Here is a 144,179-nt window from a genome sequence, read left to right on the forward strand (position 1 = left end):
ACTTTCCTGCCTCCTTTGAGGTTAGACATGGTCATGTGACTTGCTTTGGCTACAGAAATGTGGCCAGAAAACACATGTGTCACCTTCAAGCATGGCCCTCAGCACCAGTGTTGAGACTGGCCACATTTATGGCTGCAGAGATCTTGGAGGTCCCTGTCTAGATAAACCTCCATCAGTCTGGGTCCCTGAGGGGTTACGATGAGCAGAGACCCTGGCAACTCATAGTGGACAAGAGTGTAAATGAGGCATAAATTTGAGATTAAACCTCTGGAATTTGGGGTTGTTTCTTTAGCATAACCTAGCCTCTCCTAATACAAAAATAAACCTTAAATTAAACTCCTAGTGATTAGGGGCACCTGAGTGGCTCAGCCAGTTAACTGATTGACTCTTGATTATGACTCAGGTCATAATCTCAGGGTCGTGGGTTTGAGTCCTACATCAGGCTCTACATCCAGCAGGGAGTCTGCTTGAGATTCTCTCCCTCTCTCTCTCCCCCTCTGGTCTTCCCCCTCTAGTCACAGTCTCTCTCTCAAATAAATAAATAAATGTCTTAAAAAAAAAAAAAACTAATAGTGATTAAAAACCGGATGTGGAAATTTTAAAATTTTTAGAAAAGGATAGAGGCAAATATCTGTATGAATGACCTCAGAATACAGGAGGACTTTGTAAAAGTTTTTTAAAATTATAAACCATAAAGGAAAAGATCAATATATTTGACTGCATCCAATTTAAAGTCCTCTGCTTGCCAATAAACACCATATTGAACAGATGAGCTGCAGACTGAAAAGGATACTTGCAGTGTGTATAACTGCTGAAAGGTAAGTGTGGAACATACATAAAAACACCCTGAAGATCAATAAAGAAAAGACAAACGAGTCAACAGAAAAAATTGGCAAATATGAAAAGACTAGAAACACAAGAAAACTGCTGAAATCATTGACTCATTGAAGAAATGCACAGTGACGCAGTTTAAACCATTTCACACAGTAGGTTTAGCAAAGATTAAAATTTTGCTAATACCTAGGATTGTCAAGGATATAAGGAAAAACTGCACTGAAGAGCAATTTAGACAAATCTCCTGAAGTTGGGAACATGCATAACTTTCAATGCAAGAATAATCATTCTCCTCAGTGCATTTCCTAGGAATCCTGGCACTTTTGCACAAGGAAACATGCTTTGCAAGCTTGTTTTTAATGTCAAGAAATTATAAACATTCAAATATCTACCACCAGCAGAATAGATGAGTAATTTGTGATACATAGAGTGAAAAGTACAGTCACTTGCTTCTAAGTGGATAAATCTCCAAAGCACAACTTAAAACAACAAAAACAGTTGCAAAATGTTGTGTGGTATGTGTGCCATTTATACAAAGTGTGAAAATATGTACACTTTAATAAATACATACACAAGCAGCACGTGGTGAGAGTGTGTAAGTGTGCATAAGAACGAAAAACAGAGAGAGAGGGTAGTGGGGTCAGGAACGTTGGTTTCTAATGCATATGTATCACTTTAACTATTAGGAAAAACTGAAATTAATATAGCACAACTTTAGATTGGGTTGAGATTGGACTGAGCTGGAAGGGAGTCACAGATGATAATCATGCTGTTCTCTATTTCTCCCCCTACGGAATATTTATTTTTCATGCTTCCCAAGAACTCCTATGAGCAAATGACAAGATAAACCTCAGAGCACTGTTTTATTCACCACCCCACACTCATGTTAATATACTTAAAATGAATAAACCCTAATTCTAACATTTCTGTACCTCTTTTGAATAAGCCAGCCTCTATACATGCTACACATGGCAATCTCTGGGGTCCCTGGGTCCCCACCCCAGAGGTTTTGATCACAGGCATACCTTGGAGATATTGCAGATTTGGTTCCAGATCACCACCCCCACCACCAATAAAACTAATTTCACAATAAAGTGATTCAAATGACTCATTTGCTTTCCCAGTGCATATTAAAGTTGTTTACACTCCACTGTAGACTATTAAGTGTTCAATAACAATATGCTAAATGTGGAGGCCGAGAAAAATTAAGGCCATTCCACCTCAAGTTTAGCATTAGCACAAGTACAGCCATCTTAGGCCCCTGTGAATAAGAGCTGAACTTTACAGGAAAAATTGCAGAATGTCCTCAGCAGGGAATCCCATATCAGAAAGACAACAGAGCTCAGAATTGCCCTTAGCAGAGAATCCCACATCAGAAAGACAACAGAGCTCACACCCGTGGCAGAAAGTCCCATATTAGAATGAGAACAGAGCTCAATGCCCTTGAAAACCCCATATCAGAATGTAAACAGAACTTGAGAAATTCCTCCACCCCTTCTGAAAATCCCCTAGACCAGCCCATAAAAAACCCAGCTGTAACCCACTTCAGGGTCCAAGTCCCTGCTCCGCTGTGTCGGGTATACTTGGACCCAAGCTCGAGCTTCTAATAAACCCTCGTGTGCTTGCATCGGTGTCTGCTCCTTGGTGGTTTCTCGGATTCGCAGTCTTGGGCACAACACTAAAAAATGCTAACCATCATCTGAGCTTTCAGTGAGGTGCAACCTTTCTGCAGGTGGAGGGTCTTGCCTCTATGTTGCTGGCTGCTGACTGTGGTCAGGGTGTGGTTGCTGAAGGTGGGGATTACTGCTCTGTAATCCTGGGTAATTTCACTATCAACTTCTCCATCACAACAATGTGGATAATAATACTTATTTGGGGGGATTGTTAGAAGAATTAAAAATGAATGATGTGAATAAATTACTGAGCACAGTACCCGATTTATGGCAGTAATAAGTAGTTTTTCTCCTTAAGATTAACAAATAAAATTGTGATGCATTTTATGGCAGTGAAAATTAGTTACTGTCCTGGATGATCTTACAAATGAACACCAAGCAGATTGCTCAGATCCCGGGAGTGGGCTGAGCGTCTTAACACCATCCTCCGCCCTGTGCCCTAGTCTTCCCTCTCCTCCTCCTCCATCCCACTGACTACCCTGTGAAACAGCCTAAAATCCTGCTGCTTTCTCCCAAGCATGCTTGGAATTTTGAAAAGCCACAATTGCATGTTTATACCCAAAATATAGCCCTTCAGCCAACAACTTGGTATGCTGGACTCTCAATATTTCTTTTTAACCGATATCATTATCTCAATGTGTCAGATAACATCATCAAAGTGATGAATGAAAATGGTTTTTTTTTCTTTCTTCTTTTTTTAAAGTATTTTGCAGGGACATCTGGGTGGCTTAGTGGTTGAGCGTCTGCCTTCAGCTCAGGGCATGATTCTGGAGTCCCAGGATTGAGTCCCATATCAGGCTCCCTGCATGGAGCCTGCTTCTCCCTCTGCCTGTGTCTCTGCCTCTCTTTCCATGTCTCTCATGAATAAATAAATAAAATCTTTTTTAAAAAAGGTATTTTAAAATAGAGGGAAAGATGCCATATTACAAAGCCACAATCTTTTAAACTACCTTGCTCATGGATGAATCTTCTCTTGACTTCAGAAGATAGGACTCTATTCTCAAGGTCTATTGTTACTTGTTCTGCATATCATGGATTACAAAAACAACATTATATGATCACCATTTTCAAAACTACTTATTTTCTCAAATCCTTTCTTTTATGTATGTCAGGAGAGAGAAATGCAGAGTCTACATATACAAGCAAGAAGGAACTACATTCATGTAGGCTATCAGGTGGTTTTGCTGAACAGACCACATTCTGTGCCTCAAGTAAATGTTTAGTGTGCCTACCAAATACTAGACGTGCTGAAGATAAAGCAGTGGATAAGACATACTCTCTATTCACAAGACACTTGTAAAATATTTTTGAAGAATAAAGACATAAAAAGATAATTCATGGGGCATCTGGGTGGCACAGTCAGTTGAACCTCCAACTCTTGGTTTCAGCTCAGGTTGTGATCTGAGTGTCATGGGATTGAGCCCCACAGGGGTGGTGTGGGGGTTGCTGAAATTGAAATTCTCTTTCCCTTTTTCTCTGTACTTTCTGTTTATGCTATCTCAAATAAATAAATCTTTTTTAAAAAGATAATTTATAATACAAGATGGTAAACAATTTAATCACCTGGAGAGATAATACCTATAAGAATTCCAGGTGAGGGCAGCCTCGATGGCTCAGCGGTTCAGCGCCGCCTTCAGCCTAGGGCGTGGTCCTAGAGACCCGGGATTGAGTCCCACATCGGGCTCTGCATGGAGCCTGGTTCTCCCTCTGCCTGTTTCTCTGCCTCTCTCTCTCTCTCTCTCTCTCTCTCTCTCTCTCTCCCTCTCTTGAATAAATAAATAAAATCTTTTAAAAAAGAGAGAGAAAAGAATTCCATGTGAAAGAGAGATCAAGCTGTTTGGTGTAGTAAGGAGATCATCAGGGCAGGGAACAGTGCTTGATCTGGACATTAAAGGATGGATGGTCTGGCAACCCACAGGTTGGCTCCAATGTCATTCACCTGTTCCTCATTGCTTTTAGATCTCTGATTGTGTTTGTACAGAAATGTGCCCATTCTGAAAAATAAGTCATGTCTTATGGTAATCCTGCTGTCTTTGCAGTTGATGGATCTAGGGATGGGGTTAGGGTACAGTTTCACTCAAATTCTTGGAAATACTGTTTTGCTGTTTGCCCCACTTACTTATTTGCTTGTATCCCTGTCCTACAAAGATATGAGTCTGAAAGCTGAATCAGCCTTCTAGTGAACATTATAGAGGGCATCACCAAGACAATGAAGGTAGTAGAATACAAGGATGATCAAGTCTGGGTCACTGGTGATGTTGCAGAGCTATTCTGTCAACCCTGGGACCGCTCACCTCCAAATTTTCTGTTATGTGAAATAACTATGTCTTTATTACTTAAAATACTTTAGTTGGCTATTCCATTACTGATACAGGTGGCTCAGGAATTCCAAGAAGAACAGCAAGAGTTATTAGCATGTTTGGGGATGATGAATGGATGAATTTGACTAGGTAAACTAGAGGGCTTGATAAAAGCAATAAACACTGAAATCGAGTGAGAAAAAGCATGAAATTTAGAACCAGATAGATCTGCGATCCAATCCTGGTTTGGTCATTGAAGATCTATGTGACCATACCAAGTTCTCCCACTTTGCATCTGTAAAATGGACATAAGTATACCTTGCAGTAAGTGTTACTGTGTTAAATACATAAATAACAGGTACTCTATAAATGATAACATCATTATTATTAGAAAAAAAATCGAAAAGTTAGATTGAAGCCAAAATATGGAGGGCTTTGACTAAAGGAAACCCTTTACTAATAATGGGGAGTTCTGGAAAGTTTGCATCTTGCAGATGTTATACATAAATACATAAAAGTATATATTTATTTTAAGTATTAATTTTAGCCAGATAAATATGTTTTCACACTGATGGCCTATTTATCTCAGTTCCCAATATGCAATACAAGATGTCCAGCTTTCAATAGAACTGCCAAAATTCACATGCAGAGAAAGAGATATTTGAATAACTATCTATTAAATAAATTTAATCAATAATGAATAACCTTCCAAACAACAGAAAGCACCAGGCTTATATGGTTTTCTGGATATTTTACCAAACATTTTAAAAAGAAATTATACCAAATATCCACAACCCCTTCCAGAAAATATAAGCAGAAGGCATTTTTATTCCCTTATTTCTATGAGGTTGGCATTGTTCTAATACCCAATCCAGATGAAAGGCATTACAAGAAAGAAAAACTATAGACCAATATCTCTCATCAACATAGATACAAAAATCCTCAACAAAATATTAGTAAACCAAATCCAATGATGTATAAAAATTATATACCACAACCAAGTGGCATTTATTGCAAGTATACAAGGTTGGTTCAACAACCTTGAAAAATCAATCAATGTAACCCACCACATCAACAAGCTAAAGAAGAAAAAACATATGATCATATCAATTGATTTTGAAAACGCATTTGACAAAATCCAATACCCATTCATGACAAAAACTCAGCAAAGTAGGAAAAAGAAGAATTACCTCAAGTTGATGGGGAACATCTACAAAACTCTCCATACTTAATGTTGAAAGACTGAATGCCTTCTCCCAGAATTGGAGAACCATAAATATAGTCAACTCATCTTTGACAAAGGAGCAAAGGCAATTCAATAGAGAAAGTCTCAAAAAATAGTTCTGGAATAATTAGATGACCATCTACAAAAAAAAAAAAAAAAAAAAAGATCCTACCTAGAGACCTTAAACTGTTCACAAAAGTTAACTCAAAATGGATCACAGGCCTTAATGTAAAACACTAAATTATAACATTTCTTGAAGAAAACAAAGAAGAAAAATATGGGTGATCTTGGATTTGGTGGTGAATTTTTAGATATGACACCACAATCCATGAAAGAAATCACTGATAAACTGTACTTTGTTAAAGTTAAAAACTCCTCTAAAAAAGACACTGTTAAGAAAATAAAGAGACAACCCATAATCTGGGAGAAAATATTTGCAAAACACATGTCTGATAAAGGGCATGTATACAAAATATACAAAGCAGTTCAAACCTGTGCAGTTCAAGTCTGTATTATTCAAGGGCAACTGTGATATTATTGTATTATAAATACCTGAAACAGCCTCCCTGAAGGAGGTGGTGGAGAGAAAGGTGGTGACATAAGACACTTAGGAAACAGAATCAGTAAGAATAAAGCAAAAGGGGGCACCTGGGTGGTTTAGTTGGTTAAGCTGCCGACTCTTGATTTCTGTTCAGGTCATGATCTTAGAGTCTAAATTCTTAGACAGAGCCCCACGTCAGACTCCCTCTGCTTGAGGATTTCCCCCCTCTCTCTCTGCCCCTCTCCCTGCTTTGCTCACTCATTCTCTCTCTCTCTCTCTCAAATAAATAAATAAATAAATGTTTTAGAAAAGGAAAGAATAAAGCAAAAGGTACTGTGTAAAAGCAAGGTACGTGGTTAATTGATAAAGTTGTATCCCATGGGGATATGGATTAACAATTCTGATACTGATATACATGTCTCTCCATGGTCTTCCACACAAATGCCCGTAACCCCAAGTCTAATCATGAGGAAAAGGTCAGACAAATCCCAGTTGAAGGACATTGTACAAAATAGCTAAAACTCTTAGAACTCTCAAGGTCTCCTTAACACTACAAATGACCTACACACACCAATCCCCTCCACCAACTAAAATCTGCATATAGCTTTTGACTTCCCCAAAACTTAACTACTAACAGCCTACTAGTGTCCATAAGTCCTACCAATAATATAAACAGCCAATTAACACATATTTTGAAGATTTTATTTACCTCTTTATTTAAGAGAGAGAGAGCATGAGCTGGTGGAGGGGCAGAGGGAGAGGGAGAGGGAAAGAGAATCTCAAGCAGATTCCCTGCTGAGTGCAGAGACTGACTTGGGGCTTGAACTCACCACCCTGAAATCATGACATGAGCCGAAATCCAAAAGTCATACCCTTAACTGACTGACCTACCCAGGTGCCGCAACACATATTTTTACACTGTATTCTTACAATAAAGTAAGCTGGAGGAAAAAAATGTTAAGAAAACGGTAAGGAGGAGGGAAGCTTGCATGGCTTAGGCAGTAGAGTGTGCGACTCTTGATTTTCTTCACTTAATGCTGTTTGGAAGCACAGCAATAGGCCTCTCTCAGAGTCTCCATCCCAAATCAACAAAAAGCTAGGGTCTAAGAACCGGAAGTCAGCCAGTCATAGAGAAATAAGGTTGGGAGTTGAAATGCACAATTTAAAGTATTAACATAATCAACAGAAATATCACAAAAAGCATAACCAAGAAAACTGGAGAGAGATTAAATGAAACATAATGTGAGTTAACTACTTGCCCTCTCAGAGAAGGCAATCAAGCACTATGTAAGGTAGTGCTTACCTTATACTTAAAAGGGAATACTTCTAGAGAGTAGACCTGAGTTTGGAAAGAGAGAACTTTTATTTTTCACATAGTAGCTGCCTGCAGTTAGCTGCTAGATGGGGATAATGGAGTTGCTGTGACAACTGGCTGAAATAATGTGCTGAAGGCAGTTCACCCAGAGTGTGGCATGTGGTGTGTGCTCAGTAAATCCCAGACATGACTGTCATTGTAGGGTTTCCAGAAATGTATGCTACAGGAGGAGGTAACGGGGCCCCAGATTCCATAGGGCCCTTAATTCACAAGCACAAAGTAACTTAAAAAGTGCAGGAAACAACTTTATGGCTCAACAGAGTACATCACTTCACTTTTAGTACTCTATATAACGCAGAGCACGTTATAATTCTACAACCCAATGTGAAGCAAGAGTTGGCTGGGGTCAGCATCAATGTCAGATACTTTTACAGACAACAGACTCCAGTCTCACATTTACCTGCATGATTGAAAACAAATGATGCCTGACAAATGCTTAATTATGTCTGGATTTTATATTAGAACAATGTCAGCATCATGCAAAATAGATTTTGACGAATAACTTGGCCACGGTGAACCTTTTAAAAGAAAAATACTGGCTTTGATGATCTGAGATTTTCAGATTATGAGGTCATTAATCATGGCAAGTGTTATGTCTCATTTCTGCCAGAGAGTTATTTTATACCCTTAGGGCTTAGGGCTGTAGCATGTTTATTAGACTGAAGTTAAAAAAGAAAATGATTTCTGCTCAGAGCTATTCAAATTTTATTAAAAATAATTTCTAAACCAGCAATCATTTTTCCTTCTCTTTATTAAATACAAGAAAGAGTAGGCTTAAAAAAAACCCTGCCAGGCTGTCCTGCACATTTTCCGTGTTCTAATATAGAGACAGCAACACCCACTGATAAAGAATCTTTCTCTTTGGTGAGATTGCTAGCGAAGATGTGTGTGTCTTTTGTGATTCTGAACTCCAAGTGAACCCACACGAGCTTCAGGTGGAATCATTCCATGGCACTGCGTGTGTTTTTGAACTGTTTTAACCCTCATGGTGTTGCGTATACACTTCGACCACATTGTAAGAGAAAGTTCTAAAGTTTCTAGAACCCATGGGAGCTCATTTGGAATCACCCCAGCTAATAAATACAGTTGGTGGGGGAACACAGGGCTAGCTGAGGACAAAGCACTAGCTTGGGGCAGCACATTGACAAGTCCTTGAAACAGGCAGAGGGAAATTCCTCTCTGGATTCAACTGCCTCAATGTTCATACTCTGCTAAGGGCAGAAGGCAATCTTAGCTCAACCCCCAGGATCCTGTAAGTCTACTTTAGCATATAAAAATTCCTTTAGAAATGTCCTTTATCTCTAAACCCCCAAGATACATGCTGACAATCATCCTCCAAGCACATGGCCCACCAATATACATTTGAAGGGTCTCATGACTCAGGTTTTATTAGATGGTAATAAGTGACCTTTTCCCAACAATAGCCACCAGCCTCAAGGTCCCTGAAAACTTGCTTCCAAAATTCCTTATAGAGTGCGCTATCCTCAAACCCCTCCCAACTCGCAGGGATATAATCAACCACCCCTCACAGCTCTGGGGCAGCAGCTCTTCCAGCCCATGGGTCCTGTCCCTGGGCTTTAATAAAACCACCATTTTGCACCAAAGACATCTCAAGAATTCTTTCTTGGTCGTAGTCTCTGGACCTCACCTATATTCCAAAACTTCATCACAATGAGCATACATTTTACCGGAAGTTGCCCTTAATCCTGCAATAGGACCAAGTGGCAGAGGCAACAGGGAGAAGAATGAATGTCAGAAAGAAGCAAGTTTAACAGAAGCTTGGAATGGCTCAAGAATTAGAGGTACCAGCTACCTGTAGGATGGGGGTACAGCATGGTTGAGCATTGGCAAAGAGGAAATTACCCTCCTGGATCCTCTTGTCTCTTCCTGTGGCCCACTAAAAGCCAGAAGAAGCTCACTTTTTCGAAGGATTGCATCAGAGAGGGCCTGTCCTGAGGCCTCCCCACTGAGGGCAGCAGTGGGGAGTCCTACTGAAAACAGAAGTATTAAATGACAGGTTCTATATTGAAAAGGGAGTCTGACACCCTCCTCCCCTAGCTTAGCTTCCAAATCACCGGCAACCAGGATGGTTCTCTGAGGAGAAAACTCATTAACGTAAAAGACCCTCAGGGAGTAACAACTGAATGTCAGCCAGTAAAACAAGAGGACCTTCCCCTGAGGCCTGTCAGTTGACAAAAGCCCAGCCATGCAGACAGATTTCCAACTGCCTTATGGAGCTCCTCCACTAAACCGAAAAGACAGACAAGGATCAGATAGTTGAGAGGTGGTTCTCCATGAAAGACAGAGCCCAGAATAAACTGACGAAATCAACTTGAAAGAAACAGACAATGCAGGGAGTAAAGGAATACATAGAAACTCTAGAATTAAGATTCTCACTAAAGTAAGAGAAGATCCTGTGCTCATGAAGTGAGAAGAGAATATTATTTAAAAAAAAAAAAACAAAAAAACATTCAGAGAACAAGAAAGCACTCTACGAAATTTAAAATGATGGCAGATACTATAAAATTAAGCAGAAAAGTTGATAGATAAAATTGAGGACAATTCTCAGAAAACGGATCAAAAAGGGAAAGAGATGAGAAACAGGAGAGAAAGAATAAGAAAATCAGAAGATCTGCCAAGATCCCACAGGAGTTCTAGAAACCAGAAGACATAAAATGCAGGGGAGGATATTATATTAAAAACCATTCAAGAGCATTTCTAGAACCAAAGAAATGAATTTCCATATGGAAAGGGCCTACTGAACACCCAGCATAATATACGGAAAGAAGCTGTGTAATAGTCGTTCACTGTGAAATTTCAGAACAATGTGGACTAAAAGAAGATCCTAACAGTTTCCACAACAGAAATAAAGATCATGGGATCCCTGGGTGGCGCAGCGGTTTAGCGCCTGCCTTTAGCCCAGGGCGCGATCCTGGAGGCCTGGGATCGAATCCCACATCGGGCTCCCGGTGCATGGAGCCTGCTTCTCCATCTGCCTGTGTCTATGCCTCTCTCTCTCTCTCTCTCTCTCTGTGACTATCATAAATAAATAAAAATTAAAAAATATATATTTAAAAAAAAAGAAATAAAGATCACAAAGACTCAAAGATTAGAATGCTATAGAACTTCTCCACAGCAAACTGGGGATTGCAAGGAGCAGAAGCAATGAGGAAGAATGAGTTCTTTCTTTTTCTTTCTTTCTTTCTTTCTTTCTTTCTTTCTTTCTTTCTTTCTTTCTTTCTTTCTTTCTTTTTCTTTCTTTCTTTCTCTTTCTTTCTTTCTTTCTTTCTTTCTTTCTTTCTTTCTTTCTTTTTAATTTAAATTCAAGTTAGTTAACATATAGTGTAGTATTGGTTTCAAGAGTAGCATTCAATGATTCATCACTTATATACAACACCCAGCGCTCATCCCAACAGGTGTTGTCCTTCATGCCCATCCCCCAACTAGTCCATCCTCCATTCACCTCCCCTCCAGCAACCCTCTTAACTATAGAGTTTGTTCTCTTAACTATAGTCTCTTGTGGTTTGCCTCTCTCTTTCTGTTTTTATCTTACTTTATTTTGAGAGAAAAATGATTTCCAAACAAGTTGTGAATTAAGCCTATGGCTAGAATAAAGATATTTTCAAACACACAAGGTCTTGAGATTTTTACCTCTTAAGCCTCTTTTTTTCCTCCTGCAAGCTGCTGGAGAATGTGCTCCCCCACCCCCCAAAATAAATAAACCAAGAAAAAGATGGCATGCAATTCAGAAAGAGAGAATTCCCTGGATGAAAGAAAGTCCCTGTAGGCCAGCTGGGCAGAAAACAACCCATCCAGATTGCATGGAAACAATGAAGGGCTCCAGGAGGGCAAATTGGCAGATTACCCGCCATGTTTGATGGGAAGGAAAGGTCTTTTCTGAGTCAGAGACTCTCCGGATGATTCAGTTGTAAGTTCAGAGAAATTGACGTAAATTTTTAAATGAAGCAACTAACTCAAGGAAAATTGAAATAAGAAAATTAAAATAAGAAAGAAAATGGTGGTGGTTGACAGGGTCTGAGGGGTGGAGGAAACAGGGAGTTGGTGTTCAATGGGCATAAAGTTCCTCTCTTATGAGGATGAATTCATACAGGATGAATAAGTGCTAGACATGGGGCCCATAGCTTACAGTTCAGTATCGTTATGAATAGATTCACCTCCATTCAAGTATGGAGGTGACTGACATGCTGGTTACCTGGAGTGTGGGGATGGTTTTCACAGGTATAGCCACATCTCCAACCTCATCAAATTGCATACATTAAATATGTCCCAGGTTTTTTTGTATATCATTTATACTGCAAGAAAAGCTGTTTAAAAAATGTATTCACAATACTAGAACTTCAGCTATAATACTACAGTCATTCACAATCTAAGCACTGAATATTTATTTTACCAAGACTTGTGATAGAACTACACTGAGATGTAAAGAGTGAAAGAGTGTGTGTGTGTGTGTTTAGTGTGTGGTGGAAGGCAGACAATAAAAATGGAAATCCTCACTTTCCACAACAGAAAATAATGAGTAAAATTGAAAAAAATAAGGGATTATTATATAAGCACAATTTTCAGAAATATGCAAGTAAAGATTTAAGACAGATTTTAGAGATTGCACATTGAGGACCAGGACAGATAGGTCAGGGGCACCTGTTTCTCATTATATGACCTTATACATTTAGCTTTTGATAGCATGAACATGTTTACCTTCAATAAAAATGTTACTTTTTAAAAAAGTTATCAGTCCTTTCGAGATAACAGTTTCATTACAGTTATAGTGGTAAAAGCCAATTGTGCACAATTTGATGTGAGCTACAGGATGATGGGTGGTGAGGACGTTGGGGATAGGGCAGGGGGAAGAGAACCAATCATGGGAGTTGAGGCCCAGGCACTGCAGGACCGGGGCACCAGAAGAGCATCTCCCTGGATGTGAGAATGAGTCCAGATACTGAGGATGTCAGACTATAGAGCATCCTTCTACACCATACCTCAAAAACTATTGGAACTTCCAGGTAAGGGTGGAAATGAGGGTGGTGCATATTTACAAAGACTGTCTCCATGGCCTATCTTCTTCTTTTTTTTTTTTTCAGATTTTATTTGAGAGAGAGAGTGCATAAGCAGGGAAAGGGGCAGAGGAAGAGGGAGAAGCAGGCTTCCCACTGAGCAGAGATCCTGATGCAGGGCTCGATCCCAGGACCCTGGGATCATGACCTGAGCTGAATGAAGGCAGACACCTAACCGACTGAGCCACCCACGCACCCCTCCATGGCCTATCTTTAATCAGGCTCCTCTGAGCCATCTGTTCAATTCTGCCTCACTTGGGATTTCCTCTCATCCCAATGAGGAATGGAGTCTTTGTAGAATCCATTTTGAGCAAGAGAAATCACCTACCCTTGGTGTCTTTTTTTTTTTTTTTTTAAGATTTTACTCATTTATTAATGAGAGACATAGAGAGAGAGAGGCAGAGACACAGGCAGAGGGAGAAGCAGACTCCACACAGGGAGCCCAACGTGGGACTCGATCCTGGGTCTCCAGGATCACGCCCTGGGCTCAAGGCGGCGCTAAACCAGTGAGCCACCGGGGCTGCCCTACCCTTGGTGTCTGACCAGCCTTAATATCTTATTACTCTGGTCTACCTTCAGCAAGAATTATTTTGAATGGGCCCAACAAGAATCCCCCTTACCCCTGAAGTCTCCTCTTAGTAATTTTCTATCGTCTGACCACCATCCTACTCCTTGGATATAAATCCCCTCTTGTCTTCGTGTAGCCAGGGTTGAGTCCAATGTCTTCCCCCCAGTACAAGACCCCATTCAGTGGGTCCTTCACCCACCTCGTGGCTTCCCTTGCTTTACCATGCTTGAATACATGTCATTTTTTTTCCTTAACAGAAAAATATTTTTTCCTAAAGAATAAGGAAAGAAAAGATCAATGTGAGAGCTTGCAGATCCTGATGATTTATCACACATAAAGAGGTATGGACCTCTTACCTTAATACCCTCTTCCTTTTCCTAAGAATCACAGCTACCTGCTTCTGTGTGATAAAGCTCTCAGTATTTGTTTTATGGATAAGTTGGCCATACTCACTCCACTGGTTTGATCTTTCTTCTCCAGAACAAAGAAGGATGTTGAATGATTCTGATGATCATCTCATATCTTCATTACAAATTTTTGCAGCGAGATATAACTTCTAGGAACAAAATAATCTCTGTCCAGCTACATATTTTGTTGTCCATATGGAAAAAATAAGTTGACCAGTATTGACTATTGGAAAGTGGAGGATAAAAAGCAAACTCGGGGGGATCCCTGGGTGGCTCAGCAGTTTGGTGCCTGCCTTTGGCCCAGGGTGCAATCCTGGAGTCCCGGGATTGGGTCCCACGTTGGGCTCCCGGCATGGAGCCTGCTTCTCCCTCTGCCTGTGTCTCTGCTTCTCTCTATCATGAATGAATAAATAAATAAATCTTTAAAAAAATCTATATTAAAAAAAAAAAGCAAACTCGGATCTCAAACATCTTGCTTGGAACTTGGCTCCAGCACTTGTCATGTGACTCCTTCAATCGCTTTTCAGGGTGTAGGCTTTACTGTCTGTAAAATAAGGCGGTTGGACTATGATGTCTAAAATCTTCCCAGCCCTAACATTCAACGATCAAAAATTTAAATCTGGTACATGTCTTTCAAAATTTGGAACATTGGGTTCCATTCTTTGAGAATTAACTGTGGAAGTTTCATAGACTCAAAAAATAGCCAGTGGTTCATAATTCTGCTGGAGACTTCCTTCTGCACATATTTAGATATTTTCCCAGTGTAATGTAAAGACTGATGCTGACACAGGGCATAGAGCCATAGCTTCAATGTGTCATCCCATAAAACTCTGATAAGAATATAAATTGCTTAATTTGGAAACAAGTGGTATTATCAACATTTTACTGTCTCTGCTACTGGAAGCCTGTTCCTTTCCTCCTTTGCATTTTGGCATTCTACTTGGATGTACTGCCAAATTGTGACTTTCTTCTCGACTGTCTTTTTAATTCACACACTGGTTCAGTGATTTACATCTGCAGTCAGATTCCATATGACTGTTTTATCAATTCTCTAGTGAAAATTTCATAAAATGTGCCCCCACAGAACACTAATTCCATGAAATATTAATAGATGTTTGAGAAAAAGTTTGATGGTTTCTTAAGTTAGAGAAAACATTGGACTAAACCACTAAATAGGTTTCTTTAACTATCTTACAGGCCTTCAGTGAGGATCTTTGAGAGGAAGCCAGAGTTTGCACAGTTATTGAAACATACTCAGCCATGAAGCCCTCTCTTCTTGAGCCATCTACTTGGACATGTTCCATGTCATGTATTTTGGAATGACCTGCTTTAATATGATACTCTTTCCAGATACTGTGATTGTCTTTATATTTTTTTCACTGAAGCATGACATGCATGGACTCTGTCAAAGAGTCAAGGAATATTTGTATTCTATGCATAATAGGTAGTCAATGCTATGGGTTAAATAATGAATCTAAGTGTTTGATCAAAAAACCTGACAAAGTTCAAGTTCCCACTTGGAACAGAAAGGTATAGGTAAGGAAGAGGACTAAGTAATGGCAGTGTGGTCCTCCTCCTTGGCTCCAAGAACAGAAGTTAGTATTTTTGGCCTTCTGGTGCCATTTTACTCTACCCTCCACTCCAACACCAGAAAAACCCACAAAATTACAGTACATTTTGCTCCTTTTCAACTGGTGGTTAGAGTTTCTCAAATTATAGGCTGGAAATAGTTCTATAATATTAAAAGCTGTAACCAAAGATAAAACTTGTAATAACAACAAATTTAACCATAGAAATACATCATTCTAGCTGGAACATCTTGAAAAAAACCACACTAAATGGAAGCAGTGTCAACAACCTGTCCATCGTGTAGCTTGGGATGTTCTCAGTTGCTTATTAATGGTGAAATGCTATAAAGGAGGAAATAATTACCCCCAAGACAAGCAGCTGAATCCATTATTCTAGTAGTCAGATACGTAGTTTGTTAGAGGTCACAAAAATATTTTGAAATGGTTCCTAAATGGATAATTACCAATAGGCAAAAGACTAATGTGGTACTCCTTTACAAATCTGTTTTGTAAAATGTGAAGACTTGGGATGTGTAGTGTGTGTGTCCACAAGCACATGCGCACATGAGGAGGTGTGAAGGAGGGGGACAATGAGGAGCACTAGGTTCTTCCATAAGTGGCATTAAAGAAATCAAAGAAAATAAGAAAGAAGGAAGAGTGCAGGAGGTTTTGGCTCAGGACATAACAAAAACAGATGTTCATTTGTTGACTCGAGATGTTAATTTAGCATAAAAATAACATTTCATAGCTAAAGTGTCCTCTTAATCCAATTAAAATTCCATGTTAGGAGAGAAGTTTTCTTATCTATAGATATGGAACAATAAAAAGCTTAATTTATTCTGAAGTATAGAGAAGGAATTTGAGATGAAGCCAGCTCTCAGAATTACCTTACTGTATAGTCCAGTACACATTTATTAGCCAGGGTAATTTATGACTGGCTCAACCAAATTGGAATTGTATTGGCAAGGATTAAGGGGAGATGTTAAGTTTAGAATCACGCAGCATACATTTTAAGAATAATGCTTATTAAAAACTTTAAAAATATATCTAAAGACTACAGAATTTATTATGTGAGCTGACATAATAAAGAAGCTCTGCACACATCCCACTTACTACTCAAGGGACTGGAAAATCTAAAAATGGGAGGTTGCATACAGAAAAGTTCTAGACTATTATCACAACTAGGAAAATACAGTGAGCTTTATGGAGAATCCACTGCCTGGAAAGGATTTTAAGAAGGGTGAAGATGGTCAGATAATAAACAAGTGGTTATTGTGGTGAAACAGGAGGACTCTGAAGATAAACTGAGGAGTGCACTAATTGCTAGAAAAACAAGAGAATAGAGCTATCTGAAGTGAAGTGCTCAAGAAGATCTGACAAAGACTGAGGCAAAGGAATTTGGAGGCTTGAGGGAAATGATAAATAGTCCCAACATGACTAGAAATAACGAGAGTTGATTAAGTAACTTAAGCCAGAGAGTCATAATGTGTTTCTGGTGGATAAATATCCAAGTAGTATTTCAAAGGTTTGAGGCTCATCAAGTACATTATTTACAAGTTTCACAAAATGTTACTTCACAGAAGATTTGGGTTTCTTTTTTCTCCAAGATTATAGAAAGTATCTCAGGAGAGGGGCACCTGGGTGGCTCAGTCAGTTAAGCATCCAAATCTTCGTCTTGGCTCAGTTCATGATCTCAGAGTTGTGAGAGCCAACCCCAACTTTGGGCTCTGCACTCAGAGAGGAGTCTGCTTGAGACTCTTTCTCCCTCCCTCACCCTCTCACTCTACTCCTCCCCTTGCTCATGCTCTCTTTCTCAAGTACACAAAATCTTCAAAAATTTTTTAAATGAAAGTATCTCAAGACTGATTAAAGATTGTTATCCATTTCAGTTTATTCATTCAATAACTGAATGACTCTAATGATGCATTACAACCCTAAGATTCACTGAAGCTTTAGACAGGTATAGGCTCCTATGAGTCTATGTCCTCCACAGCATTCCTGCCAACATGTAACTGGACCACCCTCTCTTGAAATCCTCCAGGGAAAGAGAAGTTAGTTCTCACAGAATAACACATTCCAAATCTTTGGGAAATGAAATAACCAATTCAAGCAAGGATCATCACTGGATGCTAAGGACCTGCTAAGGACCATCAGGTAGAAATTATCAAGGAAGATGACATTTGCATGGTGCCCAAATATCCCCCCACAGATGACTGGGGAAATGAGATGCCTGGGTGTCACCACCTTAAGTGAGTGATGAAACAGCACTTCGTATTGTGGAGCGGACTTTCAATCATGCCCCCCATGTGATGCAATACCAAGTATGCAGCACCATTTAGAAAAATTCTTGCCCCAAATCTGAATGCAATCAAAATCGTCTAATTTTGGGATACTTGGGTGGCTCAGTGGTTGAGAGTCTGCTTCAGCTCAGGTCATGATCCTGGAGTCCTGGGATCAAGTCCCATATCAGGCTACCAGTGGGGAGCCTGCTTCCCCCTCTGCCTATGTCTCTGTCTCACTGTTTCTCATGAGTAAATAAAATCTTCAAAAAAAAAAAAAATCCTCTAACTTCCAGTTTACAGGAAATACAAGTGATAGAAGAAGAAATTCTATTTCCTCACCACCATGAGGAAAAAAAACATCCAGAATGTGAGATATTGTTCAAGATAACAGGCCTTCTTTCTTCAAGCAGTCAATGTCACAGGGAAAACAGAGCAGGGGAACTGCTCCAGAATAAAAGAGAACAAAATACATAATAACCAAATGCAACACATGAATCTTGATTAGCACCTGCCTTGTGTTTTGTGCTTCAAGCTATAAAAGATATTTGGGAATAGAAAAATTTATTGAGACTGCATATTAAATAATTAGAAAGTTTTTTCAATTGTCTTAGATATAATAATGATATTTTAGTCAAATTAGAGGAAGTCTCTTATTTTTGGGGGGAGAGAAAAAACAAATATGGCAAAAGGTTAAGTGCTGACTCTAAGTGGTGAGCGTACCAGTGACAATTACACAATTCTCTGAACTATTTCTTCAGGAGAAAAGCTTGATAAGCCTTTTTTTCAATAAAGTAATCTTCATCTGCTTCCACTTGTATTCATCTAATCATCCTAATTCCACCTGCTTCCTCTTGGCCTTTGTGAGCACACATCCTCCAGTGTTTGTTGTTCTCTTTCCTGGGGCTCTGGCTATACCAATGCAGTCCCTTTGCTGGCTCCTCTACTGATCAAAGTTAGAACTTCACAGAGCTCAACCTTGACCCTCTCCTCTCTCCTGCTCTTCACTTCTCTACTTCCTTGGCTTCTGTTTGCTGCTAGAACACCAAAGACTCTCAAATGTATGTCTTCTGGCTAGACTGCTGATCTGAGGTAAATGGATCTGAATGCTGGTGGGAAAAAGAAAAACAATAACAAGAAAAAAAAAAAGCTTTCTTACCTAAAGCACTGAATTTCATGGGAAAACGAAGATCTGAAATGACCTACTAAGTCAGAGCATGTTCTCCTCTTATAAAATCCCCACAGTCTCAGTTTGAAGGGAAAATGTTAATGTGGTGCAAATCTAATAAACTCCTGCCCAATTAAAAATGCTTGTAGAAAAAAAGATGCTTGTAGAGTGATTGTTCCAAGTAATTGAAGGTTTTTGTTAAATCAAGTTTCGACCACTTCTAAAAATACATTACCACATAGCTCTACATCGTATACACAATGTGCAGGGCATAATTTATGATTTTTTTTTATTCCTAAATTTAAAGCACCTTCATGTCAAAAACCATAAATATCTGTATACTGAGTGTACTTGAGATTTGGGTTATACCAAAAATTTACATGACATAAGCAACTGAGTTGAATCTGTATTGCCTCCAGACTCACGTGGAATTTACAAATTTAACATCCGACTATCCACCTATTTCTTTTAAAAAAAAAATCTCTTTCACACAAAAGTAAACCTGTCAGGGTAGACCCAATACTAAGCATCTAGTTCCCTACAGAAGAGTGAGACTTCATAAATCATTTGAGGCCGAGAAGTAAACATCTAATGGGCAGAGATGTGGAAAATACATCCAACTCAAGCTTCAAGAGCCAATGCTGCAACTTTTTAAGAGATCTTACCTGTCACCAAGCCTCCTATTGGTTTTAAAGAAAGCTCTGGAATAATATGTGGTTTTCTGCGGTGTTTCTAAGGAATTAAGGCAAGTATCTGCTTTTTGCCAAGAGGAGTGAAAAACAGAACAAGCCTCAAAAAAAAAGTAGAAACACAGAGAACTGTAGTTGGCCCTCATTACACTCAGGTTAACTCTTTTTCACACCTGAACTCCAGAACTCACAGAGGTGGCTCTTATACTGTGGTATCAATTTCTCTATCAATACAGGGTTCCTTTGGCATCTGTGTCTACCTGGATGACATATTAGAGCATTTCTTCTAAGCCAGGGTGTCTGTTTACAACCAGGCACATGCTCATCACTTGTGGGTCTCTCGGCAGGGAAGCATGACTCCTCTAAGTTATGACTAGTGCAGGTAATGCCTTTCCTTAACCAGATTCTTTGCTCATTTATGTGAAGATTTCAGAAGTGAATGAAAACCATTACTCTTGATTAATGTGTGGTACCAATTCACTAATTATCATCAATATGTAACCAGTACATACTTCCAAGTGATTTCTGCTTTGCCTCACAACGGTCATATTTAAAGATCAGGTAATTATAAAAATTTGCCCAGATCACAGAAGGTTAGTGATTCCCCAACTAAGATGGACACTGTTTTGCTGAATGGCTAGGCAGATTCTAGAAAATAAATCAAACAAATTTAAACCAAAAAAAAATGTATTTATCAAGATAAAGACAATGGTTTTTTTTCATCTTCCCAAATTCCCTCCCCTGTTTTGTTTTTTTAAGTGTAAAGCCTTTCAGAGGTGGCACCAGTTAGATCAGAAAGTTCTGAAATCTTCATCCATGTGAAAGAGGTACTTCATTGGTGTTTCTGAAAGCTCAGGTTTCCAATTAGCTAATATTAACAGAAGTCCAAAGAAATAACTGAATCTTAACCAATGAGTCAGAGAAATCAAACTTCTGGTATCGAAACAATAACAATTTAATGGACAAAATATTATCACAGTGAATAAAATAGTGAATGAAGCATTGTCCTGTTTTCATTCAACAGCATTAAGAGTTTTTTGTTGTCTTACATTTAAAACTCTTTAAAAACAAATTAATTTACTGGCAACTAAAAAAAAAAAATCACAATTTACAAAGAAACACAAATTTAGCACTGCAGACATTATACAAATAAGCAAAATACACAGTACCCACACCCAGAGCTTTCTAGAAACCTCATCATATAACTCACCAATTTATTTGATGTTACATGTCAGACAAAATGAACATTTTGTAAAAACCTTATAAATATATAAATCCAAATCACAAAACACCTCCTAAACATTTTGTTTACTCTAAGTACAATGGATTTTTGGAAACTGCATTCACAATGCTATCTAACCTAGATTTTATGAAATTATAAATGTCTTTATCTATAACTTGGGGCTTAAATTCATTGGACCACACCCCACATATGCTTTCTCATCATACTCACCATGGGTGTATATATTCTCAAAGTCAGTAGTTACGCGATTAAAATCAAACTACTAATCTAAAAATAAGTGTCAATTCTTCCTGAATAAGGAAATCCAACTGGTCCACTGCAACCATGTCACACAACAAATGTTTCATCACAAACAAGTGGAAGTCATCTTAGTATTGCCCTTTCCTAAGAGTAATAAATATTTTAATGTTAATCGTCAGTAATGGGTCTTAGAAACTGAAACGCTTTTTTTTTTTTTGGCCCAGTTTCTGTGGACATTCTATTCCCTCAAACCTAAAATCTGCTAAACAATTTCTTCTCATAAATATATACATTCAACTTCCCCTGCATCACGAAAAGAAGTTCATTAACTCAAGTCACATAGCTTATGCTTTTATTTGAAATAAATTATGTAAGAACATGAATCCATTCTAAAATGGACTTTAAAGCAAGAGGCACAGCAACACATCACGTTGCTCTCTGCACCTGCATTTTACTGCCCTGGAGGGTCCTCTCCAGCAGGCATCGGCGCTGTGTGTCTCTTGCCCATCTCTCTCTCTGGCTTACTGCAACCTCGTTTTGCACATAAGCCTAAACCATTGTGTTTTGGTCCAACTCAGTACAGTACAGCAAAAATACTTCAAACGGCGAGCCAGAACATCCCAATAATTGTTTCTGGGTTTCCACGGCCACAATTCACCCCAAACTGTTATAGGATTAGGTTAAACAAGTCCATCATAGAATCTGAAATACAGTGGGGGAAAGAATCCTCGTGTGCTTCCAACAACTAACTGAAGTGGAACCGCATTCAGGGTAAGGCGTGGGGCTCGTTGAACAATGTGGTTAACAAAACTCAGTTGAAATGTTTCAGGGCAAGACTCAAGATTTATTTCCGTGAACAGTAACTGCTCTGTGAGAATTTCAGAGAAGATGGAGGAGAGAGGAAAATAAATATGGAGAAGATGGCTTCAAAGACAGGTGGCCATATTCTATCATGACATTTGCTTCCATGCAAATTCCACTCTCTAGTAATGTGGCAAAATGGGTATTTAATGGAAACCACACAAGGGCAGGAGGCGGTTTCCTCTTGGTGAAGGAGTATGTGCAGAGGGAAGAAGCACCTCACTGGAGCAGCAGACCACAGACAGTGGCATTAACTTGAGAACACATGAAGAGGACTCCAGGAAATATCAAAAATGGAGGGGTGTGGGAGGGCTGTGAGGGGGTTGTGGAAGGGGGATGCGGGAGGGGTGGGAGGAGGATATGGGAGGAGTGTGAAGAATTGTGTGGGAGGGGGATGCGGGAGGGGTGTTGGAGGGGAATATAGGAGGGGGCGTGGGGTGGGGGAAGTCACATTTTTCAAGTGGATGTGTCTTGGAACAGCTTTCCTCTCGTGTCCACCATCCATCATAGATTCCCGAGGATTAAGAGAGGAGTTAGTTCATCCCTGACGTTCCACAAAGCCCCAACTACTGCCTAACACACTACATCTCTGGTGTCTGTCTAGCAGGGCTGAGTGAAATCCCACCCTTTCTGTGGGAAGACTCACAAGAAGATCTTTATGAAGGCTTACCTTAAACATTTTTGTGTCTCTAACACCTAAGTAGAAATGAACATTTTTGATGTCCAGCACACAGGAAAACCAACTGAGTCAAAATTTTTATAGAAAACAGACCACAAACATTTGGCCAGTGGCTTGTTAACATCACAGACACTAATCAGAGAGAATATAAAATAAATAAACGATAAATTACCTAACTTTAAAGATGGCAATGTGTGTCAAATTTCTTAGTCTGCATATTGATTAAGAAGAAGGTGCCATACAGTCTAGAAATTCATGACAAACGCACTGGCAAAAACCATACACCATGAGAATAACAAGGCTCGAAGGGACGAGGCTGACAAAGACAACCCCAAGGGTGACCTTCTTAGACACCAGTAAGTAGATGCCTAAGGGTAAGGAGCTGAAGTAGAGCAAACCTAGCAGCCAAACCAACACGCGGATAGACGTCTGAAAGAGCAGGGATGTGCAATTCCACACAGTCCAGTTGTGTGACACAGTGGTAACAGAGTCGAAGCTTGCGGGCCTGTAAAATTCTACCACAGGAGTGGAGCTCAGAGATGGGGAGCTCTCTCGCTGTACCTCCATGATGGTTATGACCAGGCAGTTGGAGGAAGCATGTGAAGGACTTACGAGAGATGCCAGCCTCTTGGGAGTCAGCAGCAGCTCAGTAGGGTTCTCTGGCAGGCACTTCTTGCCTCTGCCTCCACAAGTCAAGTTTACCAGGATGTTGTTGTCGTCCGGCAGGCTGCTGACTTCATCATCTGGCAGGCATGTCTCGAACCTGCAGAAAGGACAGACGATGACGCCTTGTGGGGAGTCCCCAAAGTCTATGATCTTGTAGAGGCATTTGGCACAAACCCGATGACAACACTCCAGCACTTTGGGTTTCCTCTGCTTCAGGTTGTACCGATTATAACAGATCTTACACTCGAGCTCGTCAGAGACCTGAGCCTCTGCTGTGTCTTCTGGAGGCTGACTGGCCATCTTGAACCGTGCGTACTACCTCTAGCTAGAGGCCACTCGCTGACAACAGTGTCGATTAAGGCGTCCCTCTGAACATCACCTCATCCGAATCAGGCGGTGATGCAAAAAGGCAGGGCATGTAGCAACAGAAACCAGGAATCTTCCAGGCATTTTCAGCTTCTACATTCACTCTGTCGCAAACCCACATTTACAAAGGCCACATGAGAGGTCTGCAAAGGAAAAAAGAGATTCTAATATAGTGAACAGTTCACTGCAGAGCACTTCATGGAATGTTCTGAGCTTCAGTGGGTAGAAGCAATAGGTTTCAAGGTTAGAGCCCCAAAACAGGAAAGTGCTTAGCTTTCTCAGGCTATACATACAATAGTACAGGAGGAATGAAGACTCCTATTGGTGTAAACACATTCTCACACACCATCAAGGAGTATGATGAGATAAGGAGATTTTTCTCTATGAAACCTGTAGAAGTTCTGGCCTCTTTGAAAACAGAACGGGACACGTATTGGAAGTAGATAAATTTGTAATCAAATTCTACTCAATATAGGCTGATTAATTCAGATTATCAATAGTGTAAATGCCAGTTATCTAAATACCCTTACTAGTGCCTAGGGATACACAAAAGAAGGAAAATCTCAAGGATAAATTTCCTCAAGGAAGAATGAAGCCAATGACACCTGACAGCAAGTCTCTCAATGAAGAGAAGTAAACACACACAACACGTGCATAGTAACATTCCCAAGCATGAAGAATTGTGCGCAGGTGGCTATCAGGAAGAAGTACTCCATGTTTACCTACTCGCCAACTTCACATCATGTAAACTCTTTCTGTAGTGAACAGAAAGCATAATACAGCCCACAGGACTTCCTGCTGGCCCTCAGGTGCTTGTCACTGGCTTTAGCCAAAAAGGTCAGGGTTGATTCCATGTGTATGGTCAGTTCCCAATTATTAGCACCAATGAAGGGGGCAGCAGTATGGGATATCCTCATAACATCTGTATATGGCTTTGACATAGGTGACTTTTTTAGTAATAGATTTGTCTTAAATGATGTTTTGCTTGGGGAAATGTCAACATGTATTTGAGTTTCTTTTTTTTTTTTTTTTTTTTAAGATTGTATTTATTTATTCATGAGAGATACAGAGAGAGAGAAGCAGAGACACAGGCAGAGGGAGAAGCAGGCTTCCTGTAGGGAGCCCGTTGTGGGACTCAATCCCAGGACCCCAGGATCATGCCCTGAGCTGAAGGTAGATGCTCAACCACTGAGCCACTCAGGTGTCCCTGTATTTGAATTTCTGAGCACCCCCACACACACTGTAGTAAGGCTGCCACAATAGTTCTAAGAGGTAGAGAACAGCTATGCTGGAATTAACTTTGCTATGGGTCATCCTGCTTAACAGGAAAGAGGTGGTGGGTGGCTCAACTTGAATATATTTGAAATTATGAGTAGTTGGCTGTGAATACATAATACCTTCCTTTTTGTCACTTCAGCTAATTTTTTAATTGACTTCATGTAATATAAGAATGCATAATAGGTATCAACTGCAAGACATTCTTGATGGGAAAAGGAGGTCAATCAATAAATAGAATCTCTCTTGTCAACAAAAACACGTAGATAGGATTTTAAAAAAAAGTTATTGTATTTGAATGTATGTATTTCAGAACTACTATCATAAGCCGATTTCTGTATATTCACTCTTACACACATACAGACACAGACACCAACTCTTCTATGCCTTTCCCTTCTATGTGCCCTTTATTTTTCTTTACTCCTGAACCTGTTCATGAAACATGTGCCCATATGGTCACAAGATGTAACTGTATCTTGCCCACAATTCTACAAAGCTGGCTTCTTATTCTCCTGGTGGATGAACATCTATCCAGGAGGGGAGTCACCATTCCCAGTCCTTGTCATCCTTAGACAATGGGCTCTGGCCCTGGGCAGGTTATTGCAGGTCCACTTCTTGGACAGCTCCCACTCATCAGGCCTCCTGGCTGCTACATGCAGACCAAAAAGACCCATCTAAATGGAACATGTTCTGTACTCTTTGCAGCTACCCTCCCACTCAGTCTTAATTTCTTCAGGTGTACTGAAACTGACAGGAAGAAAAGAATTGACAGCAGTGATTCCCTCTACTGCCATCGAGAGGACTGATGTATATGAAGGTGTTTGGAAAAGGAAGAGACGGTATGTAAACAGACAGACATAAAGACACCCGGAAAAGAGAGTAAAATATTCAGTGAAGATAAAGAAGCAAAATTATATCTGAAGGCATAGAAAGCTAGAATATGCATCTAAAAACACCAACAAATGGCTTATGTGTATGTGAAAATTCAACATTTGATGATCAGCTCATCATATTAGTACTTTCTGTACCCGATTTCCAGCCATCAGAAGAGGAGCGGGAATATTCTACACTGGGCCAGCCACAATTTCTAGTTTATAGTTCTTTGAACAAAAAATCACTTGTTTGACAATATTGAGCTATTACTTGAAACAAAGCTTTCCTTTTTCTCAGAAACACACTTTCAGACTTTTGAATATGTTAAGATAATGTATAACACATTATAATAACGTCCATATTCGTAAAAGTTCACATAACATGCAAAGAAAATACTGGATGTTCACATATCCAATCAAAAAGACACCTACTTTGGGGTATCTGGGTGGCTCAGTTAGTTAAGCATCTGAGTCTATTTCTGCTCAGGTTATGATCTCGGGGTCATGGGATGGAGCTCTGAGTCGGGCTATAGGCCCAGCAGGCAGTCTGCTGGAAATTCTCTCTCCCTCTCCATGCCCTTTCCCGCCCACGCTCTCTTCATGCCCCCCTCCATGCTCTCTTTCTCTCTCTCTAAAATAAATGTCTTCAAAAAAAAAAAAAAAAAGATACCTACTTTAATTCTAAGACTAACTCTAAAAAACCAGCTCCACTAGCTTGAAATACTTCAAGTCCTGCCACTGAGAAAGGCACTTCGGGGCAGGACTGGCTGACAGCCTTGAGCTCTGGTGCATCCCTGGAAATGCAGCCAGCACAAGTGTTTCTTCCTAGAAATGTCATAAAGCAGCATGGTGATTGTTCCTCTTGGGAAGGCGGGGTACCAACTGCTCGAGTTCTTAAAAAATAAATACTTCATCTGTCTGTCACTCAAAGGTCCCTCAAAGGACTTGATTAATAACCTAAAATATATAACTTCATAGGGTTGCCACGAGTCAGAGTTATTCGGTTCTCTGAAAGCTAGGCGTTCCCATCCTGCCTTTGCTCTGGACAAAAGCGCTGGACAATGATTCTGATGCAGAGTAAGGAAGCAAGACCCAAAAGAGGACATACTCTAGGATTCCATTTCTGGAAAATTCAAAAAACAGGCAAAACTAAGGTGTGTGGATACAAGTTTAGGTGGTGAAACTATGATGAAAAGCTAAGGAGTTATTCACATATAAGCTGGGATCGCTGCTGCCTTTGATGGGGTGGAGCAAGCAGTCTGGGGAAGACACATGCTGATGGGCTGGGGCTGATGGGCTGGGGCTGATGGGCTGGGGCTGATGGGCTGAAGGGCTGACAGCGCTCTGCTTCCTGACCTGGATGGTACTCAGGAGTGTTTGGTGTGTGATACACCATTGGGCAATACGGTTTTCTGTGTTACCTATCACAGTAAAAAATTTTAAACGTGTTATCTATCACAGTTAAAAACAAAAAGAGAAGGGAAAGTGAGGGTTGAGGAGAGAAGGGGAGGGGAGGGAAAGGAAAAGACATCTCTGGCTAAATATTTTAGGCATTTTTTATAGCACAGATTTTTCTGTCAATAGGTATTTTGGATCAGCTTATCATCTTTTCCTCTATGGTCTGTAATTGCATTTATTTTTTTCACAAAATAGAAATGTCAATTATTTATCACCTAAATATCCAAGCACTACTGTAAGTCAATATTAAGATGGATAAAATCTCTAAGATGAGTGCATCTGGTGCATTCATTGATGAGAGCAACCGTCTCAGCAGGCACAGGGGAAAGAATCTGGCACATTCAAATTGCCTCAAAAATAAATGCATGGGATTACCTGAGATGACGGATGTGCTTACTAATGTTACTGTGGTAAACATTTTGCAATATATATGGGTATCATATAATGTTGTCCACCTTCAACTTACACAATGTTGTGAGTCAATAATGTTTCAGTAAAGCTGAGGAAAAATACAAAAGGGTTTCTTTTCTTAGAAAAATACATATTCACATATATGAAGTAGATATTCCTTATTAATCTTAATAGACATCGATCCTTCTGTAAATCATCCGGGGGAAGGCTACGTGCATAAATAATCACCTATTATAAATCTTGATGATATTGGACAAATGTTTACTTTCCCTGCATGGGACTTACTGTTCGATTCAAAGCCACTTGCTCTACTACTTAATTCCTTTGATATTAAAGATGCAAACATGGTCCTATATTTGAAGCAAAGCCCATCATTGGACATCTGTTGTTTCTAGGATCTTTTTTCCTCCTTTAGACTGAATTGGTCTGCCTTCTGCCACCACTTCTCTGGGGAAGCGCTCCCCACTCACTCAAGTCCTGTGATCATGCTTGCACTGTCACCCGCAGTACCTCCCTTCTCTCCAAAGGTGTGACTTTGTGACCCAGGTCTGGCCCATCGTGCTACTCCACTATTGCCCTGCTCACAGGGGGTAGCCAGGGTGGGCAAGGGACCCGGACCAGAGTCAGTGCTCTTCCCTAGGACTTTTTTAGGTGAAGCCAGGGGGAGAAGGAACACAGCAGGGGCCAAGGGAGGGAGCAATGACCAGAAAAAAGATGTTTCAAGGAAGTGTCTTGCCCTCAAGAGGGAGAACACAAGAGAATAAAGCTAAAAATAAAAAGAGAAACACAGGAAAGCAGAAAGCAGAGATACAGACAGAGGCAAAAGACAGACACCTGATGACAACTCCACTGACCTGAATGATGGCTCCCATGAGCCAATAAATTCCTTTTTTCACTTATGTTAATTTTTTCGTTGGATTTCTGCTTCTTACTTACAGCCGAAAGAGCCCTGAACACAATTACCATGCTGTATTTGATTTGAGAATTTATGTTTTCAGATCTAGGTGCCTCCTTAGTTATACAGAAATTGTAAATAATAAGATTAAATAAACATACTTATAAAATTCATTTACATGTGTATGTACATGCACATATACATGTTTAAATTTAATAAATATGCAAACATCATAAATATCATTGTTTATTACTAGCATGTGTGTGTTCTTTTTTATTTTGTTAATTTCCCCTCTTCACCTCCCCATAACCAGCCTCAGTGCTGCCCTCTTCCCCCCAGTAACACATATTAACTACCTGGTATGTTTCTTCCCTATATATTTCCATGTACACATATTTCTCCACTTACATATAATTACACAGATATAAGCACAATTTTTCCATTGTGTTCTGACTCCTATGTAATACCCACTTTTCTGCATCTTGCTTTTCCCATCCAATAATGGCTCAAGAAAAGCTCTCAATTCAACTAGTAAGAGCCTTAAACTCAATTTAATAAATACATATTTCACCATTTGGATATACTGTAAGACAGCCAACCATTCCTCTCCTAGCAAACACTCATTTACCCCCATTCCTCCCAAAACAAACATTACGGCACGACACAACCTTGCGATACACACCCTTACATATGGGTGTTTTTATTTCTGTAGGAGACAAGGAGTGGAACTCCTGAGTCAGATCCTACCCCTGACATATGCTGCCAGAGTGCTCTCCAACAGGAGTGTAACACAGACTTTGACCAGGAGTAACAGAAGGACTTTTTTCCCCCAACAGCAATAGATGTTCACGGACTATATATTTGCCCATCTGAGGAATGTCAGACCATGATTTGGGTTTGACTACCTTTTATGTGTCAGCCTTCTGCATCTGCTCCTCTCTGAACTCCACCTTCTTCTTTTTTTGCTTATTTTTCTATTGGATTGATGGGCTTTTCTGGTCAATTTGTAAATGTTCATTGTTACAAGACATATCAAACTCTGTCCTCCGTATTGCACACACTCCCTCAAATTTTAGCATTTACTGGCTTTGCTTAGTATCTTTTGAAAAGCAGAATGTCTTACTCTTTGGACAGTCATAGGCTTATCCTTTCTCTTGTAGCTTCTAGATCGCCAATCTGAATTAATACTGTTCCTAATATTATGTGTGCGGTTATTTTCTTATAAAGTTTGTCTTGCTTTATTTTTAACTTGTTTTCAGTTTTACATACAGTATAAGATACAATCCTAATTTTATTTTCTTCCAAATTTGGACATTTATCTTTGGCAAGGAAATAACCCATTTCTTCTAGTTTTTCAAGTTCGTTGCCATAGCGTTGAATACAGTTATCTCTGTTGTCTGTTTTGATTCATTCCTGCCTCTCTGATTACATGTTTGCTCTCATAATTTTTTTTTTACTATTTCTTAATCAAATACATAAATCTTTGTATCTATTTTGTTGTTTCAAAGAACTATTGTATGTATTTGTCCTTTACATTATTATTAACTTCGGCTTTTATCTTTATTATTTCTTCTTTCTAATTTATGTTAGTTTTGTCATTCTCTTTTTCTCACTTCATAATAAGAGTACACTTTGTCTTTATTCTTAAATAATGAAAACATCTAAAGGCTGTAAAATTTCCACTAGCTACAGCTTTCACTGTATTCCACGGCTTTTGCAATAAATTGTGCTCCTTTGATTGATTTCTAGATTGACTTTTGTTTTTTCCTTTGATGCTAAGGTTGTAAAGAATGTTTTTAAGTTTCCAAATAGTAAAGGTTCTTTTTGCTATCTTCTATTATTTATTTCTAATATTACTGGGTTATGATCAGAGAACAGGATCTATAAAAATCCCTTCTCCTTTCAATTTGCTAAGGTCTCCTTTGTAGTCAAATATATGATCAAGTTTTGTAAGTGATCCAGAAAACAAACATTCTGTATTGAAGGAATGTAAGGAGTCACATATCCATTGAATCCAATTTTTTTTATTTATTCAATTTCTACATCTTAGGGTTCTATAGATTAACACAGGTTGAGACAAGCAAGAGATGTTTATTAAAGTATCTCATAACTATATTTGCATTTCTAATACTTTTGCTTTACAGATTTAGTGGCTATGTTATTCTGTATATACAAGTTTGTTTACCTCCCTCATTAACTACGCCTTTTAAAAGTATTATATAATGCCTTTCTTCTGACTCTGCCTTTGCCTGGGATCTTTGTCCATCTTTTTGCATTCACCTTCTATCACTGTTTCAAGTGTTTTTTTATAAACACCAGATAACTGGGTTTTGCTTATTAACTCAGTCTAGTATCAAATGTTTCATGGGGAAAAAAATTGGTTCATTTTTATTTAATGTTAAGACTGTTACATTTTAACTTATTCTTTCCTTCCCACTTGAGTTAACTGATTAATTTAGAAAAATTCCCTCTGCTATCATCTCCCCTCACCTTGTGGTGTTTATGATGAAGTTTTTGTTTAGGTGCTTTTTGTTTGATACTCTTTCTTGGGTATCAAGAAAGAGGTTAGAAAATGGGGGATGGAATCTCTGATTCTAACAGAGCAGCAAATTTCTTATACCCTGACAGGGAGATAACAGCTTGAGTATGTATGTGGCTTTTGGGCTGCTGATTTTTTTGTCTCCATGGTCTACAGAAGTTACTCTACCTGTGTCATTCATGAAAAATCTGGGGTTGGTCTGATACTTCGTAATGGCAGATAACTTGTTCTCTCTGCCTGGAAGCTTCTAAGATTTTGCTTTTTATTCTTAGGAGTAAAGCACTTTCCCAGTATCTACTGGGATGTCTTTTTTCATAAATCTTGGCTGGAGCTTGATGAGCCATTTGAATTTATAGACTCAAGTCCTGACTTTTAAGCTCAGAAAATTTGCTTCTGATATTTATCTAATTATTGCCTTTCCTCCATCAATTCCTTTTCTCTTTTTGGCTTTCCTGTTACTCACATGTTATGTTTCCTAGATCCCTTTTCTCTTGATTTCCATCCCTTTACATTTCTGGCTCTGTGCTTTTAGATTCTTCCACTTGACTGACCAGGCTACTAATCAAGTCTCAGGAATGATCATCACCTCCTTTAATTCATTTTACTGAAAACACTTGATTGGAAAATCATGCATTTCATCTCTAGGAAGTCATTTTATCTTGCATTTTTTTTTTATTTATTTATGATAGTCACAGAGAAAGAAAGAGAGAGAGGCAGAGACACAGGCAGAGGGAGAAGCAGGCTCCATGCACTGGAAGCCCGATGTGGGATTCGATCCCGGGTCTCCAGGATCACGCCCTGGGCCAAAGGCAGGCGCCAAACCGCTGCGCCACCCAGGGATCCCTTATCTTGCATTTAAATCCCCTTGTGTGCTCTTAACTATTTTTTGTCAGGTTGTCATCTGTCTCCAGCTACTGCTGTATTGCATTAATCCTGTGTCCTATCTGTCCTCGTGAACTATCCTCTCTTTGGCTGTGATGGCATTATTTCTCTTTGTCACATCACTGGGGTTCAGGTCTGACTGTTGGAGGATGCATGTGGCATCCAGGGCCCTGCCAAGGCACCAGGAGGAAGGACTTTATGCTCCAGTCTCCTTATACTCTCCCAGCCTCCCAAACAGGGAAGACTCAGCTCAAGTGTTCATTTTCTCCTTGGTCTCTTATGGGAAACGCGCGCGCGCGCACACACACACACGCACACACACAGAGAGAGAGTCACACACATACAATGGGGTGAGCGACATTTTCAATCTTCCTCCCAGGAGTCCCTCGACCCCTGTAGATCAAGCTCTATATAGTAACCCATGTATTCTGATCCTCTCCTATGACCCATCGATGCCCGCCTTTATTACCAGCCCAGCCCAGTCCAAGAAGAAAGCCCCCACCTGTTGTCTTTCACCCTTAACTTCCACACAGTTCAGGGTTTCACCTGCACTGAGTGCTCGGGCTGGCTCCAGGAATGGTCTGGGTCAGGAGAGGCAGGGTAGAATGGAAAATAGCACGAGAGTGAGCCATTTTACCTTGCGATCTCCCCAGAATCCTCACCAACTGTAATTCCTGGATTTCTTTTTCAAATACTTATCCAGATGGGAAATGTGGGAATTTGTGACAAAAGCTTAACTAGGGGGAGGAAGATGGCAGTCCTCATCATGTTTGGTGACTATTATGTAAAGATACTATCAAACTGATATTTATCTCTAAGTTCATAACTATTTTTGAAATTCACTTTTTAAAAAAATTCTCCTTTCTGCATATTCTTTTGTTTTCTTTCTTCTATACCTCTAGGAACACATGAACTGGACACCCAAGAGTGCCAGAATCATTTTACTTTTTTTCTTGGCTATCTTGCCTAAATAAGACCTGTCAAGTTCTACTTTTTATATCAGAGAGTTGTACTAGCTAGCACATATCAGTTATACCAAAAAGCCACTAGATAAGAATTCTTCATATTTTTCTATTTTTTAATATTTTTCTATTTCAAAAAAATTCATATATACTTTTAGAAACTTAGACGGTTCGTGGTCTTCACTATTTGGGTCTTAGGCTATTTTGGGTCTTCTTATCCAGTTTTTCATGATATAACTCTATTTAAATTTTAAATTTATTAGTAAACCATTTTACCTAACTATCCTTTGCCCTTCCTGCATCATGTGTAGTAGATTGTTTGCACACAAATAGGACTATAATAATTCTCCAAAGCCCTTTGCAGTGGGACTTTTCCTTTATCCCATCAACAGGTAGAAGAATCTGCTTCCCCACCCCTGAGATCTAGGCTGGCCTTGTGACTTGCTTTGACTAACAAAATAAGGTTGTCCCCTTGGAACCGTGGCATGGCTATGTGAAGAAGCCCAGGGTAGTCTCCCTGAAGCCGACAAACCCAGACAAAAGCCAGCACCAATATCAACATCACTCATGTGAATGAGACCATCACAGAATAACCAGTCTCTTGGGGATACCTGGGTAGCTCAGGGGTTGAGTGTCTGCCTTCAGCTCAGGTCATCATCCTGGGGTCCTGGTATTGAGTCCTGCATTGGGCTTCCCGCAGGGAGCCTGCTTCTCCCTCTGCCTCTGTCTCTGCCTCTCTGTGTTTCTCATGAATAAATAAATAAAATCTTAAAAAAAAAAAAAAAAGAACAACCAGTCTCTGTTGAACTACCAGTGATTATAGCCATTTGAATGAATGATACCAAGACAAATCAGCCAAAGAATCATCCCTACTTAACCCAGTAGAATATACTGAATCCTGAGCAAGTAAAATGGCTGTTATATTAGCCACCATGTTTTGAAGTAGTTTGCTTTACAATAGATAACCAACATACCATGCTAAACTAGCCCTTTCTCACCTAATCCAAAACTAATCTCGGTCCAAAGAAATTATTTTCTTCATTTATCATGGCCATCATTTCTACCTAGAAGACTTGGACTTTCTTACTTACTCTGAAGCTGCCTAACCCTACAGTTCTTGCAATTCTTGTTTGTGTTAAAAAATTCTTGGTCATAAAACAGTTCACATATTTTTTCTATATATAAACTCATAATTTTTATTATCATAGCTTCTGTTAATAGAATCTAAGAAGCTCAAAAATTTTTAGAAATATTACATAACCTTCATAACAGTGAAGGGCAATTATATATTCCCACTTAATAGATGGAAAAAAAGCTTATCTTCTATGGGCATTTACACAAGATGCCATAAGTCAGGACAAAGGGAACTCAAAAAACAAGCTTCACTGTGATCCTATTTTTTACCCATCCAAGGCTCTGTCCTATATATCACTCTGCTGTCTGTATGAGTTAATTTTCTACATCTCTGGGAGTTCAGGTTCTTCCAAAGTGTTTCTCACACAGGTTTCATTTAACCTGAATCATGCTCCCAGAGTCCATCAACCATTTTAATTTGGCACCAATAGGACAGGTTATATTTTTTCCCCCTTATGAAATAGCAACACCTGCCAAGTTTCAACTCCCATTTCCTGGATCCTCCTCCCACCCTGGAAAATAAACATTATTAACATTGCTTTCTACATGATGAGTCAAGATATTTTAAAGGGCTCTCTAAAAACAACAAAAAAAGATATAGACTAAAGGACCATTATTTCCATGATCCATGGTTTCTGTTTTTAGAACTGGTGCTAACAATTTGCTTCTGTCTTTAATTTTTTTTTTTTATTTTTGCAAATGGACTGTCACTCTTCAAACACTGAAACGTTGTCATTTAATGAGCACTGCTTTTTATGACAGCCTACATTGTTTAATAATTCTATCCCCCAACATATAGGAGAGATTTGGGCACTAGAGCATCATACTTCTTTGTGAATGATCAAGGCAGAACATTGGTTTTGGAGCTTTATTTAAGATTTATTTATTTGTTTGAGAGAGAGCAGAGAGGGAGACAAACAGACTCCTCGCTGAGTACACGCCTGACATGTGGCTTGATCTCAGGACTCTGCGAGTCAAGAGTTGGATACTTAACCGACTGAGTCACTCAGGCACCTCAAGAACATTGGTTTTTAAACTTAGCTACTGATATATGATATACACTTGCCATCTCTCTAATGACAAGTCTCTCATTCACAAAAACCAAATCTTAGCGTCTGTAGTACTTGAATCTCAAATTAAGCTGAAACCATACATGTGGCATCTTACCCTCAAGAAAGTCCAGTTTTTTCATCTAGATATTTGTAATTTGGCTTCCAGTTAAAGTATGAGAAAGTCTCATTACCATCAATAATAACTAATCACCAATATTATGCTGGTCTCAGCCCCAGTTACAGTTCTCCCTTGGGAAACATTAGCAATATTTGAACTTTCTTTTATAGCACAATAGTCTCAGAGTTCAGGTTTTTGCCATTACGGCTTTTCTTTAAAAACAATCTTTCATATTATAATAGAAGGCTATAACTTAGAAAGTCCTAAAAGAATAGGCTCAACAGATGGCAAGCACTCATTTTCAAAGGATTGACAGCTGACTTTAAATGAAATTAAGCTGCAACATTAATAACCTTTAATGGTTGTTTGGCAGCATACTGAGAATTCCAGAAAGATTCAAAGACTCAAAGATTAAAACTCTTATTTTACCCCTTCTCCAAGACCAAGCAAATTAATTTGATAGGGAATCATAATCTATTAGAATACAACCAAATTAATGATCTAGAATTCCAGGCCATTAATTTTGGATGAGAAGCCGCCATTTATACACATGGAGACATTAATGATGCATCCTTTGATGCTAACAATCTTACGATGCTACAATGAATGTCCAACAACAGGAGGAAAAGATAGGTACTCCTCACCCTATGCATGCTAGGAGCATGACCGTCACTTTCAGGCAGTCCAAAATGGAAACACAGGGATCTGGAATCAGGAGACCTAGATTTGTGGGCTGGCTCTATAAAGTGACTGGTTATGTGATCTTGAGCTAAGAGACCAAGAACACTGCCTCACAAGGTTGTCGTAAGGATTCAATGAAATCATACAGGCATAAATATTTTGCATAAACAAGCACTATATGGATGCTATTTGGAATGTAGAAGTAACATATCCATTGATATTTTTAAAGTACTTCAGCATTCTCAATTGGTAGTACATCTAAGATTCCACATTGAACACAGTACCAAAAGCTACCCAGGTTTTCTATCTATAGATAGAGCGCATTGCAAGTCAAGTATAACATACCAATTTTGCAATAACATAGTAACCTCTACTACCATAGTTGAAAGAGAAATTTCATTATGTTTTTCTTATTTATCCTATCTATACGGGGTATTAACAAATAATGAATAAATCTTATAAATTCAAATTGTTTGCTCTGTACCTTCCTCTATACTTAGAAGTAGCAAAGCTATGATTTAAGATCAAGAGTTATTAGGAATACAGGCTGAAAATTACATTCTTAAAAGTGACTGAATCCTTTCCCATTATAACCAATCTCTTCGCTATTAATGCCTTCCTCCATAATTTCCCTTGACCAAGGCTTTATAAAATTCTCTAACCATGTCAAGAAAGAATAAAATGTCTAAAAAAATTAAAATAGGTGGCTTTGTATCATTTCTGTAATTTCAAACTTAGGTGGAAGTAGCTTAATTATTGTGCTGCCAATTTCACCAAATGAAACTAATATTACACACACATACACGCAAATATTCCCTTCTTCCAAACTAACATAGCCACTTTTCTTTTAGAACACAGAATATACCTACAGATAAAAAATTATGCAGTTATACTCTTGAAACCATTCTGAAAGTCAAAGACTTCCAATATATTTCTATCAGTATATTAGTAATTAATAGAAAAGTTGTATCGATTGCTATGGAAACTCACAAGAGCAACAGTTGGATTTAATTTGGGATAGACTCCATGAAGTAGCTCTCTTTTGACTCTATCTCTTTCATTTAATCTTTGAACAAGTATTTTCCTAATGCCTATTTTGTGTCAGGCTAGATGGTAGATGCTAGGGATGCAAAGACAAATAAGGCAAGATTTCTTTTTTTTTTTTTTTAAAGTTTATTTATTCATGAGAGACACACACAGAGAGAGAGAGAGAGAGAGAGAGAGACGCAGAGACACAGGCAGAGGGAGAAGCAGGCTCCATGCAAGGAGCCTGACGTGGGACTCGATCCCGGGACTCCAGGATCATGCCCTGGGCTGAAGGCAGGTGCTAAACCACTGAGCCATCCAGGGATCCCTGAAAGCAGAAGCTGATTACAAAGGTAAGTGGATCCTTTTCTGCCCTCATCTTGTTTCACCTCTCAATAGCTTTCTACCCAGAGACCAACCCCCCCTTTCTCCTGAAACCCTCTCTTCTCATTGCTTCAGCGCTGTAACACGGTTCCAGCTCTCTTCCTGACCACTCTTTCTCAGTGTTCTCTCCCAGCTCCCCTTCTATCAAATCTCTAAATGCTGGAGCATCCTAGTACTTGGCCTTGAGCCACACTGTTCCTTCTCTGTTTGCAATCTTTCCCTTGGATTGTCTCATCTACTCCAACAGCTTTAAATACCAACTGACACCTCCCCCAGTTTTGTATTTACAGCTTATACCTTTCTTCTGAGTTCCAGACTGTCTATTGAAAAGCACTATTTGTATTCTTATAAATATTTCAAATTTGGGACTCCTGGGAGGCTCAGTCAGTTAAGCATCCAACTCTCGATTTCAGCGTCGGTCCTGACCTCACTTGTGAGATTGAACCCCACATGGGGCTCCATGCTCAGCAGGGAATCTGCTTGGCTTTATAATTTTTCCTCTGCCTTTCCTACCCTTCCCCCCACTTTTACGCTCTTTCTTTCTTTCTAAAATAAATAAATAAATCTTTTAAAATATTTCAAACTTATTGTAAGTCTAAGACCAGTCTTAGTCTTCACCTCTAATTCTCACTCAACAGTTTCCCCATCATTACAAACAATACCACCATTCTCCCAATTTTTCAGGCTAACAGTGACTTCAGCTGAGAGTTATCTTTGATTCCACACTGTCTTATCTTCACACCCAATCCATTACCAAGTCAAGTCAATTCTGCTTCCAAAGTATGCCTCTAATCTACCTTCATCTGACCTTCATCCTTGTCCACTATAAAACTGCCTCCTAAGTAATCTTCCTGCTTCCAAGTGTTTCCTACTACCAACTGTTTTCTTTGCAATAGCCAAAAGTGAACTTTTAAAATATAAATTAGATTATATCTATTGCCTGCTCGATAGTTTTCTTTTAAGTACAGATTGAAATCCAAACGCCATATAGCAAGGCAGTATGGAGTTTAGAATACAGTCCCTCCTTGAACCCCAGTCCACACTGCCTTCTATCACATGCAGCTTTGTTAAATTCTATGAACACTCCAAGCTCTTTCCTGCTTAGGATGGGGAATGTCCTTGCCACACTCATTCTCTCTCACAGACCTCAACTTCAGGATAGTCTTCAAGGGGCACCTTCCTAATTACCTCATTTTTAAAATTCCTTTCCATTTATTTTCTATTATAACATCATTTTCTATCTTTGACAGTCTTCCACAAGCCCAATTTGACTAATTAATTAGTCAGCTCTCAACCTCCACTACTAGAATGTAATTTCTAAGAATAGAAGAGCCTTCGACACATTGTTTACCGCTGAAGCACAAGCACCTATCAGAAGCCAGCACAGAGTAACTACCTGCCTAATAGATAAATATATTAAATTGTCTCCAAGATTCCTCCTCTCTCCATCAATTTATGATAGTGCACTGTACCTGGCTAAGTGTGGTGCAGTCAGCACTTTGTCTTGATATTCTTAAATGCTATACATTTTTTATCTAAATTTTTAAATTTTAAATCTAATACCCCATAATTTCCATATAGAAATATAGAATCTGATCAGCTGAACTTCTCAAAAATCTATAACTATAAATAAAATATGTATGTCAAAATATTCATAAATCATAGCAACTAGGAAGCCTTAATATATGTTGAACAAATGAATGAATCTCTTTATCTTTACCACTGAAAATCAGTTTTCATACATATTTGTCTACCAGTTTCAGGTGTGGACTCATCAAAGACATGGATTCATAAAATCTGTAGGACACAATTCCTCTGGGATTGTTTCTCTGTAAATGTCCAGACATCAACCTGAGAAGGTATATGTTGTCTTTAATTTTCTCTTAACACACCCTTATATACTAAGCAAAACAGTCATCACTACTATATCTAAATACAGCTTTCTCAAAATTATTATAGACATAAGAAAAGCTAAAAATATTATTTTTAGCACAAAATTATTTTTGTACTATTACTCTAAAATAAAAACAAAGTGACAAAAATATTTTTCCTTTTCATCTCTCCCCGAAGTGTTTTGCTCACTTCCCATAATTCTAAAGAATATATCATCTCTTCTCCAGCATTAATAAAAATATTCACAGCACCTCCTGAAAGGGAATATATTTACAGTTACCAAAGTCCAACTGTGCTCTGACTCAGCAAAATGAGAACAATCTAATTCATGAAATGCTTCAGTTAATAATGAGCAAAAAGATTTATGAAGGGAAAAGAATCACTTTCCAAATCCTACCACATTTACTATATGTCTTAATCCAAGATTGGCAAGGAGAAACAGAACTATAGTTAGACTTTATTGTATTTATTTGCCCTAAAAGGCTTTTCTCAAAAGGCCTTTCAGATTCAATCTTAATGAATGTGTCACTCTGCAAAACAGCTACATAATGTAGCATTACTGATTGACATATACTCCATGGTGAAGATTAGGATAAAGTGAAAAGCTACAATGTTTTTCCGATGAGATAAAAGTGATATTTGTACAGGAAAAGAAGCACATTGTTAGGGAAGATAGTTTTATATTTATTACATATTAAGTTTAAGGGATTGTGTTGTGTGACAGACCCATTAAACACTCATGCCCTTAAAAAGCAAAGCCAGAAGAGCACTGCTTTCTTTCTTATCAGCTCAGAAAATAACTGGCTTACAGAAGCTTTTAAGTTATGAAAAAAAATTCCTCTTAATTTTATGGTTGAGAGAAAAATGTAGCTCAGCTGCTGGTCTCTTTAGATGGTCAGAATTAGTCTGGAAAATCTTCATGAAAAGGAGGGAAACATGCAGTGGGACAAGTATGTTAAATACAGAAGTCATAGATGTGTCTAAAGCAAAGGACAGCCAGCAGAGCCTGGGCCAACACAGGCAGGATGTAGTGGAAGATTAAAACAGATAGCTATTAACAAAAGGAATGCAGTGTGAAGTGCAGAAGCAAAAGAAAGCAAGGATGTATGTAATCATGAAGTGAAGGCTTAATCTCAGGAGAGGCTTAAAAAGAAGGATAGATTAAAACCTCTAAAGAGAAAGAAAAGAAAGATCCCAGTGCACTCAAGGAAAGAGAAGTCTCCCAACATCCTTCCTGCTTCTTTTTCCAATATAACACACAGCTGGACCCGCCTTACCACATCCTGGTTGATACTAACTTTATCAACTTTTCCATTAAGGCCAAACTCAACTTAAGCACAAAGATGGACTGTCTGTATACCAAGTGTATCCCCTATATAACTGGTTTGTGATGGCTGAAACTGAGCAATTGGGGCAGAAATATCGAATGCCTCTAAGGATTGCCAAGGATCCAAGATTTGAATGATGACCATGTACACACAAAGAAAGCAGATGAGTGCTTAGTATAGAGAATAACTCAGCACAAGTGTTACACTGTAGCCACAGCTAACAGGGACCCTAAATGAAGGATGTGAAGATCCCTGGAGTTCCCATCATGAACATTTCTAACCACAGCTACAACACTGAGTGGATGCCAGAGGATCATGGAGGCCCCTGTTCTAATTCTTTTTTTTGCTTTTAATTTTTATTTATTTATGATAGTCACACAGAGAGAGAGAGAGAGGCAGAGACATAGGCAGAGGGAGAAGCAGGCTCCATGCACCAGGAGCCCGATGTGGGATTCGATCCCGGGTCTCCAGGATGGCGCCCTGGGCCAAAGGCAAGCGCTAAACTGCTGCGCCACCCAGGGATCCCCCCTGTTCTAATTCTTAATAGAGTTTCTCTGCCTTCCTTTACCAACTTTTTCTACTGTCAGATCATATAGCTATATGAGTTATAGAATGAATTATTATTCCACTTACTCATCTGCTCTGTTATGAGCTGAGTATGGTTAAATGCACTCACTTTCTGATGTTGTTTTGAAATTGATATTTCACATCATCTTATAATTTGTTTCAGGGTGCCTGGGTGGTTCAGTGGTTGAGTGTCTGCCTTCGGCTCAGGTCACAATCCTGGGGTCCTAGGATCGAGTCCTGCAACAGGCTCCCCAGAGGGAGCCTGCTTCTCCCTCTGCCTATGTCTCTGCCTCTCTCTGTGTGTCTCTCGTCAAAAAATAATTAAAATCTTAAAAAAAAAAATTAAAAATAAAATAAAAATTTTTAATCTTTTTATAAATCAAATGATTGCTCACAAATAAAATAAAATTAAAATAAATAGCATAAAGAGCTTATCAAATTCAACACCCAAAAAACAAATAATCCAGTTAAGAAATGCAAAGACAGGAATAGACACTTTTCCAAAAAAGGCATCCGGATAGCTAATGGACGCATGAAAAGATGCTCAACATCACTCATTAGGGAAATACAAATCAAAACCATGATGAGATACCACTTCACACTTATCAGAATGGCCAAAATTAACAACACAAGAAACAACAGGTGTTGGCAAGGATACGGAGAAAGGCCCCCAAGAAAGGGAACCCTCTTACACCTGTGATGGAAATGCAAACTGGTACAGTCACTCTGGAGAACAGCATGGAGGTTCCTCAAAATGTGAAAATAGAACCCCCCATGATCCAGCAACTGCACTACTAGGTATTTACCCAAAGGATACAAAAATACTAATTCAAAGGGGCACATGCACCCTAGTATTTGTAGCAGCATTATCAACAATAGCCAAACTATGGAAAGAGCCCAAATGTCCATCAAATCATGAATGGATGGACACACACACACACACACACACACACACGGCCAACACAATGGAATATTACTCAGCCATCAAAAAGAAAGAAATCTTGCCATTTGCGGTAATGTAGATGGAGCTAGAGTGTATAATGCTAAGTGAAATAAGTCAGTCAGAGAGAGACAAATACTGTATGATCTCACTCACATGTAGAATTTAAGAAAGAAAACAGGAACATACAGGAAAGGGGGAAAAGGAGAGAGGGAAACAAATCATAAAAGATTCTTAGTTACAGAGAACAAATGGAGGGTTGATGGATGGAGGTGAGTGGGGGATGGGCTAGGTGGGTGATAGGCATTAAGGAGGGCACCTGTTGTGATAAGCACTGGGTATTGTATGTAAATGATGAATCTACTTAATTCTACTCCAAAAACCAATACTGGGCTATATGTTAAAAAAAAAAAAAAACTAAAATTTAAATTAAATAAAAATATAATAAGCTCATCTTCAAAATCTTTCACGGATTAGCCAGCACCCAGGCGGGCTCCATGATGACATGAATACATTTAAAAGGTACCTCTCTTCCCTTGGATTTTATTTTTATTTGCTAGAAAAAGTCAAAGTTGAAACATCTGATATTCCACAATAAATATGGAAATAGAAACATCAGAGCTCAGAATGAGACAGAGTTATACAAGTCATCCGCATACGAGGAATAACTGAAATCCTGAAAATAAGACTGGCAAATCATGAGCTTCCCAGGGAAGTTAGAGCAACTTAGAGAGAGAAAAATGCATAGGATACATAAAAAAGACCTGGGAACATTGTTAACATGCTGGGAAAACAGAAGAGAAAAAAAGAATCAAAAGGTGAGAAGGAAACAAAGGTTATCCATAAATCCAAGGAAAGAAAGGGTAAAGGGAAGTGTCAAAGTAGCCAGCAGACTGATGGGACAAACAAGAAGAGGAGATCACACATAACCATAAATGTCCCAGAAGACAGACTACAATGGGCCTGGGTAAAAGTTTGGCTGTAGCAGAGAGAAAATACAGACAATGAATTTGAAGAGCTAAAGTAACCAAGAAAAGAACTGAGGAAGGAAATTATCAGAACCAGTTGAGCTAAGTGAAATATAGATGATAAATCAGGAGAGAGCTTTTTGGAATGTACCAAAATTTGAGCTCTTCAAATATGCCCGTTTTTCCCTACTTGGCACTAATGAAAAAACATATGGTATTAAATCAAATTTCACATTGTAGGCTAATGAAATAAAGTTGCATTTTGAACTTTCAAATGTCAATTTGGCTCAACAGTGACCCAGCCATGCTAAAAAATAAATACATAAACAAGTATATTAACCCAGATAAAAATATGTAAAATTACAAGAAATAATCTAATTTTTTAGTTTAAGAAACATTAAATGTTTTCCTTACCTAATAAAGCTGTAAAACTGTAGCATCATGGATTTTACAGCTGCAGAAAGAGACCATTGCTTTACTTGATAATCACTACAAGTGAGGCACACACATGCACAGACAAGGCTCTTGCTGCATTGCCAAAGCCTGTGGGCACACGCAGACAAGATATTTTCCCACTGCCTTTCTGAAGCGAGCATGGCCCACCAAGTACACTCTCCAGCTGTCTTGCTCATGCCAGAAGTCATGGGCAATCCACAAAGGAGACATCTGGGCACCTGGCCCTGGTGACCAAGAAGGCTGGTGTTCCAGAGCTCCACAGGGATGTAATGATCAGAGAAATAGCTCTTGGCAGGCCACCATCTCTAGGGCACCACTACACAGACAACAGAGGGAAACACAACCCTAATCTTCCTGAGGTTTTTTTTTTTAAAAAAAAAAAAAAGGCCTATTTACTTAGCCTGTAGCTTCAGCCTGAAGGGCAGGCTAGGCCACACATCTAGTAGCTAAGCACACCCAGGGAACATAGCAGGGAGACACCACCCTTTGCACAACCCTTTGGCCTTGCTACAGCCATGATTATAGCCCCCACAAGACTATATATACTTGATACTTTAAGAGCTGCTGCCTGAGGGTCTGGCTTCCAAACAGCCTGTAACTAGGTGTTAAACAAGATTCTTCCCCTTGGATCACTGACAGGTCTTGGCACATCTGAAGCAATGAGGCCCATTAGGAAGTTTTGACAGTCACAAAGGCTTGAAAGACAACCAGGAGCTAAGGCAGGTTTGAACAAGAAGGATCACACCTACAGAAGGCCATGCCTTCAAGACTGAGAGAGGTAGATGTTCCACCTAATACACAGAAACAATACACTCTCTCAAGACTGAGAGAGGTAGATGTTCCACCTAATACACAGAAACAAACAAACACAGAGAGTCAAGCAAAATAAAGAAATAGAAAAACATGTTCCAAACTAAAGAACAAGACAAAACCTCAGAAAAAGCCCTTAATGATACAAAGACAAGAATTTTATCTGATAATTCAAAATGATGGTTAGAAAGATGCTCACTGAACTTGGGAGGAGAATGGATGAACACAATAATAACTTCAACAAGAAGACGGAAAACAAAAAAAGTACCAAACAGAAGTCATAGAGATGAAGAATACAGTAACTGAATGGAGAAATACACTAGAGGGGTTCAACAGCAGTCTGGATGAAGCAGAAAGATGTATCCATAAGCTGGAGAATAAAGCAATGGAACTCATCCAGATAGAGCATCAAAAAGAAAAAAGAATTTCTAAAAATGAAGATAACTTGGGACACTTGTGTGGCTCAGTGGTTGAATGTCTGCTTTCAGCCCAGGGCATGATCCTGGGCACCTGGGATCAAGTCCTGCATCAGGCTCTAGGCAGAGAGCCTGCTTCTCCCTCTGCCTAAGTCTCTGCCTCTTTCTCTGTGTCTCTCATGAATAAATAAATAAAATCTTTTTTTAAAAAAATTAAGATAACTTAAGAGATATCTGCAACAACAGGTGGAATAAGTCATATATTGGGGTCCCAGAAAAAAAGAACTGAAAAAGGAGCACTTATTTCAAGAAATAATGACTGAAAATTTCCCTAACCTAGGGAAGGAAACAGACCTCCAGATCCAAGAAGCCCAAAGAGTTCCAAATAAGGCGAATCCAAAGACAGCCATACCAAGACACATGAGAATTAAAATGTCAGAAGTTAAAGACAGTATCTTAAAAGCCTCAAAAGAAAAAAAAAAGTTGTTATGTACAAGGAAAACCCCATAAGGCTATCAGATTTCTCCACAGAAACTATGCAGGCCAGAAGAGGGTGGCATGACATATTCAAAGTGCTGAAATACATTTCCAACCATGAAAACACTACACAGCGAGGCTCTCATTCAAATCTGAAGGAGAGATGAAGAAATTTCCAGACAATCAAGAACTAGAGGAGTTCATCACTACTAACCCAGCTTTACAAGAAATATCAAAGGGATTTCTTCATGCTGAAAAGAAATGACACTGATAACAAGGGAACATACAAAGGTAAAAGTCTCACCACAAAAAGTAAATATATAATAAAGGTAGCATATTAATCCCTTATAAAGTTACCATACAAGTTAAAAGACAAAAGTAGTATAATTAACCAAAACTACAATAATTAGCTAAGGTGTAAAAAATGACATCAAAAGCACCAAACATGGTGCAGGGAGTAAAAATATAGAGTTTGAGAATGTGTTCAAATTTCAGTTGTTATCAACTCAAAACAGACTGTTATATACATAGGAAGTTATAAGTGAACTTTCTTATAAACCACAAAGCAAAAACTTATAGTAAATACACAAAAGAAAAAAATGGGAAAGAAAATGAAACATAAAACTAAAGGAAGTCATCAAACCACAAGGGAAGAAGAACAGAGAGAAACTACAAAACAGCCGGAAAACAGTGAACAAAATGGAAGTATTATTTTAAATGAAAACAGATTAAATTCTCCAACCAAAAAACATGGAATGGTTAAATGAGTAATAAAACTAGATCCATCTATATTCTGCCTACAAGAGACTCACTTCAGAAGTAAGGACACAGACTGAAAGTGATGGCATAAAAAAAAAAAAAAAAATACCCCATGCAAAGGGAAATGAAATGAAACCTGGTATACACACACTCATAAAGACAAAATAAACTTTAAAACAAAGACTATAATAAAATGCAAAGAAGGGCACTACATTATGATAAAAGAGTCAATCCAGCAAGAAGACATAACATTTATAAATATATATGCACCCAACTTAGGAGCACAAAATATAAAATATATAAAGCAAATATTATTTTTTTATAAAGCAAATATTAAAAGGTAATACAGTAACATTAGGAAATTTAAACACCATACGAACTCACATCAGTGGATAGATCATCCAGACATAAAATCAATAAGGAAACCATGGTTTTAAATGACATTAGGCCAGATGGACTTAATAGATATATACAGCACATTCATCCAAAAGCAGAAGAATACATATTCTTCTCAAGTGTACATGGAATATTCTCTGGGATAGATCACATGGTTGGCCACATAACAAGTCTCAATAAATTCAAGAAGACTGAAATCAGATCAAGTATCATTTCTGATCACAATGGTATGAACCTAGAAATCAATTACAAGAAGAAAACTGGAAAAACTATAAATATGTGGAGATTAAACAACTGGTCATAGAACAACTACTAGGTCATAGAAGAAATCAAAGAAGAAATAAAAAAATATCTAGAGACTAACATAAAAGAAATACAATACACCAAAATAGATAAGATGCAGCAAAAGTGGTTATCAGAGGGGAAGTTCATAGCAATACGGCCCACCTCAAGAAATAACAGAAATCTCAAACAATTTACTTTTACACCTTAAAAATACCTTTAAAAAGAAGAAATAAAGCCCAAAGTTAGTAAAAAGAAGAAAAAAATATAAAGAAATAGATCAGAACAGAAATAAATTAAGACAAAGAAATAAAAAAGATCAATGAAGCTAGGAGCTGATTCTTTGAAAAGATTAACAAAATTAACAAGCCTTTAGCTACACTCACCAAGAAGAGGGTTCATATAAATAAAATGAGAAATGAAAAAGATGTTACAACTGATACCACAGAAATACAAAGGATTTGTGAACAATTACATACCAGCAAATTGAACAATCTAGAAGAAATAGATAAATCCCTAGATTTTACAATCTTCCAAGACTAACTCATAAAGAAATAGAAAATCTGAATAGACAGATTACTAGTAAGGAGATTGAATCAGTAATCAAAAAACTCCAAAGATAAAAGTCCAAGGCCAGATGGCTTCACTAGTGAATTCCACCAAATACTCAAAGATTTAATACCTATCTGTCTCAAACTCTCCCAAAAAAAATTATGAGAGAAACCTTCCAAACTCATTTTATGAAGTCAGCATACCAAAACCACACAAGGACATCACACATGCACACAAACACAACACACACAACATTATAGCCCAATATCCCTAATGAACATACGTGCAAAAATCCTCAACAAAATACTAGCAAACTGAACTCAGTAATACATTAATAGGACCATACACCATACTCAAGTGGGATTTACTCCAGCAATGCCAGGATAGTTCAACATCTGCAAATCAATTAATGTGATAGACCGCATTAACAAAATTAAAGATAAATATCACATAATCATCTCAATAGATAGAAAAAGCACTTGACAAAACTGAACATCAATTTACCATAAAAACTCTCAACAAAGCAGGCATAGAAGGAATATACCTAAGGCCATATATGACAAAATCAGAGCTAATATCACATTCAACAGTGAAAACCTGAAGGCTTTTCCTCTAAGATTATGAACAAGACAAACATACCCACTATCCCCACTGTTATTCACCATGGTGTTAGAAATCCTAGCCACACCAATTAGGCAAGAAAAAGAAATTAAAGGCATGAAAATTGTAAAGAAAGGAGTAAAACTGTTACTATTTGTAGATGACATACTATATATAGAAAACTCTACGACTCCATCGAAAAAACTGTTTGGATAAATGAATTCAGTAAACTTCCAAGATACAAAATTGTTATACAAATATGTGTTGTATTGTTTGTATGCACTAATAATAAGCTATCAGAAAAAGAAATTTAAAAATCCCATTTACAATCACATCAAAAAGAATTAAGAGCCCATAAATAAAATATGCTTATATGGACAATTAATTTATGACAAAGACAAGAATATACAAATATATAAAGGACAGTTTCCAATAAATGATGTTGGGAAAACCAGACAGCTACATGCAAAATAATGAAACTGGGCCATTACGTTATACCATATATACAAAAAAAAAAAAAAATCAACTCAAAATGGACTAAAGACTTGAAGGAAAGACCTGAAACCATAAAATTCCTAGAATAAAACCTAGGCAGCAAGCTCCTTGACATTGGTCTTATGATGTTTTTTTGTTTGTTTTTTGTTTTTTAAGAGAAACACTTTTACAATCCTGAGGTCTTTTATTTTCTTTCCAGTTATCATGCCATGAATTCATAGGGAATGGGTTCCAGCAGTTCAGGCTCCTTTCCATTGGTTCTCACAAAGTGTGCTTCTCTGGGTGGGGCAGGCTGGCACTTCAGTTGGACCCAAGTACCTTTCTCTTTGGCTTCCTCTTTTTCTGATCATTTTCCTTCACACGCTTCAGTAAGCTATCTCGGCTCTTTGAGTGTTTAATATGCTCAATGTGGACATTAATTCTCTTGGCAAGAATCTTCCCCTTAACTTGTTTGTTTACAACAATGCCAACAGCATGCTGAGTAACACGGTAGACTCTTCCAGTTTTGCCATGGTAACATTTGTGAGGCATTCCTTTTTGAATAGTGCCCATTCCCTTGATGTCCACAATATCACCTTTCTTATAGATTCGCATGTATGTGGCCAAAGGAACAACTCCATGTTTTCTAAAAGGCCTAGAGAACATATAGCGGGTACCTCACCTCTTTCCCTTTGTGTTGGTCATTTTGGCGAATTACTGGAAGATGGAGGTTCCCTTATGATGTTTTTTTGAAGATCTGACTCCAAAGGCAAGCAGGGCGCCTGGGTGGCTCAGTCAGTTGGACATCTGCCTTTGGCTCAGGTCACGATCCCAGGGTCCTGGGATTGAGCCCCACATCAGGCTCCCTGCTCGGCAGGGGACCCTGCTTCTCCCTCTCCCACTGCCTGCCATTCCCCCTGCTTGTGCTCTCTCTGTTAAATAAATAAATAAAATCTTTTACAAAAGAAGAGAAAAAGGCAAGCAAACATAAGACTATATCAAACTAAAAAGCTCTGATAGTGAAGGAAACCATCAATAAGATGAAAGAAAGGACCACCTACTGAATGAGGGAAGATATTTGCAAATCATGTATCTAATAAGGGGTAAATATCCAAAGTACATTAAAAAAAACTCATATGACCCTATTACAAAAACAAAACAAAAAAGCCCAAAGAATCCAATTTAAAAATGGGCAGAAGATCTGGATACACATTTTTCCAAAAAAAGACATAGATGGATAACAAGCACATGAAAAGATGCACAATATCACCAATCATGGAAATGCAATGAGATACCACCTCACACCAGACAAAATGGCAAGTATCATAAAGACAAGAAATACCAATTGTTGGTGAGGATGTAGAGAAAATGTAATCCTTGTTCACTGTTGGTGGGAATGTAAATTGGTGCAGCCACTATGGAAAACAGTATGGAGGCTCTTCAAAAAATTAAAAACAGAGCTACCATATGATCCAGCAATTCCACTATCTATCTACTTGCATCTATCTGAAAAAAATGAAAACACTAATTCAAAAAGATACATGCAGCCCTATGTTCCCTGTAGCATTATATACAATAGCCAAGATGTGGAAACAATCTCTGTGCCTATCTGTGGATGAATGAATAAAGATGTCACACACACACACACACACACACACACACACACACACTGGAATACTACTGAGCCATAAAAAAGAATGAAATGTGACAACATGGATGTACCTCGAGGTACACAACTACACTAAGTGAAATAAGACAAATGCCACATGATTTCACTTATGTTGAACTCTATAAAATAAATAAAACAAAACCCAGACTCAGAGATACAGAGATAGGTGGCTGCCTGAGAGGAAAGCTGTTGAGGATGGGGATGAAATGGCTAAAGGGGATTAAGCAGTACAAACCTTCAGTTATAAAATCAACAAGTCATGGGGATGTAATGTGCATCCTGGGAATACAGTCGATAACACTGTATTAACTTTGTAAGGTGACAGGTGGTAAGAGGACTCATCATAGTAACCATTTTTGCAATGTACACAAATGTCAAATCACTATGTTGTACACCTGAAACTAACATACTACTTACTGTATGTTAATTATACCTCAATTAAAAAAAAAAAAACTACAACAGACATTCTGCTATGGAGCTAACGGTGCCTCTGAAGTTTCACATGGCTGCAGTGTGACACTAACAGCCACACGGCCTATGTCTAGGAAGACTGAAATATCAAATACGTTTAATATCCATAATTTCATGATGATTCTTAAACCAAACTGATTAGCTTTGGAGGATGCTAAGAAACCAACTCCTTATTCTGAAAGTAGATAATAAACAAAGGGAAAGACTCGAGCATTTATCCTGCCTTTCCTCTACAAATAGTTCCTTAGAGTAAATCAATAATGGATGAAGTAAAATTCTTCACTACAGAAGCACTTCAATTAATAAACAAAGAATGACAGAATTACTATATTATTTTGCAACCCCGAATGAAACAACCGGTGTAGGTCAGGAGTTGGCAAACAATGGCTAGCGAGCCAAATCTACGATGGCAAATACAGTTTTACAGGAACACAACCATGCCCATCACTTACGTATTCCCCAAAGCTGCTGGCCCACCACGATGACAGAGACCACATGGTCTGCAAAAGCTGAAAACATGCACTACCCAGCCCCTTACGGAGAAAGTCTGCTAATCCGTGATCTTGACAATAATTATCAACAGTTGCTAAAACCATTAGGCAAGAAGCAGATGACAGTGTTTATAATGCAGGCATCAGGCTGACAACAGCTGTGCTCACTGTTCAAACTTCACCTCACAAAGGTGGGGGACAAGGTATTATGTGCCCCTGATGCCATGCATTAGAAAGCACATACCCCACCTCTGAAGTCCTGCCAAAAAATTAAAAATATGATCAAGCCTCTGTTTCTAATTACCAGTTTACAGGAAATATAGCAAATAGAAAAACAAATTAAACGACACCATGGGGAAACAATTAGTAAAAATTCACACTGTGAGAAATTCTACAGGCAAAGGATCTGGTTTCTTCAATAAATAAACTGTAAGGAAAAGTAAAAGGTGAACCTATAGATTAAAAAGTCCTAAGGGAGGGCACCTGGGTGGCTCAGTCGGTTAAGCGTCTACCTTCAGCTCAGGTCATGACCCCCAAGGTTCCGGGATTGAGTCCTGCTAAACAAGGGGTCTGCTTCCCCCTCTATCCCCACCCCCTGCTTGTGTTTTCTCTCTCTCCCTCCCTCTCTCTTTCTCTCAAATAAATAATATCTTTAAAAAAATTTTTTTTAATAAAAAACATGCCCTAAGAGATTTGAACCCACAACTATACGGTTAATCAATCTCTAAAAAAGCCGGAAAGACTATCCAATGGAAAAAAGACGGTCTCTTCAAAAATCAGTGTTGGGAAAACTGGACAGCAACATGCAAAAGAATGAAACTAGAACATTTTCTTACACCATACCAAAAATAAATTCAAAATGGGTTAAAGACCCTAACTGTGAGACATGGAACCATAAAAATCCTAAAGGAAAACATAGGCAGTAACCTCTTTGACATTAGCTGTAACAAATTTCTACATATGTGTCCTGAGGGAAGGGAAACAAAAGCAAAAATTAACTACTAGGACTTCAAGATAAAAAGCCTCTGCACAGCAAAGGAAACAATCAACAAAATGACAAGGCAACCTATGGAATGGGAGAAGATATTACCAAATGACATATGGATATGTTAGTATCCAAAACATATAAAGAACTTAATAAAATTCAACACCCCAAAAAACGAGTAGTCCAACTAAAAAATGACAAGAATGAATGGATATTTTTCCAAAGGAGACATATACGTGACCAACAGACTCATGAAAAGATGTTCAATATCACTCATCATCGGGGAAATGCAATCAGAACCACAATGAAGGGACACCTGGGTGGCTCAGTAGTTAAGCACTTGCCTTCAGCTCAGGGTGTGATCCTGGGGTCCTGGGATGGAGTCCCATATCGCGCCCCCTGTATGGAGTCTGCTTCTCCCTCTGCCTGTGTGTCTCTGCCTCTCTTTCTCTATGTCTCTCATGAATAAATAGATAAAATCTTTAAAAAAAAAAAAAAAAAGAACCACAATGAAATATCACCTCATGACCGTCAGAATGACTAAAATCAACAATGCAAGAAACAGCAGGTGTTGGTAAGGCTGTGGAGAAAGGGGAACCCTCTTGCACTGGTGGTGGGAATGCAAACTGGTGCAGCCATTCTGGAAAACAGTACGGAAGTTCCTCCAAAAGTTAAAAATAAAACTACCCTAGTATCCTGCAACTGTACTAGTTAGGAAATTTACCAAAGAATACAAAAATACTAATTCAAAGGGCTACACACACCCTGAGGTTTACAGCAGCATTATCTGCAATAGCCAAACTCTGGAAATAGTCCAAGTGTCCATCAACTTATGAATGGATAGGATCCCTGGGTGGCACAGCGGTTTGGCGCCTGCCTTTGGCCCAGGGCACGATCCTGGAGACCTGGGATCGAATCCCACGTTGGGCTCCCGGTGCATGGAGCCTGCTTCTCCCTCTGCCTATGTCTCTGCCTCTCTTTCTCTCTCTCTCTCTCTCTATCATAAATAAATTAAAAAATTTTTTAAAAAACTTATGAATGGATAAAGGAGATGTGATGTATAAATACAATGGAATATTAATCAGCCATGAAAAAGAATGAAATCTTGCCATTTGCAATGACATGGATGGAGCTTAGCATAATGCTAAGTAAAATAAGTCCATCAGAGAAAGACAAATACTATATGATTTCACTTGTATGTAAATTTAAGAAGGAAAACAAACAAGCAAAGGGGAAAAAAAGAGAGAGGCAAACCAAGAAACAGATTCTGAACTATAGAGAACAAACTGATGGTCACCAGAGGGAAGGCAGATGGGGATGGGGGAAACGGGTGATAGGGATTAAGGAGGGCACTGGTCGTGATGGGGATTAAGGAGGGCATGGTGTTGTATGGAACTGCTGAATCACTATATTGTACACCTGAGACTAATATTACATTATATGTTAACCAACTAGAATTTAAATAAAAACTTTTTAAAAAGTCCTAAGAGATTTATCAACTAAATCATGTATAGTCCTTATTTGGATTCTGATTCTATCATAACCAACCGGACAACAAATTTATGAGACAATGGAAAATCTGAGTACTAATCCAATATTTGATAGCAGTAAGGAATTACTGTGCTATTTCCTGGTGTGTTAATAGTGTTGTGATTGGACTTTTTAAACAGCCCAGTCTCTTTACTGTTTTAAAGACACATACTGAATGTATCCACAGATGAAATAATATGACATCTGGGCTTTGTGTAGAACAATCCAGTGGGGAGGGGGGAGAGAGAAATGAAGCAAGATTGGCCATATGTTGATCATTGTTAAGGCTGAGTAATTAGTAAAAAGGGATTAATTCTGCCATTTTTTCTACTTTTGAATATGTTTAAACCTTTTCATAATAAAAAGATAAGAATTAATACAACTAAGAAAGCTTTCTGTCTTTACTTCCAACATATGCATTCATGGATATTTTGTTTCTTGCCCTGTCCATCCACCATGTCTATCTGTTCACCCCAAATATTTATTGAATACTTACTACATATGGTCCCTATGCTAGGCGCTGGCAATGACCTTCCCTTCCAGTGATCTACAATGTAGAGGTGGAGCCCAATGAGTAACTCAGCTATTATACAACTGAGGATAAATGCTGCAAGAGAAGGACCCAAAGTATGCGAAGGGAACAATGCAAAGGAGGTAGAGCTACACGTTTCTGCATTCCTCATTCCTACCCCCTTAATGTTATCTTGTGGTGGTAGTCTATCCTGATTTTCTACTTTCCTCTTCTAAGGACTAGTTTACCTTTCTCTGAGTGGTCCTGACTTACCCCATCTTAAAACCCAGGGTTTCCCATTGCCTATTCCATTACTCCATGAAAGTGAAAGACTGGATTCCACCTCCGTCCTGTCTCCCATAAGCCCCTTACATCTGTAGGGATGGACTCTCATAAGCCCACACTCCCATCTCTGCTCTCTGCTGTCCTAATTCCGTCATGCTCACTGGTCATTAACAACCACACACACTCACACTCAGTGCAGTGCTAACCTCTCTCTTCACATCTTCACTAGTAACTCACCTGCCCACTGTGTGACTCAAAGGCATCAAGAGTCCCCCAAGGTTTCCATGTCCAGGGATCCCCTCACCAGAATAAAAGGGACACCAGAAAGGCAGAGGAAAAGTGGGACCAAATCAAACTGAGAAGCTTCCGCAAAGCAGAGGAAACAATTAACAGAGTGAAAGACAACCTGCAATATGGGAGACAATGTTGGTAAACCATGTGTCTGATGAGGAGTTAATACACAAAATGTATTAGGAACTCCTACTACTCAATAGCAAAAAACTTATAAGCTGACTAAAATATAGGCTAAGGATTTAGATAAGCACATTCCCAAAGAAGATATACAAACAGCCAACAGGTATATGAAAAAGTGTTCAGTTTTGCCCATTAAGGAAAAAGGCAAATCAAAACCATAATGAGATACCACTTCACACCTGTCATGTTAACTAGTATCAAAAATCCGAAAATATTAATAAGGCAAATGGCAATAAGGATGTGAAGAAATTGGAATCCCTGCACACTGTGGGTAGGAATGCAAAATGGTGTGGCCTTAATGAAAAACATGCAGGCTCCTCAGAAAATTAAAATTAGAACTACCTGGGTGGCATCATCAGTTAAGTGTCTGACTCTTGGTTTCAGCTCAGGTCATCATCTCAGGGTTGTAAAATCGAGCCCTGCTTGGGGGTCCACACTCACTGCAGTCTACTTGGGATTCTCTCTCCCTTTCCCTCTGCCCCTCCTGCTCCTGCGTGCTCTCTCTCTCTCTCTCTAAAAGAAATAAATAAATCTTAAAAAAAAAAAAAACAGAACTACCATATTATCCAGCAATCCTATTTCTGGGAATTCATCCAGAATTGAAATCGAGATCTTGAAGAGATATGAGCACCCTATGTTCACTGCAATACCACTCACAGTAGCCAAGATGTGGAAACAGCCTAAATGTCTATTGACAGATGAATGGATAAAGAAGTGGCAGAGAGAGAGAGAGAGAGAGAGAGAGAGAGAGAGAGAGAGGGAGGAATACTACTCAGCCACCCCCAAAAAAGGAAATTCTACCATTTTCAACAACATAGATGAATCTTCGGGACATTATACTGAGTAAAGCAAACCACGTTATATTAAGTGAAACAAACTAATCACAGAAAGGCAAGTGCTACAGGATTCCACTTAAATGAATGTCTAAAGTAGACAAATTCATAGAATCAGAGTGGAATAGCAGGGAGAGGGAAATGAAGACTTACTATCAACAGGCATATGTTAGAAAGCAAGACGAGTGAGCTTCGGAGATCGGCTGAACAACACTGAACCTTTAGCCAACAAAATGGCATTGAACACTTAAAAATTTGTAAGGGAGGTACAAGTCCTGTTTAGTGTTCTTACTACAATCCTTATAGTGGGTTATTTTAGCCCAAAAATAGCAGTGGGAAAACTGTTAAAATGAAATTCACCCACAGCAATGACAGAGGTTAAACAACACGGGAGGAAAAAAAAACCCAACTTATTGTTTAATACCCCAAACAGCATAAATTAAAATGTTTGGACACAAGGAAGAGGAGTGGTCTTAGTTCAATCTTTGAAATTTTTAAAACATTGTAATGGACGTATTTAGGCAAAAAAAAAAAAAAAAAAAAAAGTTTAAAAGTTTGGTTTTTTAGATCTGTGTTAGCTGTTTTGTTGTCATATCGCTGTTTATTTTTGCTGAAAGTGTAATGGAGGTGGGGCGGGTCACTGGAAAGAGACTTAGCAGATTCAGGCAGGAGTGTCTGACACAGAGAGCTCTGCTAAATCACCTGATGGGGCTGCGGAGACACTGCTGAGTCACTGTCACCTCCACCTACAGGCAATTTCACCTCTTTTGGTTATTTTCTAAGAGAATGCAGTAGTGACACTGTGGCAGTTTGACACTGGATAAAGACATTCTGTGATGATGACATCTTAGGGTAAATCCCCAAATTGGGCCACAGTAATTTTCGGTTAAGCCAATCCCAGCTTTCCCTAATGAGCAAGCTCTGGGATCTTGAGTCAATCACTTGGGGAGATCACCTAACCTTTCTGGGTCATAGCTTTTTCATGGGAGAAATTAAGATTCTGGGCTTGATGGCTACAAACCTTCCTGTTTCGGCACTACTGAGATCTGTGATCAGGAGCAGCTTTTCCATGTGTATTGGGATGTTAGCAGTAATTCCAATGACAACTGAGAGCATTTATATCCTCCAAAAGCAAAGGACTAGTAACACTCTTACTTTCTCACTCAATGTTTATCAAGACTTGCTAAATTTTCTTCTTAGGATTTGGTACAGACAGTAAACAGCTTATCAATGCTAACTGTTACTAATGTAAGTTATTCCTAAGAAAAGCAAGTTGCTATATAAGAACACTAAAATACACATTGGTAAGCATATATGACAATGTGTTGGCAACTTGAAGTCAAATGACTCTGGGTCTGAATACCAACTCCAGCAATCATGAACTTAGATGACCTTGATCATGTTACTTAAAACATCTGAGTCTGTGACTCATGATTCAATATGAAGATAGTATCGACCTCACAGGGTTATTAGAAGGATAAAGTAAAAATAACAGATGTCATGTGCCTGGCTAAACAAACATTAGTTCCTTCTCCCCTAGCTAGTCCTGGACATTAAATTCTGGATATTCTTGATTTCTACCTCTTTTTTTGGTTTCACTTTACATGTCCACACATAAAATACCCTCGTTTTCTGTGTTATTGACAGACTCTTTTTTTTCACCAAGCTTTGTCCAGGCTCCTCTGAACCTTCTCCTCAATCAGGCTTCAACCTTGGTCTATGAAAACTGTAACTTTGAGCACAAATTATTTCATTCCCCACCCTAAGAGACTTCCACAATCACGAGCATAGTTTCTATCAGCCCAAAGCCATGTTCCTAGTAGGAGGAACTCAGGTCTCCCAATCATCTATCCAAGAAAGTTCACTGCTGCTGATGAATTTACTGTTTGTTCTAGTCCTAAGGCTGATGACAGGCCACTAAGGATAGGCTCCCTTCTCTTAGAGCACTTACCTTAAAAAGCTTGCAATTGTAAATCCCTGTACTGCCCCGTTGGGTTGTTAATCTTCTACCATCTGAAACATCTCCTTAAGGACCTGGAAGCCACCTCTTTGAAATGCAAACATCTGGGGAGGTGGCTCTCCGGTTCCCCTGGTTTCTACAGGAGGGTAAGAGCCTAACTGGGTTGGGTGCCTTGCTCAAATTTGCAAAACTACTTCCTGTCCTAAAGATAGGAGAAATCTGTTTCTCCTCCAGATAATTGCCAGATTGCCTAACCATACAACCTCTCTTAAAGACTTTTTGGTACCTTTCCTTTTGTGCACCCCAAGATGGAAAAGGCCTCTCCCCTTTTGTTTCAGTGGTGTCGAGCTCAGTTTACACTGAAGTCTCTCTCTCCTACTGCAGCAGTACTAAAAGCTGTCCTTGCCATTTTTAACAGGTGTCTGGTACAAAATTTTTCTTTGATGGGGTTTACTTAGCCAGTGTTTATGGAATACTTCTCATGTACCAGGTACCGTATATCCAACAATGAGCACAAGGCTGTCACCTTTCTCACAGAGCTCACAACCTACCAGCTGGGACAGAAATATATGCCAAATATAGCAGTTTCCGGGCAGCAGGAGAAGCAGTGCACACTTCTACTGCCACCTTCATATTCATTTATCTCATAATTTAGTTCCTACAAAACGTTCTGCTTCTGTGTCTCCATCAAAGAAGCATGAACTTGTTTTTTGAAGGAAAGTTAGAATAACTCTAAGAATTTCAGAAAAAAAGAGAACAAGATTTTCATATATTCTGGAAAGTCACTGATTTATCTCTTTTTTAGTCTCCAGTGTACTATACACATCCATAAACTTAACATCTTGAACAACAAAAACAAAATTTATTTTAAAATGTTATCACCTCAACTTTTGAGCTTCTATTAATTCAAAATCAATGGCTACCAAAAACACATCCTTAAGATCATTATAGTTCATCATTATATTGGTTATTTACTACAGGAGTATAAGGAAAAACAGCACCTAACATATTTAGGTTATTAATTTAGAGTTAATAATTAAAGCTTATCCAGCATATATCAGAGTAACACTGGTATATCAGAGTATGTAAATGCAATTTCTGTGGATCTAGTAAGTTTTTTGAAAACTTTAATGTTTTTAGAGCAACTTAAGGTTCAGAGTGAAATTGAGAGGAGGGTACAGAGATTTCCCATATACATAGACCCCACATTATCAACATCCCCCACCAGAGTGGTATATTTGACACAATTAATGAATCTTATCTAATAATTTTCGAAAGCTATTATCAAGACTGATTTTTACTTTGATAATGTATTGAATCCCAAAGAAACCAGCATTACAAATTAAGCATTCTATGTCATTTCACTAAAAAACTAAAAAATAATAATTTGACAATGAGTTAAGCTAGATGTTTGTGTTTTTCTAACAATAAATTCAAATAAAGTTGGTCTTAATATTCCATAAATTACAAATAAAGATCAACACTAAAAGCCATCATCAAAATTTTATAAAATTGCCTTATATATTTGATTTTACTCTAAGAAATAATGAAGAAATTCACCAGTTCAAGAGAAAGTATTCCAAAGACCAATATTATAATAACACTGCAAGTCAGTTTATCCTTTTATGCAAAAAAAGTTTAGTCTCTTAGCTATTGATCAATATTGAATAGAGGTTCCGTAGCTCAAATTTTGCAAGATAGTTTAAAAAATTTTTCTGCCTGGTCTTAGTATCTTGAAGAGACAGCCTTGGATGATTCTAAGAAAAGACCCTCATCTAGAGAAAAACAATTGCAATGATCATGTTTTTGTCAACTTAGGTTAAATAAAGTAATGATGCTAAAGAATGCTTTTGGAGATCCACTTCCATAAAGAAGGAAGTCATTTATATCAGACCAACCCTCCATGAAGAAAAGCTAAGCAAAATTCACAAAAGCAAAAAAAGTTCAAGTTTTCTGACAGCAACCAAAGCAACCAGGGCTTGATAGAGACCCTGGAGGGAAGAGAAATGAACTGAGCTGACATTCTCTGCCATTTTTGATCAAGGCATTTGCCAATTTCTTTGCACACTTGGGGGGCCAGGAGGCCAGAAAGAAAGCAACACCTCAAAAAGTCTGGCTTACTGAGTTATGCTCAGAAATAAAAGTTCAGGTTTACCAAAGCAGGTGGGACTGGAGGAGCCAAGATCCCCCAAAAAGGGGAAGTGCAAAGAACCAAGACCAATATTCTATACAACATTTCCCTTCAAGTTTCCAAAACCATATAATATGAGAAGCCAGAAAACCAAAGAGAAAGTGGCACACATAAAGTTAAAATACCAGCAGAGTTACTGGCAGATTTGTAGGGCACAGGAAAAAAGAAGTAGAGCTCAGGGTCACTAAAGAGGAAGGCCCCAGTAACACCTCAGGCTTGTAGATGGGATCTCTAAAATGCTAGGAATAAAGGAAAGCCAAGAGGAAGATATCTCTCAAAGGGAACAAACCCCAATGAGATTTTTTCAAACTCTGACTAAATAAAAATAGGATACCCCTACCCTGTCTTCCAGGAGAAAAATAACACCATCCAGGGCTTCCACAATCTTTTCAGATACACTGTCTCACTTTCTAAAACCTGGGCTCAGAGGGAATGAGAGAAAGTGGTAATTCAAATACTGAAGGTATCAGATATGGACATTAACAGAACTATGATTGATATGTTCAAGAAAATAGATGACAAGTGAAGAATTTCACTAGAGAATTATAATCCCTTTTAAACGGGAAAAAGAAAGGATCAAATAAAGATTATAAATCTCAAAGATACAATAACTAGAACAGACTCACTTCAGCATGATGGAGTGAGGAGGCTGATAAAGCCTCTCCCCACAAGGCAACTACAAAACTGCTCAACACTGTCAAAAATGATAGTTTCAAAAAAAAAAAATAATAGTTTCAACACTTCAGAAATTCCAGCATACAACAAACTGAGAAGCATTCATCCATGAAAACAAGTGACTTTAGGTGAAATTCCCATACATACTGTAGTATTCTTGCCTGGGGCTGCTCCCCTCACCCTGTATCCTTCTTCAGCATGGTAGTTCAACCAGGGCATACCCACCTATGAGAAACAGCTTCACTGCTACTGTCAAGGAGGTTCACTTGATATGAAAGTGCTGTTTAAAGTGGTCATCTCAGGGGCACCTGGGTGGGTCAGTGGATTAAGCATCTGTCTTCTGCTCAGGTTATGATCCTGGAGTCCCAGGATTGAGCCCCACATCAGGCTCCCTGCTCAGTTGGGAGTCTGCTTCTCCCTCTACCTTCCCCCACCCACTTCCTGCTCTCTCACCCACTCTCTCTCTTTCTCTCAAATAAATAAATAAATAAATAAATAAATAAATAAATAAATAAATAAATAAATAAATAAAGTCTTTTTTAAAAAATGAAGTGGGGGCAGCCCCGATGGCCCAGCGGTTTGGCGTCGCCTTCAGCCCGGGGTATGATCCTGGAGACCTGGGATTGAGTCCCATGTCAGGCTCCCTGCATGGAGCCTGCTTCTCTCTCTGCCTGTGTCTCTGCCTCTCTCTCTGTGTGTCTGTCATGAATAAAAAAAATAAAATATTTTTTTAAAAAATGAAGTGGTCATTTTAGTCACAAGGTAGCAGGGAGACAACAGCTTCACAGCCTAAGATAACAATTCTGTTTGGATCCAGTCATAAACTGACAGATGAGCCAGATATGGTATTCAAGAAGTTATTATTGAAAAACTCTCCACATGGCCTCAGTTGACCAGAGGCTGAGCACACCCATAGTAGAGACTAGAGCTTAACACACAAACATATTAATGACAAAAGAGCCTAAATACATGCACAGAGTGCCCAGTGAAAATAGAAACTAAGGCAAACTTGAAAGCAGTCTGAACTTTGAATGGACTCCCCAACCCACATCCAGATTTATCTGTAGAGAGTGGAAGCCATGCTGACTTGAGATATTTGACCATAACCTCTGACTAATCTTTAGCTGTAACTTCAGCTATGCAGACACAGGAAAGATCCCTAGGAAGCCAGGTTTAAAAAAAAATAAAAGATGAGGGGCACCTGAGTGGCTCAGTCAGTTGAGCATCTGCCTTCAGCTCAGGTCATGATCTCAGGGTCCTGGGATCAAGCCCTGAGTCAGGCTCTGTACACAATGGGGAATCTGCTTCTCCCTCTCCCTCTGCCTCTTCCCCAACCTCCGTTTGTGCTCTCTTGCTTACTTACTCTCTTCTTTCAAATAAAATCTTTAAAAATAAATGAATGCATAAATAAATAATAAATAATAAAAGATGAGAAAAAGAACTGAACAGAGACATCAGCTGCATGTTATGGGGAGACAGATGTCACAATTTAGGCCAGTTACATTACTAAACACAAACAAAATAAAACAACCACCATCACCACCCCCCTCACCACAACTGCTATAATGTTTTTCAAAATATCTGAAATTCAACAAAAAAAGTTAAGATATGCAAAGAAACAAGAGAGTGTGACCTATAGTCAGAAAAAAAAAAGCAATCAATAAAAACTATCTCTGAGTGACCCCAAGTGTTACATATAGCAGAGACCTCATGCTGCTATTATGATTATATTTATACAACTTTTTCTTAAAAGCTCAAAGAATTAAAGAAAAGTCTGACAACAGTGGTAAACAAATAGAGGTTATCAAAAAGAGATATTATTTTAGGGGAGCCAGAGTGGCTCAGTTGGTTAAGCATCCTGGGATGAAGTCCCACATCAGGATCCCTGTTCATCAGGAAGCCTGCTTCTCCCTCTCCTGCTCCCCCTGCTTGTGCTCTCTCTCTCTCTGAATCTCTCTGTCAAATAAATAAATGAAATATTTTTTAAAAAGAGAGAGAGATTATTTCAAAAGAATTAAATAGAAACTAGGAGTTCAAAATTACAGTAACTGAAATGAAAGATTCAGCAGAGTGACTCAATAGTACATTTGAGGTGGTAAAAACAAAATCAGTAATATTAAGATAAAGAGATAATATCCAACCTGAAGAACAGAGAAAAATGTTCAACAACAAATAGAGCCTGAGAGACATGTGGGACAACATAAATATATCAATATATGTATAATGGGGGAATCAAATGGTAAAGAACAGAAAAAAATGTTGGAAGCTACACTGGCCCAAATATTTTCCAAATTTGATGTAAAAAACTAGCCCACAAATCTAAAAGCTCAGTGAATTCTAACAAAGGTAAGTACAGAAATCCACACGAGGACACATCTCAAACTGTTGAAGACCAACAGAATGATAAAATCTTGAAAGCAACAAGAGAAAAAACATTCATCATATACAAAGGAACAATGAGATTAACAATTAACTTCTCAAAAGAGATAATAGAGGCCAGAAGTCAGTGGATGACATATTCAAAGTCTTGAAAAGAAAAAAAACTCTCAACCAACTGAACAAAACAAAAAATGAAGATGAAAGGGACACTTAGGTGACTCTGTCAGAGGAACATGCTTCTCTTGATCTTGGGGTCATGAGTTTGAGTGCAGAGATTATTTAAGGAAATAAATAAAACCTGTATATCTTTTTAAATGAAAATGAACATATTCCCAGAAAAAGATTGAAAGAATTTGTTCCTAGCAGAGACCTGTCTTATAAGAAATACTAAAGGAAATCCTTCAAGCTGGAAGAGAATGACATCAGACGTGGGCTTGAAATGGCAAGGAAAAATGAAAAGTGTTCCAAATTCTAAGCATGTAGGTAAATACAAATGTATCATAAATATATTTTTCTCAGGCACCCAGGTGGTACAGTTGGTTAAGCATCTGACTCTTGGTTTCAGCTCAGGTCATGATCTCAGGATTGTGAGACTGAGCCCTGCATCTAGCTCCATGCTCAGCAGAGAGTCTGGTTAAGGCTCTCTCTCCCTCTGCCCCTCCCCCTACACTCATGCACTCTTTCTTGCTCTCTCTCTGAAATATCTTTTAAAAATCTTTTTCTCATTTTTTCTCTTATCTTCTTTAAAATACACAAAATTTATAAAGTAATAATTATAAAATTTCTAGATTTGAAATATTTAGAGGTACAGTTGTTTAGTTCTTAATATATGCAGACATAACACTTATGGCAATAAGAACTCTAAGGAAGGGAGAAGAAAAGGAGAACCATTAGGAACAAAGTTTCTATATTATACTGGAATTAAGTTACTATTAATCTGAAGTATACTGCTATAAATTAAGACATGTTTGCAATCCCACTAAAATAATAACAACAGAAAAAAAAGCAAGCATAATTTAAAAGTCCACAGAAAAAACAGCTGACTAAAAAGTAGTTAATGCAAAAGGAAGTCAAAGAGAAAGAGATATGAAATAGGAGATATATCAAACACCAATAGCAGAATGGCAGGCATAAAACCATATTAATAATTACATTAAAGGGATACCTGGGTGGCTGAGTGTTTGAGTGTCTCCCTTTGCCTCAGGTCCTGATCCTGGAGTCCCAGGACTGAGTCTCGCATCGGGCTCCCCATGGGGAGCCTGCTTCTTCCTCTGCCTGTGTGTCTGCCTCTCTCTTTGCATCTCTCACAAATACATTTTTTAAAATTAACAATTACATTAAATATAAATGGACTAAATATCTCAATCAAAAAGTAGAGACTGACCAAATGGAAAAGCACAACTGAATTAGGTGCTATCTACAAGAAACACACCTAACATACAAATAGACTGGAAGTCAAAGTAGAGAAAGATATATCATGTTAACAGCAAACATAAGTAGGCTAAAATGGATATAATATCAAATAAAACAAACGTTAATGCAAGAAATATTGCTAGAGTCAAAGAGACACATTTCATAATAATAAACCTATTAATACATCAGGAAGACATAACAATTATAATTTATATACAACTAATAATAGAACCCCAAAACTCAGAAAGCGCAATCTGACCGTCATTACAGGAAAAACAGACAATTCAACAATAACAATTGGAGATTTCAAAAACACACCATCACTAATTGATGGAACATCTGGTCCTAAAATCAACAATGATAGCCAACACGTAAATAAAACTATCAACTAACTTAAGCTAACTGATATTAGTAGAAAACTCTATTCAATGACTACAGAATACACATTCTTTTCAAGCACACATGGAACATTCTCCAGGATAAAACACATGCTAGGAAAAAACAAGTCTCAAGAAATTAAAAATTATAATCAACAAAATATATGTATCACAATGGAACTTTGAGATCCACGACAAAAATAAATAAGGAAAAATCCCAAATATTTGGAAATTAAATAATACACCTAGATCAAAAAATGAAAAGAGAACTATAATAATATTTTGAGGGGCATCTGTGTGGCTCAGTCGATTAAGCATCTGTCTTTGGCTCAGGTCATGATCTCAGGGTCCTGGGATTGAGCCCCATGTCCGGCTCCCTGCTCAGCAGGGAGTCTGCTTCTCCCTCTCCCTCTAACCCCTCTCGTGCTCTGTCAAATAAATAAATAAAATCTTTAAAAAATAGATATAAATAAAAATATGTTGAGCTAAATGAAAATGAAAGCACAACATACCAAACTGGATGGGATGTACTGAAAGCAAAGCTTAGACTTATAGCTACAAATGTCTATATCACATTAGAAGAAAGGTCTTATTAACCTAAGCTTCCACTTCAAGAAACTTGATAAAAATAAACTGCCCAAAGCAAATGGAAGGAAGGAAATAATAAAGATTAGAAAGAAAATTAATGAACCAGAAAACAAAATAATAGTGAAAACCATTGAAACTAAATGTTGGTTGTAAAGAAGAAATAAACAAAATTGATAAACCAACTAAGATAGTCAAACTATTTCTAGCAAAACAGAAGACATAAATTACCAAATTATCAAAATAAATAGAGGAAATTACTACTGATGCTACAGAAATTAAAAGGCTTATAAGGAATATTACAAACAACTACATATTCATAGACCTATACAAGGAAAAAAAATTGAATTGGTAAATTAAAATCCTCCCACAAAGAAAAGCCCAAGCCCAAATGCCTTCACTGGTGAACTCTATCAAAAATTTAAAAACAAAACAAAGTCTACTCTTCACAAACTCATTCAGAAAATAAAGAAGAGAATACTTTCTAACTGTGAGGCCAGTATTGCCTTGATTCCAAGGCCAAATAAGGATATCACAAGAAAACTATAGTTCAATATACCTTATTAATACAGACACAAAAATCCTCTTAAAAAGTTCTAGTGGGCTAAATTCAACAATACAGCAAAATACAGCTAAGACAAATGAGATTTAATCTTGAAAGCAAAGTTCACTTAAAATTCAAAATCTGGGGTGCCTAAATGGCTCAGTCACCTTTGGCTTAAGTCATGATCCCAGGGTCCTGGGATGGAGGTTCCGTGTTGGGCTTCCTTCTCAGTGGGGAACCTGCTTCTCCCTCTCCCTGCTTGTGCACATGCTCTCTCTCAAATTACTAAAATCTTTAAATAAATAAGTAAATAATAAAATTCAAAATCCAATAATGTAATGAACTATATTTGTAAACACAATATTAATAAGAAGGAAATTAATAAATATTAATAAAGGGGAAAACATGATTACCTCACTACATGCAGAAAATTATTTAATAAAAATCAAATGTTCATTTATATTTTTTTAAAACTCTAAGTATAGAAAAGGTCTTCCTCTATCTAACAAAAGGGCATCTATTAAAAAACTACAGTTAACACCATACATAATGTTGAAAGACTGAATGCTTTCACCCCTAAGTTCAAGAACAAAGCAAGGATGTCTGTTTTTGCCACGAAAGAGGCAAGATTGTCCCATTTTACTACAATATTGTAGTAGAAGTTCTGGGCACTGTAATAAGGAGAAAGAAAGAAGTGAAAGTAAAAAAAAAAGAGGAAAGAAAGGCATTCTGATTTGAAAGGAAAAAAAACAGAACTTTTTAATTTGTTGATTATATGGTCCTATATGTAGAAACAATTCCTGGAACTAATAAATGAATTTGGCAAGACTGCAACACACAAGAACAAACACAAGAGTCAATTATATTTCTTCCTATCAGCTATAAACCAGCTAATATGCTACACACTAGCAACAAACAATCCAAAAATGAAATAAACAAAACAACTTCATTCATAAGAGCATTAAAAGGAATAAAACACTTAGGAAGAATATTAACAAAAGGAGTGCAAGACATACACACTGAAAACCACACAACAGTACCAAAGAAAATTAAAGATCTAAGTAAATGGAGACATTCCATATTCACTAATTGAAAGACTCATTGTTGTTAAGATGGAATTTCACCCCAAATTGAGCTATAGATTCAAAAACAATCTCTAACAACAATAGTGTTGTTGAAATTGGCAAAGTTAAAATGTATGTGGGAGTGCAGAGGACTTCAAATAAGCAAAACAATTTTGTTAAAAAAGAAAAAGGAAGTTGGAAGATGACTTATTTTACTTTAAAATTTGATGTAACTCCACAGCATGATACAGGGTGAGGACGGATGATAGACAGCACAGAATTAAAAGTTCAGAAAGAAACCCTTCCATCTACTATCAGTTGACCTTTGACAAGGATGCTAATTCAATGGGGCAATTATAGTCTTTTCAGAAAATGGTGCTGGTAAAAGATTTGACATCTACATGCAAAAAAAGACAGATAAACAGACCTTTACCTCACACCAAATGCAAAGAATTAATTCAAAATGGATCATAGGGATGCCTGGGTGGCTCAGTGGTTGAGCCTCTGTCTTTGGCTCAGGTTTTGATCCCAGAGTCCCGGGATCAGGTCCCACATCAGGCTCCCTGCATGGAGCCTGCTTCTCCCTCTGCCTGTGTCTCTGCCTCTCTTTCTGTGTCTCTCATGAATAAATAAATAAAATCGTTTTAAACAAAAAAAAAAGGATCATAAGCCTAACTGTAATAAGAATGCAAATCTTCTGGAAGAAAATAGAGAAAATCACTGTATCTCATAAAAACCTAGTAAACCTCAGATTAGGCAAAATTTCGTTGGTACAAACAAAAGCATGCCATACAGGGCAATGCTACTAAACTGAACTTCATCAAAATTAAAATGCTTTTTGTACTTCAAAAGAATGCGTCATAAAGAAAATGACAACACTAGTCATAGAGTTGGGGGAAATATTTGCAAATCACAGATCTGATAAAAGGCCTGTATCTAGAATATACAAAATACTCTTACAAATCAATAAGAAGACAACCCATTTTTTAAAATGGGCAAGAGAACTGAATAGACATTTTACCAAACAAAACTTACAAGTGGCTAATAAGCCCATAAAAAGGTGCTCAACATCATTAATCATTAGGAAGATGCAAATTAAATCACAAATTAAACTCAACACATCCACTATAATGACCATAATCAATAACTATTGACAATGATATGAAGAAACTGAAGCCATCATACACTGCTGGTGGGAATATAAAATGTTAGAGCCTCTTTGGAAAACAGTTCAGTAGTTTCCTAAAAAGTTAAACATACACAAATACCATGTGACCCAGGAATTCCACACTACCTCTTTTACCCAAGAGAAATTAAAGCATAGGTTTCCACAAAGACTTAAATGAATTGTCATAGCAGCATTATTCAGAGTAACCAATAACTGGAAACAACCCAAGTTTTCATTAACTGATGAATGGATAAACAGAACAAAGTATATCCATACAATATAAATCTACTCAGTAATAAGAAGGAATAAAATACCAATCAATGCATATTTCAATATAGACAAGACTTGTACGTTTCAAAAACATGCTAAGTGAAAGAAGATACAAAGACTACATTTGTATGATTCAATTTATATTAAATGCATAGAAAAGGCAAAGTTATAGAATAGTGGTTACCCCACAGCAAAGAAAACACTCACCAAAGCTTAAAGGGAGCCTACAGAATGGAAGAAGATACTTGCAAATGACATATCAGCTAAAGGGTTAGTATTCACTACCTGCAAAGAATTTATCAAACTCAACACCCAAAAAACAAATAACCTAGTTAAGAAATGGGCAGAAGACATGAAGACACTCTTTCCAAAAAAAGATATTGATATGGCTAACGGACACATGAAACAATGCTCAACATCACTCATCACTAGGAAATGCAAATCAAAACCAGGATGAGATACCATCTTAGACCTGTCAGGATAGCTAAAATTAACAACCTAAGAAACAAAAAGTGTTGGCAAGGGTAGGAGAAAGGAGAACCCTCTTACACGGGTGGTGGCAATGCAAACTGGTGCACCACTCTGGAAAACAGTATGGAAGTTCCTCAAAATGTAAAAATAGAACTACCCTATGATCCAGCAATTGCACTATCAGGTATTTACCTAAAGGATACAAAAATACTAATTCAAAGGGGCACATGCACCCTAATATTTGTAGCAGCATTATCAACAATAGCCACACTATGGAAAGAGCCCAAATGTCCACCAATTGATGAATGGATAAAGAAGATGTGGGGTGTGTGTGTGTATATATATTTAAATATATAGGAATATTGTGTATATATATAAATATATATAGGAATATATATATATAGAAATATTACTCAGCCATCAAAAAGAATGTAACTTTGCCATTTACAATGACGTGGATCGAGCTAGAGGGTATATAATACTAAGTGAAATAAGTCAGTCAGAGAAAGACAAATATATGATCTCACTTGTGTGTGGAATTTAAGAAGGAAAACAGAGGAACATATGGGAAGGGGGAAAAGAAAAACACAGGAAACAAACCATAAACTCTTAACAGAGAACAAACTGAGTTGATGGAGGGAGATAGGTAGGGGGATGGACTAGATAGGGTGATGGGCATTAAGGAGGACACTTGTTATGATGAGCACTGCATGTTGTATGAAAGTGAAAAAAAAGAAATAGTAAACAAATAGATATCAACTGCCCAAAACAATGTATTGTGTGGTGTACTTATGTGTGAAATTAAAAGAAATGACAGTAACAGTAGAGTAGCGGCTTTTACAGAGTTAAAGTGTTCTTAGAATCCTGTATGGTGAAGGAAGTTAAGTGATGAGTAAATTACTAAGTGAGGATGGATGATTCTATAGACAAACTATTAAGACTAACAAGTCAATGTAGCAAAATCCTTGGAACCTGGGTCAATACACCAAGATCTACTGTATTTTGCAAACACAGGCAACATGAAATTAAGAGGTAAAACTTTAAAGACATCATTTGCAACAACAACAAAAAGAATCCTGATGAAAGATGTGCAAGAATGGTACAGAGAGAACTTGAAAACACTACTTGAAAACTTTGAGGAATTAAAGACAACCTAATCATACAGAGAGCTATACTGTGTTCATGGATTGGAAGACCCAACTCTGTTAAAATGTCAACTCTCTCAAACTGATCTACAGATTCAAATGCAATTCCAATCAAAATCTCAGCCAGTGTTTTTGTGAATATTGATCAGGTGATTCTAGAAATTATATGTAAATGCTAAACACCAAGAAAAGGCCAAAACGAAATTGAGAAAGAAAATCGAAAGACTTAACATTATCTGGTATTAGGACTACAACAATTTAAGATATTTTAGGGGAACCTGGATGGCTCAGTCTGCCTTTGGCTCAGGTCATGATCCCAGGGTCCTGGGATCAAGTCTGGAGTCGGGCTCCCTGCTCAATGGGGAGCCTGCTTCTCCTTCTCCTCCCCGCTTATGTTCTATCTCTGCCTCTCTCTCAAATAAATAAAATCTTAAAAAAAATTTAAGGTACTTTATTAGACAAGTAGCCCAATAGGACGGAATACAGAAAGTCTCCAGAAACAGATTCACAAGTTTTAAAATAGGCAAAACTGATCAATAGTGATAGAATTCAGACTAGTGATCACCTTGTGGGTGAGAGTTAACAGCTGAAAGCATGAAACAAATGGATTCTAGGATAATGATAATATTTTATGTTTTAATGTGAGCAGTGGTTACAAAGGTGGATTACTTTCAGAAAATGCAAAGAGCTACCATCCTGCAACTTGTGCACTTTTCTGGATGCACATTAATCTTCAATGACAAAGTTTAATTAAAAATAAAAATGGGGCAGCCCTGGTGGCCTAGCGATTTAGCGCCGCCTTCAGCCCGGGGTGTAATCCTGGAGACCCGGGATCCAGTCCCACATCCGGCTCCCTGCATGGAGCCTGCTTCTCCCTCTGCTTGTGTCTCTGCCTCTCTCTCTCTCTCTGTCTCTCATGAATAAATAAATAAAATCTTAAAAAAAATTTTTTTTAAATATAAATAAATAAATAAATAAATAAATAAATAAATAAAAATAAAAATGATCCTGGGGTGCCTGGTGGCTCAGTAGGTTAAGCATCCAATGCCTGATATCACCTCAGGTATCACTCTCAGGGTGGTGAGTTCAAGTGCCACACTGGGCTTCCAACATGAACCCTACTTGCGTACTTACTGACTGATCCACCGACCGACCGACCGACCAACCAACCAAATAAATAAACAAACAAATAAATAAGTAAAAATGCTGCTGCCTTGTACCTTTACACAATACAGGTAAAGAATGCTGTGATTTTGAAAAAGTCTATATAGTTGGGACACCTGAGTGGGTCAGCAGTTGAGCATCTGTCTTTGGCTCAGGGCATGATCCTGGGGTTCGGGAATCAAGTCCTGCATTGGGCTGCCTGTGAGGAGGCTGCTTGTCCCTCTGCCTATGTCTCTGCCTCTCTGTCTCTCATGAATAAATAAATTTAAAAATCTTAAAAAAAATAAAATAAAAGTTTACAGGCAGCCCCCAGAGAGATTTTCTAGAACTCAAATCTGATGATTCACTCCCCTCTGGAAAGAGATTAAGGTCTTCCTAATCTGGCCTTGCTGGGGCCATCCTTCATTCAGCATTGATAATAATTATTCCCAAATCTTGTTCGGATGCCTCCGCTATGTGCTTCCATGGGCATCATACACCCTTCACATCACAGTCTAGTGGAACGACTGGTCATTACCCTATCAGCAAGGTGTTTGCTTCGGGGTCATGAGTGCCTGGCACAGTGCCTTGTACATGCTGGATATTCATTAAGTGCTACAGAAAAACTTAAGTAGTAAAGTCAACAGAATCCTTGATGCATTTACCTAAGAAATTTGTCCTTTCTACAACACAAGAGTTTTATATGGGCTGTCTAAATTTTCTCCTTTTTTAAGCTGATTTAGTCTGGCAGAAAAACCTATCATCTATAGACCAGTCGACCATGACCTAGAGGTTAATAATCAAACCATTTAAATTTACTGCAGAACAAAGAATAATTGAATCTCAGGCCAGATATAAATTAGACCTCAAAAATGCTTTAAGCTCTTCCTAATTATGTGTCCCACTGTCTGAATAAAATTGTTTAAAGGTTTCAGACTCTTCCATCATTGTCTATAAAGACAGGAGGAGAGAAAACATTTAATCCGTTATGTTGCTAGTTGCATACCAACACTACATAAATCAGTATCATGGTTCATTTCGAATGCCCCATTAGAGTAAGTGAGGTCGGTCTTAAATAAATCACGGTTATAGGTCTGATTTTTTCTAATTAAATGCTCTAAGACATCTTTTATGTATACTCAGATGTAAATACACAGAGTAACTTTCCTACTCATAAATTACCATGGTTTAGAGATCATAACAATCTCAATGGTTTCAGTGACAACATATGGTTATAACTAACATGGCATCATTTTTGACTACCAAACGTTCCCAGATTCCTTGTGAAAATACCTTCCACTCACTAATATGTAGCTTGTCGCATTTCCACTATCAGAGTAAGAGGAAGGACTAGCAATTCTAATCTGAATATCTGAATAAAGCCCTTGCTATTAACGACTTCACACATCTTTTTCCTGTTAACTGTAATAATTTCCTAGGCCATGATGCATTCCTCGATCTTCTAGGCATAATATCAGAAAAACACTGAATGGACAGTTACACCAACATATATGGACTACATCTTATTCATTGTTTCTCATAAACCTTATTCTAGCTACTCAAGTACCATGTCAACTGAGTGCCCATATGCTGCCAGTCTCTCGAATAAACACTGAGAATACAACTTTAAGGAGGGGAAAAAAAATTGCCTCTTCCCTCATGTTGCTTACAGTTCACGGAGGGCAGTATCAACCGAATGAGCACATAAATAAATGTAAAATTACAACTGTAATAAGTACACCACATTTCACCCTGGACTACTGCAATAGGTTCCTAATAATTCTTCCTGCCACCATTCTTGCTCACCCATGACCCAACCTCTATGTACAAGAATATTTCTGAAATGTAAACCAAATTATTCCCATTTCCCCAACTGCCACCTCCACAAAAAGCTCTACAACTGCTTCCCATGGCACAAAGAAGAAAACCCACCCAGTCCTTGCCACGAATTATAAAACCTTGAGCAATCTGGCCACTCCTTCCCTCTGTGACATCGTCTCATACCATTCTCCTGCCTTCTCTCTGCCTCAGGGCCTTTGCACTTGTTCCTTCTGCCTGAAATTGCTCTGCTCCTGATAAAGGCTCCCCTTGTCACTCAAATCACAGCTTAAATGTTATCTCGCCTCCAAATCTAAGGTAGCATCCACTCACTTGCCTTACATATCTGTGTTGTATTTGTCCCTGCTAGTTTTCTTTTTTATTTGGATTTCTGTTTGTGTGTGTGTGTATGTGTGTGTGTGTGTGTGTGTGTGTGCACTCACACGTGCATGAGCAGAAGGGAACCTTGTCTGTTAATTTTCCCAGAGCTTAGAGCTCTGCTGGCCCACTGTGGCCACTCAATAAATATTTGTTGAATGAGTACAAGTGTCTGATCTGGTCAAGAATGTAATGGAAATTTTCACTAAGCAAGTAACAACTGAATTGAGATCTGACAAATGAGCAGGAGTTACTAAGTGAAGACAGAAGGAAAGAACATCCACACAGAAGGAGTGGCCAATGCAAAGGCCCAGGGGCAGAAGAAAGCACTGCACAAATGAGGATTAAAAGAAGTCCTATGAGGCACCTAGCTGGCTTAGTCAGTGGAGCATGCAACTTGGTCTCTGGGTTGTTAGTTTGAGCCCCACACTGGGTGTAGAGATTGCTTAAAAATTAAATCTTAAAAAAAAAAAGAGAGAGAGAAGCCTCATAAGTTCAGAGTACAAAAAGATAAGGAAGATGTTAGAACTATTAGCTGTATAAAGAATACAAAGGCAAATATTACACAATGAAATTAATATGCCCATCAAGTTTGAGCAAAAACAAAAGCCAAATTTAAAAAAAAAGAATTACTGAAGAATTATTCCATAATAATAAAATCAAATAAGGTATAAAAAAACAAGATAAAAATGTATCCAATTAGTAATAATTTTAGAAAAGGAGCTACTATAACATAGTTAACCTAAATCCCACAATTTAATCATATCTGTTCTTATTTCTCTGTCCTGATTTCACTAAATTGCTGTCTTAAAAAAAATCTACTACATGAAAAATGTCTTATAATGCACATCAACTGATGAAAATTTACTTGTAGATTTAGTTTAATAAGAAATCCTTATTTTATTAAGATATTACTGCCACTATATGTCTGACATCTTAATATGTTATACTATTAAATTTTTTTAAGTAGACTCACAATGTAGTTTTATAATTACATATTGGATTCACAACTTTATATTGGAACACAACTATAGAGACCTTGAGAAAAGAAAAAGGTAAAATGCCAGAATTCTTTTTTTTAAAGAAATGATTTAAAGTGATCTTCAAGTAATTAGTCTTCATCTTTTAAGGGGAAAAGGCAGAAAGATGGGAGGTCATGTGATGGAGGGAAGAGATGCCAAAGAGCATCAGGCTACCTTTAAGTGCTTTTTATCCATCATCCATGTGGTGTACCTTAAGTGCATCTGTCTGTCCATCACGTGTCCTCTTACCACAACCCACCACACCCCCTGCCCAGTTCAGATCCCCCCAGCTCCTGGTACAGTTCCTGGCACCTGTGCCATTTCTCCAAATGAATACATTCTCTTCTAAAACCAAAAGTTCATGGGCTAAGTACAAGATTCCCAGCTTCAGAACTAGGCGTATAGGAGTTTTAACAGAAAGAGCTGATTATCTGGCTCCTTAAATTTAATTTCATACCACCACCATCGACCAGTAGGAAGAACTTCCTACCTTATTCCAACAAATGTATTTGTTCCCCAAATTCTCCAAATTATTCCATCTCGGCCCTCTCTTCAGAGGTAGAGTTAAATCTAAGTACTTCCCACCAATAGACTGGTACCAGTTGTAAGATACTAAATGCAAAGCCAGGATCCAGCACAGATCTGACTACTAGAAGTCCAGGTTCTTTATGTCCCTACAATGGAGGCACCATGAACTAGTGAGTCAGACCGCACATTTTTTAGCTCCTAAGAGCTGACTTAATGATCTTCGATACGTCTATCCTCTTTCTCAGAGACATGGATACAAGCTCAAAAAGAAAACGTTCATAAGTGACAAAGATGCATCAGATACAACAAATAGCAGAATTGTTTAAATCCCAGGGAATGCGGAAGTGTTTTGTAGTTTCTATAGTCCTGTCAACTTGTCACTGATTAAGAGACCATGAAAATCTTTGCTAAAGCACCACTTGGCAACCCCTCTCCCCCAAAATACACTTAGTTTAAAAAAAAAAAAAACATAAATCAGAAAATGGTTAGACTGACTTGATTTTGCAGCCTCCAGCTGTTGGGATGCTTTATCATTATCATTAGTATTTGAATATCTACAAGCAAACTGTTAATTCAAGCTTATAGAGCAGGGGACTTCTCATGTTTTCCTTTTTATTTCTTCACCCTACAATTGCAATAAGAAATTCTAATTCATATTAACATTAGCAAGGGCTCAAAAATTATCTCCAAATAGTTTATATTCATTTTTACAAAGCCTTTGAGAAGAGAAGGGGACTATATGGTACATTTTTTTTTAAGACTTCAACAAAACAATTAAAATAGAAAGGTATTATTAACAGCTCTCTACCCATTTGAAAAAGTTTCTGCCATGGAAGTGTTGATGTTTCAGTGATTACAGAGGTCTCAAGTTTCACCAAGTCAGTAATTCTGATCTGTTCACTAGAATAGAGGATGGCATTTTCTGTGCTTTTCTCTGGGATCACTTAATAAGCTACAGAGACAACCACTTGACCACATTAAGCAGACAGAGACTTGACTATGAAAATCTAAAACTTTCCTATAATATTCCAGGGTTTTCCTAAGACGGGTCCCCTCTACCAGAAACTTGAATGAATAAGATTATTTTATTCATTCAAGAAGTGTTTATTGAGCATTTACTATGTTCCAGACATATTCTCAAGGTTAAAACTTCCGTAGCAAAAAATTAAAAAGTAAAAAAAAAAAATTTTTTTTAATTAAAAAAAAAAAAAAAAGAGCCACTGTCTTTATGGAATTTTACACAACGGAAGAGTAAGACAAACATATATACTTTTTTGTTTACATGATGTGCCAGGTGGTAATAGTAATGTAGAAAAGAACAGATAAGGGGCGAGAAAGTCCTAGAAACAGATCACAATTTTGTATAGAGTGCTTAGGGAAGGCCACTCTGATAACATCAGCATACAGACCTGAAAGAAACAATAGGGTTAGTCACACTACTATTTGGAGAACAAGCAGTCCCAGCAAAACGGACATTTGTGCTAAGGTTTGGCAACCAGACCGGACTTGGTATGCTCAAAGAACAAGGCATCTAACTTCATCCAGACCTCCAGCATCCTAAGACAAGGACGTCTCCTTATGTGATGGAGAACATATTGCTCTGACCCTTGGAGGAGTCCACCCTGAGGTATGGGATGGGCACAGAGTTCTTTTTCATTTCATATAATAAAACAAAATAAATTCAGGAAATAGAATATAACTCCACTTAATTTTGTTTTAAACTCTAAAAGTTAATTTAGATTGAGAGAAAGTATTCACCTCTCCTTCTACCCCAAAACCCCACCTGGTGTCTGCAGCAGTAAGCATAAGCAAGGATATATTTTTCTTGGTTTTCTCCTGAAAACTCCCCCTTCCTCTAATGGACCACACCCACCATTCTGAACCTGCCCCACCTGGCCATCCTCAATGGCCTCCCTTCCCAAAGCACACATCAGCAAAAAGCATCTTTACGGCAGCAGGAAACAGTCTTTGCCCATAATTAGCAAAGCAATCCTGGTCAAGTTCAGCTTGTGATTTAGTCACACAAATCATATATTTAAATTTACCACCTCTATGCAACCTAGATAAGCTATTTATTAGCATCTTATGGCTGCTGGGAAACAAGAGTGAGGAAACAAGAGTTACTCTGAAAATCAAGAGAGATTGCTTGTATAGTATATGTTATAGATTATTATAGATTACCTGGCACCAAGTAAGTGCTCAATAACTGGTAGCTATTACAATATTTATTAAAAGAACCTACAGAACTCTGCTTCATTACTTGCTTTTATGGACACTTGTCTCTTAATCTTTTCACGTAGCTTAAATAAGAAAAGATCAATGAGGGGGTGCCTGGGTGGCTCAGTCAGTTAAGCATCTTCCTTAAGCTCAGGTCATGATCCTGGGGTCCTGGGATCGAGTCCCACATCAGGTCCCCACTCAGTGATGCGTCTGCTTCTCCCTTTCCCTCTGCTCCCGCTTATGCTCACGCGATCGCTCACATGCACTCTCTGTCAAATAAATAAATATAATCTTAAAAATTAAAAAGAGAGAGAGAGAGAGAGAAAGAGAGAAGAAAAGACCACTGATGGGCACCTAGGTGGCTCAGTCAGTTAAGTGTCTGCCTTCAGCTCAGGTCATGATCCCAGGGTCCTGGTACCAAGAGCCCTCCATCAGGCTCCCTGCTCAGTGGGGAATCTGCTTCTCACTCTGCCCCTCCACCTGCTTATGCTCTCTCCCCCCCACCTCACTCTCAAATAAATAAATAAAACCTTTAAAAAGAAAGACCACTCAAGTTAAAATGCTTAATCACTCTTAATCATTTTACACGGAGTAGTGGAGGAGAAAAGGAGGTAAAACACTGAAATTATTGTAAGAACAAATGTAAACGATTTTCAGAGATCCATTTTTTTGCTCCTTGACTAGAATAATCAAAAGCTTATCATAATTGCTAGTATAAAATTAAGCTAGATACTATCTTTTAAGTTTTTAAATTCTAGTGAGTTAACATACAGTATAATATTAGTTCCAGGAGTATAATTTAGTGATTGAACACTTGACATACAACACCCAGTCCTCATACAATAAGCTAGCTACTATTTTTTATGCTTTTTATATATAACCTTTGAAACACGAATATCAGAAATCCATATTAGTTGAAACAGAATTGTGGTATATGATTTTTAATGTTGTATTTTAAATAACTAAAAGCTTAGATTAATTTTATAGGGCCCTAATGATACATTAAACTTGAATCAGTTTCCTAAGGCCCTAAAATTGATTTTTTAAAAGCCCTCACTACTGACTTTGGAATTAGAATAAACTGTAGTAATTTTATATCACATAAAAAATCTTTTAAGTATTCAATTAAGAAAAGCATACTTGTGGGACGTCTGGATGGCTCAGCAGTTGAGCATCTGCCTTTGGCTCAGGGCATGATCTCCAGATCCAGAATCGAGTCCCACATCAGGCTCCTTGCATGGAGCCTGCTTCTTCCTCTGCCTGTGTCTCTACTTCTCTATCTCTCCGTGTCTCTCATGAATAAATAAAATCTTAAAAAAAAAAAAAAAAGCATACTTGTACCTACCTTATTTTTAGAAATGAGTTAAGACTTAACTCTTGTTATTCAGAAGCTTACAGTCTAGCACAAGAAAACAGATATGTTTTTTTTTCAACACAACATGCCAAATTGGTTTTTTTAAAAGCATACACAAAATTCTCTTGGAAGAGAGTTTAAAAAAAGGAGTATCATTTAGCCCTTAGGGCAAGAAGTTAGCTAAGGACAGGTGAGCCCAGATTAAGGATAGCCCACAAAAGGCAATGCAAAATAGACAAACATTCAAAAGACATATTTACATGTATATAGCAAGCTAACACCATCAAAAAGATGTATTCTTTTTAATATTGAATACAAATAATAAGTGAAAGGACAAATATCTTCAGAAAGTAGCTTTTTTTGTAAATCAATCTGTTCTAGTTCTTGTTTTTTTTTTTAAGATTTATTTTTAAGTCATCTCTCCACCCAATATGGGGCCAGAACTCACAACTCCGAGATCAAGAATCACATGCCCTACCAACTGAGCCAGTCAGGCACTCCCTAGTCTCTATATACAGAAAAGAACACTGGTGCATGTCACAATATGCTATGAAGAAATGCTTGTTTTATGATTTTGGGCTTTGTTTCTTATCATTAAAATGAGAAAAAAAAGCCCACATGCCATTAACAATGAGTGCCATTATTTCCACACTTTCAACAAACATACACACATACACATCAGTGACATGAAAAAAAGCAAAGCTTCCTGCATTCCTTCACATAAAAAACACTAGGATCCTGGTATGTTTTGTAGACCTTTAGGTCAATACAACAGAGAACGATCACACCAGTTTTCTCCATCTGCAATTGGAGCTCACCAAAGTACCCACCCCATACGGTTCCCGGGAGGTTTAAATAAGCTACTAGTTGTGCCATGCATAGAACAAAACTGGCTCGTACGAAGCACTAGAGAGGGTTTGATTGATTGACAAAAAAAAAGATAAAACTGCAATCATACTACACAAGGTCTGAAGAAACCATATGTAACAAGAGGAAATGCCAGAGAAGAACACACACAAACCTTTTATTGTAGATTTACAATTCAAGAGTTTGAGTAAGCATCTGTTCTTCAATATAATTATGCCTGACATGTCACAGGGCGATGAAATTGTGTAAAATGCTACATCTCCATTCAATGACAATGGTTATAAGAAAGGGACGAAGGTTCGGGGCACCTGGGTGGCTCAGTGGTGGAGCACCTGCCTTTGGCTCAGGTCATGATCCCGGGGGCCTGGGGTTGAGTCCCACATGGGGCTCCCCGTGGGGTGCCTGCTTCTCCCTCTGCCTATGTCTCTGCCTCTCTCTGTGTGTCTCTCATGAAAAATAAAAGAAAGGGAAGGAGGACTGATCCTTAGAAACACAGTTTTTCATGTAAATACAACCAATATATTAGTTCCATTACTGTCTTGATTATCTAACTGGTCTACCCTGACCAATTAGATTACGTAATACACCCAGGCAGCAAGCAAACCTTTGCGCTCATACCTTAATTTGTGGTTTATAATATTCAGAGTGCACTTAGCCACAGTTCAAGGGAGTCATTTTTAGGTTAGTCAGGAGAAAAAGTGGGGGTAAGTGACCAGGAACAGCCCTCTGAAAAGCATGGAAACAGCCCTCTGGTGACCGCTTCCGGAGTTTGGACCATAAAGTGATTAAGACATTATTAAGGTCATCAGAGTCTTTTTCCTTCCTATCCTTGGGACCATGTAGCCCTACAGCCTTTCAGCATGTACTAAACTCCCTTTTTAACATCTTTTAACTCACTGAAGACTCCACCTCATGGTTCTTTGGTTTTCACTTCAACTTATTACAAGGTAGAGAAGCAGGGGATCTAATGTAAGACACTTGTACAATTCATCACCCTACAGGATCCGAAATTTTCCTAATCACCTTACAACTCTGTAAACGTCCAAAATGTGAGATTATAACATGCGCTATTTTTTTTTTAATGCACACCACTATAAACAAAGTTTCAGATATTCTTCTGGTTGAATAACAAATTAACCAAATCATATTTTTTTAAAGCCCTGGGGATATAAAATTATTTAAGAAGATTAAGGAATTAACTTTCCCCATAAGAAAAGAGAAGGCTAAAAACCAGGCCAATGGAGAATACTTGGATTTCACATATAACGATTTATAGATAAGAGAAATAATCATGATAGTTGGAAACAAATAATTCCTCACCCTAAGATCTCAGATGAGACTTTGATCAAGCAATACAGAATATACAGAAGGAAACACCTGATACACATTTGTTGCCTGATATCCAAAACTGAATCGTTACCAATAACTGACAGGTAAGGAAATCAATCATTAACTTTGAATTGTATTTATAACACTCCCATCAAGTGCCAGACAGTATAAATGTACATATTTTCCCCAACCACTTGTGATTTATAAAATGGTGAAGACATCTTATCTTCATATTCACTGGGAGCACAAAAAATGAAACATATGCCCAAACATTTCTCAATCTCCATCAGTCACTATTAATAATCCATGTCACAAGAAAACCACTTCCTGTGACCAGTGCCATGCTCTCTCCTATGCCTTGTGTCAGCGCCATCATTATGATCAACAGCCACCCACCCTGCACAGCAGGTCACTTAACCTTCTATTTATGCCATTTTTCCTCGAGGTCTCAGGGGCCATATTACTCTCTCCCTAGCCACAAATTTGAGCCTACATGTTTTGAAAATGGAGAAATCATTAAAAAAAAAAACTATCATCCTTCACAAATGTACTTTTATAAATGCCACAACACATTGTACTCGATGCCAAATTACCAACCAGGCAGCATGTTAGCACAGGGCAACTAGAAACTGCAAGAGAACGCTGACCCAGAAACCACCAATAAAGGCTTCAGTGGCCTTATGCTGCCAGGCAGGCTCAGATGGTTACAAAACAACCGACTTTCAATGGCACAAATATAAATGTTAATCCTAACTTAACCGAGAACCTTTCGTGGCTTGTTTCACAATCGTGGACCGGCTTGATTACGTGAAGTTGCAGAATTTTCCAGGGACAATAATGGCTGTGATTACAATTATCAGACCATTTTTTACAATTTATCCCCAAAACTAGGACCAGTGTTCCCTTATAAAATTAAGAGTTTTAAGCCTAGAATTGCAGAAGACTCACACTACTGTGAAAAATCGAGAGTGACAATTTAGGATTTTTTACACCTGAGGATGTGCTGTGCTGGTCTCTACTTCCACCAGGTGGCTAATCAAAATCAAGGCCATAAAGCACACTCTTCCTTTGCACTTCCTAAGATACTGGGGAAATGAGTTATTTTTTTTTCTTTTATTATCTTGGTATGCACATACCTCCAAAAGCCAGCAACATATATGAACATGCCAAATGATTGTTCTTTACTGCACTGATAAAAGCTCCATTTCATGCTTGAGAGCTTGTGTAAATAAATCACTACAAACCGATGCCTGCAGTCCATGACTGTGTATTCCTGATGTTTACTGACTTTATTTCTTGGCAGAAAAAGAGACAGCTTTAAAAATGCCACACTCTATTGAACGTTGTGCCTTTAGCAAAGGCAACACATGAGTCCTTATCGTGCTGAATTAACACTGGACAACTCCACTCTTCAGAAATACAAAATTCCACAATGTAAATGTTTGGGCTAGAACCCATAGGGAGGGTTCCATCTGGCTGAAGAGCAGGTCCAGAGTCCTTGCACCTAATACTGGATTTGCTAACAAATATTTGAATAAAGCTGTATTCTTGATACCTCCGAGCACAAAAATAATTATTTCTACTACAAGACATGAAACTACATTCTGTGCCTATTTAGTATGCCTAGGCTTCAATATTCTGATTGCCTTTCATGCTTAAATGAGAAAATATTTATTTTCTCTCCTGGTTACCTTCTCAAAGCAGATCTACTACATTTTAATCAATGTACCATTCATTACCACCATCAAAGAGTATTTAACAGAGCATCTGTGAATGGCTGTACAGGTAAAATCAGTTTAGAAACAAACCCAATTGTGAAATAATCCGCAAAATGTTGTTGCAACTTAATCCTTTGGTTCTCAGTACAATCTTCTCATGAAGTAGCATTACTTAAAATTGCCGGCAAATACAAACTGACTTAGAAACCTAGTAATCAGCCGGCTAACAGGTGTTGAAATCCCAAAAGAGAGAGGAGGTATATTAGATAATCACTTCATGCCTGGCACCTTAAGTAGCTTTAATAGCCATAATTCTAATCAACTTAACTCCAATTCAAAATGATCCGTGCCATTGGCTTTTTTTTTTTTTCCACGAACTACCTTTTAGCAAACATCATTTCTTGCATTCCATGTAATGTTGTCTGACTGACCTATTCCAACTTGCGTATTATTTTACTAAATCGAGAATACAATTAGTGGAATCATTTTCCAGTTACCAACCGACCTCTCTCCCCAATTAAAGTAACACTGATGTACTATTTCCTTCCGGATTGATAAACCTCTGCTTCTGAAAGTGAATACTGCCGTCTTTCACATTATCACACCCAAGATGGTATATCTAAGTAGTAAGAGAGTCTCGACAATCGCTATCTTTAATTCATTCTTTGTGTCTGCAACAAACTAAGTATCACGAAAGGAGAGCAAGGCGTGGGGCCCGTTGAGAAAAGGAGCGATGGACCCCAACTTGAGCACATCCCCACCCAGGGCCCACACGCCCTTGGCAACAGCATCCGAACACAGGTGCAAACACCGCCCGGCTACCTGCCTCCAGAGGGGCTCTGGACCACGTCCTCACACACAACAACGCCGGGCATGCTGCAGCTCCTTAAAGCACGAGCAAATACCTCCCAGAAGCAAGCGGCAGCAAGGACACGCGCGCCGAGCACCTACCCCCCACGGTCCTGCGGCTGCACCGACTCGGCTCGTTGCCTGGGTGGGAAACGCGGCTCCCCTCCCCGTCCCCTTACAGGTGTAACTGCACCTTCCACAAAGGTGGCCGTGCTCGAAATCCAAGTGAACTTCGGGAGCACCCGAAGGCTTCGGGTCGTGGGCACCGAAGTATGGGCTCACTTTCCAGAAACTGCAAAAAAAAAAAAAAAAAAGAAAAAAAAGAAATGTGTGGCTTCTTGGCCCTGCGAGCCTCCCCCTCCCGCCCCGTCCTCAAACAGGACCAGCGGGGAGGCAGGCGCGTCCGAAGGGCGGCAAACGCCGCGGTCCCCGGGGGCACAGTCCCCGCGGCCGGCCGGGCGGAGGGAGCCCCGGGCCCCGCGCAGCGCCCGGGATGCTCGGCGGCCGTCGGGGAGCGGGAGGCGCGGGGAGGCCCCGGGGCGTCGGGGGCGCGGCCCCCAGCCCTCCCCGGCCGCAGGCGCGCTCGCCTTACCTGGCCCGCGGCGGCGGCGGCGGCGGCGGCGGCGGCGGGACCCGGAGGGACCGAGCGAGGGAGCGAGCGAGGGAGGGAGGCGCCGCGGAGGAGGAGCTCGGCCGGGAGCGGGCGGGCCGCTTTGTTTCCACTGCGCCGAGCCGCCGACCCTGCGTCACCATGGCAACCGCCGGGGGCCCGGCGGGCGGGGGGCGGGGACCCCCACTCCCGGGTGCGCAGGGGCCCGGGCGCGCGGGGCCGCCACGGCAGTCCCGGGCTCCGAGGGGACCAGCCCCCCCAGGAGCGGCCGCACACACGCCCCCTCGCCCGCTCCGCACCGCGCGTCGGGCTCGCCCCAGCAGGGGGCAGCGGCCGGGCCGCGAGCCGGGGCCAGTTCCTAGTTCCACCCCGGCCGGCACCCCCGCCCCGCCCTGGACCTTCCGGCACCCCCACCCCCCACCACACCTTTCCTCTACGGAGCTCTTCCCTCAAAATGGAAATTCACCGGAGAGAGAAGAAAGAGCAGTGCAAACTGATAAAGTGTTGAGCAACTGGTACCCCATGCTCCTGTGGCCACTGCCGCAGCGCGCACGGAGCTGCCAAGGGACACCATACCTCCCCCTCCTCCTGGCCCTCCTCCTCCTCCTGCTCCTCCTCCTCCTGGCCCTCCTCCTCCTCCTGCTCCTCCTCCTCCTGGCCCTCCCCCTCCTGGCCCTCCTCCACCTCCTCCTCCTCCTCCTCCTCCTGGCCCTCCCCCTCCTCCTCCTCCTCCTGCTCCTCCTCCCCTCCTCCTCCTCCTCCTCTTCCTCCTGGCCCTCCTCCTCCTCCTCCTCCTCCCCTCCTCTTCTTCCTCTTCCTCCTGGCCCTCATCCTCCCCCTCCTCCTCCTCTTCCTCTTCCTCCTCTTCCTCCTGGCCCTCCTCCTCCACCTCCTCCTCCTCCTCCTGGCCCTCCTCCTCCTCCTGCTCCCCCTCCTCCTGGCCCTCCTCCTCCTCCTGCTCCTCCTCCTCCTGGCCCTCCCCCTCCTGGCCCTCCTCCACCTCCTCCTCCTCCTCCTCCTCCTGGCCCTCCCCCTCCTCCTCCTCCTCCTCCTCCTCCCCTCCTCCTCCTCCTCCTCTTCCTCCTGACCCTCCTCCTCCTCCTCCTCCTCCTCCCCTCCTCTTCTTCCTCTTCCTCCTGGCCCTCCTCCTCCTCCTGCTCCTCCTCCCCTCCTCCTCCCCCTCCCCCTCCTCCTGGCCCTCCTCCTCCACCTGCTCCTCCTCCCCTCCTCCACCTCCTCCTCCTCCTGGCCCTCCCCCTCCTCCTCCTCCCGGCCCTCCCCCTCCTCCTCCTCCCCCCTCCTCCTCCTCCTCCTCTTCCTCCTGGCCCTCCTCCTCCTCCTCCTCTCCTCCTCTTCTTCCTCTTCCTCCTGTCCCTCCTCCTCCCCCTCCTCCTCCTCTTCCTCCTGGCCCTCCTCCTCCTCTTCCTCCTGGCCCTCCTCCTCCTCTTCCTCCTCCTCCTCCTCTTCCTCCTCTTCCTCCTGGCCCTCCTCCTCCTCCTCCTCTTCCTCCTGGCCCTCCTCCTCTCCTCCTCCTCCTCCCCTCCTCCTCCTCCTCCTCTTCCTCCTGCTCCTCCTCCTCCTCCTCCTCTCCCCAGCGTTGCTCCACCTGGGTCTGCTTTCCCTCCCGCCAAATCACACCCTGGTCCCACGTGGGGCACCAGTAGGAGAGACTTGGGGGAGGGTGGAGGAGGGGGTCTTTGTGTTCTTATGATAAACAACAGGATGCACTTGCAACCCTACAAGGCAAAACTCAACTTTCAGGCTGCGTTGTGAATCCCAGCGGCTGCCGCTGCTGCGCATCTCCCGTGAGCCTACTCTGTGCCAGCAGCCTGCCAGGCGCTACAGACCCAGACCGTGCACGGCCCTTCCCAGAAGAGAGTGGCGAGGCTGACCTTGGCACATGGCTAGGCGTCCCTTCTTAAGGAAATTCTTGGAGAGGGAGGAAAAATACTAGCAGACCCACCGTCAAGCTGCCTCTAAAGGACAGAGCTACAGAACAGCTACCGTGGGGTGAGTGAGTCATCACCCCATCCTAGGTCTTCTTGAAAGATGAGCTACAGAATCCAGAACCCACAGTGTCTTCGTGTAGACCCTGGGGAGCATGGCATTTATTTTCTGGCATTTGTGAATCACCAAAGGAATGTCAATAACTTAAAAAAAAATCCACGGTAACTGACATTTTCTGGGTTCGCTACCTGTAAGCCATAAAGCAGAACACTGTTATTACCAACTGAAGCCGTACATATTAATCAAGGAAAATATAACATCCATTTTATGGTGGAGAATAGAAACAGCTTGCTCCTCAGGAAGGCTGGCCAGTTTCCTGTAACAGGAACATTGGTACTTCCAGATGAAGTCAAGAGACAAGGTCTTTCCGACAGACTGTTAAGCAGTTTGGCAGTATTTGTCAAAATTTAATGCACAGGGGCGCCAGGGTGGCTCAGTCGGTTGCACGTGGGACTCTAGGTTTCCACTCAGGTTGTGATCTTAGGGTCGTGATCTCAGGGTCGTAAGATCAAGCCCCAAGACAGGCTCTGAGCTCAATGTGGAGTCGGCTTGTCCCTCCCCACCCCACAGCCCTCCTCTCCCTCTCTCTCTCACTCAAAAATAAATTCCTTAAGAAAAAAAATTTTAAGATGTACATACCTTTCACCCTGCGATCTCAATTCTTAGAAATCTGTTGTGCACAAATACACAAGTGTGCAATTACAGATGGACAAGGATGTGCCATGCAGCAGTTTTGTAATAGAAATTTGAAGCAGCTATTGATATCCATCAATAGTCACATTGCTAAACAACTTTGGCACATTTATACCGTATAATACTACACAGCCATTACAAATAATAAAATATAGGGGCGCCTGGGTGGGTCAGTAGTTGAGCAACTGCCTTTGGCTCAGGTCGTGATCCCAGGGTCCTGGGATTGAGTTCCGCATCAAGGTCCCTGCAGGGAGCCTGCTTCTCCCTCTGCCTCTGTCTCTGGTTCTGTGTGTGTATGTGTGTGTGTCTCATGAATAAATAAACAAAATCTTTAAAATATATATATATATATATATATATATATGATACATAGAAAGATACTGGTTTCTTATTTTAAAAAGAGGGGCTGCAAAACAATGTATATGGGGTGATCCATTTCTGCACAAGAGATTTTCTAGATAGATAAATAGGTAGACACATAAACTTGGTCATATAGATAAAGATCTAGAAGAATACATACCTAATTATTAACAGTGGTTAGCCCTGAAACTGGGGTAAGAACTGAAGGAACTCTTTTTTTTTTTTTTTTTTTTTAATTTTTATTTATTTATGATAGTCACAGAGAGAGAGAGAGAAAGGCAGAGACACAGGCAGAGGGAGAAGCAGGCTCCATGCACCGGGAGCCTGACGTGGGATTCGATCCCGGGTCTCCAGGATCGCGCCCTGGGCCAAAGGCAGGCGCTAAACCACTGCGCCACCCAGGGATCCCAAGAACTGAAGGAACTCTTACTTGTTACTACATACAGCTCAGAATTATTTGGTCTGTTTGGTTTTTATTCTTTTTTTTCTCAATGAACAGGTATTAGCAATTTTTCAATGAAGAATTAAAAAAAGAGCCCTACTAAATGCTTGTTGACGGAAACATTACTGCTTGGCTGGGAACAGAATACAGAACAGTGAAGGCCTACTAAGTTGGCCAGCCCTGCCCTCAGATGCCAAAAGCTTGAAAAAGCCCATATTGGGCCTCCAAAGTGTGAATTCCTTAGTGACCTGGTTATGCCTTATTCTATGAGTTATTCTTACAGACAGACATTCACTTTCCTCAAGGAGATTTAGTTTTATCTTAAGGTCTGCTCTATTCTAGCTTTTAGACAAAATGACAAAATTGTCAGGAAACCATCCTTCTAAAATTTGTCACCTTACCTGCCAGTGGATATATATCATTTGAACAGGTTATGTGGCAGCCATTAATCCAATGTAGTTAAGTCAGAAATGAAGGTACTCAAGCTGAAAAATGTTTCTGTGGATGCCTGACTAGCCTTTCTAATTCTCAGCCTTTCTGAAATCTGTTAAATGATAAACTTACTTTCCTAAAAAGATTTTCCAGAGCTGCATAATCCAATTCAGGGGCCACTAGAAGCCACATGAGGCTGTTGAGCACTTAAAATGGGGCAAGTCCAAGTTGACATATACAGTAGGCACAAAATACACACCAGATTTCACAGATTTGGAACAATAACCCCAAAATATCTCATTAAGAGTATTTATAGTATGTATTATAATGATTTTAATATGTTGGTTTAAATAAAATCTATTATTCAAATTATTACATTTCTTCTTTTCACTATAACATGGTTCCTAGAAGGTTAAAGATTAAGTATGTGGCATATTGGCTAGTTCTGTTTTAGAATGACTGTTTCTGCTAAAATAGCATCAAAAAGTCCAAAGTTGGGGCACCTGAGTGGCTCAGTGTTTGAGCGCCTGCCTTTGGCTCAGGTCGTGATCCCAGGGCCCTGGGTTTGAGTCCCACATCAGGCTCCCCGCAGGAAGCCTGCTTCTCCCTCTGCCTATGTCTCTGCCTCTCTCTCTGTGTCTCTCATAAATAAATAGATAAAATCTTAAAAAAAAAAAAAAGAGGCCAAAGTTAACTGTTCTTCTTAATTTTCAGTTAAAACAAAATATAATTACCTCACTAGTGCTTCCCAACCCATAGATATGACGTAATATAGCATTTTATGTTATATAATGTCAACTTATTAGAAAAAAAAATTATATACTGACATTAGCTCATTTGTTTATATTTTATAAAAACTTTACCGCAGACAGTAAAGCTAGATGACCCGGGCCTGAATCCTAGCTCTGCTGTTTATCAGCTACATGACATGAGCAAGCAGTTTGATACATCCAGTCTTCGGTTTCCATATCTGTAACATGGAGGTAATAATGGTACTTATCTCACTGAGTTGTTATAAGAATGCAATAAATAAGTGCATGAAAGACTTAAATTATAATGCCTGATCATATAAATGCTGAGTAAATTTTAGTTTTTTTCCTTATACTTTGCCTCTGCTGTTTTCTGATGCTATAGCTCTGATATACATAGTCTATTAACCTTCAATTCAGGTTAGTCTATATTTATAACAAATCTTTCATCTTCCTTTAAATAAGCTGATTGGAACTGTGGCTGAGCCATCAAAATTTAATTCTCCTCAACCCAGAACTGGTTATAAAATTACTATCAAAATCAAAGAGATATTTTAATCTATTTTAAGTTAGCAAAATAAGCAAGAAATTTCAATGACCAAATCAGCATTCCATGATCATTTAAATAAATATTAAAAATTCCAGGTTTAACAAAATATAACAAATATCCTCAAGTGGTTTATATTCTGTTTATGATCATCAAATTCCTGATGTGTAAAATAAATAAGATATCGCTCATGAAACATTTGTATAAAAATGTTCCTGTTCTAATAATTTGGCATCTGTCTTCCCAAGTCCTTCTTTCTCAGTTATAAGTCATAATAAGAGTAATATTCATTACACACTGGGTACAAGGTCATGTAGGTGTTTAGTAGGAGAATGACTAGACTCTTTAACCACACACTAAGAAATATCTTTAAATTATTTGAGAGCTTGAGCTCAAACATGTTTTATTACATTAAGCCATGGGTTTTGGAATAGGCAGAGAGAAAAAGCAAATTTCAATGTGTCCTCATTACAACCTCATTAAGCCACTACTCTTCAGCCCCTGCCTTCTGGGCCTGTTCTGACATTGTTTAATGAGGTGATATGAATGCATTCAAAACACGTAGAAAAAAATGCTTCTGTTGTCTATGCCTTAAAATTAGTCTTCTTCTTGAGTAGTTTTAAAATTTGATTGGCTCTAACCATTCAGAGAGTTTAAAAAAAAAAAAAAAGAAAAGAAAAGAAAAGAAAAACAAACACCCTGTCAAGTCTATAGAAGCTGAAAAATCCAGAACTCACAAATTCCTTTCTTCCAATAGCCCCGCCAGGACACCAGACAAATCTGCTCTAAAAGGCAAATATTGACATATTTGCAATATCCCTGCAAGGAGGGAAAATGCACTCCTTTATACACTTCTCCTGAGCAGTATGAATATCCTTGCTCAAAGAAGGTGTATTGGTGCCTTGAATTAAAAAAACACCTGTGGCCATACAGGAGCCTTTAAGTCATATTTGTTTCAAAGGCTCCGGAAGATGCCCAATTTACATTGTCAATTCCTCCATCATAGTGAATCTCTTAGAGAAATAAAAGATGCAGCCAAATCGCAAGCATTTCACCTAACTTGAAATGAGGTCCCTGTACGTGTTGGTTGCCAAAGATTATAGACTACCCTAATGGCTTCAGAAAGTAAAGAAATAAAAAGACATCCAGCCTTCTTATCAGTGCCAAACACTTCCATAACTGCTTATAGAACTGAAGGAGACTAACTTCTCCCTGCAATTCATTCCACAGAGATAAGATGAATTTTGAAATTACATTGCTACTTAACCAGGTATTGTGAAAAATGTTGTCAATGTTGGTAGTGGCGATATATTTAACGACTGGGCTCACGGACGTAATACTAGCATGAGAAAGTTGTTGCTAATTAAAGAAACATCCTCTAAGAATTCCAAAGAACACAGCCAAAAGGAGATGGGATTGAGAAGCACTGTCTTAGACATCAATTATTATCCCCTTGCGTTTATTGTGCAAGTTCATTGAAAAATATATACAGATTATTTGCCAATGGGGAAAATGGCAGGTAAACAAAATTAGAGACACGAATACATCACAGTTCTTTGCCAAGAGCTCCCTATGGAGAGATCCAACATAATATCTCTGCCAGAAGTATAATTTGATATTGATCAAATCACATTAAAGTAAACTTTTGCTGTCCTTTTTGATCTGGTTTAAAGAAATTTTGTTTGAAATAAGTGAACTCCCAGCTTTGTTCAAAAATTCTGTATTCATGGAGATGGTGTAAAGATGTTGCTTCCTTTTCTTGAGTCCTGAAGTAGAGGCTCACATGTCTTTTCAGGAGTCTCTGGCATCAGACCTTCTCCACACTCAGCTTATCTTGTTTCGGTGCCAAAAAAAAAAAAAAAAATGTGTCAGCATATCAATCAGATCCAATATTATCTGTTTTGAATTCATAGTTCATTTACTTATTGATCCCTGACACAGCTGCAAATTAGCTCTTAGCAAAATGGAAATGATTTGTTTCTAGTTTCCTCATCTATAAAATGAGGGTATTGAAGCCTGCCCTTGTCCCCAGTAATGGATTTCATAAGTTTGAATTAGATCATTTAGTAAAGCTCATTGATCAAAGGTTCTCTGTGACTCTAATGCCATAATACCATTGGAGCGAGAGCCTAGAAGAGGTATCAAAGGGAAACTATGCATCGTACACATCATTCTAATAGTAAAATTATTTTAAAGGCCCTCTTTGTGACTAGATCTTTTGAACATTATGAATGAGGAATTTGACCCCATCAAAGGCAAGCCAAGGGTGTTATGACCAGACAGACTCCTTGTGGCTGAGCTACGCAACATGTCAAAGAAAGGACGCATGGCGCCATTTCCACGGATGCCTCACCATCACTTTGAGAGCATACCTTGCTTTGCTAAATTGGCAGAGATAACCGAAAATAACCAGATGCAGGCTTGTTAACTGTAGCCAGATGTGGCAGAGAGATCTTGAACAAGCTCTTTAGCGGGGTAGGGTGTACTCTAGGCAAAGGGCAGGTTAGAGTTGCCAGATAAAATACAGATGAGCAATATTTGGGACATACGGATACTAAAATGTGTTCTTTGTGCATTTCTGAAATCCAAATTTAACTAGACACCCTGCGTTTTCATTGGCAAAGTCAGGCAACCTGAGGCAGAGCACAGGGAAGATTTCAACAGGGGCAGATGCAGCTCCTCTTCTAGGGGGCAGAACAACAGCTCTAGTCAACACGATCATAGTCATGGCTAATAATGGCAGTGCAGCTAAGTGCTTGGGCGAGGAAATGAGGATAGATGTAGGGAGGCTGGGGAGAGGAAGAGCACAGTTATTAGAACTGGGCACAAGATCAAGACCACACGAAGAGCGAAGCTGATGCTGACTCCCAAATCATTGGGCCACAGGTGTGGGTCTCAATGCTCCTGCCTCCAGACCATTCACAAAACCAAATCCTCCAACTGGGCATACTTCAGATTTCCCAGAGGTGTATCAAATTGCCCAACAAGGAGAGAGTCTGAAAAACCCACCCCAAAGCCTCACGCAGGCACTGCCACCACAAATGAGCAATTAGCAATCAGCAGTTTTTGGAAGATGATTCTAGTTTAGGGAGAATGGATTTGCCATGACCAAGATGAAAGCAGGGAGGCCCACAATACACTAGAAGGGTAGACGAGGCGAGAGAGGCTTGTGAGTTGGAGTAGACAAGTGGTGGCAGCCGAAATGGAGAGAAGGAAAAAATCAAGAAGCATTCTGGAGGAAGAACAGAGAAGGGGGTCTCCTTTAAGGGGTCTCCTCTAGGGCATCAGGAAGAAGACAGTGCCAAGAACACATCCTAGGTATCTGGCCTGCCATGAAGGATTCCGTGTTGAGGGAGAAGTCCCCGGCAATTAGATGATCTCTTCTGGCAAAAAAAAAAAAAAAAAAAAAAGCAGAAGCAGGTGGAAGTGGATACAGCTGAGATGTCATGCTGCACAACTAGCGTCAACTGTGCTGCCCATCCTGGGACAAAAGGAAGATAAGGAATGCAAAGAGAGAAGCAGAGACAAGAGTTCTGTGGCCCCCAAAAGGCCGATGAGGTTGTCTCACAAGTTCTCTTCTGTTCTTTGAACCCAACAAGTACATTCCCATCTGAGTCCCCAGCCCTGCTCTTCCCTAACTTGGAATGCTCTTCCCGGGGATCTACCTCCCTTGTGTCTTTCAGCTACTCATTCAATGTCACCCACTCAAAGAGAACTTTCCCAACCACCCAATCTAAAACAGCACCGACTTTCTCATTATCACATGGCCCTCTTTTATTGTTTTCCAAACGCCATCTTCTAAATTGTTACCGGTTAACGTTATGTACTGGCCACCACCCCACTCTCTAGAATGCAAGCTCCCAGACGGCAGGACTTGCCTTCCACCTGATGGTGGGAACCCAGTAAACACCTGGTAAAGGGTTTCTCAGCAGATGGCTTCCTAGTTCCAAGTTCTGGTTGACAGGGAGCCAGCCATAGTTTGTTTCCTAGCCAGCTCCTTATAATAACCTTTTCTTTTCCTTCATCTTCTTCAACTGGCTTCTTTTCCTCACCAACAAAGGGGCTATACCAGGACACACGCAGAAATCTAAATCAGCAGAGGGGCTGGAGGAAGGCTGGGGAATGAGCCAGATATGTCAACCTCTAATAAGGAGAAAAGCCACAGATTTAAAAAAAATTAGAACAGTCAAGAGAAAAAGAACCCACTAAGATATTAATGTACTACCTGTTGATGAACATCGGCCGATTCAAAGATTTTATTCTTTTGTGCTGCCTCCCTTCCATGTACAATCTCTGGGCTGGGCCAGAGACCTAGAGATAAAGCAGGGGCAGCCTAGCCATCGGGAAGAGCAGTCTGAAGCGGGCAGAGAAGGGAGAGTGTGTCGGTGGCAGCACAGGTGGTAAGCACTCTGTGGCAATCCACAGATCATGCTTCAGGCCACCAAGGAGGCAATTTTCCCACTGGCTCTCAAAGCAACAAAGGAAGGGAGGTCATTCCAGGTAGAGGTAACAACAGATGCAAGGCTCTAAGGTGCTGAGCTAGCATATCAAGTTCGGAGACCTTGATTCGGTGTGGCCAGAATTCAGGGTGTTTATGGGCTCGTGGCAGGAAATGATATTGGGACAGTAGTAGCAAAGAGCAGATTGGATGGAATAGTGTAAGGAAAAGTCATTCTCTTTAGTAAAATTAAAACCCAGGATAGTAAAATCTATAAGCTCTGGAAAAATACTTTCCTGGTGAATAGGACCTCACAGAGCCTAACTCTGTCCCCTCCTGGATTTTCCTGCCCCCTGCAGTATTAACTCAATATTATTAACAGTCCTAGAGATCCCTTGTCCTTCCAGCCGAGAAGCTGAGACTTCATCCCCTAGGTGACCACAAACACACACACACCCTTCTTTAAATGCTCTCTTATGTCCTCTATGAGATTGCCTTCAAAGGACCTTACAGCTGACCAGGATTAATAATGAAGTGTATTGGAAGTTAAGAGGCCGGCTGGTCCCAGGCCAGGTTCCCATGGATGGATATCTAGTGTCGCCAAGACCAGCGCGATTGTTAGCCTCATCAATGACAGCTTGCCTGAGAGAGGCAGGGAGCCAGGAATCCTCCAAGGCGGCCTGTTGTGTAGGCTGCTGGAGACTGTGGAATCACAGGGGGCTTCAGTTAACTCATCTAACAGGAAAGACATTCATGAGAACAGTTTGACTTTAATAAAAACAAAACCTGTGCGTTGGCAGGGTACTCGGTCCTTTCAGAAACTCACTTTATAGGGGAAAGCTTGGGTGAACTTTTTCATCTGCCGTTTGTACTGGCCATTTGCCACATTCTATCAACTCAATTTTTAAAATACTTAAGTTTCAAACCGCCCCCCCCCCTCCTCACCTTCATTTCCATAACCCTAGTAAGGGCTTTACTATATTGTATGTGAAATGTCATGATAGCTTCTTAACGGGTCATGTGACCCCAGGCTCCCCAACCTTTACTCATTCTCCCGTTGTTGCTGGCTTGAGCTTCTTCAACACTCCGTAACTCCCCATTTCCCCATTGCCTATAGAATAACAGCCTTTCCAAGTCTTTTGCTCTCCATAAGCTGGCACTAACTTATTTTTCCCATGGTAATGCCTGCTACATTGCCTTCATTGCCACAGCTAAACTAAAATAGAGCTTCTTTTCTGGAATGGCAGGTTTATTCTGCCTGGATTGCCCTTTTCTCTGACTCTGCTCAGGTTCTAAGATTACCCACCTTTCAAAGTTCACTTGAAATGCCAGCCCCCATCTCCATGAAGCAATCTCCTACCCTTTTTTTTTTCTTTTTAAGATTTATTTATTTATTTATTTATTTGAGAGAGAGGGAGAGCACAGGAGTGAGGGGAGGGTCAGAGGGAGAGAATGAATCTTCAAGCAGACTCCCCTCCGAGCAGAGAGCCCAACATGGGAATCGATCCCAGGTCCCTGAGATCGTGACCTGAGCCAAAACCTGGAATTGGATGCTTAACTGACTGAGCCACCCAGGCACCCCAATCTCCCACCCTCTTGGTGGGATAGAATCTCTCCCACCTGGTACCTCCCATAGCACATGACCTAATATCTCTCTTGTAAAACTTACTACCTTACATTTTGTGCTAGAGTGGTATTTGCATATGTCAGGAATAAAAACTCCCAAGCCACATAAGCTGGATGTCTTCTCTTTGAATCCCATGCCATCCGTAGCACGGCATCTTTCCTCCGGACATGGTATCGTGCCCTCCACTGGGAGTTTGTTGAATTAATTAGTTAAGCATTTCATCCCAGGTAGAACTTGCATTTGGGTCATTGCCATGGCATTGTGCTTAGCCATCAAATGCCAGTGAAGAGTTTGTTTTGTCATTCTGCTCTGTACGTACGGGAGGTGGTGCTTGATTGTTCTGGGTTTTGGGTGAAGGCAACCTGAAGAGGTGCCAGTTTGTAAAATGTGGCCTGGAAATTAACTCATCCTGTTGCTCTGACAGCGCTCTCACTGGCACCAAAGCACAGCTTTGGAGTTGCAATCTGAGCTTCCTTTCCTGTGTCCCTAATTACTCACATGGGCTTCTTTTGTTGGAGGTTTTTTTCCTTTCTTGGACTTTTGCCCTGTTTAACAGCCCTGAACACCCTAGCGCTAGAAACACATTTGTTCCATCAGCTTTTACTCCGAAAGGACTTTATAGGATCAATTTGTTTAAGCAAACTTTTAATTTGGTTTTGTTTTCTCTTCAGGGACTTTATTTGTAAAACTGGGATGTGTGCGCACAGAATCAGATGATTAAAGAGATTGAAATGCCAGGGAGCAGAAAGATAGCTCAGCCTCAGGGGACACGGGTACAAAATAATGGCATATACCCCAGATGGTTGTCTTGACTGTTTTCACATTTGTGGCAGCAGACCGTTAAATTATTCAAATACCTGTGTCTTCATCCATTTGGGCTGCTATAACAAAAAGACCTTATACTGGGTGGTTCCAACAATAAACATCCCTTCCTCACAGTTCTAGAGGCTAGGAAGTCCAAGGTGGAGGGGTTGGCAAATGCATCTTGGTGAGGGCTCACTTGCTAGTGCACAGACAGTGGTCTTTTTGCTACAGCCTCAGATGGCAGACGGGGAAGGGATCTCTCCTTGGTCTCTTTCATAAGAGCATCGATCCCATTCATGAAGGTTCCACTGTCATGACCTCAGCACCTCCCAAAGGCCCCGCCTCCTAATACCATCATCCTGGGGATGAGGCTCCAATATATGAATGTTAGGGGGACACATTCAGACCATAGCACCTTGTATCTGGTAGGATGCTTTCCATGGCAAGGAAGGAAATAACCAAGTAAAAGTAGTTCAGATAACAGGTGTTTATTTCCTAAAACAAGACATCTAGAGGAAGACAATTCCACAAGAAGAGAAGCCTCATAACACCAACAAAGGATGAGCTCTTGTTATCTCTCTGCTCTCCTCTCCTAGGAAGCTGGCAGCGGCAGCTCTTATAGTCACAGAATGGTCATCGTGGCTGCAAACTTCACATCTCCACTCAAGTGCCTCCAAACAGGAAGAAGTGGGATGGCTCAGAAGGACTTTCTCTTGCTCCCTTTGATCAAGGAAGAACACCTTTGCCAGAATTCCTCAGCAGCTTGAGTCTTAGTGGACTGATCGGGGTCACAGGTTCATGCCCGGGCCAATCACAGCTGGAGAGAAATTCTAAAGCCATGCTTGGTGTAGGCCAATGACATCATGCCCTGGAGGCGGGCACATGGCCAGATGAGACCAGCGAGCAGGTTGTTGGGCCGGCAACCTACTGCACCTGTCAAGGGCTGCGTCGTACTCTCCGACTGGTTCAATACGCATAAGGTGCTTTATAGGCAGGAAATCAGTACTGATAGGAGTGAATGAAGGACTTTCCACAGAGATCAACCCAAACACAATCAAATAATGGTAATAACTGTTATTGCTATTATTTCCATCATCATCATCATCATCATCATCATGAAAAGGATGATGAAGAAGAGCTGAATCTATAAAAGCTAGACAGTCAAAAAATAAAATAAAATAAAAGCAAGACAGTCTGCCTGATTTATTGTTTTATGGTCCTGAATATTTTCACATACTGTTACTGAAAGTGTTTATCTTATGTTTACTTCCATTAAGCTGAAAGGCTCTCGCTATTCATTCTTTTCGCGTGGATCGCTAAGTGAGTAGTGGCTTATGTATAGTGGCTGGGCCTAGAGGCTTATCCTGCCTTCTGGGGAAATTCCTACCAATCTGTCCATAACCCAGAGCTGTCACTCAAACTGAGTCACCAACCTTTGTCACTTCCTGCTAGCCAGAGGACAGCTGTCATTCACCTTTTATCACTGCTTCACAAGGACACTTCTCTTGCATTCCTCCTTTGTATTGTTGTTCTTTCTCACCCCAAATTCACTCTATCTACTTTTTCAGGGGTTGTTCTTCCCCTCGCGTCTGGCATTCACACGTTTGCTGACAATGTCCTTGTGAATGTCATTGCCATCTACACTTGCCCACAGACATATGAATTCCCCTGAGGGGTACCTGCAAGATTACCAATCCAGTGCGAGACTACAAATATCAGAGTGCTCTTTGAAGCAGGGCTCTACTTGGAGCCATTCAAGAGACAGCAGTGGGAATGAACAGAGCAATTGAGCAATTTCCAAAGGATGACTGAAGTGCCAGGCTCAAGGAAAACTCTGAAGACCGTGGGCCAAACTGGCTGCCAACATCGTAAAGAGACAGGAGGAGCGCAGAAGCTGTCGGAAGTCTGTTCCAGAAGGCTGACTTAGGTAAACAAGGGGATGATGCCTGCGAGATGGCTCTGAGGAGGAGCAATGATGGGCAATTTGATCATCCGCTACTACCAAAGGCTTTCTTTGATACTCAATGACTTTAAGTCATTTTAATAGAATGGCAGTTTCCTTCTGGTTTCTCCTTATTCCCCACTGCCTGCCACCGTCCACCCACTGCCTCTCTAGATGTAACAGCGAAGCAGAAATGGAATATGGAGTACCTAATCGTTTCTCATATGAGAATCATTCTAACTTCAGGCAAAAGCTTTCTGCAAATTTAGTCCCCTTGAAATCTTCTTGTAATACATAATGAAAAATGAAACAGGCCCTATTTCGTGGGCACGGTTGCATATTATTTCACTTTACTTCTCACAAATTCCCAAATCCCCAACCAATTTCATTGCCTGCGCCTTCATTTTCTTCTCTGTAACATTCTTCCACCAGCTCTGCGTTCTGACCTACCTCTCCTTCCAGATTCAAAAATAATAAAGGTTAGAAAAAACTGTCTTCCCATGTACGGCGATGGCTTGGATTGTGTCCTTGCTAACCCTGCTGCACCTGGTTGCTATGATGCAATGGAGAGTCCCAGATAGGGAGCAGTAGACAGAGCTTCTGTGCCAGTTCCCTGTAAGCGTGCCCTTTTTTCCTCTATATAAAATGAGGAAAAGATTAGCTAGGTGATCACACACACAGATTTCTCTCTCAGAAGCAGAATTCCTATGACTCAGAGTAGGTTTGGGACCCTCCTAGTTCTACCCAAGAGATTCTAATGCAGCCTCTCACAAGCTAGGCGACCTTGGCCAAGATCCTTCATCCCCTGTATGTCTACAGTTAAATCCCCCTAACTGTAAAATAGAAAAGATTAAAATACCTACTTCATGAGATTGTGGTGAAGATGACAAGAATTAACATATGCAAAGTGCTTAGAAGAGTACCTGGCAAATAAATTCTACAAAACGAACTGTAGCAGATTATGGATTCCTTTTTTTTTTTTTTTTAACGATTTTGTATTTATTCATTTGAGAGAGAGAGAGAGAGCATGAGCCAGGCATAAGCAAGGGAGAGGGGCAGATGGAGAGGGAGAAACAGGTTCCCCACTGAGCAGGGAGCCTAACTCCGAAGCTCTATCCCAGAACCCTGTGATCATGACCTGAGCCAAAGGCAGATGCTTAACCCACTGAGCCACCCAGGTGCCCTTGGATTCTTTTCTTTAACAGCTTTGTTGAGATATAATTCACCCATTTCAAACATATAATTCCATATATTTACAGAGTTGTGCAACCTTCACTAGAATCAGTTTTAGAACATTCTTATGACCTCCAAAAGAAACCCCATATTCTTTAGCTATCAGCCTCCCAACCTCCCTCATTCCACCTCCAGCCCTAGGCAACCCCTAATCTACTTTCTGTGTCTATAGATTTGTCTGTTATAGACATCTCATATAAATGGAATCATAAAATAAGTGGTTTATTCGTGACTAGCTTCTCTCACTTGGTGTAGTGTTTTCAAGAGGTACCTATGTTGTGACACGTATCAGTACTTCATTCCTTATTATTGCTGAATATCACTCCATGGTATAAGTATATCTGTTCATCAGTTGATGGACATTTGGGTTGTTTCCACATTAGAGCTATTATGAACAATGCTGCTATAAACATCCATATACAAGTTGTTGTGTGAACAAACATTGGCATTTCCCTTGAGGATAAATCTAGGAGTAGGACTGCTAGGATCTATGGTGACTCTATGTTTAATTATTCAAGGAACCACCAAACTGTTTTCCAAAGCAGCTGCATATTTTTCATTCCCAGGTAGTAGGGAATTTCTACATATCCTCACCAATATTTGTGGTTTTCTGACTTTTTGATTCCAGCCATCCTTATGGGTATAAAGTAGTATCTCATTGTGGGTTTGATTTATATCTTCTTAATATCTAATGATGTTAAACATCTTTGCATGTGCTTAGCACCTATTTGTAAGCTATGGATTCTTATAAAATACCTTGTGTCGATGCCTCAGGAGACCTTATACCACCAGAGATACCTTGAGAGCAGATATAGATCCTAGGTTCCCATGAGAGTTTGAAAAGATCCTCTTCATACAACTTGGCCCTTGCAAGATGAGGGTACTGGCCATGTTCTTAATGTTATACCAATCAAGGAAAACTAGAAAAATATGATAGTACCTCTTAAGTTCACCAGGCTCCTGTTTAGCTTCTATTTTTCCACCCAGGCCTCTTTTATTTCTATGAAAAATTCTTATTTCAGTGTCTTCCAAAGGCTCCAATTACCATAATTATAAATTCTGCTCCCTTGACATCTTTTTCCTGTGTGTGAGCCCAACCATTAAAAAGTATGGAACATTTATATCTTTCATAATACACACGGAAGTAATCTATACATATTGACTAAGAAGGTCAAAGTCTTACCACTTCTCAAGAAGGAGCCTCCTTACACAAGCCAAAGAAAGCAGTTTAAACTGAATTTATAAATGTGAACAACTTAATTTCCTCACTGGTCAAATGAGATTCATAATCTCTAATTTATGGAGTACTTGTGAGTATTAAATGAGATGTATATAAAGCATTTGTGCTAGACACATAATAAATACAAAATAAAAGGAAAAGTATATGTATACCCGTCAATCAGTTTATGCCTATTTTAAATTATTCTGTCGAAAATCACCTGCAGGTTGACTCTCCAGCCTCGTGGGGTTGCTGGTATACATGGGGGGGGGGGCACCCCAAAATACAATTTGCTGGGAGGTTGGGAAATAAGAAAGAGACAGAGACTGCAGACCCATAGAGACCAAAGGGACAAGACTGAATTTCCAGAAGAACTTCCATTTTACAACACTTGAGTTGAATGAGTTGAGTTGAATGAGACCACAGAAGACACTGAGCGATCCAGGAAGCCCCAGGCTACTTGCCCTCCCTGCCCGGCCTTGACTGTTCCTTCAATGTTGCTAGAGTTCTTTCAAGCCTCAGAAGAAGAATCTAAAGAGAGCAAAGTTCTCCAGCTCTGAAGAGAAGAGCCATATCTCAGACAACTAAACGAAGCATCCTCCGAGGATGTGGTATGCTGTCTTCCACTTTCCTCCCTTTTACCATGGTTTTACAACACAGGCTGACCCGGACTGGCTGGGCCAGGTGGGTTAGCAGAGTGATCACTTGCTGCCATCTATGGGTAGGACATGAAAAGTGACCAAAGGGAAAATGAAAATTTCTCCTATCCATTAGTGCACGTTCAAATGTAACTCTATGGAGAGTACCAAAGAATGTCGTTTGCTTTTACACTGATTTTCCTAAATGTGGAAATATGAGAAAAAAAAGATTTAGGATTTCTAGCAACCCTGCAACAAATACCTTCAAATCTGCCTGAGACGAGTGATTCACAGATAATGCTATTGACTTGAAAAACTAATCATTTCTGATTTGTCTGGCCCACCATAGCCTTTAAGTAGGAGCAAGTTAAAAAATAGAGATCAAGTTAGGTTAAGGTATTTTTTAATAACCAAAATTGTCTTTGTTCTAACTAAAAATAAGCCCATCAAAACCTATTATAACAGAGGTCTATTTGTCATGGTTACCATGGAATTAGAATCTTTGCAATTATTTTAAAATAGTACTTTCTCTCCACAGCTAGAAACTTCTGCATACGGAGACAGGAGAACCAGTTTTAATGAGAAAAACTCAATTGTGTCCTGAAATATTTATACCAGCTTTGCAATTAGGTATAAAACATTTACCAGTTCTGCCTCCAAACACATCCTTGAAAAAGATGGAAACTGTTATCTCTGATTCACCAAAAAACAGAAGAAAAAAAAAACTTGTTTTGACTTATCTGGTCTGCTAATTTTAGACAAATTAAAAAATCCGAGGTAAGTGAATAGAACAGGAAAATAGGAAATGGCAACTTTTTTTGGAGAGATTGAGGCAGACAAACTGTGCACACAATTCTTAAAGCATTCATCATATTCCTGGTTGATAGTCTTCTCTCCTAACTAGATGTGAGGTCTTTGAAAGCAGCAGTGGTATTATATATTGTATATTGTCCTTGTATATTCTGAAGCTATTCCTAGTGCCTGAAGTTTTAGCAATAAATATTTGTATTTAGTCAACAAAAATGTATTTTCTAGATACTTATTCCAGGTATCATCATAGGTAAAGGGAAAGAAAGATGGATGGATTTTAGTGTGTGTTAAAAACTGAGTGTTAACTTCAGCAATGCAGGCATAATATAATATAACCGTAGCTTGTTGAATGAATAAGTTCAGATAGGTCACTTAATGTGACTAATAAGTTGGCCATGGTGTAGCCTGCATTACTAAGATGTAATGCAGAAAAGCTAAATTTTGATGGGATATGTCAACTATGTACAGCAGGTGATTACTTCCAGCTGAGGAAGGGTAGCAACTGGTGGGGTGGGGGGGAGTGGAATCAGTTCTCATCTATTTTGTTTACAGCTGTATCTTTAGCACTTGGAACAGTTCTCAGGACACAGGGCTCAATAAATATCTAAGAATGAACATTATTATTATACTTTCCCATTAGAGCCTTTTTGTGGCACAGTTGTGAAAATGAGGCCTTCAGAGAGATGGAATGATCCTCCCACGGTTATTTAACAAGAAACTTTTGGAATTCCAACTGGTATCCAAATGCTTGATTTCTGAGATCCCAGGGTATGTCATCAGACCAAACCGTGTCATATGCTCAGATCTCGGATTCCAGTCTTCTTGACACCAGCAAATAAATACACACAAAGCAGCAAATATAATGAATCCACAGCTTCTTCACCTGCCTTCCTTACTGTCCACCTTCTGTCTGAGACTATCTGAAGGGTTCCATGATCATCACTGAATTACATAACCATCCAAATGAGATTGTTCTTCCATCTGTTAAGGGCCATCAGAGCCCCCGTGCAATGAATTTCAATTTAAGGAGCTTTATGTCCCATCTGGAGCAAGAGGATTCATTCCTATATAAGAGAAAAAAGATCATTGTGATTTTAACCTGGTTTTAATGGAAATGACTCAATCCAAACCTTAAAATTTAAATGATGTTTAAATATTGCATGTCTCAGCGCACTGAGATAATGATCTTGCCAGCAATTATTTTCAAAGTCCCATTTTCACAGCAGTAAATGCTCATTAAAAATAAACCATATATACAAGAGCGCTCACTGCAGCAGTATTTGTAAGAGGAGAAGACTTGAAACCAACCCAAATGTCTATCAAAGGAGATGACACAAAGAAATTGTGCTGTGTTCATACCGTGCAGCTATTAAAAAGAAAGAAGGAGGCCTACATGTGCCAGTGACAAGATATTTAACATCTATAAATAAGTGAAAAAAAATGCAAGATGCAAAACACTATGCATGTTTCTAATGTTGGTAGTTACAGCAATAAATGTCAGTATGTGCATATCAAAAAATCTGGAAGTGTATACAAAATAAAGACAGTAATTTCTCTGGGAAATAACATGAGGGGGCAATTTGATTTTCAACCTTATTCAAAATCATCACATATTGCTTCCTTAATTGAAAAAGACTTCTATCTCCTTTTAAATATGAGGTGTAATAAATACATTTCGCACTAATAAATTGAAAATTTCAAATGAAAGTTTACATGAAAATGGAATATGCTCCTTTCAAACAGTTACTGTGTGCTATAAACACTGCATTGTTTATATTCTTCAGTCCACTGATTGTTAACATAGAGAGCCTTTATTCATAATTCTATTGTGACAGCAGAAAACTAGAAACACCCAAGTGCTTGACAGAGGAATAGTTAAATAAACGGCCACTCCCAATAAACTGTTATGCAGCCATTTAATAAGAAGATTAAGAAGACTATGAAACACTATGAAATGCCCACGTTAAGGGTGACGGTAATGATAATGATCATAATGTGAAGAGTAAATGGCAAGACACAGAAGTGTCTATTCAAATGCGTGCAGTAGGATCTCTGAATGGAAAATATAACAAAAAGAAATTTTTCCAGAGCTAAGAATAACATTGTTTAGATGGTGGTCCCCTTGATTATTTTCCTTCCTTATACCTTTCCATGTTTTCCAATTTTCTAAGTAACCACTTACTACATTTATAATGGAAAATAATGCAATCACTCCTATCGATGGGATATTGTAAATAGCAACATTCTTCTTACTGGCATGCCATACAAATTTATTCACATTTTTCTTTCATTCTACCGTTGGGTTCATTTTTTCTAAAAAATGATTTCTAGTCCTACGGCTGCCCCTAACTTTCCCAGTGCTTTGGAGTGCACCACCAAATTCTCCACTCAATAGCTGTAAAATTAGACTATTTCATTAGGCTAAGTGAGAAATCAAAAAATTTATGAAAAATGGAGTTCCCACAAAAGGAGCCCTATTTTTCTAATGGCTAAGCACCCAGGGCTTATCACAGAGATCCATAGGCCAACAGCAGAAGAGCTGGGTTCATCACAATTCAGACATCACAATTTAGACATTGTGAATTTACTATGTTGAGCTAGAATCTAAACTTTAGTCTTAGAATTTTCCTAAAATAAAGGGAATAGAAATAGGCTAATAGGCTGTGTGCCTATTAGATAGCTATTGTTACCTTGTTTGACATACAAAGAAACGAACATACAAAGGGGCTGAGAGAATTGCCCAAGATCATGACTAAGCTGGGGTTCAGTCCAGGGTGTGTGAATCCCACTAAGATTTTGTAGGGCTGAGAGGTGAGGTTTCAGAGGGATGAATGATTTGTCCAAGGTACACTGCCAGTTAGCAGGAGGCCGACCCAGATCTGTTGACACCACTCATACATTCACTTCACATTTTCCTCTTTCTATATTTTTACAAGTTCATTATCATCAATTATCAGTATTTTCCCTTCTCATTTTATTTTAGGTTTCCCTTTCATTTCCTCTCTTCACTAATTTGCCTCCTGGGAGTGTTTGTGGACCTGATATTTCAGTTCACTAATTAATGGTTCAACTACATGCTTTCTGCTCTGTACCCTATCTCTTGAGTTTGATATTGTAACCATATTTTAATCTATAATCAGTATATCCTTCTATGTACTGTCTTGTCCTTACATCATGTCACGGGCATTCTCTTATCTCTTTGAGGATCTTTATCTATTTGGAACTCTTGATCTATTCAATTATTTCCAATTCCTATAGTAATGCAATAGCCAAGACAGGATAGGATATACTGCAGTAACAAGTATTCCTGGAGAGTTCAGTGGCTAACTCAAAGCTTTGTTTCTCACTCACAGGCAACTACCCTCTCTCACCATGATCTTGTCCCTCAGGTATACTTTTAATTCTCTGCCCCAGGCATTGTTCTTCAAGGTGTTTTCCTGAGTGTACTCATCTACTATTCAAGGTCTGGAGGGAAAGAAAGAGGAAGGACCACTCAGTAGTGGACAGGTAGGCTGGCTCCACTGCCTTCCTGACATTGTCTCTGCCCCATGTCTGCGGCACAGGACAGAAGCTGATGTTTATCCACAAAGAGGCAGGCTGTGATTTTCCAAGGCCAACAGATAGGGGTTGGGGGGGATCCACGGGGAAGGTGTGCTCAATTTGTCCCAAACTTTTGTCCTTTGCCCCTATTCCATTTCTTCCCCAGCAACTCTCACAACCTCTTTCTCTCCCTAGGGGTTTCTTGCTCTTTGTTTCTCAGATTCACATACTGTTTTCATTTCTCTGGCACCTTCAGAGATAGGCTGGGTTCCGGGAGGGAGCAGAGGCCTGTCCTAGGTCCCTGTTTTATCAGGCTCCAGAGTCCAAGGCATTTCTACTGCAGCATTTCTAATGCCTCCTGAAATTGATAAGATCTCTAAGATAGTGAGCTTTTCCAGAGAACTCTGGACTTCCTTTTTTTCCCATCTTGCAATAAGGGTACATAGTACTAGCACAGAGTGAGCATTAAAAATATGATAACTTGACTTAAATATTTTCCTATGTACCGTCTTGTCCTTGCATCATGTCATAGGCATTCTCTTATCTCTTTGAGCCTCTTTATCTATTTGGAATTGTTGATCTATTCAATTATTTCCAATTCCTATAGTAATGCAATGTGAAGAGGGAACCACTTCTCCTAAAATGTGCAGCTCCAATGAATGTAGCCACACCTAAGTGGATTTTAACATTCTTAGAGGAAGCCTAAACTCAGTGCCCCTCCCCCCCAACCTTTTCTCAAGCTGTTGTTCAAATTTGAACAGTTTAGGAGAATGGGACAGGAGGTCAGACACAATAATCATGAGGTGAGTTGATTTCCTAGTTTGCACCCTGCCTGGGAAGTTGAGTTTTATGAATATAATTAGACACCGGGAAGCAAACAAATGACGTATTGCTGTCAGCAATTTTTGTTATCAGGGAAGGTATGTATGATTTGCTTATGACATATGCCTAAAATAAAATCAATATAAGCACTACAGTCCCAAAAGTATCACCTAAACTACAGTTAAAAAGAAAGTCTGGTTTCTCCAACCATGTAATTGAATCACAACACGTAATTGTAAAAATGGAAAGGTCAAATTACTTTTTTCTTTTTTCTGCCCAAATCCCCACTGTAACAGATGCTACTGGTTACCTAGTTCAAATTCACCCCCTGCTTATTGGTCCCTTACGTATTTCAAACGATAGGGAATGAAAACCTCAGAAATTTGCTTTGCCAATCTACCTTGCAGCCAGTGTGGCTTAACAAGCCAGTTTTGGCCAAAGGTTTGTAAGAGAGATCTCCCTGGGGGAGCAGGGATTATAAACCTGATAACTGGCCACTCCTAAGACTGCCCTCCCCATTCTTCCACTTCTTTCCTGCCTTCAGATGCAGTCACCACATCTGGACCTGTTGTATTACCTGGCAAGCAGTGCAGCTTAGCAAGAAAAAGCAACATGATAGGGAAGGCAGAGCAGAATGATAGTAAGAAGTCTTTTTTTTTTTTTTAAGATTTTTTATTTATTTATTCAAGAGCGACACAGAGAAAGAAGCAGAGACATAAGCAGAGGGAGAAGCAGGCTCCTCACAGGGAGCCCAATGTGGGACTTGATCCGAGGACCCCTGGATCATGACCTGAGCTGAATGCAGATGCTCAACCACTGAGCCACCCAGGCATCCCTATTAGGAAGTCTTCTTAAAGTGTCCTTAAAGGCACCGTTGAGGTGCTTCACCAAATTTGGAAATGCTTGCCCTCCAAACTTCTTGTGAAGTAAGATAATTAGATGCATCATAGCTTGAGCAACTATTCATCAGTATTATTTTACTTGTGGCCAAAACTATGCCTAACATATGCCCCCTAAAAGGGAGCTGTCATTATCAAAAGGAATAATTCTGAATCTCTGTAAACTGATAAAAGGAGTTCAATAGGCATGAACTGTACTTCAATCCTTTTGTCTTCAAAATATAAAGAGATTCATGATCAGGGTTTTTAGATGGTCAACAAGCCAGGCACTGTGCCAGGCCCTTCATGTGCATTACCTACCTACAATTTCTTTTGGTGGCTTGCCTCACAACATGGAAGAGCATCTGACTCAGAGAACTACAAAAGCTTAATGAGAAGAAAGTTGCTCTGGGAAGCAATATATTTTAATAGTGACTCTGATAAAATATGATGTGAGGAGAGGAAAATAGCCAAGAGTCTATGAAGGATAGTGACTAAGAGTGCAACAGAGTGTTCAGGTCTTTTCTCTGTTGACCCTACATTGACAATCAGGATCCAAAGGTAGGACAAGCAAGAGTTAAGACTTTCGCTTTTTAAAAAAAAATTAAATTCAATTTGCCAACATATAGTATAACACCCAGAAGACCTCCACTTTCTAAGAGACCTGCCAACAATTAGATGTCTTTCTAGTCTACTAAGGATGCAGAACTGGGCCCCACCACTCTCCACTACGCCCCAAGAGGACAGGGAGAAGGAATCTTTAGAGTACTGGCGAAAGTAGTGTCAGGGGGAAAAAGCTTTCTTCTTCGCCATCGCCCTGAAGCAAAGTGGGAGGTTCCTCAAGAGACTCTCTCACTGGGATTGACGGTGCCTGCTAGAAAGGGTAGGAAAGACTATCTCACTGGAGAGCCCAACATCTGCATAGAGAACAAATTCATTGGTTAAAAAAATAACTGGAGGGGTGCTTGGGTGGCTCGGTCAGTTAAGCGTCTGCCTTCAGCTCAGGTCATGATCCCGGGGTCCTGGGATCAAGTCCCACATCAGGTTCCCTGCTCAGTGGGAAGCCTGCTTCTCTCTCTTCCCCTGCCTCTCCCCACCACTTGTGCACCCACACACACTCTCTCTCTCAAATAAATAAATAAAATCTTAAAGAAAAATAATAATTGGAACCCATAGTGACAACAGAAAGATTTTTTAACACCAAACCTTTTTAAGACAGTTATTCAGTGAGAATAACTGTACACTGTAGAATGAGAACTGTATTCAGTTTACTATAGTTAATTTAATCACTATTATATATCACAGGTATAAATAACAGAGCAGTGCCCGATCTTAACCACGGATCCCTCCTTTTAGCATTTGATAAAATGCATAGGAAGACAATTATTTGCTCATCCTCATCCCTTTTTATTGGCACACTGATTTCTCACTATCTCCAATGGGAAAGTCTCTTAGATCATGGCCCTTATTATAAGTGGCAGAAAATTATCCACCTCATGATAAAATTGCTAAAAACTCAGACAGGATTAAAAATTTTTCCCTTGCTTAGGGGCCCCCGGGTGGCTCAGTTGGTTGGCCACCTTCCTTCAGTTCGGATCAGTTATGGGATCAAGCACTGTGTCGGGCTCCCTGCTCAGCTTCTCCCTCTCCCTCTGCTGCTCCCCTGTTTGTGCTCTCTCTCTGTCAAATAAATAAATAAAATCTTTTAAAAAAAATTCTTTCCCTTGTTTATAAAAGTATATATAAAAAAATAAATAAAAGTATATATATTGATTACAGAAAATTGAAGGAAAGAAAAACAAATAAGAAGCTGTAATAAATTATATTACATCACTTAAATCCCACCAGGTGAAACCATTATTAACATTGTCTTATTTTGGGATCCCTGGGTGGCGCAGCGGTTTGGCGCCTGTCTTTGGCCCAGGGCGCGAGCCTGGAGACCCGGGATCGAATCCCACATCAGGCTCCCGGTGCATGGAGCCTGCTTCTCCCTCTGCCTATGTCTCTGCCTCTCTCTCTCTCACTGTGTGCTTATCATAAATAAATAAAATAAAAATTAAAAAAAAAAAACATTGTCTTATTTTTCCTATAGGATTTTTTTTTTCTTATAGGATTTTTTAGTTGAGTGTTGGTGTGTGTGTATATGCAGGCACATGTGTGTATTAAGTAAAATTGGGATTTACTATAAACTGTTAACTATTTTTTCCTTTTATTATTATATTGTGAACATTTTCCCATGCACATAACTATTCCTTAAAAACATGACTCTTGTATTTAAGGATTGTAAAGTATTTCACTCTAAAATTGAATTGCATTTCATTTAACCTTTTCCTTATCATTGAAATTTGATCCATTTCCAATTCTTGAGTATTCTAAATAAAGCTCCAATTGCATATTGTTAAAATAACTATAATAATGACAAGAGTGAGAAGGGAAAGCAGAAAGAGCAGCTGAGGGCCAGCCTGTCTCCCATCATTTGGCACAAGAACACAGGAATGCCCTTCTCTGCAAGGAAGTCATCTGTGCACCATTTTCTATTATGATCCACTAAAGCAAAGAATCCCAACAGCAAAAGCCTGGGTGTTCAGGTAGTGGCAAGAGCTAAACAGGGGTACAGTCAATCAAACTGGAGCTAACTCTCCGGCATCAGAGAATTGTTCACTGGAGAGATCTCCAAGTTCTCAAAAACAAACAAAAAATATTTAAGAATTCACATAACCTAAACGAAGCCAGCATTTGGATGCTGCCACTCGGCTGGCCTCAAAGGCCAGACTGTGGCAGTCAGAAAAACAGAGACCACAGTTTTTTGTTGGAATCTTTTGGATATTCTATCTATAAAATCATGTCATCTTCAAACAGAGACAATTTTACTTCTTCCTTCCTGATTTGGATAACTTTTATTATTTCTTGCTGATTGCCCTGGCTAGGACTTTCCAGGACTATGTTGAGTAGGAGGTAAGAGTGGGCATCCTTGTCCTATTCTTTGAGTAAGAGTTCTCAACCTTTCATCATTAAGCATAATGTTAGCTATGAGCTTGTCATATGTGAACTTTATTATGTTGAGGTATATTTCTTCTACACCCAATCTGTTGAGTTTTTTATTTGTGAAAGAATATTGAATTTTGTCAAAGGCTTTTTCTATAGCTATTGAGATAATTATATGTTGTGTATCATTTGTACTCTTAATTTAATGAATCATATCTATTGATTTGCATATTTTAAGCCATCCTTGAATTGTAGGGATGAGTCCCACTTGATAATGGTACATGATCCTTTCCTACTAGAGTTAGTTTGCTAGTTGGACTTCGTTGAGAATCTATATTCTTCAGGGATATATGGCCTCTAGTTTTTGTTTCCTATAGTATCCTTATCTGGCTTTATTATCAGCATAATGCTGGCCCCATAAAATGAGTTTGAGAGTATTTCTTCCTCTTCAATATTTTGGAAGAGTTTGAGAAGGATTGAGGTTAATTTTTCCTTAAATGTTTGGTAGAATTCACCAATGAAACCAGCTGGTCCTAGGCTATTTTTCACTGGGAGAAGGACAGCTCTATTATTTAGATGCTAGGTGATTATATGATTCAGACTACTTTAGCAATTCCTACGTTTCGCAGTTTTTACTTCCATAAGTATAGTTTGGCCAAAGTCCTATTTAGCACGGTTTGTCAATCCAAAACTGAATTCATAATTTAAATGTCTACAGGGCTACACAAATTCCTGGCACAATGCATATAGGACCAGCTGTGAATAGCTAACACTTCGTCACAAGATAGCTAACAGCCCTCCAAAAACCAAATAATCACCTGGAAAGAAAGCAGGAGGGCAGGTGCTACAGATGCTAGGGGCTATCCAAACAAACACTGGATCCATAGACCCCCTGGGAACATAGTAAGAATTTTAATGTTTTCAAACTTACTTATTGCTACATTATTCCAGGAATATTTTTCAGGAAAATCCTCAAAGAGAGGCAAAAATGTGGGTTTTGAATCCATTAAATCACTTCCTAGGTACTCTGAGCTATTCTATCATCTACAATGCAAGTGCTAGTCAGACATAATCCCTCTTTTCGTGAAAGCGTTACCAAATAACCTGAGATTTCAAAATCTGAGATATAAAAACATACCAACAGAACCTACATGCACAATGTAAGTATTTGTGTTTTCATTGGGTGAATGGTCTGTAGTCAGAGTCAACATGTTGGAAAGGAAGCTCAAAAGTTAAAATGGCTCCCACATGTTGTTAGCAATGTCATAACTCCAAAATGAACCTAAAGAAATAGAAAATGGGTTTATAAAATAGGTCACCGTGGTTGACCGTGGTTGAAACTCTGTCTGATACTCTTTGTTCTGCAGTTTTTCAACTACTAAGAATTATACAAATATTATTCTTCAGATTGGTAATATTACCACCTCTTTCTTTATCAGCGGTGCTTATCATCGGAGGATGAACTCTGCCATCACACTTAGTTTGAGCAATGCCAAAGCAGAGGCATGAATTTGCAGTACATGCGGATGAAATAAATAGGTACATGCCCTGTAATTTGAGGGTCTGAGGAAGGCTCTCCGGAAACAGACTCTCAAGCAGAGGGGCATGAAGTGGGTTCATTTGCAGATGCTCTCAGGGGATACAGATGGGGAAGACAGGCAATGAAGGGAGGGAGAAGCTACTTTGCGATGCAATGCAATTGTAACAGAGGCCTCAGCCCACCCTTCGAGGAGCTCTGGAGTTTGGGTTACCCTTCAGATTGCCTAGATTGAGGCAAGACAGTGTTATAGACTAACCTGTGCTCCCCACCCCCCACGTCCACATGTTAAAGTCCTAACCCTCAGTACCTTAGATTGTGACTGTAATTGAAGCTAGGAGCTTTAAAGAGGTAATTACTGTTAAATGAGGTCATATGAGTGGATCTTAATCCAGTTCGACTGGTGTCCTTATCAGAAGAGGGAGAGATATCAGAGTTATACACACAAAAGAAAGGCCATATGAGGATACAGTGAGAAGGCAGGCAGTCATCTGCAAGCCCAGAAGAGATACCTCACAAAAAACCAAACCTTCTAACACCTTGATCTTGGACTTTGAGCTTTCAGAACTGTGAAAAAACAAAATTCTGTCGTTTGAGACACCAGTCTATGGTATTTTGTTATGGCAGCCTGAGCTAACTAATACAGAGAGCCAGGCTTCTTTCTATCAAACAGAATCATTCTGCCTGAAATTCCATCATCATAATTCCTTTATATCACCAGCAACTATCACTTTTCGGCCTTTTGGCTAAGATCAAGTGTATCACTAGCAACTTATTTCATTCATTCACCGAAAATAGTAATAATAATAATACTATTAATCACCTTGTCTCTGTCAGGCACAATGCTATACACTAGCAATACAATGAGAAGCATGCTACCCAGTTCCTGCCCTCTTGAAGGATATAGACCAAAAGATAAGTATAATAACGTGGTAGGTGCAATGATATAGGATGAACATGATCATGGAAGTGCAGCTGGGGGGTGCTTAATTAGACCTGGGTGGTCAAAAGGGCTTTGGAAGAAGAGATTTTAGGCTGAGTGGGGGATGGAATAATCCAGGAATAAAGGCCAGGAAGTGAGAATTGATGATGTATAATGCAACAGAAGGGTGGGAAGGGACACAGTGGTAAGAGAGGAAGCTGAGGAGTAGCGTGACTGGACCATCCAAGGAGTTTTGACCTTATACAAAGAGTGATGGGGAGGCATTTGTAAGATCTAAAGTGAAAGGATGAAATAAAAATGGTTTTGCAGAGAACTGCCGGGCTGTAGAGTGGATTTGATGGAAGATGGGCCGCAGATGAGCATCGATTAGGGATAGTATGAGGAAGTGAGACCAATCTCTGGGCACTTTTGGGAAATCAGGTGAGAAAGCATGGTAGCTTCTCAGAGGGAAACTGCTGTGAGGACATAGCAAGCCCTCCCAATCTGAGCCATACCTGAGTAGAAATCAAGAAGGCTTTGTGATTGACTGGCAGCCAGTGGTGAAGTCAAAGGAAGAGTCATTTGAGAAACCAGGTGAGGGGGGCACCCGCCCCAGAGAGAAAGGAGGAAAGCACAGAGTGGCTGGATTCAGAGCGAGATGAGGACGCAGTGATGAAGCAAGTTAGCGGAGCTCCAAGCTAGGGGAAGAAATACGACCGTGCTTTTGGCACCATTTAATTGGAGATAAATGTTAACATTTTGGAGAAGATTCAAAGAGCAATTAAGAAGAGAAAAGAGCTAGCAAAATTATAAAATCAGTATGTATTATTTCCAAAAGCTGAACATACTCTACTCCATAATGATAGGGAGAAAAATGAAATGTCCAAAGGGGGAGTTATAAAAGCCAAAAAGAAATGTTCTGGGGGAGAAAAGTGTTTCCATCACCAAGTATAAGCTTCTTCTTGTTTTAATTAGCTTAAGTTTGAAGTCACAAAAGAGGGAAATATTTATGTCAGTCACGAAAATATAATCCGTAAAATGGAAGTATAACTATTGTGTTAAGGAGACTACTTGTATATTATTCTGTGGATTAGATGTGTTTTTGGAAAGATGTGATTATATCAAACTCCAAAATAGAGAGGAGGAGACCAGTAGCAAGGGCACAGAACATCTTTCTCAAGAGGCAAAAACTAAAGGGAACGACAGAAGGAGGAGGAGGCGGAAGGTGGGCAACCCAAAGTTAGGGAAACACAGTGCTTCCTGCCTCTGATCAGCAAGCAGACCTTCCAGAGCAGTGTTGTGTGACACTTGGCAGCCCTGGCTACAGAGGGGGTGCAGAGCAGAGACAGTCTGGGGCCAGGAGGGGATGGGAAGGAGAGGCATCATAAGGCATCCCAAAGTCTCTCCCCACACGCACACCACATACACACACACACACCCTCCACACAAACTCATACAAACACCCCATATGTGCACACAGACACCTGCCATGCACACACACCCACTCACATCTTCCATGCACATACAGACATGCTTATACATACACACTCATACAGACATGCTCATACATACACACATGTACTCTCACATACACACTTATCCAGAAGGAGGACTTTCAAGGGGTTGTTAGCCAGAAGTAGCTGGACTGCTCAGAGCCTCAAAATCATTGTTTGTCACTATTTTCTGTACCTACCATGATTATGAAAGTAGGAAGCTAAGGAAACACCTGTTACTATATAAACTATAGTGAGGGAAGGAGGGAAAAATTAGTGACCCAATCAGAATGCATCATCTCAATTTTCATCTCCAACTTGCAAAGGTCCTGAACCTTTGTCTTTAAAAGTCTCTCCCACAACAAGCCAAACCAAAGACAGAGAGTATATGGCAGGGCTATTTGTCCTGGGGGGGGGGGGGGGGTCCTTCTGGGGCTGTGGTTAAAGGAGCAGTGTGCCAGGACAGGAATTGCCCTGGGAATCCGACATGGTCTGCCCATTAGGGAGCTGATCCTATAGTAACTTTGGATAATAAGAAAAGCTTTTAAAACAATGTATTTTTATCACTATAAATTCTTCTTTGTAGTTAAAATCCTTTTTATGATGTAAATAACACTGTCACCCTCAGAAATATTATCGAGGGACTCTATGTATTACTGCCTGGGACTCTCTACCATTCTTTTTTGTTTTGTTTTGTTTTGTTTTTTAATTTTTATTTATTTATGACAGTCACACACACAGAGAGAGAGAGAGAGAGGCAGAGACACAGGCAGAGGGAGAAGCAGGCTCCACGCACCGGGAGCCCGACGTGGGATTCGATCCCAGGTCTCCAGGATCACGCCCTGGGCCAAAGGCAGGCGCCAAACCGCTGCGCCATCCAGGGATCCCCTCTCTACCATTCTTGAGCTTATATTCCTTTGGAGCAGGAGGGAGACAAAAACCAAATGAACATGAAAAATATACAATTTGTCAGATGGTGGTTAAGGATGATAACTAAGTTAGAAGAAAGGATACAGATAAGCATCTCAGCTCTTTCTTCTAAGGTATTTTTCCATTTTCTTGAGGTATATCTTTTAGAAATTCCTTTAGTGGGGCACCTGGGTGGCTCCATCAGGTAAATGTCTGCCTTTGGCTCAGGTCATGATCTCAGGGTTCCTGGGAAGGAGCCCACAGTGGGCTCCCCTCTCAGTGAAGAGCCTGCTTCTCCCTCTCCTCCCTACACCTGCTCTCTTCTATTTTTTTTTTTAAATAGAAATTCCTTTAGTGAGGATCTGTTGTTGATAAACTCCTAGTGTTTATCAGAATTGTTTCGGCCTTCCTATTAAAGAACAGTTTTGCTGAATATTTACCTCTAGGTTGGTAATTATTTTTCTTCAGTACTTTATACAGTTTCCTTCTCTTCTAGCTTCTGTTTTGCTCTTGGTGCCTCCTCTACCAGTCTAAATGGACTCTTTGTTGTGTAATCTGGGTTTCCCCTCTGCTTTAAGAATTTTGTGTTGTCTTTGATGTTTTGTGATTACATTACTATATGACTAATTGCAGACTTCTTAAAAGTACCATTCCCAGAAACTTGTCTTTTTTTTTCAAAGATTTTATTTATTTATTTGACAGAGAGAGAGAGGGAGCACAAGCAGGGAGAGTGGGAGAGGGAAAAATAGGCTCCCCACTGAGCAGAGATCCTGATGTGGGGCTTAATCCCAGAACCCTGGGGATCACAACCTGAGTTGAAGGCAGATACTTAACCAACTGAGCCATCCAAGTGCCTTATTTATCTATTGTAAAGAGAGAGAGAGGAGGGGAGGAGGAGGAGCAGAAGGAGTGGGAGAGAGAATCTCAAGCAGACTCAGACTTGAGCATGGAACCCAACTCACCACCCAAGATCATGACTGAAGTCAAAATCAAGAGTCAAGCACTTAACTGAGCCAGATAGGTGCCCAAAAATTTGTCTTTTCAATGAAACACTTTTCAACTTGGTTAATATATTCTTTTATTGCTTCTTCATTTTTAAAAAAGATTTCATGTATTTATTCATGAAAGACACAGAGAGCTAGGCTGAGACAGAGGCAGAGGGAGAAGCAGGCTCCCTATGGGGAGCCTGATGCGGGACTCCATCCCAGGACCCCAGGATCGCAACCTGAGCCAAAGGTAGATGCTCAACCACTGAACCACCCAGGTGCCCCTTTCTAGTTGATTTCTAACTTAATTTCACAATACTCAGAAAATGTGACCTCTGAAAATTGTCAAGATGACCTTTATAATCCATTCATTCATAGTCAATTTCTTTTTTGTTTTTGTTTTTGTTTTTAAATTTCTATACATGTGTTCTTATAAAAAATATGTCCTCCAGTTTGTGGATGCAGGAGTTTATAACATATCATAATGTTGTTAGTAGTATTGTTTTTTAATCTTCCATGTCCTTATTGTTTTTTGTTTTTTGTTTTTCATGTCCTTATTGTTTAAATATCTTTTGGTCTTCAAGAAGTGAAAAGTGTGAGGGCAGCCCTGGTGGCTCAGTGGTTTAGCACCGCCCTCAGCCCAGGGCCTGATCCTGGAGACCCGGGATCAAGTCCCATGTCAGCCTCCCTGCATGGGGCCTGCTTCTCTCTCTGCCTGTGTCTCTGCCTCTCTCTCTCTCTCATAAATAAATAAAATCTTAAAAAAAAAAAAAAAAGTGAAAAGTGTATGTGAACATATCTCATCATGAAGGTGAGTGTGTCTACTTGTCCTAACGGTTGCTTCCTTTGTGTCCTAAAGGAAACTAGATGCACACAAGCATTGTTATTTCTTTCTGGTAAATCTAAGGTTGTGTCATGACAGAGAGATCTTCATTACGCCTAGTAATTCTTTCTACCTTAAGGTCTGGTTTTCCTGGTGTCCGTGTAGCTACAGTCGCTCTCCTGGTGTCAGTGCTGGGGTCCAGCCTCCGGACGCGGCCACACAATAGGCACTGTCCAACCGCGGGCCTGGAAGCAGCTCCTGGAGGAACTCGGGATCCAGCGCTCTCAGCTCACTGCACCAAGGTGGAGGCGGTTTTATTCTCCTCTGTAACTGATGATGATGACTTTGCTCGGAGGAGCCCACCAGCTGTCCCCCTCGGTGCCCTGGGGGCGGGAGGGAAAGACAACGGAAAGGTCGCTGACAGTGTTTCGGACTCTTCAGGGGATTCCAATAAATCGTTGTTCCAGCCAGCCCTGAACAGGTGCCACTTGGGCCTCAGGGGCCTGCTTGGTCCCTCCGGCCCCGCCTGCGCTGCACCTGCCCTGCACCTGCGCTGCACCTGGGCGGCACCTGCGCGGCACCTGCGCGGCACCTGCGCCTGTCCTCACCCGGCCCCACGGTCCCCATCCCTGCAGGTCCCCGTCCTGGGAGCCGTGGGTGGCCTGCAGGTGCCCGGGGGCAGGTGCTCTGCCGACGACAAGCGGTGGGCCCCACAGGACGGTGCGGGACCTCGGCGCCGCGGTCCCACAGAGCTCCTGCTCCACGCGCGGTGCGGGAATCCTCCCCCCACCCACCCCCGGCTGTGGGGTGGCCGCTTCTCCGCCACAGTCCTCGGTCCGCCGGGCCTCGAGCTCCGCGGCCGGTGTCCAAGTCCCTCCCCACCCCGGGGCCGGGCTTCCCGCCGGGGCAGCTGGGCGCACAGCTTCCCTCGGGGTCTCCTGGGGCCCCGGAGCCCGAGGGGGGCGATCAGGAACGCTTGCAGGAGATGGGGAGACAGGCGACCGCTCCCCTCTTCACTGGAAGGGCAGGGGAGGGAACTGTCACCACCCCGTCAATCGACTCTGTCTCCAAAAGAAAAGGCACCTGCTCTCTCCCCCACCTCTCCCTCTCTCCTCCCTCCCTTCCTTCTTTTCTCTCTCCCCCACCCGTCTCTCTCTCTCTTTTTAATTTTTTTTAAAGATTTATTTATTTATTCATGAGAGACAGAGAGAGGCAGAGACACAGGCAGAGGGAGAAGCAGGCTCCATGCAGGGAGCCCGACGTGGGACTCGATCCCAGGACTCCAGGATCAGGCCCTGGGCTGAAGGCAGGAGCTAAACCGCTGGGCCACCCAGGCTGCCCCCGTCTCTTTATCTCTCTCTCTCTCTCTCTCTCTCTCTCTCTCTCACACACACACACACACACACACACACACACACACACACAGGAGAAAGAAGACAAACCAGTTTTCCTCCTTTTCTCGACTTTGTCCCATCAGGACAAAGTCTCTAGAGGCGGGCTCTGGCTTCCCAGCGCAGCGCACAGACCCAGGAGATGTACACGCCAACAACGCATGTCCCCGCTGTTCTGGAGGCTGCAAGTCCCAGATCAAGGTGTCAGCAGGTTTCGTTCCTTTGAGGCCTCTCTCCTTGGCCCACAGATGGCTGCCTTCTCCTTGGGTTCTCTCAAGGTCCAACCCCTTAGGCTGTTGTCGCACTAAACACCTCGCCTGCCCGTGTGGCCCATATCTAAGCGCCCTCATTCACAAATATTAGTGTGAAGCTCCTTCTCAGCCACTTCAGATGGGATCCATAAGCTCATTTCCAGTGATCCAGCACCGGTAAAACCAAATGTGGGAGTTTGGGGGTGGGGGAGCCAAACCCTTCTCTGACATCAGGATAACTCCTCTGGTGCAAAGAGAGTGAGCGACAAGTATAGACAGGAGACTTAAAGTCCCTGGAATCATCGTCAGGGGAAGTGAAGGGGAAAAAATGAAAGCAGAAGCCGAGGTGCTGGAGCTGGCTGGGCCCCAAAAACCTCACCTTGGACTACACCAGCTCACTGCACATTTTTCCTTCACTGTCCAAGTCTCCCTGATAAACATTAATGAGAGCTAGAGGTGGATTTGTTTCAGGAAGCATTTCACCAAAATAAAACTACTTTTTGCTTCTTGCTGAACTTCTGGAGCAAAACAAAGCTATCAACTTCTCTTCACACCCATCACAACACCATAGCTGAATAGGGGGGTTTTTCCCCTTTATCTTAATTGAGTCTCTTAAAGCACAAAAATGGCCTCAATGCTAGTTTACTTCTGCATGGTGACGCATTTTCAAGCTCCATCTATTTTGTGCTCTGTTTCTTTAACCACTGCCAAGAGCCACTGGCTTCTTTTACCCAGGAGCTCTCCCAGGCAACAGACCCCAGGTTATTGGAATCCTCACATCTCTGTGCCAGTGAAAAGGGAAGGGATGCTTCACACCTATTAGGATGGCTACTCCAAAAACACAGGAAAGAAGCGGTGTTGGTAAGGATGTGGAGAAAGTGGAACTCACGTACATTGTTGGTGGGAATGCAAAATGGCACAACCACAATGGAAAACAATATGGCAGCTCCTCAAAAAATTTAAAAAATGGTAAAAAATAAAATAAAATAAAATAAAAAATAAAAAATATATATAAAAAATAAAAATAAATCTAAAAAAATTAAAAAATGGAATTACAAGATGATCCAGCAATTCTATTTCTAGGTATATACCCAAAAGAACTGAAAGCAGGGTCTCAAAGAGACAGTTGTGTGCCCATGTTCATAGCAGTGTTATTCACTATAACCAAGATGAAAGAAAACCAATTGTCCAGCAACAGAATTGATTAGCAAAATGTGATATATATCTATAATGGAATATTAGCATGTCACAAATTGTCATCGTCAAAGTGGTTTTATCAAGAGGCACCTGGCTGGCTCAGTCAGTAGAACATGCAACTCTTAATCTCAAGGTTGTGAATGCAACCCCCACATTGGGGATAGAGCCTACTTAAAATAAAATTTTAAAAATACATTTTTTAAAAATGGGAATATCAAAATATCAATTGACCCTTTCATAGGACTAGGGCAAGAACATCCATCACCCAAATTTGCCCCTCCTCATATCTTTGCCTTTTTAGAATACCCATTAGCATAAATCTTACCTTATCTAAATCCACTTACATTCCAGTTCTTATTCACCCTGCTAGATGGGAGGTGCATACACTGTGGATCAGAACAGGCCATTGTGACATAGTGAGGGGAAAATGTTTGGCCATTTGTCAATTGGGTCAAAACATTTCCCAAAAACATGATTTTCATTACTTAGTAAAATTTTAAGCAAAATCTGTCAACCGACCCTGAGCCTCACCCGTCTCTGAGTCTTTCTCATTCCCTTACCCACACACCTCAATAATTGCATCCAAATTGTTTGTTCTGTCTGTGTTTTAAGCCACGTGGCCCAAGTTATTTTCTGCAGGGCAGCATCACTGTGATCTGAAAAAAGAGGCCATACAATTTCAAGGTAGCTCTAAGCTACTTTAGCAAAAGTCATAAAAAGAGACAAATAATATTTGTATTGAAAGAGCACTGAAGGGGCACCTCAGTGGTTCAATCCGTTAATGGTCATCCTAGAACTCAGGTCATGATCCCAGGGTCCTGGGATCCAGCCCCATTCGGCAGGGAGTCTGCTTCTTCCTCTCCCTCTGCCCCTATCCCTGCTGGTGCACTCTCAAATTAATAAATAAAATCTAAAAAAAATAAAAGCACTTAGATGTCATCTTATCCCATTGTATAGGTGAAGAAGCTCAGTCTCAGAAAGGTTCAGCATCTTATGCAGGGCCTCCCGAAGGAATCATGGTAAACTGGGATCAAAACCCACTGATTCTGAATCTAAGTCCAACGATCCTTCATTTGTTCCCCATAATAAAACATATCAAACATTACAAAAAGGAGCCCGTTTCATAAACAACAACGACAGTAATAGCATTTACTGTATGCTTACTGTTCACTTTACATGCTTTACCTACACAATTTCATTTGGTTTGTACAGCCTGAGATATGAACTGTTGTCTTCCCCAGTTTGCAGATGGGAAAACCAAGACACAGAAGGATTAGGGCAACCTACCTAAGGTTAGTAAGTGATAGAAACAGGCCTCAAACTCAGGCAGCCTGGCTCTAGAATTCGGACTTTTAACCCTTAAGCTCAAGTGAAAACTCATCATATCTTTCTTCACCCTGATTTCAGTTTTTAGAATGTACATTTTTTTGTATAGAATCAAAGTCATCGCCTTGGAGAAAGCAGAAAGGAGTTTTGTTTTGTTTTGTTTTTTTAGACTTTATTTATTTGACGGAGAGAAAAAGAGAACACAAGTAGGTAGAGTGGCAGACAGAGGGAGGGGGGAAGCAGGGAGCCCGATGTGGGGCTTGATCCCAGGACCCTGGAGTCACCGACTGAGCCACCCAGGCACCCCCAGAAAGGAGGTTTTTTTTTGCTTTTGTTTTTGTTTTAGAAAGGAGTTTTAAAGTCTAATTATCTTTTCTGGCTGCACAGGGGACCATGGTACCAATGCCACTTTCTTGGGGAAAGGCCAGAGCTGAACTGCCAGGACAGATGGTGCCTTTTCTTACCGCCAGCCCGGTGATTCTGCCCAAAGTCGCACCCTCCATCTGGGGATAGGGCTGGTGCTCTTTCTTCCTTCTTCTTCCCACAAACTCCAAAATTCCTCAAATTCACTAGAAGAGATGCTTCATTCAATACAGACTGTCTGATGCCCGCAACGGCTGTTTCACAGAGGTCTCCTCTGATGAGCCACTGCCAAAAACGACATTTTTATCAGGACAAAACATAGTCACATTTGACAGTGAGGGTGAGATCCTAGCCATCCCTTGAGAGCGTCAGTCCATCATTTCTCCCATCTCACTCCTGCACCTGCAACATGCTAGAACATTCAAACCTACTGTGATTATTCACATTTTTAATTTTAATTTTTTTAAGATTTTACTTATTTATTCATGAGAAATACAGACACATACAGAGAGAGAGAGAGAGAGAGGCAGAGACATAGGCAGTGGGAGAAGCAGGTTCCATGTGAGGAGCCTGATGTGGGACTTGATCCCAGGACTCCAGGATCACACTCTGAGCCAAAGGCAGATGCTCAACCGCTGAGCCACCCAGGTGTCCCTATTCACATTAAATAAAAAAAAAATTTTTTAAGCCTCTCTTGATCTCACTTACCCTTCAGCTTCCATCTCATTTCTCCATGCTCTTTAGAGTAAGACTCAGAAAGTGTTACTATAATTGCTGTCTCCAATTTCTCTTCTCCCATTCTGCTGAAACCTGTGCCAATCTGGCTTTCGTCTGCCACTCTGCCAGGAAGAGTTCTTGTCAATCCCACTAGTGACATTCATGCCGCTGAAGTCAATATTATGCTCAGTCTTCATCCTGGCCAATGGGCCAGAATCATTTGACCCAGCTAACCTCTCCCTCCTTGGCACTGTGTGCGTCACTCCCGCTGGGCTCTCTGTGTGCTCAGGGGCTGCTCCTTCTTAGTGTCCTTTGCTCACTGGAGTGTTTCAAAGCTCAGACCTCAAAATTCTTCTTCTTCGTTTTTTGGGTTTTTTTTTTAAGATTTTTCATGTATTCATTCATGAGAGACACAGTGAGAGAGACAGAGACACAGGCAGAGGGAGAAGCAGGCTTCCTGTGGGGAGCCCGATGCAGGACTCGACCCTGGGATCACGACCTAAGCCAAAGGCAGACGCTCAACCACTGAGTCACCCGGGTGCCCCTTGAACCTCTTCTACTCTCTGTCTGCATTCACTCCCTCCCCCTACAGTTCACAGCTGTAATAGACAGAGGCCAACAGTCCAGGACTTTCCCTTGAAAACCAGAATCCCATCCACCTGGTTACTCAGCATCCCCACTGAATTCATCACCAACCCAGCATATTCAGAAACAGGCTGCTACCCCTACCCTCCTCCAAACCTGCTCCTCTCACCATCAGCCCTGCCTCGATAAAAAGTAACTCCATCCTGGTTTGTCTAACTTCAGACGCAGCCTCAAGCTGCTCTCCCCGCTTCTTGCTTCAGTCTACCACACACCAGATAAGAAGCTAATCTTATTTTTTCTTAAGATTTTATTTATTTATTCATGAGAGACACAGAGAGAGAGGCAGAGACACTGGCAGAGGGAGAAGCAGGCTCCATGCAGGGAGCCCGACGTGGGACTTGATCCTGGATCCCGGGATCACGCCCTGGGCCAAAGGTAGGTGCTCAACCACTAAGCCACCCAGGTATCCCAAGAAGCTACTTTTAAAGGTGAGTCAGGGGATGCCTGGGTGGCTCTGCAGTTGAGCGCCTGCCTTTGGCTCAGGGCATGATCCTGGAGTTCAGAGATCAAGTCCCACTTTGGGCTCCCTGCATGGAGCCTGCTTCTCCCTCTGCCTGTGTCTCTGCCTCTCACTCTCTGTGTCTCTCATTAATAAATAAATAAAATCTTTTAAAAATAAATAAATAAAGGTGAGTCAGATCATGGCATTCTGCTCAAAGCCATCCAGAGATGTCCCCTCTCACTCAGATGTGGGATTAAGATCCCACATAGGCCTCTCTAAATCTCATCTTCTGCTAACTCTCTCCCTTACTCTATTCCATTCACACTGGCCTCCTTATTGTTCCTCACATAAACCAAGCACACTCCTACTTCAGGGCCTTTGCACTTGCTGCTCTTACAATTTGAAATTCTCTTCAGATATTTGCTAGATTCTGGAGTCCTGCTTAAAAGTTACCTCGTCCAGGGATGCGTGGATGGCTCAGTCAGTTAAATGTCCGCTTTCAGCTCAGGTCCTGATCCCAAGGTCCTGGGATCCAGTTCTGTGTTGGGCTCCCTGCTCAGCAGGGAATCTACTTCTCTCTCTCTGCCCTTCCCCCCACTCGTGCATGTGTACTCTCTCTCTCTCTCTTAAGTAAATAAATAATATGTTGTAAAAAAAATTACCTTATCCACGTGGCCTTCTTTGATTGCTTTATATAAAACAGGAAACCTCCTCTATACCTCCTGGCATTGACTGTTCCTTTTGTTCTTCGTTATTTTTCTGCACATCAGTCATTGCCTTTCGTATTTATTTGTCTATTGCCTCTCTCTCAATTAAATGTAAGATCGATGAAGACAGGTGCGTTATCTAGTCTGTTCACTGATGAATCATTAAGGCCTAGAACACCTTCTGACTGATCAATAATTAGTTGTTGAAAGAATGGACAAATGGATGAATGGATAAATGGCATATTTTCCTAATAACACAAAGAAAAATTAAAAACTACTCTAAACCAATAAAAGGGGATGTGTATGTAACTAGGGAAATATGTCATGATTAGTAAAATACAATTTTTGGAGAAAAATCTCTGAAAACTCATTAAACTCATTCTAAACTTGTCCAAAAATTGATTGGCTATAAATATGGAATAATAAAATACATCATAATGAAAAATAATGAATTAGAACAATATATATTAATTCGAAGGTCCGTCCACAGTATAATGCCTCATCACAAAGTAATGAGGCCAGCATCACATCATTTTTGGAAAGTTTTGATTACTACAGTATATAAATATATTCTTTTTGGCTATAGAGAACATAAATTCAAAAGGGTAGAACTAAAGTAGGAAATCTCAAACTTGAGTTAAAAATCTCTATATTAAAGAAAATATATCTATATTGCTTACCTCACTGAAATAATCAATGTTGAAATAAGTTAATGTTGCCATAATTTTATTTAACCAATAAGTCTTCAAAGTCATTTTTTAAAAGATTTTATTTATTTATTCATGAGAGACATAGAGAGAGAGGTAGAGACATAAGCAGAGGGAGAAGGAAGATGCTCAACCACTGAGCCATCCAGTTGCCCCGAGACTTCAAAGTTTTAATGTGGAATATTGTTTATTGGGTGAGATGCTATATGTTGGCAAATTGAACTCCAATAAAAAATATAATAAAAAATAAAAATAATTTTTTTAAAAAAGGAAAATTGTTTATTGAACACAAGGCTTTTTATGGAATATAAGTGCACATTAAACAGCTTTTGGATTTATGACATAGTATTAAGATGCAAAATTGTTATTAAATCCTAAAGCCAATTAGGAAAATTACTAACTAGATCGATTAAAGAAACTCTATATTTTCCTTGTATTGCTTATACAACTCAAAATATTTCCAAATAGTTCAACTAAGTTTAGTGTGTAAATATATCCAAATTGCAAAAGTTCCATCTTTTTGAAGAAGAAGAAAATTAACTGATAGTAAGGAACTATTCTTGATTTTGTTGCTATGGAGGATGGTTTGACTTGTTGGAATTACATTAATTTCAGATACTGTTGACTTTAACGATCTGAAGCTTTCAAAATGTCATAGGTAAGACTCTGGTAGAATAAATAAAATAAATGGAGTATATTCAGGCATAGAAGCAGACATACGAGAATGACAGCACACACTAGCTGGTCTAGAATCTCAATTTCTTTGCTAACAAGGCAGTAGGCAAGTATCAGAAGTATCTAATTATTTTGGCATTTTCAAAAAATATATATTTTTCCTACATTGTCGATTTTTGAGACTTGCCTCAAATTCTGAGCAATTCTGAGATTTTCCCCATATTTAAAAAATTAAGGGTTTTGTGGGTGACTCAGCCAGTTAAACATCTAACTTCAGCTCAGGTCATGAACTCAGGGTCCTGGGATTGAGCCCCGTATTGGGCTCCCCACTCAGCAGGGACTCTGCTTCTCCCTCTGAGTCTCCCCCACTTCTGCCCTCTGTCTCTCAAATAAATAAATAAAATCTTTTTTAAAAAAGTAAATGCTGGGGGCACCTGAGTGGCTCAGTCAGTTAAGTGTCTGCCTCTGATTCAGGTCTTGATCCTGAGGTCCTAAGATCAAGCCCCTCGTGTGGCTTCCTACTCTGTGAGGGGTCTACTTCTCCCTCTCCCTCTGCCCCCCTCCCAGCTCATGCTTGGTCTCTCTCGCTCTGTCTCAAATACCTAAAACATTAAAAAAATAAATTAATTAAATGCTGAACAAATCAGTGGTCCTGTTACACCTATAATTGCTTTAAAATCATTATAAAAAATCTCTGAATTTGGAGTTGTCTCAGTTTGGATTAACACCAATTCTCAAAAAATTTATTTTATTATTTACAGTATTAATGGGAAAATCTTACTAAGCATAAATGCAATAGCAATGATTTTACCTCAGAAATTGTAACTGATGGGACCTGGGTGGCTTAGTCAGTTAAGCGTCTGCCTTCAGCTTAGGTCATGATCCCAGGATCCTGGGATGGAGCCCCTCACAGGCTCCCTGCTCATTGGGGAGTCTACTTCTCCTTCTCCTTCTCATTCTCACTATCTCTGTCTCTGTCTCTTTCTCAAATAAATAAATCTTTTTTAGAAATTGTAACTGATACTTAATAGACTTTATGCTCCCTAGAGATACAGGTAGATATAGATCATATAATCATGTTTTTAAATGAGAAATAAATTTTAAAATACCTGTTAAGGAAGCAACAACTTCTGCACTGAAATGGGGCATAAAATGTAGTTTTTAAATAAACAAGGAACAATTGTAAATCCTCTTTTGACAAGCTAGCAGTGCAGAAATGTATATTATAGTTAATACTGTCCATAATTCCCTAAACCATACTCAAGATACTAATGATGACATATATATCTTTTACTCCAAAAAAAGGCAGGTGGAAAGTCCAATGTAAGGAATATAGAGTAATATTTTTAAAAAATATTGCAACTTAAAGTTATTACCAATATAATTATGGCTTTATGTAAAATTAATCAAAAGCAATATTTTTCAGGAACACCTGAGTGGTTTGGTGGTTTAGCATCTGCCTTTGGCTCAGTTCCTGATCCCGAAGTCCTGGGATTGAATCCTACATCAGGATCCCTGTGGGGAGCCTGCTTCTCCCTCTGCCTATGTCTCTGCCTCTTTCTGTGTGTCTCTCATGAATAAATAAATAAAATCTTTTTTAAAAATTTTTTTAAAAAAGAAGGAATCAACCCTACTGACATCTTGATCCTATTAGCCTCCAGACAGTGAGACAACGAATTTCTGTTACTTAAGCTACTTAGCCTGTAGTATTTTGTTAGAAAAGCTTTAGCAAACTAAAACACCTGTCTGTGAATAAACTTCAGGGCATAGACCAAGAAAATGACAGAGTTGCTGTTTTCCCCTTATGAGTTCTTTATTAGTTAAAATTCAAGATAAAAATAATAATCAGATCTGACCAAAAAAAGAAAAGGGGGGGCCCTCCCCCCAAAATCAGATTTACTAAAACAAAAACAAAACAAATTTAAAATATGGATGTTGAACGTTTGGATTCTGAATGTTTCAAATTCTGAATATTTGAACCTTCAAAAATTCTGAGTCTCCCTTTCCAGAAGAAGCCACCATCCTCCTCTGCCTAATGAGGCTGGCCCTACCTTGCCTAAAGACCTTGTCATAGCCTCTTTTGAGAAACTCTTCTGGGAGCTGCTTCATGCCCCTCTCCTCCATCACACCCCTACACTTCCATGAAGTCAGAGCCCACTATTCCCCTTGGGAGCCAATTAGAAAGACAGTTCCAGGAAAAAGTTAGTTTCTCGTCAGAAGGAACGCCTGGTTTGTGGAGGTTCTGAACCCTCGGAGAGTGGGTGTGGACTTGGATTCTGAAGAGGCTTGCCTCAGGAGGGAAGAGCATAATTAGCAGAGCTGACATCATCTCTATGATGACCATCCTTCCCTGAGATTCCTGCAGCTAGGAGGGAGCCTCACTGCCTGCCCCTGACCCAACTAAAACCTGAACCCAGGGGCAGACTTGACCCAATGAAGTTGCCATGTCATTCTATGAAATTCCATCATAGAATGTAGAGGAAGGAACCAAGGACTCGGGGAGATAGGAATAGGCAAACGATTTATGACTGATTCACCCACCCCTGCCAGTGGCGCTCTGCATACCTAGAGGACAAGACCTTCACCAGAGCTGTGAGATATAGAAGAGTTGAGAGCAAGTGCCCACCTCTGTGGAAAGCATGGTGGTGACCATCCTCTCTGTGACACATGCAGGGAAATTGAGAGAAGGATCTGGATTTGGATTCCAGTTCCACAAGGCGCCAGCTTAGCAGACACTAAACCGCTCCACCTCTCAGTTCGCTCATCTTTAAATGGGGATAGTGGGGTGCACCTGGATGGCTCAGTGGTTGAGCATCTGCCTTTGGCTCAGGGCGTGATCCTGGGGTCCTGGGATTAAGTCCTACATCAGGCTCCCCACAGAGGGAGCCTCCTCCTCCCTCTGCCTATATCTCTGCCTCTCTCTGTGTGTCTCTCATGAATAAATAAATAAATAAATAAATAAATTTAAATAAATAAACAAACGAACAAATAAATAAATAAATACAGTGAAACCCTGACAGGGTGCATTGAAATCTACTCTCATTTGTTTCAATCAGATATGGTAAGGCATGCCTAGAAATTATTGTGACGAAGAAAGAAATTTATACACATAGAGCCCTAGAAAGAACAGGCATGTCACATAGGGACAGACAGGTGACCAAAGAGGGATGAGAAGGAAGAGCAGTGCTTCAGGCCCTTACTGGGGTTTTCACTGGGTACATATGCTGAGGACGTTTGGGACTGGATAGTTTGAATAATTTCAGCAGGCTCTAGCTTTTAGGAGTGGTACCCAGGTATCTCATCTCCAGCCCTAGGGTGATTTAGGGCAGGGGAATATTGGCTTGGTTTTTGAGAATTTGATGAAAGAGATGGTCAGAGTGTGGGATTGGTTGGCTTGTATATCAAAGGCGAGCTTACAGGGGGCTTCTTTGCTATCTCTAGCCATTAGCTAGCCCTGGGAGGGGCAGGCTCTCCAGGTTGCAGTCCCTACACGCCAGAGCACCAAGAATATAGAAAACGAGAACACATTGTCAAAACACAGGGCTACTGTCAGATTGAAATGATTCAATGTTTGTAATAGTAAAGAAGAATACATTTTCTTTTTTTTAAGGGGGGAGCACAGAGGGAGAGGGACAAGCAGACTCTCTGCTGAACAAGGAACCCAATGTGAAGCTTAATCCCAGGACCCTGACTGAGATCATGACCTGAGCCAAAGGTAGACACTTAACCGACTGAGCCACCCAGGCACCCCAAGAACACATTTTAAGATGGTCAGAGACCAACGCCTGAGCACTAAGGGAGAAAGTCCTGGGTTTCTATCTGGTCTCTGATCCTTAAACCACACAGGTTCACTCTTCTCTCTTCTCCTGTCAGACCACATCCTTCTCAACTATTTCTGGGCACTCTGAGGGGGACCTGGGGAACATGGAATGCCTCTCACTCAGAAAGTCTACCCTGGTCCTCTGCTGCATCTGCTCCATCCCTGCCACAGCCAATTGGCAGGGGGAGATCTCCACAAGGCTCATGTGGGAAGTACACACAGGTGTCCTTTCTGTCCTCTAAGAGACTGAATAGACAGCCAATGACCTAACTAGTGATAAAATGAGAACTCTAACCCACGACCTACAGCAACCTGCCCAGGAAACCAACCCCTTATCTACAGTAATCAGCCCAGGAGAGTCAGCCTGCCAGAAAGCAAAGCCGCGACGTAGGAAGTCAGCCAGCAATCTCTAGCAACAATCCGGGAAGCCTAACAATCAGCCCCAAAAGGCCAGGACTTGATCAATAACTGACAGCTTCCCTAATTCTTGTCCCTGCTTCCAACTCAGCACCAATCAGAGGAAATTGAATATGCATCTCCTTCCAATCACAGAGGAAGCCCCACTCGTAGCTCACCTGCCTCCAGCTCTCCCCACTCCAAGAACTTCCAATGAGGCCATACCAGAAGCACTCCTGTCTCCCGCCATCAACCTTTCTCATGCCTCCACCTGCCTTTGAGTCTCTGCCAAAATGCAAGCCATGGTGGCTAACTCTTTTGCCATAGCAAGCCCTGAATATGAATAAATCACCTTCCATTTTCTCATGTGGCTGGTTTTTATTTCCCTATCTCTGATCCCCAAACATATGCAGGACTTCTATCTCCACACAATCTCCACTGGCAGGCATGGCAGAGAGCACCCAGAGCGTGCTCCAAGCTCACCCAACTTTGACTCTTCTTCCAGCTTCCAGATATTTGCAGTGTTCCCCTGGGGCAAGGGGCAAAAATAGTGCAGCAAGCATTCCTCCGTGTGTGCTATGCTCTGAGTGCTTAAAAGACAGACTCTTCAGAAGCTCAAGACACTTTCAACCACTGTCTCTGACTTAAAGATGTATTGTGAAACTCCTAAGCCAAAAATTGAGTCTTATCTTTTCTTTTTTTAAGATTTTAAAAATCTATTCATGAGAGACACAGAGAGAGAGGCAGAGACACAGGCAGAGGGAGACACAGGCTCCCTGCAGAGAGCCCAATGTGAGACTCCACCCCAGGACCCCAGGATCACAATCTGAACCAAAGGCAGATGCTCAACCACTGAGCCATCCAGGTGTCCCCACTCATATCTCTTCTATGTTGCTACTGTAACACCCTAACGAAGACAATTAGAATTAACCGAAAAACTAAGTAATTTATCAGTCAAGTGCAATGTTTGAACCCTAATGTGAACCAACAAACTTTGAAAAACGTGAGGCAATTGAGAACATGCTAACTGGATAATTGATGATACCAAAGAATTCATGCTAATTTAATAATGTACAGTAAGAGTGTTATGTGAGGGTTTTTATTTTAAAGATTTTATTTATTTATTCATGGGAGACACAGAGAGAGAGAGATACAGGCAGAGGGAGAAGCAGGCTCCATGCAGGGAGCCTGACGTGGGACTTGATCCCGGAACTCCAGGATCAGACCCTGGGCTGAAGGCACCACTAAACCGCTGAGCCACCAGGGTTGCCCATATGTGAGGGTTTAAAAAAAAAAGAATTATTTTCTTTCAGAGACTGGTGAAGTAGTCGCAGGTGAAATAAGACACCTAGAATTTGCTTCAAAACACTCCAATGGGGCCCCTGGGTGGCTCAATCAGTTAAGCAACTGTCTTTGGCTCAGGTCATGATCCCAGGGTCCTGAGATGGAGTTGGGCTCTCTGCTCAACGGGGAGTCTATTTCTCTCTCCCTCTGCTCCTCCCCCTGCTCATGCTTGCTCTCCTCTCTCTCTCTCAAATAAATAAAATCTAAAAAAAAAAAAAGAAAAAGTCAAATGGCAAGGAAAATGGAGAGTACATAGAGGCTAGATGAAATGAGACTTGTTGATAATCAGGCTGAATGATGCCCAAATGGGGGATCATTATACTGTTTTACCTATTTGGGGATCCATTTGAACATTTTGATAATAAAAAAAAACCCTCAAGTTATATTAATCATGTCTTTTTATTTTCTGTTTTCTATGCTTTGACCTCTTGGGGCTTGCCTACTTAAGGCGATTGCCCCTCCCAGGATTAGCCAATTCCTATATCCAATTACTCAGATATAGTAAATGACTTGCCTGGGAGAGTGTCTTTCTTTTTTTTTTTTTTAATTTTTATTTATTTATGATAGTCACAGAGAGAGAGAGAGAGAGAGAGAGAGAGAGAGAGAGAGGCAGAGGGAGAAGCAGGCTCCATGCACCGGGAGCCCGACGTGGGATTCGATGCCGGGTCTCCAGGATCGCGCCCTGGGCCAAAGGCAGGCGCCAAACCGCTGCGCCACCCAGGGATCCTGGAGAGTGTCTTTCAAGTGCAAACCAGCCAATACAGAGCTCACACATCCCACTACCTTTTATATCAGGCTCATTCACTCAGGACCGATAATCCCCAGTGCTAATCAACCCAGGGCCAGGTGCTAGACAAGTCAGGACAACCCTACATCCAAAGCCAAGTGAAATTATTCCTGCTTGCCAACCCTAAGCCTCCTTACCCTGCCTTCCTGTTCCTCCTCCATAGAAACCACAGTAAAGGCTCTTGCCCACACCTTCCTCTCACTCACTTTGTCTCCTGACGGACCCTCACATTTCCCCTTGTGGCTCTGAACCGCATGCCCTCTTCTCTTGGATTCTACAAATACAACAAATCATCTTTTCAATGACAGGCATCTCTTCATCTGTTGGATTCACCATACTTGAATAATAATAAAACCTACCGTTTAAAACAGAAGCCTATTTTGAAACTCAAAAGCTAAGGTTTACTTTTATTTTTCTTCATATTGCCACTGTAACCACTCTTCCCTAAGGGACTGAGTTTGGAAGGCCCTATAGCCTGAATTGGGTGAAGCAAGTTGAGTAGGAAAAAAAAAAACAAACAAAAAAAAACCATTAGCAATGATCTCATGCTATATGATAATATTAATTCTCTGAAGTACTGAGTAACCACCCAGCAGATATTGTTGATTAACCAATTTTATTGATAAACCAAGTTAACTTAAGTAAACTTTTCTTCATTAATAGATAAATATGCTTTTATTTCCCTCTTTTCCCTCCTACCACTGATCAAGGGCCCCTAAGTATTTTTAACAAACTGAAATCCATTTTGACCAACTTACTGCTATAGAATTTGTGTGATTCTTCTTCCACTCTCTATAAATAGCTTCACTGATTTCTCAGAAAAGAAAATATTTATACTATGCTTTTGTGAATATGTGCTTACTGGATTTGTATCATGTCATTTCTTCCAAAGAAGAAATATTCAAATAAGGAATATTTAAGTTCAAAATAGCCAAACAGATAAATTCATGCAAGATTATGGGTTTTGGTAATTTTTTTTCAGCTCCAAAGCTGGCTGAAGGAAACCATCTAGACATGATCATTTAGAAATAAGAACTTGTATGCTGGAATAAAGGCCTATGTTTACAGATTTAAATATGTATATTTATGTATAATTATGTAGAGTTATAGAGACAAAATATAAAAGTTGTACTGCTGTGACTAAGAGATCTTGCCAGTTGCCTAGAAGTGAAAAAAGGAAGAGATTTAAGCATCTTCATTACATAAAATTTAAGAGGTATATTCATTTTCTAGGGCTGTTATAACAAGTACCACTAACATGGTTACTTAAAACCACAGAAATTAATTCTCTCACATCCAGAAACTAGAGTTCAAAATCAAGGTATTTGCAAGCTTGGTTGCTCCTCAAGTCCTTAAGGAAGGACCTGTTCTATGTTTGTTTTTTTTTAAAGACTTGATTTATTTATTCATGAGAGACACACAGAGAAAGGCAGAGACACAGGCAGAGGGAGAAGCAGGCTCCCCACAGGGAGCGCAATGTGGGAGCCCCATGTGGGACTTGATGTGGGACTCGATGTGGGACTCAATGTGGGACTCGATGTGGGACTCAATCCCAGGTCTCCAGGATCACGCCCTGGGCTGAAGGCGGCGCTAAACCACTGAGCCACCCAGGCTGCCCCTGTTCTATGCTTCTGTGTAACTTCTGGTGGTCGCCAACAATTCTTAGTGTCCTTGACTTGTAGACAAATCACTTCAATCTCAGAGTGTCTTCACGTGGTCTTCCCTCACTATATATGTGTCTTTAGTAACATTATGTTCTGTCTCTCTGTCATCTTCTGTCCGATGATGCAGGTCATCGGATTAGGGCCCACCTTATCATCTTTTTTTTTTCTAAGATTTTTAAATTTTATGTATTTATTTGAGAGAGAGACAGAGAGGCAGAAAGAGAGAGGAGAAAGCATGAGCAGGAGGGGCAGAGGGAGAGGGAGAAGCAGACCCCCTGCCCAGCAGGGAGCTCAATGCAGGGCTTGATCCCAGGACCTTGAGAACATGACCGGAGCCCAAGGCAGACACTTAACCAACTGAGCCACCCAGGTGCCCCACATCTTATCATCTTAACCAATTCAATCTGCAATGACTATTTCCAAATAAAACCGCATTCTGAGGTTCTGGGGGAACATGAATTTAGGGGAGACACTCACTATTTAACCTAGTACTTAGGGGTAAAGATAAGTGAAAATACCTAGAATCATATTTTATAACATAGGGATCTGGGCCAGGTCTATGCCTAGAACACAATATAAGATATGGTATTTATCCTAAAACATTTTCCCATAATCCAAGTTCTTTATCTGTATGATCTAAAATGAAATCAAATTTGGGCTCAAATCCATAGCAACTACTTATTCACAGTTCATCTACTAAGAACCTGCTCCTTCACCCTGGTTAGTCTATTTTTCAGAAAAAAGTAATTAATCGTCATTTATGTGATAGACACTATACATAAGTGCTAAAAATAGAGTGATGAACAGAACATGGCCCCTGACCTCAGGGAACTTGCATTCTAATGGAAAAATGGGTGCTAAAGTGTTATACATATGGTGGATGTAACAAAACTGACAAGTTTTTATTACTTGCATATGGGAGATCCCCAAGATCACTTTCAGATTCAGTAGTTCACTAGGAAGACTCATAGGACTCAGCACATAGTTATATTCACCACTGATTTATTATATCAAAAGAATACTAAGCTCAATCAACAAAGGAAAAAGGCACATAGGGCAGAGTCAGGTAGAAACCAGGCACAAGCTTCCGAGGGTCTCCTCCCATTGGAATCGCACAGGCTATACTTAATTCCCCTAGCAACGAGCTACCACAACAGATGTGAAGTGTTGTCTACTGGGGAAGCTCAGTAGAGACTCAGTGCCCAGGGTCTTTTTAGGGACTGATCATGTAAACTGCCTCTGTTTGACATGTGCCGAAATTCCAGACTCTCAGAAAGAAAGTATTCAACATAAACCATATTACTTCTACAATTAGCTTAGGCATAGTGAGCTACTCTTGTCACTTAACAGTGGGACCCTTCCTGAGGTCAAAGTTCCCAGACACCACCCAAGTGCTAACCTAATAAGCAGGATTTTCTAAGAACTACAGTTTAAGCTTGCTATATTGACTGTTTTCTGCATACCTTGAGACACAGAAGGTTGTATCCAGCATCAGCCAAGCTCCCCAAAAGATCAGGATGCCACAGTCAATGGGATCTAAGAAGTCATTCTCCTGGTGTCATACCTATCCAGTCATTATGCAATCACCTTTATCCCTGACAAATTCCCTATTCTTATCTGGAAATAATAGCAGTAAAAAGGACAAAATGAGGTAGAAATAGAGAGGAAATGATTTCTTGTTTTAAGTCCAGCCCAGTCAAGAACAGCTAATGAATCAAGGAGAAAACGTAATTGGGAGTAGGGGTAGGTTATGTTTGGCAAGCCTGCTGTGCTGGGTCTCTCCTGGGCCTTGCAATGGAGATGACCTGGTGCACATGTCTCAGGTAATTGTGAAGTAGGTGAGATGTAGCTGTAGTTGTTGATGAGCAATCATTTTCATAATATATAATCTTTGAAACAATATGGCAGAATGGCCCCATAGCATTATGAGAAATGGTGCTTGGGACCATTTTAAATCCAAATGATGTGGTTTGCAATCTTTTTAAATTATTTTGCCCAAGTTTCTGGTTGACTTGGTTGGAGTTATAGGGGACTATAAATCCATGGCCCTAGTTAGGCAGGATTGCATGACCAGCAGACTAGTGCATCTCTGATGAGAACACTGGGCACTAGGAAAGCCATGCTCATGAAATATTGTCCATCAAATGTCTTCTGACCTCTTTGCTAAAAATATTTATTTTGTACTTAGCACGCTAACATTAACATTTATAAAATGTATCACTGGGTGTTTGTTTTCTCCAGGACTCAACCCAGAAGTGGTAACCCCTGAAAAGTCAGGATCTAGTTAGTCTCCCAGTTACAACCAGCTAAATATGGAAGTGACTCAATAAGCAGAGGTCATGAAATGAAATTGTTCAGCACTGGGAGGCAGCAATGAGATTTCCAAACTTGGCTTCTGTCAATGATCAGAATGAAAAGAAATAGATTGTAGTGTTGTTCACTAAGGAACCAAGTGTGTGTGTGCGTTTTCTTTTCCTGGCAATAAAACAAACAAACAAACAAACAAACAAAAAACCTCTCTTATACTTTGTGGCAGAACTATTAGTTTCCTCCTAGCATTCATTCTTCCTTTCTTTCTGATAGTACTAAAGCCCCCAGTTTTAGTGAGTTAGTAAGTGAATTAGTGAGTTTAAGGCCACTCAAAATAAAGACTGTATTTCCCAGATTCTTTGTCAGCTAGGTTTGGCCATTTAACAAGGTTCTGGTCAGTGGAGTATAAGTGGAAGTAATGTATTCAACTTCTAGATCATGGCCCTACAGGGAAGAGGCATAGCCTCCCCTTCTTTTCTGCCAGCTTAGAATTCCAGAATATTGGTGGTTTATCTTGGCAGATAACAGCAACACTCTAGGGGGAGTCAACCAGTTTGCCAACACCACAGAGTTAACCATATCAACCCTACTATTCAAGCTTGCTTGTGGGTCTGTTCTGAACCTATATCCTAATAAGCCAATATAGCTAGTGTATTAGTCTGCTCAGGATGCTATAACAAAATGTCATAGGTGGAGTAGCTTGAACAATAGAAATTTATTTTTTCCCAGCTCTGGAGCTGAAAGTTCAAGATCAAGGTGGCAGCTGTTTCAGTTCCTGGTTAGACTCTTCTTCCTGGTTTGTAGAGGACTGTCTTCTCTCCATGTCCCTACATGGCAGGGAGAGAGCTTTGGTGTCTCTTCTTCTTATGTGGGCACTAATCCCATCAGGGGACTCTACCCAGACATTCCCAAAACAGGTTTTTCTAGAGAATAAATTCCCTCTAGTGGAGCATGGCAGGAAAACTTACAGGGAGAGCAATGAGCAGCACACAGTCTTATGCTGTAGTTATCCTCTAAAACTTCACGAATATCTGCTAGTCAAAAAGCCTTGCATTGGCATTGTGTCAGAGAAAGAAAAGAAGGGGTAGTAGTTTCAGAAATCAACACATAGGGGTACCTGGGTGGCTCAGCGGTTGGGCGCCTGCCTTTGGCTCGGGTCGTGATCCTGGGATCCGACACTCTTGCCTGTGTCTCTGCCTCTCTCTCAGTCTGTGTCTCTCATGAATAAATAGATAAATCTTAAAAAAAAAAAAAAAAAAAAGCCTCCCCACCAGGAGAGGTTTCTTCTCCCTCTGCTTACATCTCTGTCTCTCTCTCTCTCTGTGTCTCTGATAAAAAAAGAAAGAGCAGAAAAAGACCCAGGTAGGGGTGAAAAGCTGAAGGTTGTGTTCAATCACCAATGGCCAATGATTTAATCAATCATGCCTAAGTAATGAAACCTCCATAGAACCCCTACGTGACAGGATTGAGAGAGCTTCCATGCTGGTGAACACAATCATGGTCCTGGGAGAATGGTGCGCCTAGAGAGGACATGGCAGCTCTAAGACCCTTCCCATACCTTGCCCATCTATTCCATTTGGCTTTTCCTGGGTTGTGTATCCTTTTATAATCACCCGGTAATAATAAGTACATTCCTGAGTTTTGTCAGTCATTCTAGCAAATTATTGAATCCCCAATGGATAGCCGTTGGTCCGAATTACAGGTGAGAACCTGGGACTTATGACTGGCATTTGAAGTGGGGACAGTCTTGTGGGACTGTGACACTAACTCTAGGAAGTTAGTGTTAGAATTGAATTGAATGGTAAGACATTCAATGGTAAGACTCACCAATGGTAAGACACCGCAGTTGGTGTCTGGAGTTGGAGAAGTAGTTGCTGGTGTGGGAAAAAAAATCCCCACACATTTGGTGTCAGAAGTATTGTGAGTACAAATGCTTCAGAGAGGATAAAGGTACAGAAAAGGATAGCACTGGACAGATAGAGCCCTTGAAGTCACTTGGTTTTTGCTGGTTTATTAAAAATCAGATGATACAGGTCACCTGGGTGGTTTAGTGGGTTAAGCAGTTAAGAGTCTGTTTTTCGGCTCAGTCATGATCTCAGGGGGGCCTGGGATGGAGCCCTGTGTCCTGACTCCCTGCTCAGCGGGGAGCCTGCTGCTCCCTCTCCCTTACCCTCTGCCCCTCCCCACTCCTGCTCTCTCTCTAATAACAAAATAAAATAAAAAATCAGATGATTTTTGTCCAATAGGAACATTAGCCACAAATGCAAACCGCTTATGTTAATTTTAAACTTTCCAATAAGCATATTTTAAGAAGTAAAAAGAAATGCATGAAATTCATTTTCATAATGTTTTATTAACCTAATATGTCTAAAATTATTTCAATACATAACTAATGTTAAAGAATGCTTGAGATATTTTATCTCTTTTTTTGTACTAAGTGTTCAAAATCCATTTTGTATTTTATTCTTACAGCTCATCTTCAGTTCAGAATAGTCTCTGCCTCTCTCTCTCATGAAAAAATAAAATCTTTAAAAGAAAAGAAAGAACCACTGTTAAATATTTTAATATGTGGGCTTCTAAAGTAATACATGTGATTCTCTTAATACGTATTTATATATAGTGTACAATATACATGTTTCTCCTGCCACTCAAAAGTACAGCTCTCCTATGAAAACTTTCATAAACCAGAATCACATACAACAGTGAAGCAAATACCACTAATTTACACAGAAAAGGTTTTGAGGTTTCCCAAACCCAAAAAAAAGACCTCTCCTAGGCTTTCCTGAGAGCTTAGGATGCATCTTGCTGAAAGATGCACATAATTAATCAGGATAAAGCCCAGATGCTTACAGACCCAGTTGAAAGCTCTGACAGCTTGATGCTGAGATACTGGGTGTGTTCAGGGTAAGGAGGTTGGTGGGGTCACTCTGACTGCCTGGAAGGGGGTACTACCACTTGAACAATCCCTTGCAAAACAGACATTGAACAGATTGTTGGTTTTTTTGCCTTTTTCTATAAAAGTAAAAACTTTCCTCAGATTTCTTTCATTTAGTGAACAGAGGTACTAATGTAGATCTTCCATAAAAGCAAAATAGTGTAACGTGAGCTTTTGAAAAATGGGAGTTACTTGTAACAATAATAATAAATGCTATTATTATATGAATAGTATAATAATTATACATAATACAATAGATTACATAATATACATTAGATTAGTAATACATATATAGCAGATTGAGATTGTATGATACAAATAGTATTATTTGCTTTCTTTTTCACTTTTGAAGGTGTGGTATGCCCAAACCGAGTTCATCTTTCTCTTTACATTCAAAAAAAAAAAAATCAATACAGTTTTCATCATGCGGCAGACAGCATTATCAATTTTTCAGTCCTCACGGTTAAATAAATTTTGTCTATTCCCAATCCCGGGTTATCTACGTTTCTTCTGTCACCACTGGTTGGTGAGGTTTCTCCCCCCTCCAAATGTGTTTTACTCTTTTTTCTACCTACTCAATGTTTTCAACCTAATTCATTTCTCGCCTACATTACCGTTGCCTCTTTAGTCTCCCTGAGCCCAATCTCTTCCATTTCAGTCCATCTTGAGTATTGATGCCAGACCAATCTTCCCAAAATACTATTTTCCAGCTATTGGGGGAAGGCAGGTAAAATGGAGGGTTGAACGGCCAGTTTTGACTCTCTCTAACAGAAACACACTCCAGGGAAATTTTTCCTTCCAATGGAAATACAATTACTCCTCCATCACCTCCTCCTCCCTACCCAATCCATCATGGTGAAGCAAAGTCTGTTGATTGATCTGTCAATCAATAAAACCTCAAAAAGATATTAGCCTAGTCTCTCTAAGAAAGGTAGGCAATTTTAGCTGAGCTCTCCCCGGTCAGTACCAGGACTTCAGGCTACAGAAAGTAGAGCACAAGACTTATAGCCTCAAGATATAGGTCAGAGAGTAAGACAAACGGGTCTCACACAAAAATCAGAAAACAATTTTTGAGGAGAGATCACCCGCATCTGAGTAAATTAAAGGTCTGGACAGAGCCACTTACATTAAGTATTAAAAACATGAAAACATGCTGCACACGTTATGAAAATATTTTTTAAAGGAAGAGAAAGAAATAAACAAGATTAGAAATCAAGACATAGGACCCAGTGTCAAAGAAAATATAACTCAAAGGAAAGAGGATAATTTTCTGTAATGGTTTCTCTATAAAGCAACTCAATAAAAATATGAGTTTTATCAAATAAGAACTCTAAGATGAAATAAATGCAATAATATGAAAAAAGAGACTTTTCCATTTCAACTAAATGAATTAAGGGCAGAAAGAATACCATAACTAATAAACTCAGTGTCTTATATATACCCTTACATATAAGCAGAAGAGGCTCTGGTCGCTGATTTTAGAGGACAGATGATATCACAAATATCCAGGAAAATAAATTTACTAAAGAACACGTGGTCCTGTCCAGTGCCCTGCTCTGGCACAGAGAAACCCATAACCCCAAACTCTGCCCACATAAATAACTACTTTCAGCCTCCAAGGAAATGTTTCTTCAAATGCCCTGAACAAAGCCAAATGCCAGAAAGGCTTTTGTGCCTTCGCCAGCATCAGAAATGGACACTGCTCAAAAGTATAAGGAGGATTTGAGCTGAAATCTTTACGAAAAATAAAAGACCGGGCACCTAGGTGGCTCAGTGGTTAAGCAGCTGACGCCTTTGGCTCAGGTCATGATCCCAGAGTCCTGGGTCCAGTCCCGCATCAGGCTCCCCATAGAGAGCCAACTTCTCCCTCTGCCTATGTCTCCATGTGTGTCTCTCATGAATAAATAAATACAATCTTTAAAAAATAAAAAGGAAAAACAAAAGACCAATTAATTAACTTGTCAAATACTTAGTCTCAGCTACCAGGACTCTATGAAACTATTGCCTAAAGCAGTGTTGTTTGCCAGTAGGCCAAGCATCCTTTGATCTTTCTCTTTGCATCCAATTCTTTGGTCCATAAACACTAAAAAATTAGAGCATCAGTAACAATTATTGCACATGGTATCAAGGAACATTTTGCAGTATTATACAACCCATATCATACCTTATTCTTAAATGTGTACTGATGTACGTTCAAGACACAACATATGAAAATGATTTTAATACTTATCATTGATAATTATGTGGATATTAAACACCAAAATGGTTCAATATAAAAATCTTTACTTTAATTGTGTTAAAATTTTAAGATATTAAGTAAAAATGTCAACTTTATTATTTTTGTTAATTGTAATTTTGTTGTCTTTCAATAAAGAAACTTCAATATTTTGGTTTTTTTTTTTTTTTTTGCAAGGAGTGAAACTTCAACAATCTTTTATTCCCAAACTCTCACTGGGGGGTTAACTCTTTCCCTGGCTAACAGATCAATGGCATCTCTAAGAGGATCTAGGATGGAAGTGCAGACCTAACAAAGATTGTCTCCCCAACAAAGGATTACAAAATACATATATACATCTGCATAAGTATTTTTAAAACAGCAAAATTCACCAGTGATGCGGGGGGGGGGGGGGGGGGAAGAAAAACCTTCCGTGATTTCAGTCAATAAAAAAAAAAAAACCAAAAAAAAAACCCAACAAAAAACAAACAAAAAAAAAACCCAGCATCTGGCAGTCTGTGCAGCCTTAAAACCCCCATCTTAGGACACATCTAGGAGAAAAGCATTTCTTTGCTTAAAAAAATAAAGTTTAAAAATTCCCCCTTCTCTTTCTTCCAGTTCAACTCCCACGGTTGTTCCTAAAGACACGCAGAGAACTATACAAACAAGCCCCGGCTCACTCCCTTCTGCCTGTCTGTGAAGGTTCTGTGAAGGCTCCCTTGGTCTGTGAAGGCTCCCACGGAGGATTAGTCCTCAGGAATTGTCATCCCTAAAGTTCTGAGCACTGGCAAACGCCTCCTGCTTCCTCTAAGGAAGGGCTTGAGGGCCCAGGGAAGAATTGAGGGAACGGTGTTCTTGGCCAAGAACTGGGATCCCAGGTGGGGCAAAGCAGGAGGGGAGGCCTTCCTAGATAAACACACCCAACCACCTTACAATCTAAAGTCTAACCAGCCAGGTAAAAGCAAGTCACAGCTGACTGTACCAAAGAGGTACTTCCATCCTGTCCCCTTTTACCATAAAGGTGACAGAACAAGTCTCAAGTATTTGACCTCTGCTCTCTCACAGATACTGTGTCATCAGGTTTTAGGCTGAAGCCATTTTGCAAAGACAGCCATATGGTCCCAGGGCAGAGCCTTTGCGGCTTCTGTCTGAATAAAGCTGCCACTCCTGGCAAATATTTCGATAGCAGCTTCTAGAAACTGCCCCCAAGATAGCGCCTCACCCCCCCAGTTCAGGGTCACAGATCCTTCCAGTTGATGGGCTCCTTGCCAGACTTCTGCAGCAGCTCATTGTTTTTAGAGAAATGTCTACACTCCAAAGAACCCTCTGTAGACCAACAACGGGGAGGGGTGCGCAATCTGCAGCACATGGTGACGTTTCCTATCGATGGCACTGCCTTTCTTCTGAGCATAAAAGTCCCAGAGCAAGAAGACAAGGCCACTGGAGTTCTGATTTAGCCAGGACACTACCGCATCAGAAAATTGTTCCCATCCTCTCTCCTTATGAGAATTAGCCTGATGTGCCTGGACGGTGAGGACAGTGTTGAGTAAGAGAACACCTTGTTTGGCCCACCCAGATAAATCTCTGTGACCAGGATGAACGAAACCATCAATGTCTGTAGACAGCTCTTTATAAATGTTTTCCAAACTGAGTGGAGATGGAACAGGTCTTTGAACACTAAAGCAGAGCCCATGGGCTTGGTTGGGTCCATGGTATGGATCCTGTCCCAAGATGACAACCTTCACATGTCTTATGTCACACATTTGGGTCCAGGTAAAGATTTATGTCACACATTTGGGTCCCGGTAAAGACTTCACATGTCTTATGACACACATTTGGGTCCAGGTAAAGATTTATGTCACACATTTGGGTCCCGGTAAAGACTTCACATGTCTTATGTCACGCATTTGGGTCCAGGTAAAGACTTATGTCACACATTTGGGTCCCGGTAAAGACTTCACATGTCTTATGTCACACTTTTGGGTCCAGGTAAAGACTTATGTCACACATTTGGGTCCCGGTAAAGACTTCACATGTCTTATGTCACACATTTGGGTCCAGGTAAAGACTTACGACACACATTTGGGTCCAGGTAAAGACTTCACATGTCTTATGTCACACATTTGGGTCCCAGTAAAGACTTCACATGCCTTATGTCACACATTTGGGTCCAGGTAAAGACTTACGACACACATTTGGGTCCAGGTAAAGACTTCACATGTCTTATGTCACACATTTGGGTCCAGGTAAAGACTTCACATGTCTTATGTTACACATTTGGGTCCAGGTAGAGACTTATGTCACACATTTGGGTCCCGGTAAAGACTTCACATGTCTTATGTCACACATTTGGGTCCAGGTAAAGACTTATGTCACACATTTGGGTCCCAGCAAAGACTTCACATGTCTTATGTGACACATTTGGGTCCAGGTGAAGACTTATGTCACACATTTGGGTCCAGGTAAAGACGTGTGCAGGTGGATACACCGTGTAATGTTTTCTTTCTCCCGCAACAAAGCCCATTAGCTTTATGAAAGACGGCTTCCCCAACTCTGCGCTGAGCGGCTTCTTCCAACTCTCACCCAAACCCACAGGCACCCCGCGGGCCGCGGGCCTAGGCAGGGCGGCCTTGTTCCTCTGGATGCCGACCAACTGCTCGGGGCTCAGCGGCCAGGAGGGCGGCGTCCCGGGTCCTCCTGCCCGGCCGGGCCTTCTTGGCGGGACTGGCCGCTGCATCCCCGCTCTCCTCGGCTGCAGCTCTCACCCCGACGCGGGTCCCCAGGTCGGCGGGCTCAGGGCTGCGGGGAGAAGGAGTAAAGCGTCTTCTGCCCATCATCCCGGAGCCCCGCGGTGTGTGCCAGCGGCGGAGGTCTGAAATTAGAAACTTCAATATTTTGGAGAAAATTATAAAAACTATTGAAAGAATTTATTTTGAAACTTTTTCCCATTTAATTTGGGTTTTCCGTGTACATTATTCAGATTTTCTCCAATTTCAGTACCCTTGATTTTCTTTAATCCTTTAGATCTCTCCTGTCTTAAGAAAACACATTACTTGAAAATCTTCATTATAACAACATACCTAGTGATTTTGCTGAAAGGAAGGAAAGAAATTAATTTTATAGAGTTGATCTACAAGAGAAAAACAAACAAGTTTATTAACAAGTAGAAGCTGCACATGGGAGTGGTCAGAGATGAGTAATGCCTAGGAGTGGGGAGAACTTGGGCTCACACAGCTTTTTAGCAAAGCACAATTATTTTGTGGAGAAGTGGCAAGGAAAAGGAGTTTGAGCTTCCAGGGACAGCAAATCTTAAGAAGGCAAATCTGTGGGAGAGTATTGGTAGCTAAAGTCTACTTGTGGGGGGATCCCTGGGTGGCTCAGTGGTTTAGCACCTGCCTTTGGCCCAGGGCGTGATCCTCGAGTCCCAGGATCCAATCCCACATCGGGCTCCTTGCATGGAGCCTGCTTCTGTCTCTGCCTCTCTCTCTCTCTCTCTCTCTCTCTCTCTCTCTCGGTGTCTCTCGTGAATAAATAAAATCTTTTAAAAAAATAAAATAAAGTCTACTCGTAAAAAAGGTTTGTTATGAGGACGGGCTGATACTAATCAAGAATTCCCTCTGGTGATGAACTTCTGTCCTTCCTTGTAGACAAAAGAGAGGGGACACCTTTACAGATATATGTCTTGCTTTTAAGCAAATGGAGGGAAAGCACATAACTTTTCTTGTATGGACTTCCTCTTAATTGCCTTCAATCCAAAACAATC

The 144,179-nt window shown here is 40.2% G+C and overlaps 1 protein-coding gene, 1 long non-coding RNA gene and 3 pseudogenes across 9 annotated transcripts; 2 read left to right on the forward strand and 3 right to left on the reverse strand.

Annotated features, from left to right (window-relative positions):
- Nucleotides 1–21,363: 21,363 nt before the first annotated feature.
- On the reverse strand, nt 21,364–84,284 carry RNF182 (ring finger protein 182). Of its 6 annotated transcripts, none has more exons than XM_072814287.1 (3): nt 84,115–84,284; nt 83,181–83,370; nt 21,364–23,897 (listed from the first exon to the last, which is right to left on the reverse strand). In XM_072814287.1, the coding sequence occupies exon 3, from the start codon at nt 23,686–23,688 to the stop codon at nt 22,945–22,947; it is 744 nt and encodes a 247-aa protein (XP_072670388.1). In that variant the 5' UTR covers nt 23,689–23,897; nt 83,181–83,370; nt 84,115–84,284; the 3' UTR covers nt 21,364–22,944. The 6 variants fall into 6 exon arrangements, with proteins under 6 accessions (XP_072670388.1, XP_072670391.1, XP_072670389.1 ...); XM_072814290.1 differs by having other exon boundaries at nt 83,272–83,370; nt 84,115–84,276; XM_072814288.1 differs by having other exon boundaries at nt 84,155–84,261.
- LOC140626091 (rRNA-processing protein FCF1 homolog pseudogene) lies at nt 40,403–41,017 on the forward strand (annotated as a pseudogene).
- On the reverse strand, nt 48,565–49,066 carry LOC140625996 (large ribosomal subunit protein eL21-like; annotated as a pseudogene).
- LOC140626474 (uncharacterized) lies at nt 84,061–103,607 on the forward strand. Of its 3 annotated transcripts, XR_012025651.1 has the most exons (5): nt 84,061–84,203; nt 85,450–85,698; nt 88,491–88,605; nt 101,358–101,596; nt 102,270–103,607. It is a non-coding gene; the product is annotated as an uncharacterized lncRNA (long non-coding RNA). The 3 variants fall into 3 exon arrangements; XR_012025650.1 differs by lacking the exons at nt 84,061–84,203; nt 85,450–85,698; nt 88,491–88,605 and adding an exon at nt 100,652–100,792 and having other exon boundaries at nt 102,270–103,600; XR_012025652.1 differs by lacking the exons at nt 84,061–84,203; nt 85,450–85,698; nt 88,491–88,605 and adding an exon at nt 100,709–100,865 and having other exon boundaries at nt 102,270–103,601.
- A 38,046-nt stretch (nt 103,608–141,653) lies between these two features.
- On the reverse strand, nt 141,654–142,193 carry LOC140626031 (uracil-DNA glycosylase pseudogene; annotated as a pseudogene).
- Between the last annotated feature and the right edge of the window lie 1,986 nt (nt 142,194–144,179).

The sequence above is a fragment of the Canis lupus genome, chromosome 37 (assembly GCF_048164855.1).
Source record: "Canis lupus baileyi chromosome 37, mCanLup2.hap1, whole genome shotgun sequence".
NCBI lineage: Eukaryota > Metazoa > Chordata > Mammalia > Carnivora > Canidae > Canis > Canis lupus.

Excerpts from the sequence above, each read along its gene's own strand:
- RNF182 (XM_072814287.1), bottom strand. The coding sequence starts at position 23,688 with ATGGCCAGTCAGCCTCCAGAAGACACAGCAGAGGCTCAGGTCTCTGAC.